Below are 142,668 nucleotides of genomic sequence, written 5' to 3'. Positions count from 1 at the left end.
CACCCTCTGTAACCACGCCCAGATCAAAATGTAGGATATTTCCATCACCCCCAGAAGATTCCTTCATGCCCCTTCTCAGTCAGTAACCCCACCAGATGTAGCCACGATTCTAAATTCTATGACCATCCATTAGTTTTGCCTGTGATTGAACCCGAGGTTCCAAGAATCATACCATATGCAGTCTTAGGAATCTAACTTCTTTCGTTCAGCCTAAGGCTTATGAAATTCATCCATTCTGTTACATGTAACAGTTGTTCATTCTTTTTTATCACTGTATATGAACCACAATTTATTTATCTATTCTGTTGATGGGCATTTGGTTTGTTTCCACTTTTTGGTTAATACTGATTTCTTAGTAAAGACTGACAGTTTCCAAACTGGCTACACCAGTGTACCTCCCGTCAGCAATGTGTGAGAGTCTGGGTGGCCCTTTATCTTCATAAACAGCACCTAGCATTGTCGGTATTTTCAACTTCTACCATTCTGCCGGATGTGTAGTGGTCTCTCATTTCGTTTAATTTGCATTTCTCTAATAAGCACAATATAAGCATCTTCTCGCATGCTTCTTGGCCATCTGGAGAGCCTCAGTTGTGAAGCGCCTGTTCAAACCTTCTGCCAATTTTTCATTGGGCTGTTTGTCATTTTATTGCTGATTTGTAGGACTTTGAATACATTTGAGTTTACAAATACATCGGTGGTAATGAAATGATAGTCCACTCTAACATCAAACTTCCACAGGGTCCCCTAGTGGCTCAGTTGCTTAAGCATCCAACTCTTGATTTTGGCTCAGGTCCTGATCTCAGGGTCATGAGACTGAGCCTGGAGTTGGGTTCCACGCTGGGCATGGAGATTGCTTAATATTCTCCCTCTATCTGCCTTTCCCTCTTCCTCTGCCCCTCCCCATTTGTGTTCTTTCTCTCTCTCAAAAAAAAAAAAATAATAACAATAATTCATAAATCAAAAATAAAATAAAATAAAATCAAGCTTCCACAGCCCTAGTGATGTAATGAAGCCATAAGCCTATCACTAAGTTAGTTACCGAGCCCAAACAAGAACGTGGGTCTCTTGACAGCTATCCCACACTTTTCCCACTCTCCTACACGTTGTGATGTGTGTATACTCACATTTGATGTGGGAACGAGGAGAGGGCAGGTAAGAACACGTAAGCGCCACAAAGTGCTATTATATTGCTTGTCTTTCCAAAACAGTGAACCGCCTTGTTGTGACCCTGTGCCAGGTCCTGGAGGATGTACCTTAGCCTTTATTATATCTCGTAATTAGTCAACGAATAAATAACCTTGACCTCTCATAGAGACCAAGTTTAAATCGATTACAAGGCAGAAAGAAATCAATCCATACAAACGCTAAACAACTTTCATTTAAAATCCACTCGTTCCTACTGTTTCCGTGTGTCAGGCACAAAAAGCCAGCTCTTCTGTCCCTTTTCCCGGTTTCTTGGGGCAAGCAGTGCCTGAAGCTTCTCTTATGAAGTATGACCCTTTCCCGCCACCAGATGGCAGGCTCGGTCTATCTTGCTCCTAGACAGGCTTCCACTTGCGCAGTCTGCAAAGAGCACCCGTGGACAGTGCCCCAGTGTCTGCTCCAAAGGCATGCTTGACCATCGATTACCTGCTGCCGCTGGAATTGCTCACGGTCAGAGCACTGCCGGACACAGAGTCAATATTCAATTAAAAAAAAAAAAGTAGATTAATAAAGGCAGAACCCTCTCTGCTGTGATTTCTCAACACCGTCTTTCTCCAGACTGCTCTGTAACCTGAATTACAGAGCATGACAGTTTACAGAAATAAGGCTGTGGCCTCAGCCCCACAGCAAATGAAGTCAGCAGCCACATGAAAATTCAAGCCAAGGAGCACAGCAATGAGTGTCCTAACCCCGGATGGGAGGAGGGGTCCCAGAGCGGGGTGAGGCTATACCAAAGGGACCCTGCAGCCCTGCTGGGACTGACCCAAGGAAGGCAGTCCCACCGGTGGTCCAGTAGGGCAGCACACAGAGGGATCTGCTGCTCAAGGCAGCTCATTTATCTGAAAATATATTCACATCAATACCTGGATCTGGAAAGGTCCTCAGAAATCGTCTCTACAGATGAGAAAACTGACACCCTGAGAGGAGAAGGGACTTGCCCAAAATCCCACTGCTGCAGAGGCCAGAAATCAAAAAAAGCACCAGATCTTCATGCTCCACACCACGTGTATTTAGGAAAGGGATTCAGCCAAAACGGTGGGCCACAGTTAATTTTTTTTTTAATCATTTTCAACCTCCTTATTTTGCAAAATGGATACACAACTTGTATAGGACCAGAAAGAAAAAAGGACCGAAATTAAATGCAATCTGATGATAATACAAAGGGGACTTAAGTCATTGAATCACTTCCAGGAGCCTTTGGGAGTTCTCAGATCTGGTTCCCTCTCACCGGTCGACCCTGCACGAAGCAGAACCTGCACGTGAGAATGACAATGGCGGACGGAAGGCCAAACTTCTAGAGCTCCAGGGGTTACTGGTTACAGTTCCTATTTTTACCACCAGAGGGGGCTACCTGCCTATATTTTTCTTTCCCTGCTCCAGCTGTCCGAAAAATTTTCCACTGCTCTCCCATCCTGTGGCTCTTTCCCGGGCCAAGAGGAGCACTCTTTCCAGTTTTCCATTTATAGGAAACTTTTTGTGGTTTCCTATGGGTCAACAACTTTTGGAAGAGTGAGACAGAAACATGGAAAAATGTGAATTTGGGTATAAATTTCATCATACAGCAGATGAAACTGTACATAGTTTGGGAGTAGGGGAGGGTAGAACGGGAAAAGGAACATATTTACCCAGTTTTGTAAAGGAGCTCAATCTCTGTTTAAGAGATGGAAATATTAGCAAAGATAAGTTGCTAAGTTGTATCAATTGGAGGTGAAGGATTTTTTTAAGAATTTATCTATTTGAGCCAGAAAGCCTGCCAGCCCATGAAAGTAGGGACACAAGTAGGGGAAGGGGAGAAGGAGAGGGAGAAGCCAGCTCCCCTTCTGAGCCTAGAGCCCCAGGCGGTGCTCCATCCCAGGACCCCGAGACCATGACCTGAGCTGAAGGTAGACACAACCCCACTGAGCAGCTCAAGCACCCGGAGGTTTTTTAAATTGTACATAAAATGTATATAAAAGGAAAGAAACTAATTTGGAAAACAAGGGGCAAGCAAAACAAATATAATGGGGAATCTGTGAATCGAGCAGCCCTGAAGAGTCACAGACCTGGACATAACTTACTAGCCGATGTGTCACTTACTAGAGGAATGATAATAGGAAAAGCTCTCGACTTCGGCTACTTCTCTGTAAATGAGAAAATAATAATCACACCAGAGGCCAGACATCAGGTGACGCAGTTGGCACAATGTCCGACACATCACCTGCGTTTAAGAGATGTTGGGCACATTTGAATCTGCTGGTTAACAGTCAAGGGCAGGTATCAGGTCTGTACCCAGATTCTGTTTGACAAGAGGTTCTGAACCTCTTGTTGACTAAAACTGAACCACATGTTCCAAGGTACATGGTGAGTGTTTTCTTCCATAATATTTGTAACCTCCAAAACAATCCAGTCTTTTTTTTAAAAAAAGTTATCGGGGCGCCTGGGTGGCTCAGTGGATTAAGCCGCTGCCTTCGGCTCAGGTCATGATCTCAGGGTCCTGGGATCGAGCCCCGCATCAGGCTCTCTGCTCCACAGGGAGCCTGCTTCCTCCTCTCTCTCTGCTTGCCTCTCTGCCTGCTTGTGATCTCTCTCTCCGTCAAATAAATAAATAAAATCTTTTAAAAAAAAAAGTTATCTTTTTTTAAAGTCTGCCAGTACCAACAACTAACTAGAAGATACAATGAAAGAAAAGACCCTATAATAGCAAACAAAAAGTGAAATGCAAACTTAAGGAATGGACAAATACATGAAGGTACAATTGACGTTGAGCAAAAGGGGGAGGGGTGAGGGGGAGGTAGGGGTGTCCTCTCCCATGGCAGTCAAAAATCCCAGTAGAGTTTTTGACTTCCCAAAAACTTAACTGCTAATAGCCTACTGTTGACCTAAAGCCCTACTAAGTACATAAATGGTTGATTAACACACATCTTGTATGTACCATGTACTATATTCTTACAATAAAGTAAGCTAGAGGAAAGACGATATTACTAAGAAAATAAGGAAAATGCATTCACAGTTCTGTATTATCACAACAAAATCCACAAAGAAGTGAATTTGAACCAGCATGGTTCAAATCTGTGTTGTTCAAAGGTCGACTGGACTTTAAATCTTTGTTGAGGGACCCACAAGTCTTGAACAAATGGGAAGATTTGCCATGTTCTTAGATGAGAAGGTTTGATATCATGAACATGGCAACTCTCCCTACGTTAACCTACACTTTGAATGTGACCTTTCTAAAAATATCAAAAAGTTAGGAATCAGACAAGCTAATTTTAAAGCTCATAGGAAAGCATTTGGAAGAATCTCATCAGAAATCCTGAGGTTGGGGCGCCTGGGTGGCTCAGTGGGTTAAGCCGCTGCCTTCGGCTCGGGTCATGATCTCGGGGTCCTGGGATCGAGTCCCACGTCGGGCTCTCTGCTCAGCGGAGAGCCTGCTTCCCTTCGTCTCTCTCTGCCTGCCTCTCTTGTGATTTCTCTCTGTCAAATAAATAAATAAAATCTTTAAAAAAATAAAAAATAAAAAATAAAAAAAAAAAAAGAAATCCTGAGGTTAGGGTTAGGGTTAGGGTTAGGGTTAGGGTTAGGGTTAGGGTTAGGGTTAAGTAGCTTTTCTAGGTGTTGAACACATTACTTGGTCTCCGTAATTAAAGCAGTGTGTTCATGGCACATGACCAGACAGATCACTGAAGACACAGACCCAATTAAAATGAGCAGTTAGAAATGATGAAGAAGCCATCTAATGAAAGATTATTCAACGGTGTGGGGAAAACTAAAGATCCATCAAAAAATTTATAAGGTTGGGGGCGCCTGTGTAGTCGGTGGGTTAAAGCCTCTGCCTTTGGCTCAGGTCATGATCCCAGGGTCCTGGGATCGAGCCCCACATCAGACTGTCTGCTCAGCGGGGAGCCTGCTTCCTCCTCTCTCTCTGCCTGCCTCTCTGCCTACTTGTGATCTCTGTTTGTTAAATAAATAAATAAAATCTTATTAAAAAAATTTAGAAGGTTGGATCTTTATTTCACACACCACACTAGAATAAATTCCAAATAGATCAATCTTTTTAAGATCATCAGAGGAACCCATAACAGTACTAAAGAATGCATAGAATAATTATTTTATAACCCGTGTACCTGTAACAAAGCTCCAGTATTACAATGGACCGAATGTTTGTGTGTCCCCAAAATTTATATGCTGAAAACCTAACCCCCAAGGTGACAGTATTTGGAGGTGGGGCCTTTGGAGGTTAACAGGTCATAAGGGTGGAGCCCTTGTGAAGGAATCAATGCCTTTATGAACGTCAGGAGAGAGCTTGCTTCTCTCCCTTCTGCCATGTGAGGTTACAACCAGAAGACAGCTCTCTACAAACCAGGAAGCAGTCTCACCAGACGCCGCGTCTGCCTGTCTGCCAGCATCTTGACCCTGAGCTTGCCAGTCTCCAGGACTGTGAAAAATAAATGTTGTTTAAGCAGGTGGGTCTCTACAATCTCGTTACAGCAGCCCAAACAAAGACAGACACTTTTTTAAAAATAATTAACAGACTGCACGAATCAACAGTTTCTGCATGTAGAAGTCAAAACACTTTAGTGTTATGAACTGGCAACATGATCAGGAAACATCATAAATATGAAATTTTTAGAAGGTGGAGTAAAACTTCCAATTAAAATCTTTTAAAATTTTAATGTGACCTTTGAAATGACTTCTCTGAATATATGTTTTTCATATCCGTTTTTATATTTCAGACAGTCCCAGACATTTCCTGATAGGCTATTAGTGGTGAGACCCTCATATTTTTGAAAAAGTCATCAACTACGAGAAACCCTGTTCACACCAGTGGGTGATAAAAATCAACTTAAATCACGTTTGCAGTTCCTTGAAGATTTGCAACGATCAAAATGTTACGTGAAGACTCTAACAGCCCTTCTTTTCTTTAGTTGACCAATACAACATTCAACTCGTCTGTAACAGTGAGAATAGATTCTGAACCCATATGAAACATGCCAAAATCACAATGCTCAGACTTGTTGAACATGCATTTCAAAATAATGAGGAAGCTCTATTGTGAGAACAGTTACCATCCCCCTCAGGGATGCCACTTAGAGAGCGAGTCAGCTGCAACCGGAGAAAAGCAGCTAGAAAATGTGGACGCAGATCCAGATCCATTTCCCTGCCAGCAACTCTCACCTAAAGCCTTGCCCTCCCACCCCCTTCCAGCCCTCCTTAGCAAGACACCCGGCACTTGGGCCCAGAGGAACACGACCTCCTCCAGCGGCCCATGGGCCCTAGCTATAAAGGACAGGCGGGGGTCTGCGGTGGCCTGGGTGGGTGTCAGGGGCAGAATCCCTCTCCTGCGGTGCTCTGCACAGGAACCCAGAGCAGCCGGCCCCGAATCAGAGCCGTCCACAGAGCCCACGGGACCTGCTCTCTGGGCAGCCCCTGCCCCACGTTGCCCTGAGGAAGTCGTGGGCAGCAAGGAGGCACCTGGTCGGGCTCCCACTGTCCCAGGCGCAGCCCAGGCCCGAAGGGCTCACCCACACGTCATGGCATCCCCGAGGGCTGGTGTCTTAGGCCGTCCCAGCTGCTGTTAACAAAATACCACAGGCTGGGGAGCGGAATTATTGCTCCCAGTTCTGGAGGTGGAAGTCCGAAATCAAGGAGATGGTAGATAGGGCTTGTTTCTGCTTTCTTTACCTTTTCCCCTACTTCCGACTCTCACATTGTACATTCACGCGTCGCATCCTACTCCTTGGGCGAGGAGGAGGTTTTCATTTGCCTGGCCAAGAAGCCCAAGATGGACATTCAACACAGTCCAAGAGACTTAGCCACTACTGGGCTCGGTTTCCCTTTTGCTTCGAGATGCACAGACCGTCGTGAAGCCAACCACGCTTCCTCTGCTGTTTGCTTCCACTTCCCAGGGCTCCACGTGCTCTTACCCACCTGCCATCAGGAGCTTGTCTCCGGCCCTTCCGTTCCCTAAGAGACCCATCTTTAGCGGTGCCATGGGTCCCAGGACCCTGGGGCTCAGACGGCCCTTCTGATCTGGACTTCCCTGATGCCCAGTCCGTCTGGTCTTACACCCATGGGTGCCCTCACCCAGAACGGGCTCACACTTCTATCCCCCTCCGATCTTACCTTGCAACATTCTCTGCTGTTTAATTTACGTGGAAAGGGGTGACTTCTGGCGCCGCTCCTCCAGGACCGCCCCTCCCTTCTAGGAGAGCAGGTGGGATTGGTCCAGACCCACCAGCAGCTGCCACGCCCCTTGCCCTTCCTTCCCCCCAGGATCATGCTGCGGTTCCTGTTCCGGGACGCTATCTCTACAGAAACTGGGTTTCAAAAAATTTAAAAATTATATAGAAAATGGACACCGGTGTGAATCCACCCAGCTCATAATGCCAACTCCAGACTGGCCTTCTGGATACAAACCAATTCTGTCCCCTCTAGGGAAGACCTTTGCCATTTGTGTCAAAACTCTTGCCTATCTCTGGCCTTGGAAATTTTCTTCACTCAGAAGCACTGAGCTGGGGCACTTGGGTGGCTCAGTCAGTCAAGCATCTACCTTCGGCTCGGGTTACGATCCCAGAGTCCTGGATGGAGCCCCACGTCGTCGTCTGCCTCCCTGCTCAGCAGGGAAATCTAATTTGTCCCTCTCCTTCCGCCCCTCCCCGCTGCTTATGAGTGCTCTCTCTCTCTCTCTCTCAAATAAATATATTTTAAAAAGAAAAAAGAAAAGAATGTACATAGCTCACCCCCAAGAGTGAACTATGACATAAAGTAGGAACTCTGGGTGATAATGACTTCTCAGTGTGGGCATCAGTTGTAACAGGTATCAGGCTGCTGGGGGGATGTGCTGATCACCGGGGAGGCTGTGAGTGTGGGGGCAGAGCACCTGGGAGCTCTCTGTACCTTCCATTCGATTTTTTGCTGTTCAGATGAAATGCTCTAAATTTTTCTAGAAAAAGAGGCAGAATGAACTATCACTACTTACCACAATATGAAAATAGAGGAAGTCTCTGTGACAATGATGGGGAAGGGAACCAGACAAGAAAGGGAAGTGCTTCATGTCTCCATTTACATGAAATTCAAGACACACAAAACGGGGCTGAGGTCCTGGTGGCAGTGGGGTGGGCGATGACAGGGAAGGAGCACAGAGACAGGTCTATGTCTGGACCTGGGCATTGTCTGCAAGGGTATATCCCTTAGGAAAGTGCAGCCATCTGTACACATACGACTTGTTCCCTCTGCTGAACTTTACTTTTAAAAAAAGGACGTGATACTAACAAGCGCTCCCACATCTCCCCTCAGAAAAATCTCCCTTCAGAAAAATGAATCAAACCCAAGCTTCGCTGAGGTCCGGAGAGAAAACTTGCAAACTACGAGGGTCTCCTGCGAAGACAGTGACAAGTAACAGAAGTGCCTGTAGAGCAGGCAAAGAGTTTACAGCTTGGAATGATCCGTAGGTCACTTTTTTCTTCTGCAGAATGGCATCTGGTCAAAAGGAGTGCTCCCATCAGACCACAGACTAAATCATTCACGGTATCAGCCGGACGAAATTTGCGAGAGACTCACACATTCCCCCATCTCTGACATTTCCACCAAACTCTCATTTTCTCTTCCAGATTTGCTAACAATGCACAGACACTCCTCACCAGTCCCCTGCCCTCCCAGGAGCCCATTCCCACCCACAACCACCCCCGTCCCCACAATGGGCACTCCCAGATAAGACCCAGGCTTTCCAACCTGTGGCGCCAGCCTGGGAAAGGCAGACAGAGCGCGGCCCCGTGGCCCCTCCACCCGCTCCCCTCAGCCCTTCCCTTCCCTGGCACCAAAACAGATGACTTCATCTTGGGGACCCAGCTCCTATCTGCCACTCAGCCTCCCTGGGACCGGAGGGGGAAGGGAGCCTGGAGGCAGAGGACCGCGGGAGCTCTGGTTACTTTGGCACAGGCTGGAGCTCTGTGGAGTGTCAGCCGCAGCCTCCAAATGGGAAGAGCCCTGACCTCCTTCTGGGGGTTCCTGCAGCCTGGCCAACCATGTCCCCGCAAGCGGCCCCTCTCCCGACGGGCGTCCCTCCACCCTCTTCTGTGCTGCACTTGGGTACGAGGCGGCTGTAACTGGCAGCCACCACTTAGCCGGGCGCAGAAGGGCAGAAGGAGTCCCCTTTTGTCCCCCGATATGAAGGTTCTGTTCCTGGTCCTGAGTCCCCATGCCCAGGCGGACCATTTATTTTTGGCCCAGCTCAGGGTGTGATGAATGCTGCTCGGGAATTGAAGTTCCCGTCACTGTCCAGTGTCAGTGTGTCCTCTCCTGCCCCAGGGTCCTGGGAGCCCATGGAGAGACCCACAGGGAACGCAGGGGAGACCGGCCAGGCCCCAGGGAAATGGCTGTGTCCTGCCTGATCATGTCATCGCACTGGTGGTATCACTCCCCAGTATGGTCCAGTTGTCACCCACAGAGGACCAGCTTGGGAGCCGGGCTACTGGCCTCCCACAGCCACGTGATCTTAAGCGAAGTAAATTAGCTCCTGACCACAGCTGCCTCATCTGTAAAATGGGGACAGAATTGCTACTCTCCCAGACCACAGCTGTAACCATCAAATTGATTAATAAATTAGTACTTTATGCACGGCACAAGTAAACACTCAATAAAAGGGGTGGGGAAGCTATTCCTAGAGTCTGTCCAGTGTCCGTGGTCTCCTAGGGTGGTCAGCTTCTGCCTTCCTCCCGCGGCCCCCTACAGCCTGTGCCATCTTTTGGGTGTGCAGATGGGGACTCTATGACTCCCCCGTTAGGGAGCCCCTGGGCTCCCTCTTGCTGGATCACGGGACGGATGTGGGCCTCATGCTCCCCTGGACTCCATCCTCTCTTTCCAGGCCAGGACACACCGTGATTTCTGATGTCTCGACCACCTCTTGATTTCAGAAATTGCTAGATGGAGAAGTAGGCTTGATCAGGGAGACGTTGGTCAAACATCAGGGGGTAATTGCTTCATACGTCTTCCCCACCAGGAGGGAGGGGCCAGTAGGTGTGGAACATGCTGTCCTGGCAGCTCTCAGCTAGCTGCTGTCCTCCAGGCCCTCTCTCTCGCTTTCCGTTCACTTCCTATGCTTTTCTGGAAGCACCAGCTCAGTTTACCCTCTGGAACCTTCTTGCAGCCCCTGAGTGTCCCTTCTGGGCCAGGAGTCATGTCCAGGTTAAAGCCACACATCCCTCTAGAGGCTGGACGTGGGGCAGGTGGGCAAGGGGCAGGAAGGCCCCAGGACAGTATTCCCCTCCCAGATTTCACATTGTTACCCTCCTGAATTAGCTCTAATAGCTTCCTGCCTTTTTATGAGGCTTTCATCTTTCCACTTCCTGACACTAACAGACCTTATCTCCCCCACGACAGCTCCATCTGGACCTTCTGGTTCTGTGTCCGTCTGGCTGCTCTAAGACAGGAGGCTTGATCCTTCCTTTAGGGACAGCGGGTCAGGGCCACCTGGGACTGGCCTCTGGAGGCCTGACAGCCCACCTGTTGGGATCCTCCTGCTCAAGCCTTCGAGGGTCTGCCACGCGCTGGGCACTGTGCGAGCACTGGGAACACCCAGGCACTTAAACTTCCCTCCCCGCCAAGACAGTAAGACCCTCCAGGACCACAATCTTCGGGGGCATACCGTTTTCTTATCATAATAAAGAGTATCTTTGAGAGTGCCGGTCAACAGGAAGTGTCGCTTTGCTGGGAGCCGTGAAAACTGAAAGGATATTTTATGGGCTGTTTGGACTCCAAGACTCAAAACCAGGACCCCGGAACATTCCAACTGTTCTCCTTGAACCTTGCCTCTCGTTTCAAAGCTCACATCTAGCCCCAGCCTCTTCTTGATGCAACTCCAAATCCTGGGCTCCGGACTTCGACTCCCTCCTGCTGTTGGCTCCATTGTTGGCATTCGATTTTCCCAGCGTTTGATATTTAACCCTAAATTCCTTCACAGAATTCTGCCTCGGACCCACCTCTCTGAATCTCCCCAATGTGGACAGGTTCTATGGGACACTCCCAAGTTGCAGCCCAAGGGCCCAGTTACATGGCTGTGACTGTGGTTAGGATGTCAATGTTCAGTAAGAAAGGAAAAAAGTTGAGGGTTTGGGGTCTCAACATGACTGGAGAGTAAAAGATTCAAACTGTTTCAGTGGAAAATTCTAGTAGCTTCATCAACCAGTGCTGGAAATAGTAGGCCTGTATATACATACCCAAGCCCTAAACCCGCCTTCCAGACAAGTTCGCCCTCAAGTCCACTCTTAATGTTTCTTTCCCTCTTTTTAACCACATGGCACCCAGATGCTCACATTGGGGGCATAAATGCCACTTTCTCTGCTTCCCTCTCCCTAAGGATGCACATAGGGTCATAAGCCCCATGAGAATGACCTGGAGAGCGTCCGGCTTCCTCTACCCAGAAGGTACTGTCATGTGGCACCAGCTTGCCAAACTCCCACTGACATGGTCCATGCCTGGGCCCAGAGTTCTCAAGTCCGGAAACCTGGCTTCCTCACTTCCTCGCTGTGCAACCTGGGCTGAGTCATTGAACCTTGGTAGGCTCCATTTCCTCCCTTGTTAGGGATACAAGAAGCCCTGCTCCATTTTCCTCCCACATCGTGAGGACCAACAGAGGCCACTGATATGAGACACCTTTACACTCTGTACAGCCCGACAAGGCCGCCAGCTACCCAAACAGAGTCTCAGAGGATCTGTCAGCCTCTCCTTCCCAGCCCTGAATGTGAGGGCATGAAGAAGTCTATTCTCCAGCCTCAGGCCAGTACGGAGCTGCCACCATCTTGAAGGAGCATCCTGCCCCTCTTCCCCCCAATCGCTGCTGGTCTCCTATGTGCCCTTTCTCATGCCTTTACATGACATATAGAAGAAGGGACTCAAAATGGATCCCAAGAGCAGGCTAGACCAGCAGCACCAAAACCATAAATATCAGACGCAACAGAGAGGAACACAAGGAACATACTACACTAACTTCAGGACTCCCAATGGGGAGACATTGTCTAGAATTATAATTACAACACCAAAGGGATCCAGGACACGCCACCCGGGGTCCTTCCAGGGGCAGAAATGGGAACTTACTATTTTTTGTATTCTTTAGGACTAGCCGAGTACCCGTCACTTATTAAACTATGGCAGAAGGATGTCACAGTGTCAACCTGAGAGGTGTGGGACAGGAGGGGGCACTGGCAGGAGAGAGAAGCCTTGTTATCCAGGCATCCCACCCAGAGCACCTGGGTAGAAAAGGAGGAAGGGTGTTTACAAACTTGGTGTACGTCCACCACAAACTCAGCCACATCACCGCCCTCCCTTCCAGGCCACAGTGATTACGTGAGCCCCTGTGGTTACACCGATTACTCTGATTTGCTATGCCCATTCCCCATGACTCTGCCCACCCGCGTATCCCCAGTAATTCTGCAATCATGAGCTTGACCCCGCTTCCTAGGTCACTGTCACCGTCTACCCTTCCAATCGGCCCAGAGCTGTTTCCCCATCCCTGTCCTGGGCTCGGCCGTAGGCATGGCCATGGGGGCTGAGGCTTCTCAGGAGGGGCGGGGAGGATTGTGGAGAAGCTGTCAAGCTGGGTTTTATTGTCCAGATCTGGGAGGCCACTTATCTGGGACACCCACACCGGGAAGTGAGATAGTCCGGCAGCACTTTTCCCACCAATATTCTTATCTTGACTGGAAAGAAGACTGTTTGTATGTGAAGACATGTGTTTTTGCAAACTCCCGTGTATGTCTTTTAGTGTTTTTCCCTCCATGACTTCTGACCATATGGATTATGTTTGTGTAATTTTATGACTTGAGTACAAAGTAGGAGTCTGGGAAGCACGTCTGTATTTGCTGTGTTAGAGAAGGAGATGCCCCAAAGGAAGACGAGAGGTGGGAGATACTAGAGGAGTAAAATGACAGCAGGGGAAAACATTTAAGAGATTGAAAATAAGTCATTTCGGTGAAAGACTGAAAAAAATAAATGGGTATTTTCACACATTAATTAGGTAGCTTGTATAGTGGTGTAGCCCTTTCAGAGAGCAATCTCCCAATGTTAAAATGTTGAAATGTTAAGTGTGTCTTCCAGTCACTGGTAAGTCTGATTTCTGTATCTGTGCAAGGGAAATACGTGCATATGTGCACAAAGAGACGTACAAAAATGTTCATTGCTGAATGACTGGAGTAGCAAAAATTATAAACAACCTAAACGTCAGTTGACAGGGGACTCGTTAAAGATATTATAGTTGGTATGTCAACACTCTGGAATGCTAAGTATCAGAAAGAACAAGAAAAATCTTCATACCAAAAGATTCCCCCAAATATTAGTTTAACAAAAGAACAAATTGCAGAATTTATATGGGTTATATTATATAAAGAACAAAAAAAGAAATATATATATTTCTAGAAAGAGAGACAGAGATATCTATCTCATCTATATCCTTATGTATATATTTATATATCTGTTATATGTGTTTATCATATGTAACCATTATTCGTATTCATATATGCTCATATATATCCATGTATTTTAGAAACTGAGAATGGAAGGAAAGAGAGAAAGGTCCAGAAGGTGAACACAGCACATGACCACAGTGGTTCTTCTAAAGACAGTTGGGATTAAAGGCAGGGAAATGATCTGCTTTATGTCATTATCTGAATTCTCCTATAGTGGAAGGCTGTTTCCATACAATTTGTGTGATGATAAGTACTTTTTAATTTTTTTTAAGAAATTAGCTACACCAGATTCCACCTGCCATAGACCCTATGATCTAAACAAAAACAGGAAAGAAAATAAACATCTTGCTTTCTGTGGCAAACCTGTGATTCCACCTGGTTCTCATCCTCCTGGTAAGGTGGAGGAAGGAGCAGGAACAGGAGGAACAAGCCAGAGGAGAGGCAGCACAGTCACCACACACCCTGGTCTACTGAGTGGACGCTGTAGAGGAGGAAGTTATTTTCACCTGTATTGTTCTGGAAAGCAGCTACCATTGCAGGGAACCCAGGGAAGGTGGGTGAAAGTTTTTTCTATAGAATCAGAAAATGGTTCAATGTGGGCCAGTCTTTTTTTTTTCCTTTATTTTATTGATACAGAAACTGAAGCCAGAGAGGTAGAGCACACATCCCTGCAGTGTTAGAGTTATTTCTCCTCCTCTCTCTGGGCTGTGGGGCAGATGAGGGGAATTCAGTCTGTAGGCAACTGTTTAGATGTTCCCTCCCCACCCAAGGAGAAGTGAAGGCAGAGCTCTCAAACAAGCACACTCACGGATACTGCTAATGCAATACAAAATCTCATGACCTGCGGAGATGGGAGCCAGGGAGCCGTGGACCGAAGAGTGAAGACTAAAATTCTCAGGCTCTACTGACCGGCTCCCCAAATTTCTTTGCCCAAGATGGAACCTCTACACACGAAGGAGGTGCCAGGCGAAGCAAAAGGAGGAGAAAAGAAATCATCCCAATTTCTCCTCCATCAGGTCCAAAGCAGTTGTCTCAAATCACAATCTCACAGTCAGCTGGGTACAAAATTCTGGGTGACCGGTCATTTGCCTTCAGCACCTAATCCATGCTCTTCTGGCTTTTGTAGCTGTTGAAAAGTCTGCTCTCGGTCTAGTTGTCATACAATTGTGCATTACTCCATCTTTTCTCTCTGGTCTCTTTAGAAATTGTTCTCCTTATCTTTGACATTTTACAGTGTGTCTTGGAACAAATTGTTTTTAATCCTGTTTAGAACTGTGTTTATGGAGTTTACGAATACTTGTCTTTCATTAATTGTGGAAAATTCTCAGATATTATCCCTTCAAATAGTGCCCCTTCAAATGAAGCACCGTTTATATTTCCTCCTTTTGTCTTAGTTTGAATTCCCTGACAGCAAAGCCTGAGTGAAGAACTTAAGTGCAAGTTGTTTATTCGGGAAGTGAGATCCCAGTGACCAGCAGTAGTGAGCTATGGAAAGTAAAATGGGTCTTGCCATTTGCAACGATGTGGATGGAACTAGATGGTATTATGCTGAGCGAAAATAAGTCAGTCAGAGAGACAAATATCACATGATTTCACTGATACGAGGAATTTGATAAACAAGACAGAGGACCATAGGGGAAGAGAGGAAAAAAATGAAACAAGAAGAAACTGGAGAGAAAGACAAACCATAAGAGACTCTTAATCTCAGGAAACAAACTGAGGGTTGCTGAAGTGAAGGAGGGTGCAAGAGATGGGGTGTCTGGGTGATGGACATTGGGGAGGGTATGTGCTGTGGTGAGTGCTGTGAATTGTGTAAGACTGATGAATCACAGACCTGTACCCCTGAAACAAATAATACATTATATGTTAATTTTTTAAAAATAAAATTAAGTAAATTTAAAAAACAAAAGTGCTTAACTAAAAATTTTTTAAAAAAGCAAAGTAAAATAGGAAATTCAATAAAGTTTGCCAAGTGGAGCTGATTATCACTGTGACTAACTAGGTCTCTCAATCCTGCAGAGACTTCTTCACAGAACTTTACAGTGTATGTCTCAGAGTGTTTCAATTGAATTGAGACATTAATTTACTTACTTCTATCCTCCATTGGTTGAGGGCGCATGGAGTTAGACACGGCAACGGCACTAAGTCAAGTGGGTCCAAAGGATTAGCACAAGGCACCACCAACATCAACTTCCAATTTATGGCGAAACTTTTTTTTTTTAAAGATTTTATTTATTTATTTGACAGAGAGAGATCACAAGTAGGCAGAGAGAGAGAGAGAGAAGGAAGCAGGCTCCCTGCCGAGCAGAGAGCCCAATGTGGGACTCGATCCCAGGACCCTGGGATCATGACCTGAGCCGAAGACAGAGGCTTAAACCACTGAGCCACCCAGGCGCCCCTATGGCAAAACTTTTCATTCCATCTTGCCCGTCTCATAACCTCATTCTTGGGTTCTCCATCTCTTTTGTGCTCTGGGCTTCATTGATGGCAGTTTTTGCAGATCTGTATTCTCATTTGCTAATCTTCTCTTTAGCTGTATCTAAACCGCTATTCTTTTGTGCAACAGGATGTTATGTTCTTATGGTTTCTCATTCCTTCATCTCTAACATATCTGTTTATCTTCTTTCAGATTGCTTCATTGTCTCAACTCTTAGAGTCCTAATCCTGCTGCTCATCGTGTTTGCTGACTCTCTTGTCTGCCGCTCTTCTTGCCTGCTGACAAGCCATTTTCCTCTGTTTGGTAATTTATGACTATGAACCCATCTTCAGTGGACACAGACCCCCCTCCACCCCACCTCGATGCTCTACTGTGGGAACCACATACACTTGGGAAAGAGGATTGCTCCTCCACGCTGTATTTTTTTTTAAGATTTTTATTTATTTATTTGACAGAGATCACAAGTAGGCAGAGAAACAGGCAGAAAGAGAGAGTGAAGCAGGCTCCCTGCTGAGCAGAGAGCCCAATGCGGGGCTCAATCCCAGGACCCTGAGATCATCACCTGAACCGAAGGCAGCGGCTTAACCCACTGAGTCACCCAGGCGCCCCCTCCACGCAGTATTTTATTGGATTCTGACAAACACCCAGGGGCATCAAAAACTTGGGACCAATTTTATTTTTATTATGGTAAAATACACATGACACAAAATTTAGCATTTTAACCACTTTTAAGTGTACAGTTTAGTGGCATTAAGTACATTCAACTTTGCTGTGCAACCATCAGCTCCATCCATCTCCAGAACTTCTTCATACCAAACAGAAACTCCACACCCATTACACCTTAACTCCCAGCTCTCTCCTCCTCAGTTCCTGATAACGTCCATTCTATGAATTCGGCCATGTCTCTGTGAATTTGACTGTTCTTGGTACCTCATGTAAGTGGAATCATACAACATCTGTCCTTTTGCGACTGGCTTATTTCACAGTCTAATGTCTTCAAGTTTCATCCATGTTGTAGCATGTATCCAAATGTCATTCCCTGTACACCTAAAATGAATGCAATGTTATATGTCAATTATATCACAATTTTGAAAATGAAAAAAAGAAACACATTCCTTCTTAAGGCCGAATAATATTCCATTGCATGTACGTGCCATACTTTGTACATCCATTCATCCGTGGTGGGACATTTGGGTAGTTTTGAACCAATTTTAAAGTGAGTTTCTCAGTTGGAGTTTTGGGTTATCCTGGGAGATGTTTTCCTCCTAGGGCCCCAGGCTTACAAAGTCTCCCTCACCAGTGGGAAGGGGTTATCTAGCTCCCTTGCACTGAGCATGCAGCTTTTCAAGGGCCCTGACTTAGTGCAGGGATCTCAAGTCCAACTTCTCTTCTTTACAGGTCTAAGGCTTGCCTCATCATATGTCCCTATGAGAGTGTAAAACCAAGCCTCTAGCCAAAAGGACCCATTTCCTTCTTAGAATCCAGCCCATCCAGACTCCAGAGCCCATGGTATCAGCTTTCATACTAACTGCCCTCATCTTCAATTCCCTCTTCATCCCCACAACTCCATTACTGCCCTTTCTTACTTTGAAGAAGTGGTTTTCCCCCTTGGTTTATCTCAGAATCAAGTGAAGACATTTTTTTTTTAAATCCAAGTACACCACGCAGACCAGTAACACTCAAATCTCTAGTAACCAAAAGCAAGTTTATTTAAATAAAAATATATTATGTAAATAATCATATACGAGGTACCTGGATATGTAAAAAATTATCAAGGTAAGTAAACCTGAATGGTCAGCATAGGGTGAGCCCTGATTTAGCCCTGCTGCCATTCTTAGGCAGATTTCGAGTTATGGTCCTAATTAGGTTAATTTCCCAACAGGAAGTTGTGGTCTGTGATCATTCCAGGGTTGTAACCTTAATCTGGAAATAATACTGGTTGTCAATTTCAACCATCAGCCTCCTACTTGGGATCTTCCCTGAAAAGTCTAGATTCAGTGCCATTGACATTCTGATGTCCCAGGACACGTCTTCTTATGGGGAATAAACCATTTTTCAGCAACAGAAAAGAAGTGAGTCTGTCCAGTATCATGCCAGCAAGTACACGTGTCATCTTCATCTTGTCACCTCTGCCAAAGAGCACCATTCCTCTTTAGCCCATATGTGAGTCTTTGGATGTTATTCAGTTACTTGCATTGACTCCAGTAAACCTATTAATGATGATTATTGTAGCCAGCAAGTATGAATAACTTAAGCTACAAACAACTGTTGCCTGATTACCAGGGACGAGAACCTGAACCCCCAGTTTTACATGCTTATTTTTTATTGTCCTTACATAAATATAATTATACAATGTATAATGAACATATAATTTATAGTATATAACTAACATATAGAATAATAAACATATACTATATAATGAATATTACATAATAAATACAATCATTGTTACTGTCATTATGAATTATTTTAAACAGAGAGATAGGTGCAGAAAATCAGACTCCAATATTAGCACCTCCAAGATTTAATAGGTGTGAATACTTCATCATATTGGCTTCAGATCTCTTTAAGAGAAAAAGACAATCATTACAGACAGAGCTAAAACCTTTACCATGCACTCCATCCTACCGTCCCCAGAGGCATCTACTAACTTGAAGTTATATTTATCATTTGCAAGTATATTTCGTACTTTTTCTACGTGTATATAGAACTGCGTACATTTAAAATGGTTCTGTAAATTACATCGTATTGAAACAAAGGGGTGGCAGATTACCCCAGGCACGGGCCACATGTTTGCACATTCCAGTAGATGTCACCAGCGTTCCAGTCAGGGAGGGATACTGGGTTTTGAGGTTGGATCTGTTGAGGTTGTTTTGGTGTTTTGTTTTGTTTTGTTTTTCTGCTCTCAGTGACAGGTTTGGGATTTCCTTCTGTGGAAAGTCTAGCTCTCATCTGCAGTTTGTCTACATGCAGGATATTGGAGTTTTCTCTTGCAAAACTGAAGAGCTGTCTGGTAAGCAGTGATATTTCAGAGGATTGCTTTCAGTCCTCTCCCTAGAGGGAAGTCTCCTAAAAGCGGGGTGTGGTCAAAGGCACGAGCAGGGAGGGGAAGATCCACCTTCTAGTCCCAGCACCTCAACTAAGCAGTTGTGTCAACCTCCCGGGGCCTCAGTCCCCCCTCCCCCCCCATAGAATACAGGAGTTGGACTCCTTCAGAGACAGCAAATCCTAGCCTCTCACATGCCGACCCTGGTCCTTTGATAGCGGCTCCCTGGGGACTGCTCTGGGCACAAAAAGAAAGGTTCCATAATCTACAAGCGATAGAGGGGAGCTGGCAGTGCGTATGCCCCGTGTTTGCCAAGCCTTGGAGGACAATCTCCAAATGGAAGTCCCTCCCCACCCCCTCCTCCACCCCAGGGCTAAATCTGCCTCCTACCCTCCCCAAGTGGCTGGGTAGCAGCCCCCAGAGATTGGCAGGCCTGGGGCCCCGACCATCATCCTGCCTGGGTGACGCACAGATTTCAATTTATTTTCTGTTTAAGTGGGTGTGGCTTGTTTTAAGTCCCAAGAAGTCTTAATGGCCACTGGTCACTAAATCATAGGTGGCCAATTCAGGGTCAAAGAGCACAGAGGTTGAGAAACTGGGCTAGGATCAGGCTTTGGCTTTTCCTGAGAACATGGGGCAGATTAACCCTGGATGTCCCAGATCCACGGCAGAGCCCTGAATGCAAACATCTCTTATTTCCCCGCTCACTAAAATATGCCAACAGATACTATAAATCAGATGACATCAGAAAGAGTCCAGGGAAGGAAGTGCTACCAGTTTGATATTTTTCCAGGAGTTAAGAGTGGCCAGTGTCCCCCCATTAGATATCTGTTTGTCCTAACAACTCAGGTCTGGAGGCCGGGACGTGGACCAACAGTGTGGGCCAGGAGCCCCTGGAGGCCTGGGTCCCTCTCTGGCAGGCTCCAGGGGGCACAGAGCAGGCTCCCAGTCAATGTTCCTCCCACTGGCCCCTCCCTGACCTGCCCTCTCCCCGGCCTTAGTGGGGAGGCCCAAAGAGGCCGTGGGAGTTTGGCTACCATTATCCGGCCCTTATCTGAGCCCACTTAGTTCAATGACTAGGAGCCGACCTGAGGGTCACGCCTGTCTCCAGAGAGCCAGTGCTATCTTGGTGACCTGTGGGAACCTTGGCATGAGCTCATGTTTTCTGACGAAAGAGAGGACCCCTGCCATATCACTGCCCTGTGCCCCCACCCCCAGCGTCTGGCATGAGCCCGGTGAAGGCTCCACCATTACTCACTGAAATAGCAACACTGATAACTCCTGCAGACAGAAATACATTGATGAATTCCCATTCAGAAAAGCACCTCCTCCCTCCCTCCCTCCCCTCTGCCTTCATGTGGTGCTGTTAGAACAGACACTCAGGCACACAGGCAAGGCCTGTCTCAGATGCAGCCTCAAAACTGTCACTACCCCCATCACCCCCACCGAGCAGATATGGTGTCACCATGAACCCCTAGAGAAGTCTGTATCCTAGGATTCATGCTAAAACCTACTTTCTCTTCGTTTCAGGAAAATGCTGTGAAGACAGCAACTTTGTTCCAATCATCCATATGTTGAGCACCTGACACCTCCTGACAAACAGTTGGCTGCTCAGTATAAATGGGCTCAGTTGAATTGGTTGTGTAGACTTGACAGAATTCAGGCCTAGGAAGCAGGTCACCGACTCCCCAGGGGACCTTGGGCAGGTTAGTGCTCCCTCTCTGGTCCACATAGAGTAACTTTATACAGTCTTAAAATCTTTGTCTGTTAACAGACATTTAGTGCATTAACAGCGCATTTAGTGCATTTATATTTAATATAATTACTGACATATTTAAGTCTACCACTTTGGAATAAGCAAAGTGGTATTTTGTCCTGGCTGCCCTACGCTGGCTTTTCCTCTCTCTTCTTGACATCACTTAACTTGACTAATTCCATCATGCTTTTTCCCCCTTCTGCTACCTTGGAAGTCATATGCTCTATTTTTATCATAATAACCCCAGAAACCATAACATGTAAAGTTAACTTCTTATCAAAGTCTAAGGTTGAATAAATGTTTATCCTATTCCCAGACAATATAATGACTTACAGTGTTTTAATTCCATTTACCCCTTCAGCTATTGCTATATATATATATATATATATATATATATATATATATATCTTTCCATTTTTTTCTTTTAAACCCCACAAATTATTATTATTGTTGTTTCATACCATGTATGGTACAAAATTTAAATTTACCCATACATTTACTCATTTTCACTGATCTCTGTTCCTGTATCTCAATCTTGCCAACTAGGATTGTTTTACTGTCTGCTTGGAGCACATCCTATATAATTCCTTTACATGGTTACTAATATTGGAAAAGTCCTCTGGTTTTACCTGAAAATAAAGATACCTGTTTATTTTGCTCTTAAGCCTTAAAAAAAAAGTTTCACTATAGAATTCTACATGAACAGTTATTTTCTTTCAGTGCATTGAAAATACTGATTAACTTCTAAATTCCATTATTATTGGTGTTGTCATCCCCCCTCCAAGATACTTTTGATTCTTCTCTTTGTTTTGGTTTTCTGAAATTTAACTAAGATATGACTAGTGTTTCTTTATTCCCCGAGGGATTTATTCTATTACACTTGAACCTGTGGATTGAGTTTTTTCACAAATTCTGGAAAATCTGTAGCTATTATTTCTCAAGTATAGACTCTATTGTACTCTCTCATCTCCTCTAGGATCCTAACTAAACATATGTTAGACTCTCTTACTCTACCTTCTATATTTCTTATCCTTTCTTCTCCATTTTGATTGCTTTTGTCTCTCTGTGTTGTAATCCAAGAGATCTTTTTCTGGCTAATTTCCTATTCACAAATTCTCTCTTTACTTGTGTCTCACCTACTATTAAAGCCAGCCAGCCATTGAACTTTTTAAGTTTTCATTAGTGCACATTTTATTTCTAAAAGTTTTTTTTTAAAGATTTTATTTATTTACTTGACAGACAGAGACCACAAGTAGGCAGAGAGAGAGAGAGAGGAGGAAGCAGGCTCCCTGCAGAGCAGAGAGCCCGATGCGGGGCTCGATCCCAGGACCCTGGGATCATGACCTGAGCCGAAGGCAGAGGCTTTAACCCACTGAGCCACTCAGGCGCCCCTATTTCTAAAAGTTTTACTTGGTTTCTTTCAAGACCTCTTATGTCACTTTGGAGAGTTACCTGCATATATTTTCAAGCTTCCCTTTTATGTCTTTAAACATACTAACTACATTTTTGGTGGGGATAGACTTAAATTAATCAGACAGAGAGGGGCTCTCTTTCTACTTATTCCAATAATCAAGGTACTTGTAGATCTACTTCTATTGTCTGTTCTTTCTGCTTGTTCTTCTCATGGTAACGTTTTTTCTTTTGGTGCCAGCTTATCTTTTATTGTGAGCTACTCATCATACCTGAAAAAATATTTATGGTAATAATATCAGATCTAGTATAAAGATACTTTTCTCCAAAGAGGATTTTGCTGCCTCTATGAGATGCGTAGGGGCTATGCACCTCCAGAGCTGCCTGGATGGAATCCCAGAACTGCTACTTCGCTGCTATGGCCTTAGGTGGTTTGTTGACCCTCTATTGCCCCCCATTTCCTCATCTGGGCTACCTGTCAAGGGTTTTCATGGAGATAAGATGATTTCATATATGTACAGAGCTTAGAACAGTATCAGCACATACTAAGTATTCAATAAATAGAAGCCACTATTATTAAATAAATAATTCAAATAAAGTACTGGATACTTCCTAATTATAATTACTAATCATGCCTCTGTTGACCCACTTGCAACGTGGGAACAACAATATCTACTTCAAAATGTATAAGAAAATGCTGAAGGAAATGCTACATGCAAGCTAGTCAATTTCATTTAAATGCCCCATTTTATAAACATCTTTTATCCCTCCCCCAAGTGATGATGAGACTGGAAAGTAGAGGGCAGTTATAAAACCAGAGAACCTGTCACAAATGGGACCCAGGAGCTGGAGGAGCAATGGGGTACAGGAGCTAAGTCCACTGCTTTCCAACACCACCTCCTGACAGCCACCAGCCAGCTCTATCACACAAACCCCTTCAACAGGGATCTTTCAAGGGCAGATGTGGAAAGAGTGCTTTTTACAAGTACCCTGAAGGGGCCAGAGCTTTGACCACAGAGCTGCTAGAGACCAGAGAGAACAGCTGGTCCAAACCCAGCAGCCCCGTGCATTATGGAAGGTACGAGCTGACACACACCCCTGGGTCCTCTCTGCACCTGCTGTGTCAATATTTGTCACTGAGAGAAGACTGTACAGAGGAAAGGATGCTGTGAGAAGGCACAGACAGATCCCAGAAAAACCTGAGACTGGACTCAGATCTGGTGCTGCCTTTAGAGGCAAGTCAAGTGGCCTCTCTGGGCCTCAGTTGCTCCATCTGTAATGAGCATACCATCCTTGCTCTGCCTACCTCCCAAATGAAATGGACTTCGTACTAGATGATAACCTTGAACTCTTTGTATCTAGAGCATTTGCAAACAGTCCCCCAGCTCCCCTACCCACCCAACCTCAGCAGACACAGGGAGCAGGCACTGCCCTCCTTGGCCTCCAGAGCCTGCATGAAAAATCATGGCTAAATCCAAGTCCTGCCCCCATGTTCACCCCAGCATGTGTGCCCTCTCCTGGCACTCTCCTTCACCATTAGAGATCCCATTGGACATACTAAATTTCCAGTGAGCATATTCCAAGGTTCACTTTCTACCCATTCATTCACTAAACAAACAGTCCAAACAGCTATTCCGTATGTCCAGCCCATGCTGTCTCTGGGGACATAGAATAAGAATGGCCTCTGACACCAAGGGAAACAAATGAGGTCATTGAGGCTGGGACTGATCAAGGAAACAAAACAAAAAATTGGGGGCCTCTGGAGGGGGGAAGTACATACCCACACGGCCTCGCTGGCCAGGACAGGCTGCCCAGAGGAGGAAGGCCTGAGCAGAGTGTTCCATTAGTAGGTGGTGCCTGGACACAAGAGGATGGGAAGGGCATGCCCAGAGGAACAGCCTGTGCAAAGGGAAATGGGGAAGAGGCAGCCCTGGGGTGGGTAGGTGGCATCTACATGTCCTTGAAAGGGGAGGGCACAACTCTTCCCCCCACAAGGACCACATCCATGTCCAAGGACTGAGGAGAAAGGCTCAGAGCAGTAGGAGCAAAGCTTGAAGCCACCAGCTGAAAATCTGAGACCCAGACTCCATGTTAGGGCAAAACCTATCCCTAAAAATAAGGTTCTTTTTTTTTTTTTTTTTTTTTTTTCTCTTTTCCTCTTACCATCTGAATACCTGTACCTGTTCCCCTGGGCTGAGACAAGGTCCAGTCTCCAGTTTCTGAGTCTTTCCTTCCTCAAGCCCTAACCTTTTCCCCTCAGCCCAGAGTGGAGGCCACAGCTCCATACCCCCGCCACCACTGCCCCCTCTCAGCTCTGTGTCTGCAGCCACATCCTAAACGCTGGTGTCCCTGAGGACAAGCAGACATATGGGGACCCATGGGGGAGATCAAAGGTGCTGACCGGGAGAGGAAAACAGGAAGGTCAAGGTGATAAGGGGAGCGTCTTGAAGGAAATGGGAAAAACTTTTAGGAACAACAGGTTTGGGAAAAATCCTGGCCTAAAGAGTAGTAGTCCCTGGTCATCAGGATATCAGAGCTGGCCAAGAAATACCCTTTGGCACAGCAGGAAAGGGAGATGCATCTGTGTGCTGTTGGGAGTGGCTCCTCAAAGAGGCTGGCCCATTCATTCATTCATTCAATAGAACATTTATGGAGGGCCTACTTCTGTTATGTTTTTGCACAAACACAAATCTGGCAGATCTCCACAAGCTGAGGTGCCTGGGGAGCAGCTACATTTACTTTTCCTGAACATGCCAGGCACATTCCTGCCACAGGGCCTTTGCACTTACCTTTTCCTCTGCCTAGAATACTCTTCCACAGAGATTCACATCAGTCCTTTCCCCATCTTTCTCTGGTCTTTAGTAAAATGTCACCTTCTCCATGATGCCTTCCTTGACCATCCTGTTGAAAGTTGCAGTGACATTCCCCACCCCAGGAAAAAGTCCCTATCCTTATTCTCCCAGGCCTGTCCTGAATATTCATAGAGCCTGAAGCAAGAGCAAAAGTGACGGTCCCCAAAATATGACCTGTCCCCTTTCTCCTCCCACTCCCCATTTTTGACCCAATACCTCAAGGAGCTTCACATAGACATGTCCCTCAGGCATGGAGAGACATTCCACACTTCAAGGTCAGACCCATGGCAAATCCATGCAAGCCTGGGCCATGGACTGGCTGTCATTTGAGCAGAAATTTTGAGGTCCTAAGTAACCAAGTGGTCTAGAAAGGGGGTTTAGGCTCCCAGGGGCAGATCCCCTTGGCCTTCATTACCCTGAAAGAGGGCCAGGGCAGGCCTCTAGATTGTGGAGCTTAAGGTAGGGGGTCCCACTTGCACAGGTATAAGGATGGGACTGTCCGTTTCCAAATTTATTTTCCTTCCTCTGATATACGATCTATTTTACTTATTTAACTTGTTTTCTCATTCCCTTCAGAAAACTACAAGCCCCGGGAAAGTCCAGGATCTGTTTTGATTACTACTATTCTCCGTACATTGTCGGTCACATAGTTGGTGCTCAGTAAAAATCTGCTGAATAAATAATGGATTTGGGGGGTTCAACATGCCAGAATAGAAGGCAGGCTGGGGATCCCTTATCTTTGTAAAGCTTCGTTGCTCTCCGGAGGTCTTCTGGCACCAAGGGTGATACGGTGCATGGTGCCAGACTCCTTCTTTTCAAACCAATAAACCCTAGAGAGGAAACTATGAATTTCATTTTTTAGTAGATAGTAAAAAGATACAGTGGTATATTTTAGTTATATGCTTGATACTTATTTCAACACTCAGTGAATATGTAGTATGACAAAAACTCTCTTTGAAATAATGCAGCTCATCTGAGTCCCCATCTCCAAGAGGCCTTGACCTTGGCCCCATCCTATCTTCAGGATTTAGCAAGAATCCTGCTAAGTCAGTATACAAGAGTTTCCTACCCTAGCGTTGATATCTGATCATCCTGAATACCTACCTGATCAAGTGCTTCACACAGCACCCCTGATGCCTAAACCTTCAGTAAGAATCTGGGGACATCATTTCAGCAAGAATGCCCCATCTGATGTTTCTTCTTAGTAATTTCCATCTACTTACCCCACCCTACTCCTCAGCTGTGAATTCCCTCTTGTCCTGGTTGTATTCGAAGTGTAATCCCAGTTCCGTCCCCTCCTGTCAGCGTCCTGACCCCTACTCCAATACACTTGAACCAAATCTTTCTTACCATTTTAACAAGTGTCAGAATAATTTCACCTTAAGAGTTAGGAATATAAAAATCTATCAGAAGGGTCCCCAGCCTCAGAGATTTCTGGTCAAGTGGGGAAGTCAGATGCATAAACCAAATACAAAACAGTATGTACTGATATAAAAGTATGGTCACTAGGTCATCAACACCCAGATAAGAGGGCAGTTACTATTCCCCGGGGCCAGTCAGAGTCCTGCAGGGAATAGGAACGTGGGCTGGGCTTTGTAGGGTGCATAGTAGTTCCTGCTTTCTCCACGCTCAATGAACTAGTTGCAGAAACATCTCTTTTGCACATTAAAAGATATGATCTTATATCTGCAAAATGCATGTGTTTGCAGACAAACTTTATAAGTCTAGAGGGTTATATTAATTCAAATGAGTTTTAAATTAATAGTAATTATGTAGGAAAATGGATGATTCCTTTTCTTCAAACTTTTTTTCTGTAAAACAGCAACTATATTTCCCTTCTGATTAGAAGACATTAAGATAGGGGTGCCTGGGTGGCTCAGTGGGTTAAAGCCTTTGCCTTAGGCTCAGGTCATGATCCCAAGATCCTGGGATCAAGTCCCTCATCGGGCTCTCTGCTCAGCAGGGAGCCTGCTTCCTCCTCTCTCTCTCTCTCTGCCTGCCTCTCAGCCTACTTGTGATCTCTGCCAAATATAAATAAAATCTTTAAAAAAAGACATTAAGATAATAGACAGACACATCCGCAACTCAGCCTGTGCTTTTGGTCTTGGAGCTCTGGGAGCAGACTGTCTCTGGACGCCCTGGGAGGCTTGTAGGAAGCCCGAGCTTGTAGGAATGTGCCAGTTTCAGGCAGAGTGCGAGGGGGTGGATGCCTTCCAGACCAAGGAAATGAAACACCAATGGTGTGGAGGTGGGAAATCATGGGGATCCTGTGTGACCACCGCGAGCCCATCTTCCCCGGGCGAGATAGAATAATGGCAGTGAGGCTGGAAGAATAGGCTGGGATCTGGAATTGCAGGCGGGGTCTTTTGTCCTCTAACCTCCAGGCTCAGGGGGCTCCAGGGCAGGACCAGGAGGGCGCAAGCCAATCGCGGAGGCTCTGTTTTTAATGGTGAGAAGACGCGGCACAGCTGCATCAGAATTCCAAGTCTCTCGACGCCACGCTTGGGTCATTCGGCCCGAGACACCAGGGTGGCCAAATCACTAAGGAGTTTAAAGATAAAGGGGAAGAACGAAGTTGCGGAGAGGGAGGAGGGAGGAGGGAGGAGGAATTCCCAGCGAGACCTGAGGAGAGACAGGAGATGGAAACCTGTAGGCACCACGCAGCCTGTGAACGTGCTGTGGACCCACGCGGGGCCCCGCGCAGCCGGGTGCACGGGGGCGCAGGAAAGGGGGGAAAGCTCCAGTCACAACAGCAGAAGCCACGCACGTGGCTCCAACTAGCCTGTGTATCGCCACCCAGCCTCCGTGAGGAGAAGGCCCCGCCCTGCCCGGGATGGTTTCCGCGGGATGGGATCCCGATCCGGACCTACCCGGGACTGTGGCCACCCGCTGGGCGATGCTAGCCTGCGTCCCCGACTCCTGGCGATGGCGAGTTGTTCTCCAGGATGGCCGCTGGGTGGCGCTGTCGGCAAGAACGGAGGGCGCCCCGGGCTCCGCGGCTGCTCGCAGGACACCTGACCTGAGACTTGCCCGCCCCCGCCCCCACGCCTCCACCCCTTGCCCAGCTCCCCCTGGCCTGGGTCGGCGAAAACCGAGGTTCCGTGACTTCAAGTGGCCACCTGCGGGCCTGAGTTAGAAACAAACGCAAACCCGGGCCGCCAGCTCTTGGCTGGTTTCGGAGTGGGGCTCCAGGAGAGGGTCCGTGGAACCTACTCAGATGACAGGGCAGGGGTGCTGGCTGTCCATTTTACCGCGGTGGAGGCTGGCCCCTGGAGGTTACAGGACTTGCTCGAGTTTCTTTGCTTCCCCAGTCCAGTAGGCACCGTTGTTTCTCTTTCTGTTGTTTTTTGAACAGTGCTTGATTGTGCAATAAATCAACAGGGAGAAGAGCGAAGGGAAGATGGGTCTGTTAATCACAAACCACAGGCTCCACATGGTATCCCTCAAACCAAGTTCCCAAACCGGGGCCTGAAACCTAATCTAACTGCAGCGTCAGCCTACCCCCGAAATGTTGTCTCAACCAGCCGGTTAGGAACTTTTCCAACAGCACCGGTGAGTCCACCGCATGAGCCCTCTCTGTCCCCTAAAGAAAGATGAGGTGATCTGCATGAAGAGACCCCAGCTTTTCCCCCTCCGGGAATGCATCCTTGCCTGAAACGATCCATTTCTTTCGCTGATAACTTTCTTGCCCTGCCCTCCTACAAAAACCTTCCATTTTGTACACCTCCGCGGAGCCCTTCTACTTGCTAGATGGGATGCTGCCCAGTTCATGAGCTACATCTTTAAAATGTACTCAGTTGAGTTTTGGGTATGAAATAGGCCAGATAGGGATGCCTTGGTGGCTCAGTGGGTTAAGCGTCTGCCTTCTGCTCAGGTCATGATCCCAGTGTCCTGGGATCCAGTGGCACATCTGGCTCCCCTGCGGGGAGGGAGTCTGCTTCTCCCTCTGCCTGCAGCTTCCAAGCCTGCCTGTACTCTCTCTCTCTCTCTAACAAGTAAATAAAGAAAATCTTAAAGAAAGAGAGAGAGAGAAAGAAACAGGCTAGGTCTATGATTCTCGAGCTGGCAAACATGTGGGAGGTCACAAGGAGGTGATGCTATCCTGGAAATGACTTCCACCCAGTTCCTGGACTAGAGAAGGAGTCCTGGCCTCAGTACTCCCAACTTGGCAGAACCTCAGTTTCACTGTAAAATGGCCACACTGACCAAGGCCTGTCCCATCACAAAGGGAAGAAGTAGACTAAGCCAGGACTTACTTTCGAAATTGTTACATACACAAAAAAATATAGAATTTCCCAATCCTAATCATCACTATTGGCAAAGTCATTGGCCAGTGATTTACAAAACCTCTCTGAGGCAGCAGAGCAAAGATCACCAGACCTGGATTCCTGGCTATTTTTACTTCACACAAATAGCAATTTGGAGATGGGATTAATCTACAGTGTTCACGCTTGGTGGCCAAATTTCCTGGTCATTTAGGCCTGTAGTCTGAAGGATTTTTGACTGAGAGCCATGGGCTAGGACCGGAAAGTGGAAAGAGGCGCGCAGACAGAATGATCCTCCCAGTCACGTGGGCTTCATTTTAGAGGTTCTAGAGCCATAAAATGCCTGCCAACCTCCTCTTTCCCTCTCTTCCACCTGCCCTCCTCCCCTGCTGTGTGACCCTTTTTGTTGCATTTGCAAATTTAATGTTCCCTTCTACCACCCCCAACAGCGTTCTGGTCATGACCTGAGTAGCAAGCTACAGGCAGAAACCACTGTCCCCATGCAAATAGCTTTTGTGTTAATAACTCTATATACTTGGTGTTCTAGACACTCAGAAGATGAACAGCCCAATGTCAAAAAATGGGCCAAAAGCCTGGATAAACACTTGACAAAAGAAGATACATGAGTGGCCAATAAGCTCATGAAAAAATGCTCAAGGTCATTAGTCATCAAGGAAATGCGAATTAAAAAATTAATGAGACACCACTGCCCACCCACTGGAATAATTACTCTAAAGGACTGCCCACCCCAAGCGTTTGTGAGGATGGGGAATATTTGGAACACTCATATACCACCAGTGGGAAAGCAACAGGGTTTGACCACTTCCAAAACCAGTTTTGACTGTTTTCTTAAAAAGTCACTGACAGGAGTGCCTGGGTGGCTCAGTCCTTTAAGCATCTGACTCTTGATCTCAGCTCCGGTCTTGTCTCAGGGGTGTGAGTTCAGGCCCCGCACTGGGCTCCACACTGGGGGTGGGGCCTACTTTAAAAAAAAAAAGTCACCTACCTATGACTTAGCCATTCCACTTCAAGGCATTTACCCAAAAGAAATGAAAATATACATTCACACACAGACTGTACTCAAATATTCATAACAGGTTTCTTTATAATAGTCTCAAAATGGAAACAACCCGAACTTTCATTGACAGATGAATGGATGAACAAACTGTGGTCTATCCATTCAGTGAAGTACTACTCAGCAATTAAAAAAAAAAAAAAAAGTAAATTATTGATACCTGAACCTGCATAGATGAATCTCAAAAAAAAAAAAAAAAAGAAAAAGAAAGAAAGAAAGAAAGCACATACTATATGATTCCATTCTGGAAAATGTAGTCAAATCTGTGGAGAGAGCAAGATCAGTGGTTACTTAGGGATGGAGATGGAGAGAAAAGCAGAAGGGAGGGATGACCAAGGTTCTCAAGAAAATTTGGGGAAGTGTTGTATGATTTCATCATCTTGATTATAGTGATGTTTTATGGCATATATTCATGGATCAGAACTTACTCGCGTGCACATGCTGAATACATAGCTGATTGTATGCCAATTACACCTCAATAAGGCTGCTTTAATTTTTTTAATTTTTAAAAGGGAACAAAGTACTGATACACATAACAGCATGGGTGATTGTCAGAATCATTACATTGAATAAAAGAAACCAGACATAAACTAGAAGGCACTGTGTGGTTCCATTTATTTAAAATTCTTGGAAATGAGGGGCACCTGGCTGTCTCAGTGGATTAAGCCTCTGCCTTCAGCTCAGGTCATGATCCCAGGGTCCTGGGATCGAGCCCTCATCAGGCTCCCTGCTCAGCAGGAAGCCTGCTTCCTCCTCCTCTCTCTCTCTCTCTCTCTGCCTGCCTCTCTGCCTACTTGTGATCTCTGTCCGTCAAATAAATAAATAAAATCTTTTAAAAAATAAAAAATAAAATAAAATTCTTGGAAATGAAAACAAGTAGTAACAGACAGTATATCAATGATTGCCTGGGAACAAGGGTGGAAGTAGGGATGAATTACAAAGGGCAGAGTAAAACTTTCGGGGGCGATGGAAGCATCCATTATCTCCATTTGGTGACGGTTCCATTGATGTAGGCATATGTCAAAACTCATCAAATTGTATATTACATATGTGTGTGTAGTTTACCATTAGTCAATTATACCTCAAAATAGTTGTTAAAAATGCATTAAAGCATCAAAACATTATGAACTCAGTTGCTTGAAACACATGAATCAATAAACATTCACAAATCCAGGATGATAATCAAAGAAGAGAAATCCAAGGCAATAGGGAAAAAAACATTCATTTGTTATTTTGGGGGTGACTATAAAACCAACCCCTTACTTTGAAAATCAGTCATGTAAAAGAAAGGCGTTCACACTGATTCTACTTTTCCAGCAGGAACTGTATTTCAGTTGATGAAAGAAAGCCCTGCCTTACAGAAAAACATCAGCTTATAAACCTAAAAGCGTTGACAGCATTGGAGAATCATTGTTTTTCAAGCCTGATGAAATAATTGATTCCATCGAAGATTATTCCTTAACGTTGAAACTGTGAAGTGAATTGTAAGCGGGGAGCTGGATTTTGTGTAATGCCAAAGCACCACCCTGTCACTACCGTCTAGCCACAAGGGGTCCCCCCACGAAGGCACCAGGCAGCCAACCCCAACCTTAGTGTGTAGGAGTTATCCTACACACTAAGGGAAAGCTGTTTCTCTGCTCACAACACCTCTGACACCAAACATGTGAAGCTGTTTTTCCTACATCAACCAATTCTCCAGTTCTCTACAAGCACCTACTAGGTGTCCTACGATTTCAGTTGTGACCCTAACTCCCCGGCGTTAGCCCAGACCCCACAGGTTGTAGTGTCCCCACTCCAGATGCCAATCGCAAATCCAGGTCTCCCATACTTCTGACCAACGAGCTATACATACACCAGGAGTGCCCCCAAACCTCCTTCTTGGGTTTAGTAATTTGCTGGAATGGTTCACAAAACTCAGGGCAAGATACACTCATGCTTATTGGTGGTCTAGTATACAGGACGTTACAAAGAACCGAGATGAAAAGCCAAGTCAAGTGGTATGTAGGGTGAGGACCAGAAGGATCTCTAGTATCGGAGTCTCTGTCCAGTGGGGTTGGGGTGCATCTCTTTCCCAGCACCAGGATACGTTCACCAACTTGGAGGCTCTTCACAGCCCTGGAGGCCTGGGGATGTAGCTCAGAGTTCCAAGCCTCTATTCCCGCGGTCGACTCCACAGGCAACCAGCCCCCATCCTGAAGCCATGTAGGGATCCACCAAGAGGCACTTCATTTGTATAAACCCAGGTACAGTGGAAAGGGGCTTTTTTATGAATAACAAAAGACACTCCTCTCTCCCCTACCAATCAGGAAACTCCAAGGGTTTAGGAAGCTCTTGTGCCAGGAACCAGGGATGAAGACCAAACATATATATCTTATTTTATCACATACCAAATATATGTTATTTTATTACCATATCACAAACACTAGAGTTAATGTGTCTCTTGATACACAGAAATGTGAAATCTGTGTCCTATGATTTCTTCTAGTATAGAGAGTTAACTTAAACCTATCAAAACTTTAGGCCTAACTTTCAATTACAGGAAATTCAAGGAATAGAGAAAGAGGCTAAGCTTCCCAGCAAGGATGCAATTAGAAGGCCAGAAAGTGGGACATTCTGCAGAACCACTGGCTCAGGAACTTCCCAAGTCTAGGTCATGATAAAAAGGGCCTGCTTTTGAATAAAAGAAACTTAAGGGACATAACGACCAAATGCAATGCATAACCAATGGAAAAGGATATTTGGCAGACTCCTTGGATTGGTATTAAAGAACTACTCTTTTTTAAAGTACAATAATGTTAACTTGAGTATATTGGGAGATAGTCTTTTTTTTTAAAACCTATACCCTATGTTTGAGATTTTTAAATCATCAAATACCCCTCAAAATACTATCTATATTTTGTTAATCCTTTCTGATGTTTACATTATTGGCAAACAAAATCCCTTAAGTCCATTTTTATTATAAAACCATAGAAACCTCAAAAAAAAAATAAAAATCATGGAAACCTGAAAGCTTCATGCTGTCGTCAGCTTCTGGAACCTGATTAACACTAGGAAGATGCTATCTCTGCATTGGATTTTAACCAACACCAACATTCTACATTGCTAGGCAACATAGGTAGTATTGTACCCAGACTTTAAGATGGCCCCCAATAATGCCCATCCCCCAATATCCACGCCCTTGTGTAGTACCCTCCCACATCAAACAGAGCTGGCCTTTGCAACCAATGGGATATTACAGAAATGATAGTTGTGGTTTCTAAGGCAAAGTCATAAAAGACACCAAGGCTCGGTCTTGGCTCTCTCATGGGTCTCCCACTCTGGGAAGACAGCCTCTACATTGTGAAGATACTCAAGCACCACAGAATGCAGAGAAACTAGGCCACCAGCCAATAGCCAGCATCAACTGGCCAGCCTTGTGAGTCAGCCAGGAAGGCTGGAGATCCTCTGGAAAGAAGATCTTCCAGGTCTAGTCAAGTCCTCAGGTGGACAACAGCCCCAGGCGCCATCTTGGCTGGGATTCCATGATGGACCCTGAGTCAGAGCAGCCCAGCTACAACATCTCCCAAAGTCCTAATCTACAGAAAACGTGAGATCACAAATGACTGCCGTTGTTTTAAACTACTAAGATTTAGGATACTCAGTTGCTCAGCAAAGGATAACATGAATAGTGATGCACAAAAGCACTGAACAGGAGACAGAGCTGAGCTGCAGATTCTAGTCTCCTATCACTGTACCACTTTTTTCTCTGAACCTACTTATTTTCCTAGTCTGTTCGGGCTCTTATAACGAGAATTCCATTGACTGTGTGGCATAAGTAATAAACATTAATTTCTCCCAGTTCTGGAGGCTGAAAGTCCAAGATCTAGGTCCCAGCACAACCCGTGTCTAGTCCTCACATGGTGGAGAGGCTAATCCCAGCACGGGGGCCTTGTTTCCATAACCTCATCTAAACCCCATTACCTCCCAGAGTCCCACCTCCTAATAATATCCTCCTTGGAGGTTAGAGCTTCAACATATGAATGGGAGGGGGTGAGCCAACATGCTGTCATCCATAACAGTTATTTTATCTTTAAAAGACAATGGCATGAAAATACTATTTGCCTCACAAGTTTGTTCAAAGGATGGATGGGGCATAAAGTCCCTCGTGCAGTGGTAGGGACTTTTTTTTTAAGGTTTTATTTATTTATTTGGCAGAGAGAGATCATAAGTAGACAGAGAGGCAGGCAGAGACAGGGGGGAAGCAGGCTCCCCACCAAACAGAGTCCAATGCGGGTCTCGATCTCAGGACCCTGAGATCATGACCTGAGCTGAAGGCAGTGGCTCAACCCACTGAGCCACCCAGGCGCCCCCATGCTGGTTGTCTTCTTAACCACACTGTGCCCAAGCTCTCACTTAACAATGACCTTCTACTCTGTCAGATGGACCTGAACGTCTCACCGGTGGAGTTATTCCCAAGTCAAATGGACCATGTATTTGGAGAGGCTTGGTAAACTCTCCAGTCCTTCACAGATGCTGTTATTAGCCTTTAAGACCCTGACTCAGGAGAATCTGCAGAGTGTGGACTCTTCTATTAGCGGGTCAGAGCAGGGGTCCACCAGGAGTCATTGGTGTCATGTGGATGTTGACGGAAAGCCATACAAAGACATTTCCCTGCTGCTGACATCAGGCCCACGTACTGTCTATTGCCTAAGAGTTGGAGTTTTAGAAAGCTCAAACTCCAAAGTAGAAAAAGACATGTGACTCCAGAGTCAGGAGACACTGAGGTCACTGCATGGACCAGAGATCCAGAGAGGAAGCAGAAACGCCGAAAATGAAAGATCCTTCCTAATGACTTCCAAGAAACCAGCAGAGTTTTGCTGTGCTGTGAAGTCTGGGCCTTGTGCTCATATGTCAGGTGTCCCTCATTCAAGGACGGTGCCCTCCCCCATCGTCATCCAGCCCTCACTGCCTCCCAGAAGGGGAACTGGCCTGGGGGTGCCAGAGATAAATCACACTTGACAGGAAAAATGAAATACACGAAGAGGTGAAGAGAAAGAGACAAGAAAACAACCACCATGACTTGGTCCTGTGGTGCCTGCAAAGATCCAGACAAAGCTACAAATGCATACATTTTAAGACCAGCCTTATCTGGATGAAGTATAACTATATATAAATCAACATGTGTGGTTGTTACGTATGTAACACTGGATGAAAAAAGCACATCACAATACTAGGATACGCAACTGTTCTCATAACCTCAAAATAAGGAGAACCAAACAGTGATCATTTACAGATGCATAATCTATAATAATGCCATCTTTTAAAAGGCAAAATAGGGGTGCCTGCCTGGCTCAGTCGGTGGAGCAGGTCACTCTTGATCTCAAGCTTGTGAGTTCCAGCCTCACACTGGGTTAAAGATTACCTTAAAATAATTTTAAAAATCTTTTTTTAAAAAGGCAAAATAGTGATATGTACTCAATTTTGAACAGCTGTAAGCTCTGGAAGGGAGGGGATAGATAGGGAAGAATATAGGTCAGGCATTTTCATGGCTAATGGTGTTATTCTTTTTTTTTCTCTAAAGATTTATTTATTTATTTTGAGAGAGAGAGCACGGTGCGGAGGAGGGGCAGAGGGAGAGGGAGAGCATCTTAAGCAGATTCCCTGCTGAGTGTGGAGCCCAACACAGGGCTGGATCCCACAACCCCACGATCACGACCTGAATGGAAATCAAGAGTCAGTTGCTTAACCGAATCAGCCACCCAGGTGTCTTATGTTGTTCATCTTATGTCAGGTACCTGGGTCACTTCATTTCAGTCTAACGGTCCATAACCTACATGCTTCTCAGATTCTCTCTCAAACTCTATATTTCTTTTATTCAATTTTCCTATAATATTATCCACAGAAGTGAATATGAACACATTAAAGAATTTTGGAAAAATTAGAAGGGAGAAAATCCTCCCCCATCCTACCATCTTCTTTCTTTTTTTTTTTTTTTTAAGATTTTACTTATTTATTTGACAGAGAGAGATCACAAGTAGGCAGAGAGGCAGGCAGAGAGGGGGGGGAAGCAGGCTCCCTGCTGAGCAGAGAGCTCGATGTGGAACTCCATCCAGGACCCTGGGATCATGACCTGAGCCAAAGGCAGAGGCTTAACCCACTGAGCCACCCAGACGCCCCTACCATCTTTTTTCTATTTCAGCTCACAGCCTCCTCTTTTCGGCTATGCAGGTGGTTTCTTTTTAAACAAGTTATAATCATACTGTACACACTTCTGCTTTCGGCTCTTAATACTGAATCTTAAGCACCCTTCCAAATTACCTAAAATCTTCAAAATCGTCCTTCTTCCTGCCCACATAATGGGAAATCTATAATCCTTCCTGAAAATTCCAAGAATCCTAGTGATTCTGTATAGTATATGTGAGTTTAAAGGAATATAAAGTAAGGTTGTTTGGTTTGTCTCCTAACACTGCCATAACAAATTGCCACACACCAGGTGTCTTAAAACAAGAGAAATTTACTCTCTCACAGTCATGAAGCCTGAAATCAAGGTGTCAGCAGGACCACACTCTTTTCAAAGTATCTAGGGAAAATTCCTTCTTTGCCTCTCTCCTAGCTTCTGGTGACTCCTGGCAATTCAAGGATTCATCAGCTTATAGCTGATCACTCTAACCTTGCCTGTCTTCACATCTCCTTCTTCTCTGCCTCTCTGTGTCCTCTCCTCTTCTTACCACAACATCAGTTGTTGGGTGTAGGGTCCATCCGAATCCAGTATGATCTCAACCTAATTATATCTGCAAATATCCTACTTCCAAAAAAGTTACACTCCGAGGTTCTAGATGGACATAAATTTTGGAGACACTATTTGACCCACTCTAGCTGCCTTCTGCAAAAATCTGAAATACCAATAACTGGCTTTTAAATAAGGCAAAAATGGGCAGCCACAAGCTAACCCATCCAGCTGTGGGCTCTCAATCCATGTTGTAGAAAGTTTACGTGCAGAGATATTGGAGATCTGTGCAAACTTCTCATTTCATCATAAGGAATTTGAGGGGGTCAGTAATGTGATTTATCCCAGGAGACTCAAATTTCTGGTTACATTCAAGGAGGCCACCTCAGACCAATGCTAATTGGGCCCAAGAGAAACCTCGGTCTACATCTCAAGGATCGTTCTAACATTGTATTATTTATCTATCACCAAGTAACAAATTAGCACACACTTAGCACTTAAACCAGGACAAAAACTATTATTCCACGATTTCTGTGGACCAGGAATCTGAACTCAGCTTTGCTGTCTTCTGCTTCAAGGTCTCTCACAAAGTGGCACTTGAGGTGTTGGTCAAAACTGTGTTCTTATCAGAAGGTTCAGCTGGGGAAGAATCCACTTCTAGGTCCGCTGATGTGGTTGTCAGCAGGATTCAGCTCCTTTTAGGCTATTGGACTCAGGGCCTCAGTTCCTAGCTGGTTTTTGGCCAGAAGTGACCCTCGGTTTCTTGCCTTATGGGCCTCTCTAAAGATCGGATGACTTAAACAAGGAAATTTATTTTCTCATGGTTCTGGAGGCTGGAAGTCCAAGTTCAAGGTGTTGGAAATGTTCATTTCTTCTGAGACTTCTCCTTGGTTTGCAGGTTGTCACCTTCTCACTGCATCCTCATATGGTTCCCCCTGTGTGTGCTTGGTATCTACATTTCTTCTCCTTACAAGGACGCCAGTCAAACTGGATTAGGGTCCACCCTAAAGGATTCATTTTAAGTTAATCACCTCTTTAAAGAACTTTTCTCCAAATATAGTCACACTCTGAGATACTAAGGTTAGGGCTTCAACATATGAAATTGGGATTGGCAGGGATTCAATTAAGGCCATAAAATAGACCAAACCTTATTTTAACTGCCCCACTATCCTTGCCCCTCACCATCAGACTGGTAGCCTCAGGGTGCGTCTGACTGAGGACAATTCCACGAGCAGCCTCAGAGCTCACTGGAGACCCTTCTTATGGGGGAGGGTCCAGGGACCTGGGGGATTGCTGCGTTCCCATGTCTTGCCACTGCCCCAGTCTCCTTTACTCTGGGACTCAACCCCAGTATCTGGAGCTCACAATGGACACTTCTGGACAGCTGTTTTCCCTAATCCACAAATTCCACTCACTCCTCAGGGCCTTCTTCCTCCATACCCTGGCCTTCCCCGAACTGCTCCTCAATCCCCTTTTCTAAATGCTGGCTCACTCCTTGACTTACCAGTGACCCCCACCCTCAGTAGGTGCGTGGACAGATCCCATGAGGCACAAACCACCCCTGATTGTGTAGAGCTCCATGGAGCACATTCTTCACTGGTACTCCATGAAGACAGACCCTTCTGGTTGTCCTTCCCTAGCTGCTTCTCTCCATGTTTCCTTCTGATTCCTCCTTGTATCCTTGACCTCTTAATCTTAAAGAGTCTCCTAGCTTACTCCCAGGACTTGTTTTTTTGGCCATTCTCTCTACGTTGGTAAATTCAATCCGTCTATGGCATTAGACACATTACATTGCTTGCAAATCTTGATCCTCAATTTGCTGTCTGTGAACTCCAGATTCAGCTCTCTATTCAACATCTCAGCTTGAAATGAGGTATGTCATCCTGGATATGACCAAAACAGAGCTCCTGATCCTCCCCAAAAAACTTCTTCTTCTGAAGTCTTCCCCACCTAACTTTACAGCAACTCTATTCTTCCTGTTGCTTAAGCCAAAAAGTCCTTGATTTCCCTTTTTCCTCTCGTAGCTCATATCATATCCATCTGAAAGTCTTGTTTGCCTTGCCTTGAGAATATAACCACTTCTCACCACCTCCCCTGCAACCACCCTGGTCTGAGGCTCCATCTTCTCCCACCAAACTAGCCTTCCTGCCTCTGCCCCTCTTCCTCCTTACGTCATTCTAAACACAGTCAGATGTGTCTGTTGAAACCTAAGTCAAATCATAGCACTTCTCTGTTCTCTATTCAAAACCCACCAGTAGTTCTTATAACACTCAACGTAGAAGCCAAAGCACAAAAAATAGAATGGGAGCTGCCAGGAGCTGGGAGGAAGAGACGAGGAGGTCGTATCTCATAGGTACAGAGTTTCAGTTTGGGACTTCCAAAAGTTCTGGAAATGGATGGTGGTGATGGTTGCATAGCTATTTATCTAACAAAAGATAGATAGGTTTAAAAAGAAAAAAAGCTAAGGCCATACACATTCTGACTCCCTTTTATTTTCCTGACTTTATCTCCTACCATTTTCCAACTCACGCATTCCACTTTACTCGCATAAGCCTCCTAGCTACTCTTCAAACACACAGAGCATTCAGGACGTTTGCCCTCACTAATTTCTACCAAAAATGTTCTTCCCTGGGACGCCTGTCTGGCTCAGTTTGTAGAGCATGAGACTCTTGATCGCGAGGTTGTAAATTGGAGCCCCGCGTTGGCAGTAAAGATTCCTTAAATATAAAATTTAAAAAAAAAAAAAAAAAAAAAAAAAAAAAGCTCTTCCACGAATATCTGAATGGCTTAACTGCTTACCTCCTGTACTCTCAGGTGAGGTAAAGGATATTCCCACAGTGTCCTACGTAAAATTGCAAACCACACCCTGATCTGCCCTGGTACTTCCCATCCACCCTCTCTGCTTTATTTTTCCCCATAGCTTATCATCAGTGACACAATATATTTATTTGGTTGGTTCTGATTGGCCATTCCACTGCCACAATGTGAGTTCTGTGGAGTTGAGATTTTTGTTTGCTTTTATTTACTCCTGCATCCCTAGCTCCTAGCACAGTGTCTGGCATATAGCTGATGCCCCAATAAAATATTTGAATCAGTACTTATTGTGGTACTAGCAACATTTTTTTAAAACTAGAACTATTATAAATTCATGAAAAAATTGTGGTCTTTCACTACAAGTCTTCTATACACAGTAAAAATGTGAGCTCATGAAAGCTATACAGATACAGAGGGAAATATTTCTCATCAACGTGGAGATGGCTATGTCCGTTATGATTGCGAGGATCTAAAATACGTTTTCCTGTGGGCAAGAATGGAAAGAAATATGCAAAATGAGAATAGTTGTTAGGTTGATGGGAGTGCATTTCTCCTCAAATAACCAATTGACATTATTATGAATTAGAATATTCACAAGATACTGTGTGCCAGATAATATTCTAAGCAAATTACATAGATAGTCTCATTTAATGTTCACACGAATAAGCTCCAGGCTATGGTAGTAAGAAGTTAAGTAACTTGGTCAGGATCACACAGGTGATAATAGAAGCCAAGCCAAACTTCGTCTGAGTCACATCAAAATACTAACCAACTTCTGTATGAGTCAGCTACAGCCACAATGATGCTACATAACAAACCACCCCAAACCTTGGTGACGGGCAATAACAAGCATTTGGTCTCGTGCTCACTGGTTTTCAAGTTGACTCATTTGGCAGATCTAGACTGGGCTTAGCTCAGCAACTTGCTCCAAGCTGCAGTCTGCACCCATGGTTGAGGTCAGCTCCATGTTCATTCTGAAAAGGCAGAGACTCCCAGGGGCATATCCCTTCTTTACCAGTGTCTTACCAAAGGAGGGCCACCACCTCGTGTACACATCATGCTCTTCCCTACCTGCGTCCTTTGACCCAGAGCATTGTTTCTTTGCCTTTCGTGAAGACCTGGGGACTACATTGGTCTTCAAAACTTCACACGCAAAGCTGTTAAATCCTGAAAATCATGTGCTCTCATGAAGAGAGAGCCCAGGTAAGACCTGAGTTGATGGACGCCTTGGGTGGCTCAGTCAATTAAGTGTCTGCCTTTAGCTCAGGCCATGATCCCAGGGTCCTGGAATCCAGTCCCACATCAGGCTCCTTGCTCAGTGGGGAGCCTGCTTCTCCCTCTGCCTGCTGCTTCTCCACTTGTGCTCAAGTGTACGCACACACACACTCTCTCTCTCTCTCTCTCTCTCTCTCTCTGGCAAATAAATAAATAAAATCTTCTAAAAAAAGACCTGAGTTGATGATCTACCAGTCACCAGGCAGAAGGCTGGTCATAGGCAAAACTGAGAAAACCTCTAGGTTTCCTTTCTCAATGTAAAAATAGAAACCATGTGGATAATATTCAAAGTACTTAGTGACCAATTTGATGCCTGGAGGTAAATAGGAAGCCTGGAGGCTTCCTGCTGTGCTAAATAGTAACTCTTTAGTACTCTTTAGTTTAAAGTGTTCCAAAGAGGCCTTGAATACTGGGGAGAGTCCTCCGGGGCTCTTTACCGCTACTAACTATGTCAGTTTTATGACAGGTAAGGGCACACCACTGTATCCAAACTGTTATCCCGGAAATCAAATGTTGCCGCCTTGCCATAAGGACAAAGACACACTCACCAGGAAATTTGGAACCACGGTGGGGGAAGTGCCATCATAATAGGAAAATTCCACTCATCCCATAGGTGTCCCCTAGTTAGATAGCTTTCAAAGATGCAAGATGCTGCCCGAAAAAAGTCTCCGTCCCCTACGGCAGAACGTCTGGTGACAGTTTTCTTTCTCTGTGACAATTTTCCCTTTTGGATTTAGAGCAGAAATCACTACTCCCTGCAGCCTGTAGGACAAAAACAGTTCACAATCGTTCTTTGGTCCCATCTGTTACTTGTTTCTCATTTGAGCCAACTTCCTTTTTTTTAAGATTTTATTTATTTATTTGAGAGAGAGAGAGAGCGAGAAATAGAACATAATCAGGGAATCCGCGGAGGCAGAAGGAGAAGGAGGGTTCCAGCTGAGCAAAGAGCCCGAGGCATGGGGTGGGGGGCTTGTTACCAGGATCCTGAGATCATGACCTGAGCCCAAGGCAGACACTTAACCCACTGAGCCACCCAGGCGCCCTTGAGCCAACATTTAAAAGCTGGAGGCTTCATTTAAAAATCCAGATTTCCCTCACTTCCCAGAACCAGTCAGCCACACAGTCTACGCTTCATTTGTGAGCATCACCTTCTGGATAAACTGTGTCTCCTCCCTGCCCCCCAAAATTTGAAGAACACGTGCATTTGGGAGCTCTTCCCTTTTTGCCTCATTGCATCTGAGGAAGTTAAGGTGGGTCCCCAGCTGCTCTGCTGGAGCCATCCAAGAAAATTCCACCAGGGTTCGAATTCTTGCCGCGTCTGCTCAGACCTTCGGGGTCTGATCCAGAAATATGACCTCTATATGTGCTGCCAGTGTTTCCGTCAGGACGTGAAGAAGATCAGCTTCATTACTTTGGATTAAATGAACCACCTTGAATGGGTCATCCAAGATTTCCACCGTAATGCTAGCTCTTTGTACCTAAAATAAAAATTCAACAACTTAAAAAATAAACAAATGAAACAGTAAAAATACAAAATCCATTTTCATTTTCTTTAATTCTATTTATTTTTTTAAGTAATCGCTACACCCACTGTGGAGCTCAAACTCAAGTCCCCAAGATCAAGAGTCTCAGGCTCCGCTCTACCCTACAACCCAGGAATTGAAATACTAGTTATTTACCTAAAGGAGGCAAGCATGGTGATTCAAAGGGGCACATGAACCCCAATGTCTATAGCAGCAACGTCCACAATAGCCAAACTATGGAAAGAGCCCAGATGTCCATCAACAGTTGAATGGATACAGAAGATGTGGTCTATATACACAATGAAATATTTCTCAGGCATCAAAAAGAATGAACTCTTGCCATTTGCAACAAAGTGGATGGAACTAGAGGGTATGCTAAGCGAAATAAGTCAGAGAAAGACAAATATCATATGATTTCACTCATGTGTGGAATTTATGAAACAAAACAGATGAACATAAGCGATAAGACAAAATCAGAGGGAAAGACAAACCATAAGACACTCTAACTCTAGGAAACCAGCTGAGGGCTGCTGGAGGGGAGGTGGGTGGCGGATGGGGTAAGTGGGTGATGGGCATTAAGGAGGGCATGGTGTGATAAGCACTGGGTGTTATATGCAGCTGATGAGTCACTAAACTCTACCTCTAAAACTCATGGTACACTATTGGTTGATAATTGACTTTAAATTTAAAAAAAAAACTTAAGGAAAGTAAGAAAAAGAGTCCTCAGCTCCACTGACTGAGCCAGCCAGATGCCCCTAAAAAATCCAGATTTCTACTTCCATCTAGTAAACCAGAAGATATGGCAACATTCCTTTGCCATCCTTTGCATGGCAAGAATCTGCCTGTGTGCTCCATGGCTCCCCTCTCCTCACCATTCCCCAAGCTTCTCCCTAATACTGAGACATGCATTAATTACCACTTGTCATAAAGAACTTTGTTTCTTATAATAGAGAAACATGTCTCTGTGCAAGACTCTCTCAAAAATGGGGAAAGGAACTCAGAGCTGCCAACTCAGGGAAGTCTCTGAGGGACTCTGATGTGACAAAGAAAGTGTATGAAATACGAAGGGGCACACTGAGCCCTTGCCCCTGTGAATGGTGCCCCCCAGGGTTGTGCAGTGAGCAATCTGCACAGCTGTTCAGGGCATTCTGGAGGCATGAGAAAGATATGGATGTGACACAGACCTGTGAGAATAGAGCAGGCAGGGCAGGGGTAGGGTAGGGGGCCAACAAAAGGAGCCCTTTCAGCTTTACATCTTTCTTGAAAGAAAGAACAGAAACGAGGAAGGCTTGGGGTTGATTATGACAGCAGACCGCAGAAGCAAATGCACGCATTTAACTCTTCCTGCTTTCGTCTTCAGGAAAGCACCTGATCCTCAAAGGGGAGAGGGCAGAGCAAACATTAGGAAGCCTCTGAAGTCCAAGGTGAGCAATGTGCCCCTTGCCCTTGTCAGAGGGGCTGGAGGCTGGGGTTTGCAGAGGACTCCAGACTCAGGAGCAAACGAGGCATAACTGATCTCACTAGATTAGGCCTCAACTTGATGTTGTTTATGATAGTAAAGAAGGTTCTAGACACTAAGAGACAGAAACCAGACCAAATATTTAGTGTTCCCTTTATTTCCTTACCACTGGGCGGCCCTCCCTTGGCCACAGGGTGACTTTGTTGGGTCTGGGGAAGCTACTGGGTAGTAGCTTTCTAGCCCTTTTTCCCAAACCCTAGGGCCAAATGGGGGCTCACCCAGACACGCTATCATAATTCACTCACTTCGTTTATAATAACTAGAGGCAAGTGCTTTGATTTTTTAAAAGCAAACTGAAACATTAAAAAGCAAGCCTACTGGATAGACCCAGAGGGGCTCTGCCAGAGATTTTGCAGGTACAGCGCTTGCTCCTTTCTCTGTCTGACGTATGTCCTGAGAGAGGGAAGCACAAACCTTGGTGAGGGGTCAAGACGAGACAATGGCCCCAGCTTAGTTCCACCTGAACGTCAGAGTATAATGAACTCATTGCCCAGTGAGTGCCAAGGCCTCTTGGGACTGGCCAAGGGGCAGGCCATGGATACTTCAGCCTGAGGGATCTGGGGAGCAAGGATTAAGGAAGGAGGCGGCCATGGTGCTGACATGTGCATGGGCGGGGTCAGAAATAGGATCCTGAGAAGGGACAGAGATGAGCAGAGCACCATCTGTCTGTCCTGGGGCTCCCCAGGAGGCTCACCGCCAGATAACCACAGGCTGCCAAGCAAGGGACCACAGAGAACGGAGAACTGACTCCAGCAGCCTCAGGAGAGGGAGAGAAGAGCACTTCCCGCCCGCCGCAGGGATCAATAAACACTTCAGCAGAAAGATGCGTTTATTCTTAGCCTGGAACTCCAGGTGGAGATGGAGAGAGGGAAAGTGTCTGAAGCAAAGGGCACCCTGAAAACAAACTTCACAAGGCTGCCGAGTCTATCATTCCTCCTTCCTGGTGCTTGACCCCCACCCCCAGGTCCAACATTCTCGCCACAGCCCGCCCTCTTCAAGGATGTACTGCGCCATGTCCCTCCTCCCTAAACTTTGTTCATGCTGATCCTGGAAGGATCTGAGGCATTTGCTGTCCCACAGGGGGCTCCTTGCTCAGCAGGGAGCCTGCTTCTCCCTCTGACTGCTGCTCCCCGCCGCTTGTGCTCGCTCTCTCTCTCTCTCTGTCTCTCTCTGACAAATGAATAAAATCTTAAATAAAAAAAAAAAGAAAGAAAGAAATCCATGAAATGTTTAGGACAGGGCTTTTGCAACACCACACTTTCCCTAGCTGGTCAACATTTTTATAAATAAATATTATTATTATTCATAATAATAAAGAAGATGAGAGACCCATGGCTTCATTATGCCACCCTAATGTGGAGGACAGAGAAGTCAGGTGACTTAATAAAGAGTCTGAACATTAGAAATTTCCGAAAAAGGCTCTTGCCCTTAGAAAAACCATCTGTGACTTCACTGTCCCTAGAGGAAAAGGTACTTGGATTTTTGGGGGAGTGCAGTCTCCATCCTGTTCTACCCTCCAGATGCTACACTACCGCATAGTTGGGGCCATTTTGGAGGCTCTGTGTTTAGGAAGATGGTGGCAAATGGTAAGAGGCCCGCCAGGATGATGTCAGGTCTGGGAACTGCATCCCAGGGGCATGGGCTGATGGAGTGGAGGCCATTTGGCTCTTCACCAAAGGATATGGCAGCCTGGCCTGGGCACAAAGTGATATTCGAACCAGAGGAGTGGGGCAGGTAGGGCAGAGATCCAACTCCATACCAAGAGATTCAGAAAATGGAGAGGCCTTGTGAGGTAGCAAGAATCCCGCACCCCAAATGAGCAGGCACTGGGCCAGCAATCCCTGGTCCCGGTTCAGCTTATGTGTGTAAAGTGCTACCGCCTGTAACTTTTGACAGTGTGTGTGGGGGATGTTGTAGAAAGTTGACCCCTTGGGATGCCTGGAGGGCTAAGTCGTTAAGCGTCTGCCTTCAGCTCAGTCATGATCCCAGGGTCCTGGGATGGAGTCCCAAATTGGGCTCTCTGCTCAGCGGGGAGTCTGCTTCTTCCTCTCCCTTTTCCTCTGTATTCTCCCTCTCTCTCTCTCTAATTAATTAATTAAAATAAATAAATAAAACATAAATAAAATTAAATAAATAAATAAATAAATAAAATCTCGGAGGAAAAAAAGAAAGAAAGAAATTTGACCTCTTGGAGAGCAGAGAGCCTGTCAAGAGCCAGTCTTATCCCCAATATCCGCTGTGATACCTGGTACATGCAATCGTGTTTGAAGTGCCTTTCCATTTTAAGATTACTTAGACTCTGTCAAGAATTATATGTGTGAATAATAATGCTACTGAGAAAGACCTTCTCACCAAAGAGCCTCCACTTATGTGGGTATATAAATATCCACAAAACCACCCTTTCTTCGGTCGTGCAGCAAACGGCCCATCGCAAAAGGCACAAGAGGTGTGTGGTGACCACAGCATGTTTTCGACCCAGTCTCGACACATTTTCTGCACATTCCCGAGCTAGCAAATAATTTCTCAGTAATACTAGCCCTGGAAAAGTGCCTGAGGGTAGACACTTTGCTTAGAGAGCAATGCTGAGCAGGCTTTTCATGTTTTTCTTTCTGTCATTAATCGACTTTTACTACTGAACTCTGTGAAAAATATCACTATCACTCCCCGCGTAATCACCAACTCGCAAACCACAGAAACATTCCAGAACAGGAGCAGGGAGAAAGAGGCTGGGGAAAGAAATGTCCGGGTCTCCTCATGGGGAGCATCAAAGGGAGCCTTTACTTGGCTAGAAGCTTCACCTGGTGTCATGGGCTGAATTGTGTCCCCGCAAAATTCTTATGTGGAAGCCCTATTCCTCAGTACCTCAGAATGTGACTGTATTTGGAGATAGGGCCTCTATTTACTTATCTTAAATTTTTCTTTATTTATTTGACAGAGAGTATGTATGCACATGAGCGGGGAAGGGGGAAGGGCAGAAAGAGAGGGAGAAGCAGACTCCTGGCTGAGCAGGGAGCGCCCCCCCCAACACACACCCATGCAGAACTCCATCCCAGGAACCCAAGATCATGACCTGAGCCGAAGGAAGATGCTTAACTGACTGAGCCACCCAGGTGCCCCTTGAAATAGGGCCTTTAAAGAGGTGATTTAGTTCAAACGAGGTCATTAGAATAAGTCCTAACCCAAGATGACCAGTGTCCTTATAAGCCCAGGAAGATGGATCACTGGGGGACATGGTGCTCAAGCACAGAAGAAAGACCACATGAAGACAGAGAGAGAAGGTGGCCATTGCAAGCCAAGGAGAGAGACCTCAGGAGAAACCAAACTTACGGACACCTTCATCTCAGACTTGCAGCTCTCAGAACTCTGAGAAAATTCATTTCTGCTCTTGAAGCACCCCTCCCCCCAGTCTGTGCTATGTTGTGGGTAGCCCTTGCAGCACATTGTCCCCAGGATATCTCATTTCATCCTCATAACTTCGCAGATCATTTTCCTTATTTGGCAGAAAAAATCGAGGCTCAGAGAAGTCAGTTAAATTCTCCCCAGTTCGTACAGTGAGGGAGGAGCAGTGCCAGGGTTTTATATCCGGTCTGTGTACTGCACGGTTTGCAGAGTAAATATAAAACCTGTCTTCTATCAGCCTTGTATACTACAATCCATTGTATTGTAGTCTTTCTACCACATCAAGTCACCCAGTAAAACTAACATTTCACGGAAAATACTCTAAAACTGATCCTGCACCAGACCAATCAATGTAAGATGCTCGGATGGAAAGGATTTCTTGCCGGGACGTAAGGGGACGGGGCTCTACTCCGTTTAATCTCCTGCACGTGCTTTACCTCCACCCGCAGCAAGGTCACCTGGACCAGCAGAGCTGATGACAGACTGACAGGGAGTGTTCCATCCGGGCCTCTCACGGTATCAGAGTCGCACGTCGTCCAACAGGACCGAACATTCAATCAAATCAAATCAGATCAGAGGAGGAGCAGGTGTTCTTCGTACTCTCCCAGAGAGACGCTATTCCACAAACGCTGATCTCTGATGGACAGCAGAGAGTCGGGCTCCTTCTCCAAGAATTATGATGATGACCACCACCTACAACCTCCATCCACCAAGCACAATGCTAGCCACTTGACATCCATATTCTGAGGTGAATACTATCCCCTATCATGGAGGACACAGAGCGTGACAGCGAGACTTAGAAAGCTGAGTGACTTGCTCAAGGAGACACCAGCTAGAAAGGCACAGAGCCCAAGGGCCAGTTCCCCAAAGCCTATCTTTCCTCTCCACCTCCCTGCCTCACGCTGAGGGAAACCAAATGACACAGAGAGACCCAACTGCCCAGCCCACTAGTGCTGCTCCCAAGACCCCTAGGAAGACATCCCCAAGAGCCCACTGAAGTCTCTTTTTGTAGCCTCACCACAAGAGACAGGAGACCTCCAGGGATGGCAACTTCATCATCCGCCTAATAAAATGGGAACCCAGACAGGAGGCATCCAAAGATGGTTTACAGAGAGCACGTTCCTGCCAAGCCATTTCCCTTGTTTCTAGCACCCCATCTCTCTCCACCCCACACCCTCGACCCGCACTGCCACGGGCAGCCCAGAGCTTGGAGGAGTAACAAGGCTCCACACTAGAACCTTGGTGTTGGTTAACTCTGGCTCTAGAAACACCAGCACAATGATGATCTCTATCACGTGAATGCCCGTGTCACGTTTGTTGACATCGACATCAAGGGTGATGCCAGTCACCCGCGTGTGCTTGAAAGGATGGACAGCTGGGGCAGTGGATTTGGAGCCACAGTGCCTCCCAAGAACTCGGGTTCTTGTCTCGTCCGTGTTATTTCTCTAGGCCTCATCCTCCTCAAGCCCCAATCAAGAGGTTAAGCTGAATCATCTCTGAAGATCATTTCAGATTTTATTCCCTGGATTTCATCTCTATTCCAGATTGGCTGTACCACCAAGCTCCTTATATTAGGCAAGGTTCTGCAGAGAAAGTGACCAGCAGGATAGATCTATACAGAGAGAAGGAGAGCTAGATAAGAGGAGATTTATTCTAGGAGTTGGCCCATGCGGTTATGGGGGGACCAGAAAGTCTCACAATGTGCTGTAATTGGACAACCAGGAAATCCTGTGGTAGAATTCGGTCCAAGTGCAACAGGCTGAGAGCGAGGGGAGCCCGTGATATAACTCTCAGTCCGAGGTCAAAAACCCAAGAATCAGGAAGCTGCTGGTGCAAGTCCGGGAGTCCAAAGGATAAGAACCCGCAGCTCTGGGCGCCTGGGTGGCTCAGTGGGTTAAGCTGCTGCCTTCGGCTCAGGTCATGATCTCAGGGTCCTGGGATCGAGTCCCATATCGGGCTCTCTGCTCAGCAGCGAGCCTGCTTCCCTCTCTCTCTCTCTGCCTGCCTCTCTGTCTACTTGTGATCTCTCTCTGTCAAATAAATAAATAAAATCTTTAAAAAAAAAAAAAAAAAAAAGAACCCGCAGCTCTGATGTCCGAGGACAGGAGAAGATGGTTGTCCCAGGTCAAGAGAGGGCACCCTTCCTCTGCCCCTTTGTTCCATTCAGGCCCCGGTGGCTGTATGACCCCCGCTTGCATTGGTGAGAGCTGATCTCTTCACTCAATCACCTAAATCAAATGGCAACCTTTCCCAGAAACACTCTCACAGTTACAACCAGAAACAATGTTTTACCAGTCACCTGGAAATCCCTCAGGAAAGACAAGTTTACACGTAAAATTGATCATCACACTCCTAAATGAGAATCAGAGTCGAACTTTATAATCCATACTTTTATCCCTTTACTCGCTCATTCATCCAGCATGGACTAAGTGCCCCCTGGGAGCCACGTGTTGGAATAGCTACAGAAAAACTTGGGAAGAGTGAAATAGCACTTGCTAACCTGGTTTACCAGACCCCTCAAGGCAGGCAGCCTCTAGATAAAAGCCAGAGTGCTGGTCTTTTCTGTTGGCGGGCTGACTGATTAACATCCGTCTCTCCACTTAGATCCTAAGTTCCCCCTGAGTTAGGCTTGCCCCTCAACTCCCAGTGCCTGGTACAGTGCCTGGCACACAGTGAACCGAATCAATATAGGATAAACACTGCAAATCCAAAGATTGCGTTATTTTCACGTTAACACAAACATGAATATGAAATTATGAACGAAGGTCAAACGTGACCTGCATTTCTAAGATGAAAGCTCTGGAGCAAAAGTGAGAGGGGCATGAAAAGGTGGCGCGGAGGATCCTCAGGGCAGCGAAGCTACTGGGTGTACTGGTGGATATAAGGATGTATAAGAAGGTACACCACCCAGAGTGAACCCCAACATAAACTGTTGGAATCTGGGCGCTAATGGTGTGTTGATGTTCATCACTGTAACAAATGTTCCACTCTGTGGGGGATGTTGATAGTAGGGGAAGCTGTGGCGGGGCAAGGGTGATATAGGAAACATCAGTCCCTTCCTCTCAATTTTGCTGTGAACTGAAAATGGCTGTAAAAAAAAATAAAGTCTATTATAAAAATAATTAAAAAAAAAAAACCACTTCAGGGCAAGTTTGTTGTCTGGGTAGGTGGGTCTAGTTGTGTCTGGTGTGTCCCCTCTCCCAGGAAAACTTCAGCAGCACCAGCAAATCCATTGTACCAACTGGGAAGGAGCTGTGCCCCCGACTCCCCACTCCCGACTCAACAGCTGGACGACCTGTTAGCCAGCACGTCCTCTCTCCAGGCACACCCCAGCACAATGCTGGCTCTCTAGGCACGCAGGATACCACCAGCAATCCTGCCCTGACCTGCTTACTTCGACTGAGCAAGGTCAGAATTTCCAAAAGGAACTTTCCCAGAGAAGTCAAATTGAAAGGCAAATGTAGAGTGGCTGGTCCTGGAGCTCTAACTGATACAGCCAGGTTGGGGTAGATGAGGCTTGTGGGACTGCACAGAATGGGGAGGCCATTGTGCAGGACACAGGAACAGGATGGGTTGTCTGGGCCCTGAAAGGAAGATGGAGAGATACGGGAAGGAGCAAGAGAGCCAGAAAGTTGGAGAGCATGGAAGTGAATGGAATCCAGCAGAGCTGGGGGTCACGAAAGAACATTTTCTGAAAGGAGATGCCTCAGGTTCTCAAAGCATTTCTGCAAGATAAAACCCTTCTCCACCTCCCGGCAACCTCCTGCCCATCCTCACTGCCTACTCCGGAATTTCCCAGAGAGTCTGCTGAACTCACCAGGATTTGTGCAGATGTGTATAGAAATCAAGCATGGGGAGGAATTTTCCATCCTCAGAAAGCAAGCACTCCCTCATCCCCCACAGACATGCCAACATTAAAGGGAGGGCTTTAAACAGCCAAAGCACTGTGAAAACAGAAGGTTTCCATCATTTTACCTGGATCTAAAGAAAGGGGAAGCCCCAGTTGAAAACCTAAAGCAAAAGCAAAAAATAGAAAAGCACAAAAGGAACAGCTAGCTTCCCAGAGCACAGCTATCTTTGCTTTGACTAACTCAGGGTTCCCTCCTGTCCCATGGTATTGAGCTGATGTGCTGGTTCACCAGGAAGTCTGGTTCAGGCTTGAGCAAAGACCATCCTTTTGCCCTAGGCCCCCTGACCTACATCTGGCTCAGTGCTTGCTCTGATGACTCACTCTGTCACACTACAACCCTGCCTCCTACCTGTCAGCTCCCCAATGCTGGCAGAAGGCTCTGTTCTTTTATAGGTTTCGGAGTCCACAACCCCGGCCAACCTTGCAGGAAGTTCCTGTTCCTGGACCAAAGACCAGGTCTGCCTGAATGAAAGGCAGCAAACTGAGCTGAGATTAATGCTGCACTCTGCCCCCCACCAAATGTCCAACCCATTCTTAGCTCTTGGTACAAAATTCACCAACTCCCCCCGCCTGATCCACTGATGACTGAGCCATGACTTCCCTTGGCACACACAAATGAGATGATTAGCATGTGAAACATGCTTTATACGTTTACTCACGAACACACACATCAATTAGAGGAGGTCTTGTATACGCGTAACCCTAGATAAACAAACAAGGATGGGAAGCTCACACAGGTAAATGTCTGGAGGAAACAAAGGATTTCGTGTCTTACCATGGCTTTCTAAAATCTGAAGACCTTCTTGGGCATCTGGGTGGTTCAGTCAGTTGAGCGCCTGCCTTCGGCTCAGGTTATAGTCCCGGGGTCCTGGAATGGAGTCCTCCATCGGGCTCCCTGCTCAGTGGGGAGCCTGCTTCCCCCTCTCCTCCCCACTAGGGCTCTCTCTCACTATCTCTGTCTGTCTCTCAAACAAATAAATAAAATAAATATAAAAATAAATTAAATTAAATTAAAAAGTCTGAAGACATTCTCAAGCAGAAGTAGAATTTACAAAAAACAAAAACGCTTCTTCAACGATCACTTAATTTTTGAAAAGCACTTATGGCTCTCTATAGCAAATGAGCCCATGTTTCTAAAATGATGGAGAGGGGCTCCTGAGGGGCTCAGTTCTTTAAGCAGCTGCCTTTGGCTCAGTTCATGATCCCAGAGTCCTGGGATTGAGCCCTGCATCGGATTCCCTGCTCAACAGAGAGCCTGCTTCTCCCTCTCCTTCTGCCTGCCGCTCTGCCCACTTGTGCTCTCTCTCTCTCTCTCTGTGTCAAATAAATAAATAAAATCTTTTAAAAAATAAAAAATTATAAAATTATAGAGAAATTACGTCATTCTCTATGGCCCATCTCACCGATGTCTAAAATCAGCCTGAGCCATGATTATGCATCTAAATGGAAACAATTCACTGTTAACATTCCCTTTGGATCATGGGCTGGGCCACAAATGATGGGGAAACCTTAAGTTGGGTACCTCCCTACTGTAACCCCTCCTGGTAACCTCAGGAATTGGACACTCAGTATTCAGTGCTGGAGGGCATGGAGCTGCCTTTTCACAGAGAGCTAAGTCACTAGGTCTGTCCCTAGGGGGAAATTTAGCACCTAGGGAAAAAAATAATCTGAAGCATTCCATGAGAGCCCAAAGTAGGAGACCCAAAGTAGACTCATCCATTCTCTTAGTTCAGACCCTCTTGTCAAGCTTCTCAGCAGCCTTGGAATGGGCCCAGGGGACCACATGGCGCTGAAGGTAGTGACTATGACGTCAGAAAGCAAGACAGGAAGAACCCTGCTCTGAGTCAGGAGGCTTAGCTGCTTAAGTGCATGTGACTTTGGAAAATCGCCCAGCCTTTCCTTGGTTTTGTCATCTGGAAAAAGTCTGCATCACAGGGCTGCTAAGAGACTCCAAGTAGAAAAGGCTGAGGGTGAGAACGTGTTGTAAACTGTAAGAAGCCCTAAGAGTATAAATTATTGTCACTGCTTCTGATTTGGAGCAGGCTCTTTTCTGATCTCACTCTGTGCTGGGCACTCGGGGCTGGACGTGTGCTGACTCTGCCACAGACGGAGTTGTGTCAAAACCCTAATCCCCAATGGAGCAGTATTTGGAGACGGTGCCTTTGGGAAGTAAGTCAGTCTAGATGAGGTTATGGGAATAAGAAGAGACCCTAGAGAGGCTGCCTCCTCTCCCTCCTCACCTGTCCACAGGAGGAAAGGCCATTTGAGGACACATTAAGAAGGCAGCCGCTTACAAGCCAAGGAGACAGCCCTCACCAGACAGCAACCCTGCAGGCACCTTGAGCTTGGACTTTCAGCCTTCAGAACTGTGAGAAAGAAAGTCCTGTTCCTTAAGCCACCCTGTCTATGCTATTTTGTTAGAGCAGCCCAAGCTGAGTCAGACGGTCCCTAGCTCTGCTAACAATCCTGAGATCACCCCTATCATCATGGCCATTCTATGGATGAGGAAAAAGGAACCCAGAGAATTTAATGATCTTGTCCAAGGCCAAGGCCACCAACTGGAAAGTGGTGGAACCGGGATTATGAATTCATGGCAGACACCCGCCAGAACTCACCTAAACTATTTCTTCTTCCTGGGCACACAATTAAACCATGTTTCCCAGCCCTGTTACCTGGAGAGTTTTCTTCAGTGGAATAAATGTGAAAGCGCTGTATACTGCCCATAAGCCAGGACGGTGAAGAGAACAGGGACATCTTCCCCATTCTCTCCCTTTCCTTTGGCAGGGACCTGAGAGTCCATGTGTAGGAGATAGCCCTGCAACAAGAAGGGAGCAGTCTGGGTCCCTCAGTGACATCAGGAGGCAGAGCACCTCCCCCCAGCCAACCCTCTCTGGTCTCCAGCTTCTGTAGGAAATGAACTGTTGGCGCCTGGGTGGCTTAGTCGTTAAGCATCTGCCTTCAGCTTGGGTCATGATCCTAGGATCCTGGGATTGAGTCCCACATCAGACTCCCTGCTCAGTGGGGAGCCTGCTTCTTCCACTCCCCCTGCTTGTGTTCCCTCTCTTACTGTCTCTCTCTCTCTCTCTGTCAAATGGGTAAATTAAATCTTAAAAAAAGAAAGAAAGAAAGAAAAGAAATGAACTGGGGGCACCTGGGTGGCTCAGTGGGTTAAGTCTCTGTCTTCAGCCCAGGTCATGGTCTCAGGGTCCTGGGATCAAGCCCCACATCAGGCTCTCTGCTCAGCAGGGAGCCTGCTTCCCCTCTATCTTTCCCCTCTCCCTCTGCCTGCCTCTCTGCCTACTTGTGATCTCTCTCTCTGTCAAAGAAATAAATAAAATCTTGAAAAAAAAAAAAAAAAGGAAATGAACTGTTGTTGGGATAGGTCTATTTGTTATAGAACCTGACATTACTACCCTGACTAATGCATCTCCAAGAGTCCTTCTTAACAGGGACTACTGAGCTCTCACTTGACCAGAGCCACAGGCAGCAAGTGAGTTCTACCATTTAGGATGGTTGAACAATCGAAGGTCAGCTCTAAACATCAAGACAACCAAACCAGTATCTCATGTGAAAATGATAAAGCTATCTATTTGTAGTGTTAAAAACCTGAATACTATCTGATTATAAACCCGGAAACAACACAAAGATACTCTTTCAAAAAAAAAAAAAAGATTTTATTTATTTGTCAAAGAGTGCACAAGTATGGGGAGCAGTAGGCTCCCAGTTGAGCAAGGACCCACCCCCACCCCCACCCCTCGCCCAACGCAGGGCTACATCCCAGGATGATGGCGTCATGACCTGAGCCAAAGGCAGAGGCTTGACCAACAGAGCTACCCAGATGTCCCAATACAAAGATACTTTGAAAAGTAATAGAGGAAAGCTCATTTGCTGTTGCATTTGTCTTCAAGGACATGTATTTTGATTACCAACATGTATGCAACCTAACCCAGTTTGTTTTGTAGCAAAGTTTCCTTTTAATTTCCAGTACCTGGCAGGGCACTTGTCCCATAATAGATTGCCCATTAACATTTGCGAAGAACTAGCCTTCGCTCCCTTATTGTTTTCTGCTTGCTTCTTGGTTCAAAAACATATAGTCAGGAATGTCCCCAGTCAGTTTTTCCTCTGGAGTTGCCAATAAGCCTGCCTCTTTGGGGAAAGTCCAAAATAGCCCTGTCCTCTAAGACAGTGTTAGAGGCTGAATTGCCTTTCCCCAAAATTCATATGTTGAAGCCCTAAGCCCCAGGACCTCAGAATGTGACTGCATTTGGAGACAGGGCCTTTAAAGGCAGTCCTGATTATGTTAAATGATTCTATTGGGGTTGGGAGGTCCCTAATCCAATCTGGCTGTTGTCCTTATAAGAAAAGGAGATTAGGACACAAAAAGAGACACCAGGGATTGTATGTGCATACAAAAGGTATGAGCCTACCTTTTAAATATAGTTTTGGTGGAGCTGTTTCCAACGTATATTATGCTTTGTTACATATGGTTCTAAGACCAGAACTTTTATTCCAAGGTGATATTAAGAAAAATTTCAAAGACACAAAACTGGAAGACTTTTACCGTGAATTTTATGATGAACGGTGGTATGTGGACCCAATATTCTACCATTAATATTTTACTGTGTTTGCTTTATTGCACACCTATCCATTTTCCCATCCCTTCCTCGTTTTCTCCATCCCATCCATCATCTTAATGCACTTCAAAGTACGTTGCAGATGTCTGTAACTTCCCTTTCAGCATCCATATCATTAACCAGAATCCAGTATTTGTTTACAGTGGTTTCTTTTCATGTAAAATGTATCTACAATGATGAAATTCACAAACCTGAGCATTGACAGTGATATACATCTGTTGTTCTGGGAAAGGGAAGTATATGCAAAAAGACCTTGAAAGGTCAAAAGAGCCCTATAATGAAAGAAAAAGTTTGATAAGTTCATCTAGATGAGAAATGATTTATTTGAGGAACTTAGGAAAGAAGTGAGTCTTGCGTCGATACAAGACCAGATCTCTCTGAAATCACATCTCCCTTAAGACTTTTATAGCCCTTAGAGACTGGGAGTACTTGTTGGGGCATCACCCAAAAGGAAAATGCTTGTTTTGTTTTTTAAACTAGGCTCCATGCCAAGCATGGAGCCCAACACAGGGTTTGAACTCATGACCCTGAGATCAGACCTGAGCTGAGATCAAGAGTTGGATGCTCGGGCGCCTGGGTGGCTCAGTGGGTTAAGCCTCTGCCTTTGGCTCAGGTCATGATCTCTGGGTTCCTGGGATCAAGTCCCGCATCGGGTTCTCTGCTCAGCAGGCAGCCTGCTTCCCCCTCTCTCTCTGCCTGCCTTTCTGCCTACTTGTGATCTCGCTCTGTCAAATAAATAAATAAAATCTTAAAAAAAAAAAAAAAGAGTTGGATGCTCAACTGACTGAGCCATCCAGATGCCCCCAAAAGAAGAATGTTTAAAAATGGGTTTGTATCATGGTCATATCTCCAGGGCCGATCAAGGACATTATGCTCTGAGGGTGTGTTTAAGGATGTGTTTAAACAAAAGGAAAGAATGAGGGAGAGAGAGTTGTGCTCAAGGAGGTTTCAGGTCACAGACCAGTCAACATGGCTGATTTTTTCAAATATGGCATCAGTCTCATTCACACCCCTGTGGACCCAAACCCCTAACAAGATGTACAACATGAGCAACGCTCTGAAAAAGTGGCCATGCCTCTTCTTGGTCAATTCCACCCTCACCGTGCCCAGAGGCAACCACTATTATAACATTTGTTCCACTACAGATCAGTTGTGTTTGCTTTAGAACTTTATTTAAAAGGAATCATAGAGTATGCTTTCTTTTTCTTACAGTTTCTTTCACTCAGCATAATGTGTTTGAGACAGATCCTGCGGCTGTGCACAGCAAGTCATTTGACCTCTTTTTCAGTTTGGGAAGTATTGTTAAATACCAACGGGGCTGGTTGATCCATCTTCCTACAGATGAGCACTTGGGCTGTTTCCAGTTTTTGGCGATTCTGAAGGAAGGCACTATAATAAACACTCTTTTACAAGTCCTTTTGTGGCCTTATGTCTTCACCTCTTTTGGGTAAACACATAAAAATGGAATTGTTGAGTCATGGAGCAAGGGTATGTTTAGTTTTGTTATTTAAAAAAAAAAAAAACAAAAAAACCTGCCAGAGTGTTTCTTAAACCAAGGTGCCTGCGCCCTTTTATTGTCCCACTAATGATGTACACTTACCCCCATTGTTCCACATCTTTGCCAACATCTGGTGTCGTCAGTGTTTTTAATAAAACCAGACCCTTCTACATATCTGGCTGTGGACAGTAGGAAATGGGAGGGGCTCTCCATCACTAAGCATGTACAGTGGGCACTGTGCTTAGTATCCCGTACAGAATCTAATTTAAATTTATTCCTCTAACAACTTGTTCAGAGGCTGGGGGAAGTAAGGTAATTGTGGGACTGGGATTCAAACCCAGGTTTTTCTGGTCCCATTTTTTTTTTTCACCTCAATTAAAAACAACGTGTTGAGAAGGGAGATCCCTGTGCAAAGGAGTGCTGTCAACTGTTTCCCATTAGGGCACTCCAGGAAGCTCAGAAGATTTCTGGTTCATGTTAAAAGCTGATGCTTCTGACCCTGTAGGTTTGGGTGACTTGGGGATAGAGGATAAGGAAGGACAGAAATCCTTCTCCAAACACTTGCCTCTTTCCACCTGCTAGAGGTCTTAGGAAATGAAGCTCTCACAACCATGAAAGGTCTGAAGGAAGAATGAAGGGTCCAGAGAGACTTTCTTAAGGTCTTTTCCGCCACTGGAGATAAGGAGTTCTGGGTGCAGCTCTAATCTCAGTTACAGTTCTGCCTTGCTTAAATAATAACCCTAAAATGGACTGTTTGACCCAGTGAGAGCCAATGATGTCCCTGGGGAGCTCCCAGATTTGAAAGAATATATCATTGCTGGGGTTTGGGGTATAAATGGAGAGGAAACAGAACGCATGGCACTCCATCCATCACAGTCATATGAGGCAGACACAAGGATCTTCGTTAGCCAGATGAAGAATCTGAAGATCAGAGGGTTTGAGTCACTGATCTCAAGTCATACAGTTCTGCGTGGGAGATTGCAAACTCTGTCCACCTCCTAGTGCCAAGGACTGAGGCAAGGGCTTTGGAATCACAGGCTTGGGGCTGGGGGCGGAGAGAACACTCTTTGTGACCCACCAGACTACATGGGAGAATCCACACCAAGGGGACATTCTCAACAAGGCAGCTTCAGCTTCAAGTGCACCCCCTCTGTGTTGAGACCCCACCTCTGAGACAGAATGCTGAATGAAGTGTGTGGATCCTGAGGGAAGACAGTGCCTCCCATGCCGCCTTAGTAGGGACCAGAGCCCGAAGCAGGCAGGGAAGGGAACCACCTTCCCTTTCTACCCTGGACCCCCTGGCAGAGGGACACTTGGCCCACAGCGGAGCCCCAGCAAAGGGAGAGCAATTCTTAGTACAAAGTGCTCCAGGGGACCCTGGGCACTTATTTCTCCACGTTACCTGTGTGCATTTCAGCAGCAATCTCCTGAGGACACAAAGCCTTGGCCTAAAAAACAAAACAAAACAAAACCCTCTGTCCCTTCCTGAAATCCCATCACGGATGATGCTCTGCCCGGCAGGTGTGTGAGTGGTGGCCACACCTCTCACCTGATGAAGCTGGAGAAAGCCTGAGGCTGTGTTATGAGCTGCTCTACCCCTAATACATTGCCCCAGTATGTCTTTTGTGTCCCTTTTCCTTCATCTGTAGAATGGAGGGAATTTTCCCATGTCCCAGGTCGAGAATATCCTTTACAAGGTAGATATTATATAATAGATTATATTACATAATAGACGATCAATTATTGTTTTTTAATTCCCCTTCCTCTGGTCTTTGGCCAAACAGACTGTCAAAAAAGAAAAAAAGTTAACTTGTTTCGTTGTGTTAAATACTATCCTATTCCTTTGGGGGTCGTGAATACAGCTCCAAGTTGTCCCAGTTTTGCCTTGGATCTAGGACCTTCTTGTCCTGCTACTGTGGTTTTAAATCAGTTTGGGTAGGATGGTTGGTCTGATCTTGTAAGGTCCTTGCAACCCAAAGCCTGAAAGTAAATCTGAACTTCCAGGTTCCAGCGCTAATCGGGAGGAAAGAGAAGGTCGAGAGGGGATCCCCTCCTCAGATGTCACTGTTGGGTCCACACATGGGAGAGAGAACTGACTGCTGCTAAAACGCTTACCTGAAACTGGGCTCACCTCTTGGTGGATGTTGAGCCGAAAGATACAACAAGCCAAAGACTAGGAAAAGGAAGGGTTTTGCCTGCACCAAGTGAAGAAGAACAGCTGGGATCCTTCCTGAAGCAGTGTCTTCTTGAACCACAGTGGAACCAGGCAGTTTTAAGCTAAGGGTGCATACATATTCATGAAGGGCCTGGTGCAATGCGAATACAGCTTGGGGTTGGGGCAAAGTCATCGTATGGTGCCCGAGTGTAGGTCAAAGTCACCAGGGCCAGCAAGGGTCAGTATCATCGATTCCCTGGCTTCGGCTGATCAGGTATCTGAGTGCTGGTTTCTTTCACTTAGAATAAATGTTTTCAAAGTTTATCCATGTTGGAGCATGCCCAAGTATTTCATTCCTTTTTGTGAATGAAAAATGTTCTATTGCATGTATGACGTTTTGTTCATCAGTGGGTGGACATTGGGTTTTTCTATCTTTTTGATGAAGGATAATTGGAAGACAGGCAGGCAGAGACAAACACCTCTCCCCTTAAAAGGATTTTTATACCCACCCTGGAGGGAACCCTCCACCGTTTTCTACGGCATAGATAGATGACAAAAGCCTGACTGGACGACTGGCGCAGGGAGGGTAAATCAGATTGAAATGGCCCTCCCACAAGCCCATCAAAACCCCTAGACTCAGAGAAGGTGGTGGCAACCCTCTCGGGTCCACTCCCGCTCTGGGAGCTTCCTGATACGGCTCAATAAACCTTGTTTTGCTGCCCACCACTCTGGTCTAACTTCTTCATTCTTCAAAGTGGCGTGACCAAGAACCATGGGCACCAAAGGAGAAGTAAATCCTGTAACAGCTGATGATCCTGTGAAGGCTGCAATGAGCATCTCAGTACAAGTTTTTGTGAAGACAGAGGTTTTCATCTCTTTTGAGTATACACCTAGGCCTCTTTCCCAGAAGCTCAGCAGGCAAAAGCCTTCAGCATATACAGGCTCAGGACCTTCCGTAAGCTCTGAGGGGTATTCCCTGAGCCCCTGACCTCAGACCTGGCAGGTTCAGCTGAAATTCTACTCAGCCTTCAAGGCCCACTTCATGCACGGGACACATTCACTCAGTAAATGTTTATTCGTTCTATACAGGTGACACGCTCTCTGCTACATGCTGGGGTGTGGAAATAACAGCACAGCATTTGAAAGCAAAATTCACCCAAGTTAATGTGAAGATCTAATGAGCTTTATTAAGCAATTTATGAAACGACTAGCATCCCACATCTGGCAAATAAGGGGAACTCTGAGGAGTTGTACAAAATGGAAGGTCTTTATGGGAAAGAGGTTGGGGCAAAAAGTTACTAGCCAAAGAAAGGACTGGTCCAGGTGAGGTTACCTTCCCTTAACCAGAAGGGCAGAGGGTCATGCCATTTTCCTTGGGGGAGTTGGGGGATAGAAAGGACCCATGTGACGGATTACCTCATTGGTGCTGACCAGAAATTCTGGATTCATTCGCTTAAAATTCCATTCTTGGGAAGACAGAAACTGCAGGTAAGTCTTGGTTTGCTGTCCTGGGGGCAAGTGACTCTGAAGAAAAGAGGGTATAGGCATGGAAAGATAGGAGGCCCATGACTCCCCTGACCAGGCTCACACAGGGAGCTACGTGACCAGGCTCACAGAAGTCCAAAATAGGCTCACAGAAACCCCAGATGTGGAGAAATGCTGAGGTGGACAAAACCAAAGATAAGGGAACAAATCAGACCACCTGGCCTTGAATGTCAGGGAGTTTGGGGGTTTTTTTGTTTGTTTGTTTGTTTTTGTTTGGGGGTTTTTTTGGGCAGCTATACTGTAATCTCAGAAAATGACCAGACCTCAAAGAAGTGAGCCATTAAGGGTGTTATCATTAGTCCTTGCTCAAACCAAGCTGGCATAAGAATTTCAAGGCTACAAACTTCCCGTCAGTTCTCAATAAAAGACTGCCAGTAAAAGCGCCCAGTGGCAACCCATTCGGGACTCCTGTCACTGTAGAGAGATTTTTTTCTTTCCTTTCTGCTCTCTCCTTCATTTAATAAACTTTCACTTCACTTCACCCTTTTGTGTCCACAAGATTCATTCTTTAACTCTGCGAAACAAGTACCCCCACAATCCTATAACAACTCTCCCCTGGGCCTATGGCTTTCTTTTTAACTATAGGCAAAATGCTTATCCTCATGGAGTTTAAGGTCCAGTGAGGGCATTGAGGAGAATAAACAAGTCAGTTATACAGTGCGTTCCTTTCTCCATGAAGCCGTCCTAGATGCGGCAGGAAGGGTTGAATTGTACTCAAACAGTACTTGTTTATTTCTTTTATTTCAAAAACATGACTTCTCGGGCACCTGAGTGGCTCAGTGGGTTAAAGCCTCTGCCTTTGGCTCAGCTCATGATCCCAGGGTCCTGGAATCGAGCCCCGAAATGGGCTCTCTGCTCAGCAGGGAGCCTGCTTCCCCTCCTCTCCCTGCCTGACTCTCTGCCTACTTGTGATCTCTGTCTGTCAAATAAATAAATAAATAAATAAATAAATAAATAAATAAATCTTTATTAAAAAAATGACTTCTCACTCTCCAATGGCACTCATCAAAATTTCATAAAAAGGAGATAAATGTAAAGTACTCAGTCAGCCCTCCTGTTATGATGAGGAGATTTTGACCATGGTCCTCTGTGTGTCTTCCCCACTGGGGTTTCCTTTTATGAGCACCATTATGGGGTCTGTAAATGACTGACACCATGTGGGAGATGAAATGTCAAAACACAGATTTGCAGTCTAGAGTCCACGGTTCTCAACTATGACTGGGTGAGCTTGCAGCTGGGACCATCGTGACCTGCAGCCTTCTTCCCCACTTGCGAGCGCCTCAGCTAATCCACTCAGTTGAGGGTTTAGTAACCATGGGCGGATTCTGAGACTTCCTTGCTTCCACTCCTTTCTTTAATTGGGACCAAACAGGTGTAAGTACATGTGTCTAGCTAGCGCTCTGATGTGCCCTGGCAGGCATAGGGACTGTGTAACAGCTAGCTGCAAGACGCAGCAGATAGCAGCCTGTAATAGGGGAAACAAAGGCAGAAGGAAATGTAAAAAAAAATTAAATGTCCTTATAACCTGCAGCCCATATTGACAAATACTTGAGATCCGCAGACTATAACATTCCTCCAGGAAGCTCCCAACCGTCTTAATGCTTTGCTAGAGGGGAAAAACAACCTTCGCTTGGCAATAGCAAGGTCTCCAGGACCTTGTGAGTCTTCTTTAGCCTATGGAAGTCCTTTTGGAGCTTCCCTTTTCTTTACTTCCCCCAACCCCAAAGTATATGGTCAGTCGCAACTAACAACCCTGGGGCAGCAGTTATTTCTGCCCATGGGTCTTGTCCCCCTGCTTTAATAAAATAATTTCTTTGCACTAAAGACTTCTCAAGAATTCCTTCTTAGCTAGAGCACTACTCAAAAAATACATCACCTGGAACCTCTTGGAGTCCACCAGACCTACAGCTTTCTTATTACCAGGAGCACCTGGATAAAATCTTAGACTTTCCTCAGCCTCTCGAATAAAACTGGGATCATACCTAGGTTGCAAAGTTGTCAGAAGGATCGGAAACCTGGGGATGCATCAAGGTCTTGAGCCACGCCACCGTCTCCATCAGTCTCCCTAGCCACTCTCCGAACAAACTCCAGGGAAAATAGTGTACTTGCTGTGCGTGTCCCCTTTAGGACAGGTCTGGCACACCTCTTCCAAACAGATTTCTGCCCCTAAGGCCTTTCTCTACAGACATCCTGACGCAGGTCCTGAAATTCATACCCATTTATTATTACAAAAGTGGAGGACCTTATAGGCACGTTCTCAGAATATCAGTGCTAAAGGAGCCTGTTCAGGTTCTTCTGGGAGACCTGCTATCATGATACCCCCAACTCAGGGGTTTCCGAATGAATGAAAGAGGAACAGTCATCCCCTCCTCCAAGAAGGGATCCATCTGGCTTTGAATGGCTGCTTTCAGGCGTCGGCGGCCCCTGGGGAATTTCTCCCGGCTGGATGGAAGCCCTTAGGGCCCCCTTCATCTCCCCTCCGCTTCTGGCCCCCATCGGTAAGGCAGGCCGCGGACAGGGCTCGGAGCCCCTCTTCCCGGGGCCCGGAGCCCACCCGCAGCGACGCAGACAGGCGCAGAGTCCGCAGCGGAGGCGGCTGGGCGGAGGGGTGGAGGGCGGAGGGCGGGGGGCCCGCCCGGGCTCCGGCTCGCAGCCGTCACGTGGCGAGTCAGCCGGGCGCGCAGGGCGGGGCCGGGCGCGGTAAATAGGCGCCGGGGCCGGCTCCGGGAAGCTACGGCGGCAGGTCGGGCACCGGCGCTGGCTCCTGTGCGCTCGCAGGCTGCAGGCCCAGGCTCTCGGCTGCGGGGCTCGGTGAGTGCGAACGGGCGGCCCGGGCGCGGCGCGGTCGCGGTGGAAGTGACCTTGGAGCGGGACGGGCAGGCCGAGGCGCCTTTGCGCCCCCAAGGCATCCCCGGGGAGGGGGCGCGAGAAGGCGGGGGGACCCTCGGGTTGCCCCAGCGGGGCAGGCAGGGGTGGCAGCTCGCAAGCTCCTAAAAGTCGTTGGGGAGAGAAAAGCCAAAAAACAACCCCAGGCGGGTAGCCCGGCACCCACCCCGACTCTGACGAGAAAGCAGGCGCCCGCCGGCCCCCTTTCCTAGGGCTGTGTTCTCCACCCCAGGTGGGCTCAGCCCGAACCCCATGGTCCGCCGGGCTCCGGGGTCGGGCCTGGGAAGCAGCGGGGGAGGAGCTGGGGAGTTTGCGGGGGAGCTCCGGGGGAGGAGCTTGCGGGAAGCGCTTGGCTTGGATCCTGGTGTCTCTCGTGGAATCCAGCTCCCCAGCCCCCTGTGAGCTTCGGGGCCTCAGTTTCCTCAAGAAACTGCTGAAATAATAGTGTCTCCCTACAGGTGTTTCTTATTCCAAAGGGTTTGCTTGGGCAACTTTCTACACAGAACCACACGCACAATTTTGGGGGCCGCGGGAAATAGAAACCAGAAAACTGGAACCTGGAACTGGGTGGGGTAGGGTGGAGGCCACAGGATGAGTTAAATCCGCGGATGGGAAGACAAATTTAAGCAGAGGGGTTAGGAGACTAGGTAAAGGGCTTGGGAGTCCCAGTCGCCCTCTCCCTGGGAGGTTGGGGTGGAAGGAGAAGATGCCACTCCCTACCTCTCGAGTGTCCTGGAAGGGAGACAGTGCCTTCCATAGGCCCAGGACTGTTTGGGAGAAGGGAAAGCAGGGCAGAGTCCCTGGGGCACCACTTCTTTCCTGGGTTGATGACCCTGGAGTCCTGGAAGAGACAGCATCTGGGTAGCAGTGAGGGGTGACAGAGTGTGGGGGCTCAGCAGGCCACCCAGGTAGATGTGAATTGCATTTGCCTAGGTCATTCTCTTCCCCTGGCACTGAGGAAGCCAACAGGCTGTGCAAGGATAAGGACACTAACCCAGGCCCCACATCCTCTACCAGTCCCTCGCACCCAGTGGTTCAAATGGAGATCTGGCCTCTTTAGTTTGCTTAGAAAAACCGATCTTCAGGTGCTTCCCCTAGACACAAATGCAGCTGGAATGCATTCATTCCGTTGATTCTGTAGGTTCAGAATGATAAGGTGAATAGGTTTAGAAGGGTGTCCGGTTGGGTAAGGGCTGCTTTTCTTCCATAACATCCTTAAATAATGGAGAATTGTTTCGGTTTTTTGTTTTGTTTTTAAGTAGGCTCCATGCCTACCCTGGGGTTTGAACTCACAACCGTGAGATCAAGAGTCACATGCTCTACTGACTGACCCAGCCAGGCACCCTGGGGATTGTTTCCTGTTCGCACTGGTGATGGTGATTAGAGCCCTTGAACTTTATAGAGAAAGGGGCTGAGCTGCACCCCCTCCCCCATACACACACCCACACCCTGTGGGGCTTTCCCAGAGAGAGTTGAAGGTACCCTGGAGAAAGCTTCTGCTAAATCTTTTTGGGCATCTGTCCCAGAGCTGGGGTATTGTCATTCAGCGGTGGAAAGGTATAGATCCCTTATCTGGGGGCTCCCCAAGCCAGCCCAGCCCTGGCTCCAGTAACTCCCCTGCTGTTGGGTCAGGGCATCTCTGTTTCTGGACTGGTCCGGTGCGTGGTGAGGGTGGAAGCTCTTTGGCCCCATGAACCTGTCCACACGCTGCTGATTCAGTGGCTTGAATTGAGGCCTTTCTCCGAGACAGGCGGGTTCGTTCCTCAATTATAGGACCTGGGTGTGGGGGTAGGAAGTAGAGCACATTTTAGGAGTAAGAGATACTTTGTATTCCTGTTAGGCAGTTGGATTGGGAAGCAAGGGAGAGCACATTCAGGGGAGTTGTGGGGCGTCCGCTGGGTGATTTTCTTAAATGTGTTACGGAGTTGTGGTTGTGTGGAATATCCCTGTCCTTGGGAGGATAGGACTAGGCTATTTCCAAGTAAGGGCTCATGGTGTCTGCTGCCTGTTTTAGATAGTTTGACATAAGGAAAATGTGAAAGATGGTAAGAACTGAGAATTTTTCTAGATCAAGAAGGAAGGAAGTCAGGCACTTTTCAGCCTCACGTGCAGAGAGGTGGTGGGGTTGACAAGTTGATGCATGTAGTTGGGCACATGCAGGTGTGTATTGTACTCAGTGGATATTGGGAGGCAGTCAGCAGTGTCTATACCTGGTCTTGTGTCCTTCATCACCTCTTGGTTTAAGCTCCGCGCACACTTCCGGAAGCTGCGTAAGGGTGGGTGGGCAGTAAATCCTGGGTCTTTCCATGGCTGTTCATGTTCATATCCCACCGAGGGATCAAACGCCCGTATATATTTAGACTTCACCTGTCTCGTTTTTACCCTCCAGCCTCATCCCCACCCCCCTCCCCCCCATCTGGGGCTCACACAGCTCAGGCTTCCGTGGAGTTCCCAGGAAGTACATTTCCTCTTGGACACAGCTCCCCTTGGCCAGAGGCCGGTTCTGGCTTGTTTGCTCTGCAGGCGCCATGACCGCCCCAGAGCCTGCCTCTGGTCTTCCTGAGGTACAGGTAGCTCTTATCTTGTCTCTTTGTAATTCTTTTGCACATTTTGGGGGGGTGCTTTTATTACTTTGTATCAGTCCTTGAACAATGTTAGTAAAAGTGATGTAACTGTAATTATGCCATTCGGATCCTTTCCCGCTTCTGTTTATGAGGGTTATTCTTGATACATGGAGGGCTAGATGTCTACTGAGGGGCAGGTTGTTTTTACTTTCTCACTGTTCACTGCAGGCAGGGCAGGCAGCACTGCAGTAAATCCTGGTATCTCTCAGGCACTCCCAAGAGTTTCTCTAGGGCAAAAGCAGGAGAAGTCCAGTTAACTCCTGGGTTGTAAGATGTGTGCGTCTTCCATTTTGCTCATAGAATGCTGTCCGAGTTTTACCAGTGTGTCCTGCCAGCAGTAGGTGAGGGTCCCTTTTTCTCACCGCCACTGGGTATTACTAGACTTTAATTTTACCCACCTGATGGGCTTGAAATGGTGTTGCTTTTTTCATTTCGATGACCAGAAGTTGAAATAATTCTTTGCTCTCAGAAATCATTGGTGAGTGAGGATTTCTATTTTTGTTGTTGATCGCTGACTGTGTTTGTAGTTTTTTTTTTTTTAAGATTTTATTTATTTATTTGACAGAGAGAGATCACAAGTAGATAGAGAGGCAGGCAGAGAGAGAGAGAGAGAGAGAGAGGGAAGCAGACTCCCTGGTGAGCAGAGAGCCTGATGTGGGACTCGATCCCAGGACCCCGAGATCATGACCCGAGCCGAAGGCAGCGGCTTAACCCACTGAGCCACCCAGGTGCCCCTGTGTTTGTAGTTTTAATGCTAGAACTCACCAAGCTTTCTTTAGATCCTAACAGGTATCTGGACTTAGGCAATTAGTTAACCTTTTCTAGTTTTTTTTTTTTTTTTTTTAAGCTTTCAGAATGCATGTGAGTTTTGGGTAGTGCAGTTTGACTCTTCCATTTTGCAGATGAGAACACTGTGGCTTCTGCAAGCTTGTGACATGACAGGGTCACTAAAATAATTGTGGTGGAGTTTTAGAGTTTGGTCTCTTCATAATTGTCTGTCCCTCCTCAGGTACACTCCTCTAGGCTCGTTCGTGGTGTTTTCTCAGGCACCACTTTCTCTCACCTGTAAAACAAGTTCGATACAAGCCAGAGGTCCTTTCCCAGCATTACTGTTTTTGGACTGTGGGGTGCCTGCCAGTGTTATCTGTCTCTACCAGCCTCTTAACTCACTTCACTCTGGTCGTCGAGATAACCTAGTCACTAGCAAGGGTGAGGGGAGGAGGATGGGATGGATACCACCAAAATAATAAACTGATCCAGTCTAAAACACTGAGAACAACCCAGTTATTCTTCCAAGGGACCCAGCAGGGGCTGGGCTTCTCTGTGACCCTCTGACCTGGGCTGGGGTGGGGTGTGCTTACACATACACCAGTCACTCAGCCTCTGGGCTTGCACAAGACCTGGGAAGGTGGTGCCAGCCCAGGCCTGTGTCCACTCCAGGATTGCGGCATCTTCAGATATCAGCTGGGAGCCAGCTTTTCCTCCACTGAGCCCTCTGGGTGCTTGGGAGTGCTTTGTTCTGCTGGTCAAGGTAGGAGAATTAAATAACCATTATTTGAAGACTTGTTGCTAAAAGTAAGGTGGGGACGCCTGTGTGGCCCAGTCTGTTGAGCTGCTGCCTTGTGCTCAGGTCCTGGAATCAGTCCTGCATCAGGCTCCTTGCTCAGCGGGGAGCCTGCTCCTCCTGCTTGTGTGCTCGCTCGCTCTCTCTCTGACAAATAAAAAATAAAATGTTTTAAAAAATAAAAGTAGAGTGATCATAATTTTTCTGGGGGGGGGGGGACTAGTCTTCGTGGGGCCTCGAGAGGAACCAGAACCAAGCTGGGGAGGCTTGGTTTTTCTGTTTTTCTGTTTGCTTGCTTTTGTCACTGCCAGTGTCTCTGCCCCGAGCCCCCAGCCAGCCGGGAGATGGGATCTAGCTGCAATCGAGTTAGAGCCGCAGTGCTCCTGTGAGCTGGGGAGGCCTGGAACACTGATCTCATTTCAATCTCCAGGGGTTTCCGCCAGCTTATATAAGGTAGTCCTAAGATCCTTCAGAATCCAGGCGGTGTGCCTGTTTTAGAAACCTAGACTTGAGAATGTAATGCCCCCTTTAGCATCCCAGTAAGTCAGTATCTGCGTCCATGAGCAAAGCTTGTGAGCAGAAGCTTCCAGAACTTCGCCCAAATTCTTGTTTCTCAACAATACAAAGATTTTCACCTGCCCAGGGCCTTCCCGGGGTCTATTGTTTGAAGCCCAGGGTCATAATTTTGTTTGCAGGATGTGGGCTGCTATGGCTGATCTAAAGCAGAATTCCATTTGTGGGCACTGTAGCCAGATGGTTTCCAGGCACTGTGGGAGAGGAGTTTGATTGGCCTGCCCTGCTCAGCCTGGTGGGAATTAGTCTCTGGTTTTGGGACAGATGGTTGGCAGGTGGGCAGCAGGGGGAGTACCTGTGAGTGACCTAAACTGTTTAAGTGGGTGAGGCAGGTGGGGCTGCCTTTTTTTTGTTTTGTTTTGTTTTAGATTTTATTTATTAGAGAGTGCACAAGCAGGGAGAGGGGCAAAGAGGAGAAAGCAGACTCCCTGCTGGGCAACAAGCCCAAGGCAGGGTTCAGTCCCAGGACCCTGGGATCATGACCTCAGCCAAAGGCAGATGCTTAACCGACTGAGCCCCACCAGGCCCCCCAGCTGGGGCCCTCTCACTGCTTCCCCAGGTCCCCCTGGGGCTTTCAGGGCTGTGAGCCGCACAGCTTTGGCCCACTGCAGTGGGTGCCCTTTCTGGGTCACACAGCAGTCGCCCGGGGGGCATTCAGCTGCAGGGAGTCTGGCTCTAGACCACAGAGAGCCAGCTGGTGCCCATTCATTCTCACAGCTCTAAGGAGGCAGATGGCAATGACGAGCCCATTTGGTTTTGTTATTTTTAATTTGAGGATTGTAAGCCATGAGGCAGTTAGACACGTTTCCATTACGAGCAGAAACAGGAAACATCAAGGCCGTGATTCAGACTCAAAGGCAAGGTCTCCTTCGGTGCGATCGGAGATGAAGGTGCTGGTGTCAGCCCCCATGGCGCCGCCCCAGCATGGAGGCGTAGCTGGGCAAGTTGCCGTCAGAGGAAATGAAGAGCTGCCTAGTTTTGATGTGTAGGTGGTGCACCAAAGCAGCCGAAACTTCAGGAACAGCTGCCTTGAATGTGAGAGAGAAAGTTGTAGCCGAGTTCTCTAAACAGATCCCACTCGATCTTCCCAACGCTCCTGCCTGTCCACCTGCCCCCTGGTCTGCAAGCACTCCGCTACTGATCTGCAGGGCATAGCCTAATTCCGTGGCTATGGGCAGAATCGGGGCCCTCAGTCTGTGGTCCTTTAGAGCCAGCTGTGGAGGAGGTCCCACGGTGCATGAACAGCAGCAGCGGGCAAGGCCGAGCAGAGGAGGGGATGAGAACCGTGCCAGAGATCCATTCATCTGTGTCTGTATTACCCAGAAGATCACAGCTGGGCTTACTTGGAAATCTCACATACCTGTGTCCCGTCTCCTTAGATTTGGGGCAGACTGAGAATCCAGTCTCCCCGAGGACTCTACAGCCTTAAAGGGAAGCTTTGGTAAAAAACCAAGCTCGGTGGCAGCTCCAACTGTTTCCGTGTCCTTGGAGAATAACAGGACTGAAGCCTGCAACTCAGCACTGGCTCCTCTCCTGCATCCACTCCGTCTTCTTCCAGAGCCCCAAGGTCCACCGTAGTCCCGGGAATGGCTTCAAAGTCATCTGGGGAATGATTGTGCTCTAAGGGGGGTTCATAGGATCCGCTGGCCACAGGCCCCTTTCGCACATGACGACATTCTACAGAACTTCAGTGGCCTGTGCTTCCATAGAAACCGTCAAGTGCTGTAAGGGTCTGGAAAGGGAGGAAGCGCCAGAGCCTGTTTTTTCATAGCCAGATATTGGCTTGGCAAAGGGCCAGAGGGACGTAGTGGCACCCCAGGTTTCCCCAGGAAGGCCAGCTGCCTGAGGTTTGGAGGGACCAACCATCTGCCCGTCCACGCCCTGCAAGCGAGTCTGGTGACTTCAACTGTTCTTACCCACTTTGGGCCCCTCTTTTCTCACAGAATAAGGACTTTCTGTTCATTCTGTCCTGTAATTTAAAAAAAACAACAAAACCACAAAACTGTCAAGAGGGAAGTATTTACCCCAAAGAAGGGAAGTGAAAGCTGCTTCTGTTTCAAGTGCAGGCCGTAGGACCGACCCATGGCCGACTTGTTGAGAGCACAGCTCACATTAGCCAGCTGCTGTAGCTGGTCCACTGTGCATGATTCTGTAGATGCAGAAAGATGCCGGGCACTCCCTGGGGTGCAGTCGCCACTGCTCATGGGACATCTGCGTCTGTCCCTTCCAGCAGGAGAAATCTGACTTCACAGTCTTCGGGCTCCGCAGTCTCCCGACCTCTAGAAAAGGAAGCCCAGTTGGAGGTTAATTGAGATTAGAACCTCATTTTTAATTCAGACTGTGATGTAGGGGTACTCTGGGCACGTCTGGAGTGAATGGGAGTTACCTGGCACAGGCTAGAAGTGGGGACGAAGGGGCAGGGAGGGAAGAAAGGGTGGCTGGTGGGACCTGGGAGTTGAGGGTGCCCAAGGGAGCAGCCCTTTGCTGCTTTCCTACTATAGAGCAGGTGACATCATGGCACTCTTGACTTCCATCTGGAAAAAAGGGTCATGAGCCCCCTTTTACAGCTGAGGCTCAGTGCAGGTTGGTACTCAAGGGTGCACAGTAAGGGAAAGATCTGAACCCAGGTCTCCTGACTCCAAGCCCAGAGCTCGCCCTGGCCATGGGCCACAGCAGCCTATTCACTTCTTGAACCCGAATCCAGACTTTCTCCCAAAGCCACAGCCCCGTGCTTGGGGTGCTCATGTGCTCAGTGCTAGTGGGGCTTGGAGTCGGGTTCAAGCTGAGCTCATGGCTCTGCAGTTCACTGGGGTCCCTGGTTCTCCCTGATGCAGGGTTAAGATGGGGAGAATGACATCGACAGGAAGTATGGAGGAGGACCTGTGGAATCAAGAGAAGAAGGGCAAGTGCATGAAAGTCTCATTTGCGGGGGCCTGGCAGTCCTCGGGAGTTGACTTGGCTATGGCCATGGCGCAACCCTCGGCACAGAAACGGGCAACTGTCTGGGAGATGGGTGGTGCCTCTTTGTTCTCTGCCACGAAAAAAAACAGAGAAAGCTTGTTTCAAGTCCCAGTTACCATGGAATTGCTCCCTTTCCCCACTTGCTTGTGACTTAACATCTCAGCAGATGGCGGAGCCCCCAGGGATCACTGTGGGATGCCCCTCTGTGACCTGTGGGGAGTATTTCCCTCCGGCTGCCTAGGCACCCTGCCACATTCCCAGACCCCTGATGGGTCACGGTGGAAGCCAGGGAGAACAGCCCTCCCGGCTGTGATTTGAATGGGCTTATCATCCAGGCCTGGCCCTGCTGGTGTGGGTCTGATGAGGACACGGCAAGACATTTACCTACCATGAGAGAGGCCATGTGGGTCCCTGATATGGTCATGGGAGCGCCAGCCTCCCCGTAAGGCATTGAAAATGAGAAGGTTGAGTGTTTTGAGTAGAAAGTCACTAGGAGAAGGCCTCACTGTTGACTAGGAGTCAGTTGGGAGTACGTTTGAGGACTCAGGGTTTTGGGTAGTCCTAGCTGCTTTTCTTCCTAAAAGACCTAGACTTCGAATATAGTATGTTCATTTAATTTTTTTAAAAGGATAGTGAAAAATAAGTCTGCCCACCACACATACTACTTTAACACTTTTTTGATGTTTTACATGTGGTAACGGTAAAAGGCATGTATGTCGCTTCCTGGGCTCACACGCTTACCGTGACTCATCTGCTACTTGCTTTTTTCCACTTATGCGTGTGTTGGGCATATTTTACTTTATCAGGACAATATGATTCACTTCACCTACTTCATTCTTAATGGCTGCTTTGTCTTCTGTTAATCATTTACTGTAACTTAACAGTTACTCTGTTATTAGACACCTGCTTTGTTTCTTTTGTCATACAGGGAATATTCAGTAAACATCTGTATACCTGTTCTGTATCTTCGAATTTGAGGCCAGTAGGGTTAATTTCTAAATATCAAATTGCTGAGTCAGAGGGCGTGCAGATTGCAAAAGTAATAGAAATGTCCTCGTGATTGGCCTACCTCCGGGGTTCAGCGGCCCAGCGTCGGTCGCTGCCTGCCATGTCTGACCCCGCCAGGGACTGGCCAGCTGCCCAGCCTTTGCAAGCCCTTCATTTTATCTGTACTTCCCTGTGCTTGAGTATCTTTTGATATCTGATGGCTATTTGTTGTTTGTTTTTTTAAAGATTTTATTTATTCATGAGAGATGGAGAGAGAGAGAGAGGCAAAGGGAAAAGCAGGCTCCCCACTGATCAGGGAGCCTCATGCGGGGCTTGATCCAAGGACCCCGGGATCATGACCTGAGCCAAAGGCAGACGCTTAACAAACTGAGCCACCAAGGCGCCCTGTACTACTTTTTCTGTAATTTGTGTGTCCTTTTGCCATTTCTCTATTGTTTTTATTCGGATTGTTAAGCACCTTTTACATATTAAGGAAATGCAGCTTTAAGCGCAGGGAAGTACTGTTTTGTCAGTGTGCCACATTTTACCTTGTTTCGTTTTTCTCCTAGAAAGAGAGGCTTTGTTTTCATTAATCAAGCTCCGTCTCTTTAAGGGTCTGTTTGTCGATCACAGGTGTTTCTCATTTGGATAGTACAGTTTTTAAAGTGCATTTATTTCCTTCATGTGTTTTTATTCAAGATCTTTGTTCCGCATACCACGTGTGTGTGAGAAATCAGGTGTAAACATTTGGCCTTCCTATGTTTTTCGCAATGCAGAGCCAGTGGTGCGGGCACGTACCCTGAGACAGGCCTTCCGTCTCCCACGGGTGCCACGAACCCTGAGCTTCTGAATGGTTCTGTTGATCGGACTGTTCCGGGCCAGTGTCAGGCAGGGTTGTATACTATCTCCACTACCCCAGGGCGCAGGCAGGAGTCTCTTCCTGCTCTTTTCCAGAGCTGTTTGCTGTTGTCACACCTCTGTCCTTCGGGTCGGGCTGTTGCTTAAGCAGCCTCAAGTTTAAATCTTGCCTTAACTATAATTCACTGTGGGAGGCAGCAGGCCCAGCTGTGACCTGGAAGGAGGTGGGTCCTTCTGGAAGCCCCTGAGGTCAGGAACAGGAAACCCTCCCCCTTCGCCCCCGAAACTACCGCCCCCGCCTTGTGGGTCTCCCACAAGGCCTGGCAGGGGAGGTAGGGGGGAATACAGACTGTGACACCCGGGATATTCCTTGCTTTCCTTAGAGCTGCTTGCCCAAGAGCATGATTCAGAGGTGGAGCCAGTCTCCTGACTTGCTGGCCCGTCTAAGATCTAAGGACTGTGGTTATAATGTGATGGGTTCCCTTCCTGGAAGGACCCGTCTTTGAAACAGAGCCCTTGGCTGACTGGAAAAACCAGAGAAAGCCCCAGACTTGTGCCACTGGCCAGACTAGCTCTCCCTCCCTGGTGCTATTGGGCTTCATTGGCCTGTTTTTGCTTGTTTCCCTGTTTATGCTTGTTTTATATCCCAAATGTAGCTTGTGAAATAGATTTCGTTATGCATTTTTCTAATCTTAGTGGTTCCCCTCTTGGGACCTAATCACCTAAGAATGTTCACTCTCTCAGAGCACTAGCCTGGAAAAGGCTCGAACCCAGTTTGACAAACCCAGTGAGAGGCAGTTTGGCACTAGCAGGGAGGGCCCCGAACTCCTTTTAGCCTGAAGATATGGGTCTTTTGACGGGTTTCGGATGTTGTCATCGGTACTGCCAATGGCCTGGGCCTTGGGTTATGACGGACAGCAGGGCCAGGCTGACCCCGGGCCCAAAGCTCTCCAGATAGCCGCACATCAGTGAATAGCCCTGAATCAAGAGCATGAGTCCGACTTGAGATCAGCTCAGGGGACCCCAGGAGATCCAAGCAGAATGCCGGTTACCAGGCCGCAGCCACAGAGGGGTCTCCCTGCCCGCAGCTCGCTCTCTCCTGGCTCCCGGGCATCTGGAGAAGCGCACACGGCCTGTCTTCAACCCCCTGGGCGGCTATGACAGAATTCTACAGATGGGATGACTGCTCAACAGAAATTTGTTTCTCAGTTGGGGACATGGTGGGAGTGTGAGGTCAGAGCGCTGGCATGGTCAGGTGAGGGTCCTTTTCCAGGTGACCCCCTTCCTGCTGTGTGCCTCTGGCGCAGAGGGCGAGAGGGAGCTCTCTGGGGTCTCTTGTGAGAACTCTAGTCCCATCCTCATGAGAATCACCCCCAACAGCCCCATCTCCGAATCCCGTCATGTTGGGGTTAGGATTTCAACATGAGTTTGGGTGGGTGTTGGGGTGGACGCACATTCAGTCCACAGCACGGCCCTTTGTGCTACGGGCGTAGGTGGGGACTGTGGTGAGACGGGGCCTGGGAGCCTGTGGGCCCTGTTGGTCTTTGAGGGCTCTCGGCCACCACACCCGGGCTTCACAGAGAAGGACACTGAGGAACAGAAAGGGGAACATGGTGGAGCCGGGAAGAGAACACAGGTCTTTCGACCCCTGGGTGTATCTGGCCCCAGAGCCCTGCTGCCTGAGACGGCCCCCTCGTGTACGTTACGCACTTGGAGCATCCTGGTGTCTTGTCTTTTCTAGGTGAATCGAAGATCCAGCTTCCAAAATGTGGCATCTCTTGGCCACCCTTAGCTGCCTGGTGGTGCTGACTGGTGCCCAGAGAAGGCCGCCTTTCCAGCCGCTGTCGGATGAGCTGGTCCACTATGTTAACAAACGGAACACTACGTGGAAGGTGAGCTGTGGGGACCGCTTTTGTGTGCGCCCCTCCCCCCCCGGGGGTTCAGTTGATGCCTCCCAAGGGTGGTGGCTGCAGCTGCAGCCGTGGGATGGTCTGTCCCAGAGTCGGGCTGATTGAGAGTCCTGGCCACTCCAACCATGCTAACCTTCTCCCTGCTCCTTCCCTCTGCCCCGTGCTATGTGCATGCACATGGTGGTGCACGGGGGATAAATGAGCTTTGGAAGTGCTCACAGCTGGGAAGACCCTGGACACCCCTACCCCCCAGTCCTGGTAGTTGTTAAGGCCCATCAGGCGGCTCCCTGCTTCTGCCCAGCCTTGAGGCATGGGCCTACAGGAATAAAGAATGAGCCATGTTCAGGGCTACAGAGGGTCTCTCTGGACCTCAGCAAGTGTAGCAGATCTGAGAAGATACCCAGTGGTCTGGGAGCTGCGTGCCCCCTGGGTGGCTCCCTCGGGGCAGGGCCTTGCTTGCTGTGCAGGGTGCCTGTCCCAGGCTGTCCACGCAGCTGTAACAGAATACCACCGGTTGGGTGCTTCATAAATAGAAGTGCATTGCTTGCTGTTCTGGAGGCTGGAAGTACAGTTGCAGGGTGCCAGCATGGCTGGGTTCTAGAGGAGTGCCTCACTTAGTGGGCAGGGCAAGGCAGCTCTCACAGCTCCTGTTAGGGTACTAACCCCATTCACCAAGTCTCCAGCTTCCTGACCTAATCGCCTCCCGAAGGCCCCACCTCTAGATACCATCACCTTGAGGTTTAGGTTTCAACATGAATTTGGGGAGACACATTTCTTTTGCATTGCCCCAACCCCCCTTGCTCTCCTGAGCTGGACGGGACCCCTGGCCCTGTCAGGCCTTCATGCACCCCACCGCAGCACACTCCCTCTGTTGACTGCTGTGGCTGGGGCTCTCCTGCAGGCTGGACACAACTTCCACAATGTGGACCAGAGCTACCTGAAGAAGCTGTGTGGCACCTTCCTGGGTGGGCCGAAGCCGCCCCAGAGGTGAGTGCCTGCTACCTGGGGACGGATATGCTGCCGCACCTGCCCCACTGCCCTAGGAACAGCAGGAGTTGGTTTGGGACCCTGGGAAAGAGGGAGTAAAAAGGCCTCCTTGGCATCCGGAGGTCTCCCTCCCCTCGGAGCTGCGAGACTGCCTGACAGGGCTCAGCCCCCAGTGCCGTGTTTCCTATTGTGCTTCTCCACATGTCTCAGAGCCCAGTGGGCAGGCCCCCAGGTTTGCCCTGTATGACCTGGTGGATCCAGTCTTCAGGAATTGAAGGAGAATCTGAGAAAAGTGATCTGATCTGCTGTCAGTGTTACATTTTTTTCTAGAGAACTCTGTAATGGGCATTTTCAAGTAGATACTACTCTTGTAGGAAGCATTAGAAATACCTAACAATATGGTTGGAATAGTTACGGGACATCACACAATGGCGAAGCTGCTAAAAATGTTGTGGGGACCCTGGGCAGACCCAAGGTGGTAGTGAGAGAAGTAAGAAACACAGTCATGTAGATCTGTGGCCGAACTCCTGAAAAATACCCAGTAAATAAGACTAGCAAGAAACAGAGGGAACGAGACGTGCTAAATGGTAGAGTTCCTGGTTTGGTTGTATAAAGTTCCCAGGAGACATGCCCACAGATGTCACCTTTGGCTTCCCCACGCCTTCCCTCCCAGGTGGCAGGCGCTAACGTCTGCAGGGATGGGGGAGAGTTGTAAGATGCGAGTTTGTCATGGGGGCCTTCCTTTATCTAGACTTTGGTTTGCCGAGAACATGATTCTGCCTGAAAGCTTCGATGCCCGGGAACAGTGGCCTAACTGCCCGACCATCAAAGAGATCCGGGACCAGGGCTCCTGCGGGTCCTGCTGGGTGAGGCCCTGCTGGCTGGGAGGGGCCCGAGCCCTGCGGGCGCGGGGGGGGGGGGGGGGGGGGGGGGGGGGGGGGGCAGTGTCAGACCAGACCACCAGGTGACTAGGCAAGTTACAGAAACTTTCTGCATGTCCGTTTCTGTCGACATATAAGTCATGACAGTCCCTGTGGTCATGAGTTACTGCAACGACGAGGTGGAAGAACGGGTGGCCCCTGTGTCAGTGGGAAAAGCCGTTCTTCTCTGACACACTGTCCCAAGGCCATCAGCAAGTACCAGCAGTTTGGAGCTACCCCTCTGTATTAGTGAGCTGTCTTAATTTTGTTTCAAACTGGTAAAGTGCGCATGGTGTACACTGAACCGTCTGTTTACTGTCTCTTACTGACCAGTTGAGCTGCCCCCTGTTGGTAAAATCGTACAGTAATCGTGCCCTGTGTGAGCTGCTTTATGTTAACAAAAACCACGTCTTAGAAGTGAACTGAGTGCGCAGGTAGAGATTTGGGGCGGATCGGTCTCCCGCTTTAGAGACAAACTTGAGTGCCAGGACCCTCACTGACCCTGGGGGAGATCAGCCACCAGGAGGGTCTGCGGGGTCCACTGCGGTCCTCTGAAGTGGTGCCTGGCAGAGCCCACGGCCCAGGACTGCGGCTCACCTGGGCGGGGCTCGTTCCTGCAGGCGTTTGGGGCTGTGGAAGCCATTTCAGACCGAATCTGCATCCGCACCAATGGGCACGTCAGCGTGGAGGTGTCTGCCGAGGACATGCTCACCTGCTGTGGCGACCAGTGTGGGGACGGGTGAGTCAGCCCCGGGCCCTCCCACCACGGGAGCCCCCAGGCTGAGGCCTCCCTCAGGGCAGGAGTGGTATTCCAGGTCCGATAACAGCCCTTTGCTGGGATAGCTTGGGGGCCCAGGGGGTCTGGAAGCAGGCCCCGGTGGGACTGCTGCCTTCCGAGAGCTGCGTACAGCCGGGCTGATGCCGCCCAGGGTATGGGTGGTGCGGTCCCAGCACAACAGACATGGTCTCAGGATATGTGGGGACATTTCTGACCTCCAGCCCAATTGTTTTCCTTGTTGCCTTTCCTTGATCATGGAAATGTAATAACCTTGGCGCCTGTTTTCTGTAATGAGGAATGATGGGCCCCCAGCTTGGTTGCAGAAACTGAATTCCCACCGTGGGTGCCTGTCTTTCTGCTGACTCTGGCGTTGGTTTTACAGCCGTGGTTCTCAGATACGACTGCGGATTAGGAATACGTGGGAGTGGAATAAGCATCCAGGCCTCCTCTCCTTCCAGTTAACCCGTTCCCGGCATTAGCATTTTCTGTACTAAAACACCAGGGAATTGCATTGTGCTAAGAATCCGTGTGACAGCTTGGTTCAGGGTAGACATGAACACGAGGGTCCTTCTGTCTCTTTGAGGATGGTGGTGGGCAGGCCCGGGAGCTGGGGAGATTCCCTGGAAGAAGTGACTCTCCCGGGGTGGGTGAAGTGGGCTTGGTTGGGACCCAGGGGAACTTTCAGGCCGGCTGCTGAAGGCATTGGTGGATCCGTAAGGGACCCTGGGCTCTTAGGCAGCAGGCAGCGTGGTCTGGGAACAGCTTAGAAGTTCTCGCACAGTGAATTTAATAAGTGGCTCTTTCCTTAGCTGTAATGGGGGCTTTCCTGCTGAAGCTTGGAACTTCTGGACAAAAAAAGGCTTGGTTTCCGGTGGCCTCTATGACTCGCATGTGGGTGAGTGTCTGCCCTCAGCCCATATCTGGCCAGATTTTCTAAACCATGAGTAAGAATGGTCTCTGCTTGCATTATAAAGTGAGGGTTGAGAGTTGGGTCGGGAAGTGGAGAAATCCAGGAGGAGTGGGAGGCAACCCCCCCAGGGCAGAGTTAGCAACAGCGTCAGTGCTGCAGTCTGCGCCTGTACCATTGCTGCAGTTTTGCCCTCAAGGGGCTTCTGAAGAGACTCTCAGCTGATCCTTCCTTTCTGCTGGGCCCCCGCAGGCTGCAGACCCTACTCCATCCCTCCCTGTGAGCACCACGTGAATGGCTCCCGGCCCCCGTGCACAGGGGAGGGGGATACCCCCAAGTGCAGCAAGATCTGCGAGCCCGGCTACACCCCATCCTACAAAGAAGACAAGCATTATGGTAAGGTGGGGCCCGCGCTGCCCAGCACCCCGGGGCCAGGGACCCACTGACATCCTTCCTGAGCCAGAGGGAGAGGCCAGGGCGGTTGACTCTTGGAGCCAGGAACACAGGAGGGAGAAGGAAAGGTCATGACCTTGTCAGAGGGAGCAGCACACTGTGTTTTCTGCCTATCTCCGTGCCAGATCCAGCCCCAGGATCTCTGTTGCGTCAGTCACAGACCCTTAGGGTTGGAGGGACCAGACCCCTCGTTTTACAGGGGAGTGATCTGGCCTAGAACCTTCAGGGCACTGCTCTGTCCTTCTCCCAGGGTCTCATGCTCACTGCCCCTCTCGCTGCAGAGCTGTGCTCTCCCACATCTCCCCTTCAGGGTCCGGGGCCACTGTTCATTCTTCCCCAGGGAAGCCTTCCATGACCCCTGGTCTGGGTGAGACCCCAAATGCAGGCTTCACCTGGCGGCTCCCCGTAAGTTAGTGAAGAGCTGATGATGGCACCGCGGGGGGCACGCCTCACACCCACTCGGCCGGTTCATTTGCCAGGATGCAGTTCCTACAGCGTGTCCAGTAGCGAGAAGGAGATCATGGCGGAGATCTACAAGAACGGCCCGGTAGAGGCGGCCTTCTCCGTGTATTCTGACTTCCTGATGTACAAGTCTGGTGCGTGTTGGCCCCCTGATAGCAGCGGGGCGGGGGAGGTGTGGGTTGCAGGGAACCAACAGGACTAGATCCAGGAGGAAGAACTTGAATTATGCTGGCGAAGTCCCAGACCACGCTCCGCGTGGACGGGGGAACAGGAATCACCTGGCTTTGCGTGAGGCTGTGGGGATTCACCCTGGAGATCCCGACGCCCCTGGCCTGAGGGCTGCCTTAGAAACCCCCCACTCTGGCACAGTCTGTGACTGGCCCTCCTCTCTCCATTCTGCCCGCTCAAATGTTTCAGCGTTATCCACGGTTAGGGAACACCATTGCATAAAGGGAGATAATTCTGGAAGACAAGATTATAAAGCTAGCTGTTTTTAACAGTAGCCCCTCCCTATAATTTAAAAGGGTGCATTTCCAGTTTGACAGAGGGATTCACCAGTGTGGGGATCACCTGCTGCACAGGCCCCGTGAGCACCTTGGCCTGTAGCTTTCTCTGTCAGCACCGGCTGCCACCACTCCGGCCTCCCTCTCACTTCACCTCTGCAGGGTGCTTCCCAGGACAGAACCTTAAAACTTAAGTTACAGAACCCTTTTGACAAATCCTCATGTGGAGTCCTAGCATGTAGAACAGGTAACTGGAATTGAATGGTAACATTAAACTTACTGCTTAAGTTAAAATTTGTAGCTTCAGTTTTCAAGGTAAGCAACGAGCACATTTTGTTGGATTCCACTTTAACATTTACTCAACATATTTGGGCATTGGGCTTTCAAAAACCTATTGAAATCATTGCCCCACATCATGGGAGCCCCGGAGCCTTCTGAGAGAACATCAGGGCACCTTGTTTGGGAGGGCGTGGTGGGCCAGCTGGGTTGGAGGGATGCTCTGGGAAGTGGGGCAGCAGCCCGGTCTCTGCCCAAACGGGCTGTCCTTTTCTCAGGCGTGTACCAGCACGTCACTGGAGAAATGATGGGAGGCCACGCTGTCCGGATCCTGGGCTGGGGAGTGGAGAATGGCACACCCTACTGGCTGGTGGGCAACTCCTGGAACACGGACTGGGGCGACAGTGGTGAGTGGTGGCCCCCTGCCTGCTCACAGGGTGTGTGGGCCAGGATGGGGTGGTCATCTTGTCTTGCTCTGCTCCAAATACTGGGCCTGGGACTCAGCAGTGACCTCCCGGGGGTTCCCTTGCCATGAGGGCAGACGCTGATCCTGAAAAAGGGTGGTAGGGGTCAGGCCATTGCTTCGAGGCGCTTGTCCCTCAGTTCCCCATGCCCGGGATGCAGTGCTTGCTTATGTGGGGTCACATGGAAGTGGGGCCAGAGCTGGGCTGCTGGGCGGACAGAACAGGTCGGAAGAGCACCTTGGGGCTAGTTTGGTGACTGCTTTGGGACTAGGCTGGTGTCTCTTGCTCCTGGGTCTTCCTGGAGTAAGTCTGAGTATGTTGGCAAGGCTCGTAACTCAGCACACTTTTAAGGCATATCATTTTTGCTTTCCAGGCTTCTTTAAAATCCTCAGAGGACAGGATCACTGTGGAATTGAATCAGAAATTGTGGCTGGTATTCCATGCACTGACCAGTACTGGAAAAAGATCTAATCTGCTGTGGGATTAGTTCTGCCAGCCCTGGGGCACTGTTTCCCTAAATATAGCCAGTTGGGCTGGTGAGGAGATGGAGGGTAGAAATGTCTTTTATTCTTTTGAGTTCAGATATGATACAAGAGGTTTTAGACAGGGCCTGAGGAACTGGGCCAAACCTCGTGTCTACTGTCAGAGTCGTCTTCCAAGGAGACACATCCAAGGCCTGGCTACCTCCCAGCCCGTTGGGTGGACTGCAGTCCCCGTGCACACTTAGACCACGTGAGCTGCCACCGCAAGCGAAGTGAGTCCTTCCCCCCCCAGACTAGTGCTGCGCGTAGTGCCTGCTGCCCCCGCGTCCTCCCCGACCGCACTCACCAAGAAGCCAGACCGAGACCCAGAGGTCTGTTAGGCGTTCCAGAGGAATGGAAAGTGGAGTCCCTAACAAGACCAGTCCCCCACCAGCAGTGGTACTTCTAAGCGAGTAGCTCGCTAGCTGTGGGCTAGGTTGAAAAGAAAACCAGTGGGCCAGCCCTGGGAGAACGCCATTCTCCTAGGGCACCTGCGTCTCATGAGCTTTGCGGTGCTGCTGCAAAGACGCTCTGGTCTTGTCCTTGGCATGATTCCTTCTTAAATAAACATTTTATTTTGTGTGCACCTCAGCTGATCATGTGAATGAAAGAGGAACAGCTGGGAGAGGTGTCCTCGCTTCACAGACTGTGTCCCTCCAACACCACCGGCTAGGCGTGAGCTGACTGGCCTCCCAGCCTAAATAGTGACACTCATTTGGGAAAAACCAGCTTTAACTGTAAAAATCACTGCTTCACTGTTAATTTAATCAGGAAAGGAATGACTGTGCCAATTAAACGTTTTCTCCCTCAACGTGAAGCCTGTGTTCTGGTGGGATGCCGCTGTCTGTCCGTCCTTACCCCGCAGATCCCTGTCTTCCTGGATCTGGGTGTCCTTGAAACGCAAACCAGGGAACTCCTGCCTCAAACCACGGTTTCTCTCTCTGTCGTTCCTTGTTACTTTCATCAGCCCTGCTCTATAATTCATCCCTTAAACTGTCTCAAGCCCCAATGATTTGTGCCCCTGCTTAATTTCAAGAGCTAAGAACATAGTTGTAGTCCATTTTGTACCAGCCCCAACCCAGCAGTAACCTGTGTGGGGACTCACACAAGCGTGGCGTGTGGGTGATGCCGGAAGCCAGCTGTCCTAGTGGAGGGCCGGGTTGCCCTGGGCCCTGCCGATGTTGGGATGGGGTGGAAGCAGAGCCTGTGTGTCCTGTTCTGAGTTCCCTTGTCTCCGGGTTCTGTTGCTGGTTAAGAATCCCAAGCAGTGAAGTATACTAGTGTTTGAGGGAACAGGAAACTAGAAGAAATTACTCCCGTCCCACTGGCATGTCAGTACCTAACTTCTTTCCCAGCTGAGGGCTGGACTAGTTCAGAAGCATGGGATGTTTGACTTTCTGACGGAAATGAGAAGTTAGGGATCAGAAACTGCCTCATCAGATAGGCTCTTAAACACCTGGTGAATATGGAAGGGAAAATTTGAGAAGGCTGGGATTAAATGAAAAACTTAAAAAAAAATCTGTGAAACCTAGCATAATACAAAGGCCAAAAGCCACAACTTTGCAATCACTTTATTCTTTAAGTTTTCAGCTGGAAGACATTCATAACCTCAGTGTAGTTCTGACGAATTCAACCTGTGCTCAAACAGTTGGGTGGCCCCATGTCCACCCGGCGCTCAGCCAGGAAGCCAGGGGGCATGGACAGCAAGGACCCAGGTGAACCGCAAGGTGTCTGCACGCTTGGCTTAGGAGCCTTGGTTAGAAAACAAAACCAATGTTTGTTTAGGATTGGGATCAATGTCAATACTTAAATAAACCTCAAATTACCTCATTGACCACCCTGTCACCTCAGTTCATCAAGTGGTACGCTTTTCTCGGGTGCCTGTCAGAACGAGGTATTCAGTCAATGGAAAGCACCATGCCTTTTTGTTCATTACCCAGAAGAGGGTGTGGGTGTAGTTTAGACTTCGAAGCTTGGGCACATAGTTGCTTTTCCACTCTGAAAATGTGTCAGATAGCTATGCTTCAGACCAAAAGCGGGGTCTACACCTAGCACCTTAGAATGCAGAATTTGGGCCAGAGCTCTGAATCTGCCCCTGCAATTTAACAAGACTCCTGCTGGTTCACATGTTCATTAAAGTTTGAAAAGTAAGGCCTAAGAGCAATGGTTCTCAAACTGGGCTCCTGACCAGCATTTGTATCACCTGAGAACTTATTAAAAATGCCAGTTTCGGGGTTTGAGATACAGTCCTAGCGATCTGGGACCTTCAGGTAATTTGGATGCTTCAGTTGGAGAACCACGGCTTTAGAGCTCTGCTTCCCAAACTGCTAAGATTAACAATGGCTAGCCTCCTCTCCTCCCCCAACACACACATGCCCCACAGAAATGGTTCAGACAGAACGGGGCTTCCAAGTAATTGCTCCAAGCATTTCCTCAAACGGAGATGGGTGTGCATGTGTGCGGGTCTATCTGGAGCCTCAGAAGCTCCCCAAACGTGCAGAGCGGGCTCCTGCTCCTGTCCATTGTAACGGAGTTTTTAAATTTAGAGCCCTGATTCAGATGTGTTAGATACTCTGAGGAGAAGCTAAAATATTCCTCTGTAAGTAAAAATCAAGTAGACTAGAGGCCAGAGAGAAAATATATCTGATTGATTAAAGTGTGGAGCAGAGGATGGGGTTGTCAGATTGAACAAAGGATGCTCCGCCAGATTTGAATTTCAGATCAAATAATTTAGTAGAAATACATCCTGTGCAATAATTTTGCAACATAATTATACTAAAAAAAAAAAAAAAAAAACTAGGGCGCCAATTCTAGTTGAACTGGTCATCCTGTATTTTACCCAGCAACGTCAACAGAGAACTCTAGAAGGAAAAGGATCTTCCGCCGAAGCACCCAGGAGTGGACACAAGAGCTAAGACTTTGCACAAGTCAGTGACAGTAAAAGTCACATAACTCTATAGCTGGGAGGGGCCTAGATCTTCTAAACTATATAGAAGCTCGGAAAGTCCCACAGGTCATCACTGAGCCGGGAAAGAAAACTTCCAGAACCACCACCTCAGACCACAATTCTACCAGGTTGTCCTCTGTCCTACACAGCCTGTAGAGAACTCATCCACCATTTCTACACATATTTCTAACCACCTACCTTGGAATCTCAAACCAAGTTCTGAGGCTTAAATTGCTAGGAGCCCACCTCAGAGCTGTACTCTGTGTCGCAAGTGCCTGGCTTCAGCATGGTGACAAGTTTGTCCAGGACCGAGCCTCAAGTGAACCAGTTCACTGCAGGTGCCATGTACTGAAACTAAGCCACTGTGTCTGGTGGCAGCCGAGGACACAGAGGAAATCAGTTTATGTGTATAATCATGGGAGGCCAGCATTCCTGCCGGGGAAACCCCCCCGCTTCAGTGATTAAACCACCACACACAACGGACTGCGGAAGAGCAGGCTACATACACCGAGAGCATGAATGGCTTCTAGAAAGTACTTTCATGCCCCACATCAGGGATTCCTCAGCTTGAGGGGCTTTTTCAAACACCCTCCGAAGGGACCGAGTCCTCCCCGGCCCAGGCTGAGATTCGCAGTGTCACTGGAGGAGTGTGCCTCATGCCCCCCGGCCTGTGGGGCTAAGGGCAGACGGCGATGCTAGAAGAATGAGGCTGAATGCCCTTCGGCTTTCCAGCCCATCACCTGAAAACACATCTTGCCTATCTCGAGGCCTCCATGTATAAACTGGTGATTTTTTTAAAAAAGAAACAAAAGCCAAACTACAGAAACCCTGGATATGGTTAAGATTTCTGCATGCAGCTAGCAGAGTTGGCCAAAGTGAGAGCAGGCCGGCAGAGGGAGGGCAGGCCACAAGCTGGCAGAGGTGAGGCTGCCGCACGCTCACTTCCCAGTGGGCACAGCGTGCAGGGCCCAGGTGGTTGGATCCTTCTTCCTGGTCCTGCTCTGGCTGGCTCCCTGGGGGCTGCAGATGGCTATCTGTCCCTCCATCACTAACTCCATTCCTGTGTTCCTATTTGGCACGTGCACCTAGGCTTTCAAATGAGCTGCCCTCAACAAATGCAAAGTAATTCAGTTTATTACAAACACATCTTGAGATATGATGTCTTCTTAAAAAGTCAGCCTTAACTGGAGGCCAGTCTTCTACGATGGGGGCCAAAGCAATTCTGCAGTTTCTTTCTGAAAGCTAACCTCCTTTTAAACCAGGAAGCGATTCCAGAACCCCCAGCAGTCAGTCCTTAGCCTTCATGGGCAGAAGACAGTCTGCATTCTTAGGAAACCTGGGGCTGTTGCCTAGACCCACAGGCATGGACATCTACTACATTCAAATCAACTGAAGAAAACAAAATGAGAAAAATGAGAACCCAACCGAGAAAATTCACTTCACTTTGTACAAGGACATGTATTCCAAGGCTGCTTCAAATTAAATACATTTAATTATAATTCTAGCTAGGATTCACACTAAATAAGATCTCTCAGCAGCCCCCGAGGCCACCATGTCCCCAGACCTGCAGTGAGGGGCCCTCTGCTGCCAGCCACGGTGCATAGACAGGAGCACCGCACACAAGGGCCTGCTTGCTGAGGGTGAGGTAGCCTTCCCTTTTATTATTAGCTTCTTGACTGCACGTCACAGTTCCTAAAAGTCCCAAGTCCACAGAGTTCTTTCAGGGATTGAAGCAGGAGGGAAAAAGGGGGGACGGGGTACCAATATCCTTTTTCTTGAAGAAAAGGCCAATCCATTTCATGGTGAACTTGAGCTTCCAGACTAAGACCCAATCAGTGTTCTCCAGTCTGCACATAGTCTTCTGTGACCTGGGACAGCGTGCTCAGGTACTGCCAGCTCAGGGCAGCCAATAGCATGACAAATGACAGGTAAAGAGGGGAGTAGTGACTTCGGGAGATCAGCTGACAATTAGGAAGATTCTGGGTCCTGATGGTGGAGATGATCTGCCTGGTTTTACCAGAAGATGGGTCTGAGCTGGGGATTCTGTGATAAATCTGCCAAAGAAAGGAGAAAATTATAAGTGCCACTTCATGAGTCCTAGGAACTTTATAAACACCTTCTGTATTTACTTCTTACAATAACCCTACACAGGGAGGTTTTATGTCCCTCTTACCAATGAGCAAATAGGCTCAGAGAACACGGAAGGAATAACCCAAAGTCACTCCACTAATAAGGCAGGACTGTCCATGGAGGCCGGTATTGTCCTGCAGCCTGTCCGCGAGAGCACCGGTGAGTTCCTGCCCCCGGGGAGCCACTGCATCGAGCTGCACCTCCCTGGCGCCTCACACAGAGCCGGGCGCGGGGTGGGGAGCCTGGGAATGTCAGCAGGGTTTGACAGCTCTGCTCACACAGCAGGGAAAAGGCTACTGAAAAGACGGGGCAGACGCAGCCAGACAAGATGGATCTGTAGTGTGGACCACAGGCTGGACGAGGGAGGGTGAGAGCAGAAGCTGGGAGCCAGAGTAGTCCTCCCAGAACCCTCTCTCGGTGCCTCTTGGCCCTCCTACTCCCTCCACAACTCTCCAGAGCATTTGTTGAACCCAGGCCTCACATCCATGCTTTCAACTACAGCTTAAGCTGAGGCCTCGATGCCTCTCATCTGAGCTATGACCAGCCTCCAAACTGAGCTCTGACTCTATTGAACCCTGAAGTCCACTCACCTGCTCGCCACACCATCACCAAAGAAATGGAAACCTCTGCTTGACACCCCCATTGGCTCCCCATGGGCCGCTGAGTGAGGTCTCAGCTCTGTGACAAGGAGCACAAGGCCACCCATGACCTGGGCCCACTGAACCTCTCCAGCTTCATCTGCTGCTGCCCACCTGGAACAACTCATGTGATGCTCTGCACGCTTCTGTTCCCCTCTTCGCTCGCACCATCCCCCCACAACCCCTGGAATGCTCCTGTCATGCTCCTTCACCTCTTATCCGCTGCCCAAGTCTCAAATTAGGTGTTAAGTCTTCTAGAAACCTGCCCTGGGGCGCCAGGTGGCTCATTTGGTTGAGCGTCTGCTGTGGGCTCAGGTCATGATCCTGGAGTCCCAGGATCAGGTTCCTCATGGGGCTCCCTGCTCAGCAGGGACTGTTTCTTCCTCTGACCCTCCCCTATCTCATGCTCTCTCTCTCTCTCACATAAATACACAAAATCTTAAAAAAAAAAAAAAGAAAAAAAAAGAAAAAACCTGCCTGAACCCACAAGTTGAGTCACATGCCCCGTCCTGCACATACTCCTACCTTCTCAATTAACACTGAATTCAGCTACTTCTATGTGTCTCCCTGATTGCAAGTCTCAAAGGCACCACATCTTACTGGTCTTTCTGCCTCCAGCCTAGCTCCGTGCCTGGCACACAGGAGGCCCTGTTCAGATGGCCACTGACTCAAACTGACAGAGCAGCTAAGAGATGATGCAGGTGGGAAGTGACAAGGATCTGAGCTGAGATGGAGGCAAAGAGAAGGAAGATGACAGAGCAGGCGTATTTTTAAATAAATTTTTCCCCAAATTCTCATTATATAATGGGTATTTTTTTTCCCACAGACATATATTATATTCTTGCCAGCCTCCTACCTCTCCACGAAAAGGGCATAGCTACAGTCTAGTATAACAAGAAAATAAAAGAATACATCCTCCAGGGGCACCTGGCTAGCTCAGTTGGGACAGCATGTGACTCTTGACCTTGAGGTTGTGAGTTTAGGCCCCATAATGGGCATGGAGCTCACTTAATTAAAAAAAAAAAGCCTACAGAAATATGCAAATAATATCTAATATCTAATACTATGCTACCAAGAACAGCTTTAGAGAAAAACAGAAACTGGGATGAAACTACAATTTCCTCTTTACTTTCTTTTTAAAAAATTTTATGTTTTGGGGCACCTGGGTGGCTCAGTGGGTTAAGGCCTCTGCCTTCGGCTCAGGTCATGATCCCAGCGTTCTGGGATCAAGCCCCGCATCCGGCTCTCTGCTCTGCGGGGAGTCTGCTTCCTCCTCTCTCTCTGCCTGCCTCTCTGCCTGGTTGTGATTTCTCTCTGTCAAATAAATAAAAAATTTTAAAAAAAAATTTATGTTTTACATTTTTTTTAAAGATTTTTATTTGTCTGAGAAACAGTGAGCGCTTATGCATGAGTCGGGGGGAGGGACAGAAGGAGAGGGACAAGCACTCCCTGCTGAGCAGGGAGGGGCATATGAGACTGGATCCCAGGACCCCGGGATCATGACATGAGCTCAAGGCAGACACTTAACCAACTGAGCCACCCCAGCACCCCTCTTTCAATAAATATTTTAGATGATGGAGTTACAGTTGTAAAAAACAAGCAATACAGGGGCACCTGGTGGCTCAATCAGTTAAAATTTGACTCCAGAATTCAGTTCAGGTCATGATCTCAAGGGTCGTGAGATCCAGCCACTTACATCGGGCTCCACACTCAGCAGGAAGTCTGCTTGGGATTCTCTCTCCCTCTCTCCCTCTGCTCCCCCTCCTGCTTGCAGGCATGCTCACGGTCTCTCTCCAAATAAGTAAAATCTTCAGAGGCACCTGGGTGGCTCAGTCGGTTGAGCATCTGCCTTCAGCTCATGTCATGATCTCAGAGTCTCTGAGATTGAGTCGCACATCAGGCTCCTTGCTCAGGGGGAAGCCTGCTTCTCTCTGCCACTCCCCCTGCTTATGCTTTCTTTCTGACAAATAAATAAAATCTTTAAAAATAATTAAATAAATAAATACATAAACAAACAAGTAAGATCTTCAAATAAACAATACAAAAATAAAGTAAAAAACCAGAATTCCCTTATACTACTCCCTCAGCCATAGGCTAGTGTAGTTACTTTTATACCTTTCCTCACTATGCCCTAAAACTCTATATAGAAATGTATAAATGTCTTCTATAATAATATAATAACATCATAAATTGGTGTACTTTTATGCCTGTTGCCATGTGCATATACAACTATATACAAACACATAAAATGCATATACATATTATATATTCTATATACTACATAGAATGACTATGTTCTAGGGGTGCCCTGGGGCCTCAATTGGCTAAGTGCCTGCCTTCAGCTCAGGTCATGATCCCAGGGTCCTGGGATCGAGCCCCACATTGGGCTCCCTGCTTGGCGGGGAGGTACTTCTCCCTCTTCTGCTTCCCCTGCTTGTGCTCTCTGTCAAATAAATTAAAATCTTTTAAAAAAATTACTATCATTCTACATAACATATAAATATATGACTACATTGTGCATATAAAATTATAAAATAGATTATAAATAGATTATGTTGCAATTTGACTTTTTTCACTCACGTAATTTTTTATGGACATTTCTTAATGCCAGAACCTAGAAAATGATGTCATTCTGTTTCTAAACACAAGATGCATAATGTGAATGTACTATAATTTAACCAATTCCTTCCCAATAAGGACTGAGGACAAAATGTTACAACAAACACCTCTGCACATCTTCTAGCTAATTTTGTACATAAAGTCCTAGAATTGCTTGGTCAGAGGGTAATGCATGCAAAATTCTGATGAGTAAGAAAGCTTATAAGTAGAATAGGCAGGATGTGGAGTTTCATATGTATGAGGGTTAGAGAGAATAAAGAGGAGCCTGGATTATCTGGATTCTGTGATTAGGTGAATGGTAATATCATTAACCAAAAAAAGAAAAAGTTTATGACCAAGTCCTGAGCTGGACTAATCAAGTCAGGACTGATGAGCATGTAGTGGAGAAAGAAGCCTGGCATTGAAGAGAATACCAGAAAGCTTTTGTGCAGTGAGAAAAAATGCAAACGAAGACAGAACTCCGGGAAATACCAGTATAATAAAAAGCCAGAAAGGCAAAGGAGTCGACAGACAGGTAAGATGTTAAACTGGAGACCAGAGTCACAGAAGCCCAAAGAGGAAAGGGCTTTTAAGGTAAGAAAGATCCACAGGGTCAATACAGTGGGACTGGGGAGAATGTTTTCAAAATTGGTCATTAGAAGGTCATCAAATCACTTTAGTAAGAAAAGTCTCATGACAAGGTAGGAAAAAAAGCCAGCGAGCATGAGGTGGGTTAAAGAAAAAAATGGGAATAAACAGCATGAAGTATATGTATCTTTCGAGAAGCTTAACTGTGAGGGAGAGCGGGGAGGGGAGTAGGTAGAGAGGAGCAAAGTCAAGCCAGAGTCATGACCTGTTCCCTTTTGGAAGCAGAGTGGCCTGAGCGCACATACCAACTAGAGGAGTGACTGGCAGGGGGCGGGTGGGGGGAGACTCTGGATAAAGAGGTGGCAGATCTAGGGGTGACAGAGGGGAGCAGGAGGGCTTAGGCTCACCCAGGAGAGGCGGACACAGAGGAGTGGAGGGGGTTCATGCCACACAACACACAATCTCGCACTTCCTCCACAGTGAAAAGGCAGTGCCAGCTGAGGAGAGGATGGGGAGTACAACAGTGCATTTCAGACTTTCTGTTCACAGGTGATCACCTGGGGAGCTTGGTAAAGGCAGGGCAATGCTCTAGACGAACCACAGCGCAGGGTGAGACAGGAAGCTGTGCCAGCTTGAAAAAGATCGCCCTCACCAAGGAGTAAGCATTGGCAGAGAAAGAAAGAATAGTTTCTGGCTGTTTGCCTCAGCATTTGTTTCTGTCCCAAAATAGCTGGTGGAGCTTCTTGCCAGCTGACAGGTAATCCAAGTGGTCTGAAGCTGCGGCTGCTCCAGAGGACCCACGACATGAGGAGCGGAGCCCACCTACTCTGCAACGGTCGGCTGTCACTCTGACTGTTCCTTTAAACACTAGAGCTGCGTGAGGAAAGCCTTCAAATCCCCTGCAAGGGCATTCTGGTTACCACCTGTTAGGCCCAGAGACCTGACAGAATAAATGTGTCTGCCTGTCCTCCTGCGAAGGACAGACTTAATCAGTGTTAATATGTGGACAGCAGCAAAGAGCCAGGCAGCTGGGACACCTGGGTAGCTCAATCATTCAAGTGTCTGCCATCAGCTCAGGTCCTGATCGGGGGGGCCCTGGGATGGAGTCCCATATTGTACTCCCTGCTAGATGGGCAGTCTGCTTCTCCCTCTGCCCCTCCCCCTCACTCATGTGCACTCTTTTTCTCTCTCAAAATCCTAAAAAAAAAAAGCCAGACAACTTGTAGACTTGATACAAAAAGTTAACTTGAAATTTCATTCATGCTGACATCAAAACCATTCCTATATTTTATTCCTTCAGACTCGGAAGTCTTCAGAGATTTTTCTCAGTCAAATCAACTCAAGCGTTAATGTGTCCCTCAAATTACACTGAGTTTCACTGGAGTAGCTTTAAACAACTGACTCCCTGAATCAGGGGTCTGCAAATGTTCTTAAAGGGCCAGGAGCGATTTTCAGCTTTGTGGGCCACCCTCTGTTGCAGCCTCTCAACTCAAATAAATGTTCTCTGAACTACATATTACATAAAAGATATCTCATTTATATAAAATGGAGGAAAAGTGACTACTATGGTACTACTCACTTTGGAAAGGGTAATCCAAACCCCTTAGAATTGCAGCGAACAGCACAGGCTCAGAAGTCAGCCAGATCTGGGCCCAAATTATGGTTCCAGCCTCAGGTTTCCTTGATATTAATAGTACCCACCTAGTCAGTTGCTATGCCAGGCACGCAGCAAGCTCAGAGGAAGTGCTGGCGATACGGTCAACCAGACTATCTCCAAGTCTCATTAGCAGCAATATTTTGGTCAATGGCTAAACACTGTACTAAAAGAATTTTAGGATTTTTTTTTAATGTGGTCTTCTGTTGTCGTTTTTTTTTTTTTAAGGTTTTATTGATTTATTTGAGAGAGAGATGAAAGCAGGCATGGGGAGGGTGGGGAATAGAGGAGCAAAGGAAGTGGGAGAAGCAGACTCCCCACTGAGCAGGCAGCCCGACCCAGAGCTCGATCCCAAGACCCCAGGATCACGATCTGAGCCAAAGGCAGATGATAAATCAACTAAGCCACCCAGGGTCCCTGCTCTTATGTCTTCTATCGGTGTCTTTGGTAGAAATGCAGAGGTCCAAAGCTTGTCAGATAGAAGACAGGTAGGAACTCCAAGGAGAATGTGCACTATGCAACAGAAATCAAAGGAAATCACCGTTTTGCAGAATTCTGTTTAGGGGAGACCACTATTACACATCACATCCCTATAAAGGTGTAACCAGAGGACAGGAAGGAGGAAGAAAATTATTGGCAGCAGTAGTTCTCTCTGGGAGAGAGGAAGGAGGAAGGTCTTTCATGTTTCGTGTATTTCCATAGTAGTTCGATCTTTAGTAAGAACCCAAGGATCTCAGGGCCTCCACTCACCAGAAGCTAGTGGCCACCCCCCTCACCAGTGTGACCATCACAAAAAAAGTCTTCAGACACTGCAAAATGTCCCCCGGGGTGGGGGAGGGGGAGGGCGCAAAAGCCCTTTCCGACCACGGCTCTAGGGCCCAGTGATTAGTTTTAGCCTCAAAGAAAAAGTTTTTTGAACCTAGTCATGTATTATATCCTCCACAGCAGGAGATCTGACTTGATCAAGTATGTTTTGTCTTATGGGGTGGTTTTGGCATTTGAAATGAGATCTGCATTAGAAAATTGACAAATCACTGCCACTTGATGGTTCTCCTTTGCTGCAATTCCCTACTGTGGTTTCTCAGTTGAGGCCTATCACGTAATGGAAAGTACTGGACTGGGTGTCAGGCAACTGGGCCTGGGGTTGGAGACGTACTCTGTCAGATACTGCATTAGCATGCACAAGCCTCAGCTTCACTCTGCTCACCCATGAAGCCTGGTTGGCCTCGAATGTCATCTTCCCCCTCAAAAAATCCGATCCTCTGTAGGGGCTCCACCCTAAAGGCTTGCTCCATTTATAGCTTCCCAGCAGGGGGCCGTGCAGCTCTGATAGATCAGCAACCTGTGCACACACTTCTTCCTAATAAAGGACACCAACTCCTGTGTCTTTATACCATAACACCGTGAGTTGTTAGGATCATCTAGCAGCCAAATATGAACTCTTGAAAGAGTGACAGTATTTAAATCCTAAGAAGAACACAAATTTTCCAGGTTGTTAAGTAAGAACCCACCTCTTCCATGTACTGGTAGATTATAGCCTTGACCGCCGGCATATTGGTGGCGTCCATCATTAGAGTTACTGCCTGCCCTTTTCGGATCTTCACTACGCCTTTGAACACCTGCTGATTGTTGTAACAGGCAGCCAGAGTGGCAATGGCCATCACCTACAGATATGAGGAGGGAGAGAGAAGAAGAAGAAAAATACATGAATTCATTTCATTTCATGAAAAAAGAAATGGCACTCTAAGCAATCACCATTCTGAAAAGGTGAAAAAATGTTCTGTAGGATAAGAAAGTGCCAAAGGGCTAAGATGGAACTAACCAAGAAAAAAACACCCACGAAGAAAGCATGTCAAAACTTGGACCTTTCCCACTTCTCCCTTCCCCAACAATATACAGAATCAAGGGTCTTTGTGTGTTAAATGATTCTTTGGTTTGACCATGAAAGTTCCTTTTTATTTGGAAAAAAGTAAGTTCATTAAGTCCATACATCTTTTCCTATGCTAGAGTAATGAGTTAGAGAGCCAAAAAATGTATCTCAAAATAATATCTACAAAGAATTTTCTATTTTTCCTACAACGAACATAATCATTTTACATGAAAAACAAAGCACAGAGGGATGGGGGGACAAACGGGAAGGGGAACGGTTCCCATGCTCAATGGCAAATTATTTCTGGGATAAATGGGGACCTAAATTAAGCATGCAGAGTTTAGTTGCAACAACCACTCAAGACTGGTCATTAAAAGATCAAATCAAGGGGCGCCTGGGTAGTTCAGTCAGTTAAGCATCTGCCTTTGGCTCAGGTCGCGATCCCAGGGTCCTGGAATCAAGCCCTGTGTTGGGTTCCGTGCTCAGCGGGGAATCTGCTTCTCCCTCTCCTTACTCCTCTGTCCCTCCCCCTGTTCGTGCTCTCTCTCTCTCTCCCTCTCTTCAATAAATAAAATCCTCAAAAACAAACAAACAAACCAAGTTTCCAAATCAGTTAAATCCTATGAGTTTTATGTATGAGTTAAAAACTGAAATAATTGGCAAAGGCATGTAAAAAAGCCTAAGTACCAGAGGACTGAGGGGCTAGGTCCATAGGATCAGGTTCTGTTATCCCGAGTCTGGGAAAAGGACAGCAGAAACAAGGCCCTTAAGTAAGACTCTGTAATGATAAACCTTCACCTATATTTTACCCAGCATTCCCCCTAAACCTAAGCCAAAGCCTTAGATTTAATTGTGAGGCTAAGGATCTAAGGAGGCTGAGCTGGGTGCGGTGGTTGTGGGGCAGAGGGGAGGTGCCTGCCTTCCCACCCAGCAAAAAAAAAAAAAAAAAACAAACCAGACTGGAGTCATCTTTTTAAAAGGAACCATATTCCTGAATACAGCAAACCAAAATAGTAAATGCATTCTGTCCACCCCCATCAGCACCACCATGCCAGTCCTTTTAGCTTCCGCCTCTCATACACAAGAATAGCTCCCTTGCCTACCTGTGGAATAGCGCAGAAGTTAAACACACTTTGGTTTCTAAGTCTTGAAAGATAAGTGATGACATCTGGGATGTGGTGAAGTGCGTTGGTTATAAGTTCGTTCAGGCACTGCACAGCCGAGTCAATGTTCTGTGGCTTAGCAAAATCGCCCAACTTCTTAACATACTTGCCCCAAACCTTAAAAAGTAAGTTAGCACAGGCATAAGTGAAGAACATACAAGCAATCGGAAAGAATCTTCGTCAATAAGAACTACGATCTACAGTGAAGTTTTTCTTAGCTGCATACTCATCTTTCACCAAAATCAAGTCCGTTTCAAGCTCCACGAAGTGGCTATTTGTGATGACCAGTCAGGGTCTAATCACAACCTAGGAGTCAGTTAAGTATTTAGGAAACTGTCCCTAAGGGACAGTTGGTACATCATGTACTAAGCAATACTTTGATGACTTCAAATAAAGAGGACTCCTGTTATTCCAGAAGGCATTAGTCTCCTTACAAAATCAGCTACAAGAGTACTGCAAGCTAAATGTTAAATATTCTGAAGATGGTCAGGCCTCAAAATAATGAATGATTAACATGATATTCCCAATTCTGGTAAGAATGCTGTTGAACAAGTGTCTTGGGGAAGAATGAGGTGAGTCTACACAATGAGAACATTACCTCTTTGGATCTTAGTAACTCAAAAGTGAAATAACATCTTCAATTCCAACAGTGTGATTGATTTAACAATTTTTAATGATATTTTTAAAGGAGTCTCTGAAGCTAGCAAAGAACTTAATTTCATTTTTGGTCACTCTTAAGTTTCCCAAAGAATAATGGTTATTGTCACTTTATACTCTCCCCCAGTAAATGACTGGCCACCACCACTACCATTTTTACAAAATCCAAAATTCCTGCTAAAAAATACAGAAAGGATGATAGAATTTAGGACATCACCTTTTGGCATCTCCAGTGATAAGGGATCTAGGCAGTAATCACCAAAGAAAAGAAAAAGAACCCATAACTTACAAGGAAAAGAAAATTAAGTTATCCTTAGAATTTTAACAGTCTGTAAAGCAGAAGAAAATGGGATAATCAAAAATGTGAGCTAAAAATTTTATATCTAGAAAAACTTTCAAATATCAAAGTAACAAATTACCAATATGTAGAAACATGAGGAATTATCATTCTCATGGGCCTTTCCTATCAAATCAGTGTGTGAGCTCCAGACAACCAAATGACTACAGACATCAATATAAGCTCACCTTAATTTAAGGTGAGCTTAAACTAAGACTAAGGAAGGGGGAAAGGGAGATATTACAGTATCGGTGGTCATCTAATCTGACAATTCAGAAATAAATACAATCATAAAAAATTGGAAATTGGTATAGCATATGCAAAAATAGTCTTCAATTATTTTCAAGAATCATTTTGGTGGTAGTTACATTATTATCTCTATTTAGAGACTGCAGGATCTGTAATGCAGGGGGAGAAAAGTAAATGAGTAATCACGGCATATACTAATTCTAGCATCTCTGATTTCCCTGAGAATTATGAATCTCGATGAGGAAGAAATGAAGTGGAAATGTAATACAGAGGAGGAGGTTATGTAACAATCCCTGAACAGGAAATATTAACATAAACTTAGAAGGTATTTGAGCTTTAAAACTAAACACACACACACACACAGTGACTGTCCTAAGAGCAGGCACTGTCCCTAATGCCCAAGTGCAGTGCTAGGTACTATTTCCCATTAGCCCAGGTGTCTTATCTGGGTTTCCTAAGAGCTGGATGAGTCCAGTGCTCAGGCAAGAAATGTACAAAATGAGCTTAGAACATCTGTACATACCAAACGGCAAGGAAGCTATCAAAGTATTAAGGGTCCCCTCGTGAGGACTCAGGAGCCAACCTGAACCGGTTCCTGACCAAAGGAGGGAAATTTTGAGCTTTAATAGTGAGAATAATTACAACAGATTAAACCCAGTGATGGGTTGTTTTTTTAAAGATTTTATTTACTTACTTTCTTACTTGTCAGACAGAGAGAGAAGGGAGAAAGCGCACAAGCAGGGAGAGTGGCAGATGAGGGAGAAGCAGCCTCCCTGCAGAGCAAGGAGCCCAATGTGGGACTTGATCCCCAATAAAGATCTAGTTCTAGAACAGAACTAGACAAGAAGCCTAATGACTGCTAACATCAAAAGTGGGCAAAGATCAGATGTTGTGTGCCTCTCGATAAGAGAGCACCCCATCCTTCAGAAGGCAGATGTTCATTTCTCTTTAGATTTAAACACATTTGCTGTGTTTCAACCCACTGCAGTCTTTATTCTTTTCGATATTCAAATTGTTCCATATGTGGTCAGTGAAGGCACCTTTAAACTGGACCCTATACCTTTTTACCCTATACTTTGTACTTTGATAGCTCCCTTACTTCCTGGCACGACAGTATATTCCCAGTTCCTACCCCTCTATTCTGTGTGGTGGAAAACAGTATTAAAAGACCAAACTGGAACACCAGTGGTACCCATTATTACTGGTTTGTTTCTACACCTCTTGGTAGAGAGAGCGTTTTTTTTTTAAGAGAATCTGTATCAGGAATTCATGCTGACATTTTCAAGTCAGTTTAGGATTATGGGAGTTTTGCTTAACTTTATTAATAGTTTTATATTTGTATCTTTTATTTTAGACTGAACATCTTGGTTCCCAGACTGACAAGAACACAACTGCCTATTGGCTGTATGTTACAGTGTTTCTGTAACAGTTTCAGTATTTCAATAACAATATCATTCCCAGTATAATTACTGTACACATTTTATTACGTTGAGTATGTTTACGCTGCTGTGCACCTTGCTTTTTTTCACTTAATAATATAACCTGGAGATTACTCCATAGTAGTATAGATCTTTCTGTGCTCCACCAAGGGAATATACCATAGTTCGTTCAATCAGTCCAGTATAGAGGGAGATCTCAGTTGTTTATAAACTGTAACTATTAGAAACAAAGCTGCACCACTAAGCCCCCATATTATTCACTTGCCAAGCTGCCAGCGCTCAGGGTTGTTTGCACCAGGATACACTCTCCCCAGCCACAGAGTGCCTGCGTCCCCAGTTTTTCTTAGCGAAGACCAACCTTAATGACTTTTTGCCAGTCCAGCGCTGGATAGTCTCTCAGGGTTCTTTTCTCTCTTTTTTGGTTAAGCTATTTGGACTGACATTTAGTAAGCACTCTGACCAAGGTTTATCTCACTTTATTCACACCACTATCCTGTGGTCTAACAGCTATTCAATATTGCAGAAGAGGAAGTAAACTGTGTGCAGACCTGTAGAGCTGGTGCGCATGACCCACTCTGGGGGGACGTGCCTGGGTGACAGGAAGTGTGATGACAAGGGACAAGCCCTGACTGGGACCCAGGGACTCAAGTGGCCTTCCAGGTGGCCCCTGACTCACTGCGGGTCCTCACACAAACCCCTTCCCTTTGTTGAGCCGTGGCATCCCAGGAAGGGTGGTCAAGAGCTCTTTGGCAACCCTGCCCACATAGGAGTCACCTGGGAAGCTTGGAAAACTAGGATGTCTCAGCCCAGGGTCGTTTTAATGTGAATTTTTCTTATTAGGAGTGGGACTAATCATCTTTTCAGCTGTTTAAGGATCTTTCTTTAAAAAAAAAAAAAATCGCTCTTTCTGTGAATAACCTGCTATCTCTTTGCCCAGTTTTCTATAAGGTAGCTGGTCTTAACTTTTAGCAGTTTTTATATTAGGAATAGCAGACCCGTATTTGCCGTATAAGTTGCAAATACTTTCCCTACTTTGTCACCTGCCTTTTTTTCACTTTAAAAGCATTTGGTTGGGGTGCCTGGGTGGCTCAGTCAGTTAAGTGACTGACTTCAGCTCAGGCCATCATGATCTCAGGGTCCTGGGATGGAGGCCTACATCAAGCTCTCTGCTCAGCAGAGAGTCTGCTTCTCCTTCTGCCTCTGACCCTTCCCCTGTTTACTCTGTCTCTCAAATAAATAAAATATTTAAATAATAAAAAGATTAAAAATTAAAAGCACTTGCTTTTAGAAAATCATTTTACAGAAAGCAATAGACAAATGCTGGAGTAAAATCAGGACACAGTCCTAATATTTTCTAGCTGTCCTTCTGAATAAAGCCAACCTCCAAGGCTTTCCTCGACTACCTGTTTTTCGTTTTTTTTTAATTAAGTCAAAGATCAACTCTTCTCTTATAATGAACATTCTCTAGTTTTTGCCTCTCCCTCTCTATGGTATTCCTCCTTCTTGCCACAGAATCCTTTTTTGGCAGGGGTTGGGGGTAGGGTGGAATCCATTCTATGTGTGTTGGGAAGATATAACCCAGGTCTGGCCAGAGTACTCAGCCCTCTGGCTACACGGTAACTGATTATGGGTTGGGCAAAGGATCCATGTCCCATCAACAGGGCCTTCCTACGAAGTTCTTTATTAAGCTAGTAGATTATGAGTCATGAGTTGTTATATCCACCACTTGGAGAAGGCCTATCCAAGAGAAAGAACGAACGGGGATAGAGCCTCTGTGAGAGCGTGTGTGTGTGTGTGTGCATTATTATACATAGTCTGAACCCCTGGATTTAGCCAGTCTACTCTGAAGCAAACTAAATCCTAACCTGTTTTTATATATTCTCTTACATTGTCTAAGGTAGTTTGTTCACATTCCTATCATTTGCAACCGAAAGATTTGTTCCGTTTTGTTCTCAGAAAGTACTTAAAATTATTTTTCTCAAATCTCCTACATCTGTTACCTCTTGAGGCCAAAACTCTCTTCCTTCTCGATGGTCTTCCAGATAATCACGAATGATGTTTGTTTTCTGCAGAAACAGGCCCATAGAATTGGCACATTCTATGTCTTCACCAATTAAGGGGTCTTCTAACTCTGAGGCTGAGAACAGACGGGAAAGGCCAATTCCCACCAGCCCGGCGACATAGTGACAGTACTGTAAGAAACAATGAAGTACTTACTACAATGGAAACATCTGAGATCACTGGCTATAAAAAAGACCCCAAAAGCCAAAAAAACAAAATCCCAAAACAGGTTCCAAACAGAATGTACAAGATCTCATTTTGATTAAAAAACACAAATATGCACTATGTACATGTAAGGAATAAAAAACACGTGCACAAAAGATTTAACCAAAGTGACCTCTGATCTCTGGCTGGTGTGATGGTTTTATTTTTTCACCTGCTTGTCCATATTTCTACTGTGGACATGCACTACTCTTGGAATAAAAGGACATTGAAAAGTAAACTAGTACAGTAAGCTTTTTGATATCTAAAATTGAGGGTGAAGGCAATGAGGGAATAAGGAATATTCTCATAGAACCTAGAATAGTAAGTGGAGCTTAGTCTTGAAGACACCTCAAGATCTTGCTGTGTCTCAAAATCTTCATTACATAGAAGGACAAAGTACCACAGCTCTGTCCTTGCCTCTGTTCAAAGCACTCTGTATACTCAGTCCTCACAAACACCTTTATGAGGCACGTATTATTACCACCACCATTTTACAGATATGCAAACTGGGGCAGACAGAGTTCTGTCAATTAATTACCCAAGATCACTCATCTGGAAGTTACAGGCAAGGGACGCAAAGCCAGGTGGTCTGGCTTACAAGACGGGTTCTAACAACTTTGCTGAAACTGCCTTTTCTCCAAAGAGATCTTGGTAAACATCATTCTTGGTTGTCAAAGAAGATTCTTCCTGTAAAAGTAGTTTGCCAAAGTTCTCCTCTCTTAAAAAGAGTATTCCAAGACAACTTAATGCAATACTCTTATGAAATGAATGCCCATTACACACTGTAAGAGGTGGAGAGCAGTTAAAGAAGGTACACTCTGGGGTGGACAACAGCAAGGGTAAATGTTCGGGAAAGACCCAAGGAGGGCCTCTGGATGAAAGAAATGAAAGCCAGACGAATCAAAGGGCACAATGAAATGGCAAAGAGAAAGCACTCAAAATGTGGTCTAAGAATGGAAGACTCTGGAAATAGTAAAGATATGCTAAAATAGAGAAATGAGCTGTGGACAGCTAAAAGAAACTTAAAAAGAATTACTAGAAATTTTAAAACATCAGTATGTCCTTGGCACTGCCCTAGGAAAAGGAGATTTTTAAGGTACAAGTTCTTTGGATAGAAATATTCCTAGACTGGAAGTAGTCCTCTTCCTCCAAAGTTGAAGGGGGGAAGAATCACTCAAAGTACTGAATTTCATCTAATCAGAAATTATACTCAACAAACTATCACTGGGTCTCCTAAATAGGTCTGCAGAGCAGAAAAGGGAGTCACCACGCAGCTAACCAGTGCTGATTCCTGACCCGGAGGAGTTTCAGCTTTAACTTTAATTTCATAAATGGGTAATTCCAGCAGCAGCATCGCTCACGCTAACTTGGAGAGCATAACCCAGCAGCCGCAAAGATGTTGCCAGCAAGTTTTGAGGACTGAAGGATTAAGAGGCCAGACTTTGAACCTACATTCACCCGGGGAGTATGCATGTAGTCACCTCTCTTCTGATATCCTAACTTAAACACTATTAAAGATACAAAATACACACATAGTTCAGATGTTTAAAATGTCTTTGCTTCCACTGGGGAGATGAAGAAGTCTCACAAACATCATTCCTAGGGAAAATGGGCAACATCCCTCCTTCCTATCCAGTATTTCGATGCTTAGTTTAGTCCCCATGGTCAATTAGGTCACTTTGTCTAGACAGGCAATTTCTCCCTGTCCCCTAACTCCTACCTTGGCCATATTCTACGCAGCTGCTGCTCAGGAGTAAACTCAGGCCAAATAAAAGTGATGATAATTTTATCTGCCACATCATCTGCTCTCATTGCCCTTTCCAGCTACCCTGCCTCCCGAGGAAGACCACCTCACCCATGTGGGGTCTCCCACTGCTAATCCCCACACATATTCTTTTTTAACTGCCATATGGACTGGGGGAGGGAGGTTGAGAAACTTGGAACTTCTCCCATTGTGTTAATTCTGTAAGGAGATGACGGGAAAGGAAGAAGTACGGGATTGGAGAGTTACTCACTCCTCAGCACAAGACGCCCACGACCCTAAGTGAGTACCTCTGGATACTCAAAAAGTTGGAAAGGAAACACATATAATTTAACAATTTAAGTGGTACCTACTTCTCCTCAACAAATGGGGTCAGGCTGGCACAGAGTTTAAAAGTCATCTTGTGCTAAGATGGAACTGGAAACTGATTCAGATGCTAAGATGTGTCCACATACACACATACTCAGTGATGGAAGGAAGCAAATAACCAAAACCACATTTTTGAAGATTTGAAAACTTTGGCTATCTCTATATTACATTAAGTAATTTGGTCATTTATCTAAAATTTCACAGCAAGTCAGAGGCACTTCTAGAAGCTTAATGTTTGTACCTCTGGGACAGGTTATATTCACTTTGGCCTAACTTAATGGCAAACTCCCTAGGGCATGGATTATTTCAAGCATTCAACTCTAAGCCCCTTTATTAAGTGTTTATGATGAGACATTCAAGCTACACAGGTGGGCTGTAAAACCAGAAAACTTGGAACTCGTAAGACAACTTTCTCCCTCACTCTGAACTTGACAGCACTTGCTGCGAGCTCTGTTCTATGTGCCACACACCAACGCAGCTTGCAAACACTGACCTTGTCCCACTCCTGTTCAGAGGTTACGTGTTTATCCAAAAACTCCGCCATCCCAAATCCCATTTTCTGGCAAATGTCAACAATCACTGTTTGATATTTCTCAGCCAAATTTCTAAACTCGAGGGAGATCTGGAAATGGAAATCACAAAAAAAGAAAAAAAAAAAGTATTTACACTGGGAACATGGTACATACAGATCATAAGATCAAATAACAGTAGAACTCAATAAGACTCCCAGATGATTCATCTATAAGCCTAACACCTAGGTCATGCTAGTTTTCTACATATTGCGTAATAAGCTCAGAAATGTTTAACTGTTAAAATAGAAGGGTCTAAAAACTGCTAAAGTTTCTAAAGAAAATCAAAGTCTCACTCTACACTCATCTTTCCAATAGATAATAAATGAGGTGTTTCAACATAAAGTGGACATAAACATAAGAATTTTAGGAAGAATGCCCCATTTCAGACAAACCTCATGAGAGGGAAGACTCATTCCTTCAAACATGCACCAAGCACTTCCTATGTAACAAGCTTTGTTCTAGGCACTGGGGATACACAGCCTGGAAAGGAACAGAAACTTAAACTTGGTACAGTTTACATTCTATGGAGGAGATGAGCCACCGTTTTAATCATCAATTTCCAAATTTCTATCAGGAAGTTCTAGTGTCTCCCCTACTATAAGGCTAAATGTTAAAATTACATTACCATAAAACAATACAAACATTGAATGAATATTGAAATATATTTCATAACTAATTCATAGCTCAATAAATATATGTTATTACCACTATTAGCATTTAAAAATAACCCTATGCTAGTTGTGTTTGGGGTAGGTCTCAAAGATTACTAGTTTCCACTAGTACCAGGCGAAAAAGATAAGCTCTAATCCATAATATACAGTGAAAGTTCTAGAAAGCCTGGCTTCAAATGATACTAACTAATTACCACAAAGCATAAAACACCAGGTTCAATCTCAATGCACACACACTGGGGAGAGGCTCCCTTGGTGAGAACACTCTGTCTAGGCTTACGCCTAACGTCTGTGGGCCCTGAGACAAGAGCACAAACGGAGGCCCACAAACCATTTTCAAGATTGCACAATTTGGGGGCGCCTGGGTGGCTCAGTGGGTTAAAGCCTCTGCCTTTCGCTCAGGTCATGATCCCAGGGTTCTGGGATCGAGCCCCGCATCAGGCTCTCTGCTTGGCAGGGAGCCTGCTTCCTCCTCTCTCTCTCTCTGCCTGCCTCTCTCCCTACTTGTGATCTCTATCTGTCAAATAAATAAATAAAATCTTTAAAAAAAAAAAAAAAAAAAAAAAAAAAAAAAAAAAAAAAAGATTGCAAAATTTGAAATTATCAGTCACACTAGTAACCTGTTAAATAGTATGCGCTATTCTCTTACTTTTACAAAGACCTTCACCACAACCTGAAGGACTCAGGTATGAGTTTAAATCTCCCTCAGGGCTTTGTTCCAAAAGGCAGCAGAGCAGAGACTGGTGATCCCCAGCTTCTGGTCTGCAGCCTGGCCCTCCCACTCCCAACTCTGTCTAGCACCCAGAAGGCCTAGGGGCAGGGTCACTGGTTCACGGTTCACCCTGGAGAAGACAGGCCTGAGGAAACAGACTGCAAACCCCGAAAGCAGGCTCAGGGAGTTGAGGGCAAGGAATTCCACATACCTGGAATATAATCTCGAAGGGGAGCTGCATAAGATCTGGGTAGGCACACTCCCATGGCACTGGGGACTCCTCACCCCTTTGAGTGGGGCCCTCTAAAGTGAGGGGCCTGGAGGGGCGGGTCCTTCTTACCTCAGTCTAAGAGCAGTCCTGTGTAAGTTAGGCCAAGTTAACTGTTCTGCCCTAGGACCTCGCCCGAAACTGATGGCACGCGTAACCCAAGGACACTGCTTTACCCTTCAAATTGTATATCTTGTCTCAAGGAGATGCTGGGATAGATCAGCAGGTGCGCAAAGCTTTCCCAATGAAAATAAGACACTATGATTTTCCATATATTCCTATCTCAATAGGAATGACAGGCTGAAAGGACCTCTGATTTGAACTTCCATCCTCACCAACACCTAGCTTCGTGTATTTCACATTCTTAAGGATATAAAAAGTCAACACCAGCAAAATAGTGATGCCATGCCTGTGCACTCTGCTCCCTTGTATTCTGGCAGAGCGACTTTCTGCTCTCCACAGGGGAGGCTCTGTTCTCTCACCCCACTACCCAACATAGGAAAGGATCGATTTAATGTTGAAATTTGTTTGAACAAACTGTTGTTTTCTCATTGGAATGCAATATTTATAAAGACCACTTTGGTTTTCTAAGCATACTGAAATATTATCTAAACATTTACTTGCTAAACCCCCCCAAATTATTCTGACATTCACACATTTTCATATTCTTTCATTTTGGCTGAGTAGATAGGGCTGCCTTGGTTTTTCAAATACTATGACATTTATCCCACAACTAGGAATTATGTAATAATTGTTATGAATCTACTCAATTCGAAAATAGTGTGGAAGGTTTTTTTGGTTTTTTCTTTTTTTTTTTTTATTTTTGGAGGCTGTAGTTAAAATAGCTAGAATATAACTTTTTTAAGTGAGAATACACATAGGACACCTGGGTGGCTGAGTCAGTTATGCGTCTGTCTTCAGCTCAGGTTGTGAGAGGTGTCCTAGGAGAGCCAAATCACTGGTACCTTCTCTAGGTGAGTGCTCTCATTCCCCACCTAATTATTCTTCACAGGTTCTTTTTTCCCTTTTCTTGTTTTCTACTATATTGTACTGTATCAGCTCGACATAATTACTCCTCACTGATTTCTTTTCTTTTGGTTTGAATTTTATTGTCTTTTATTTTTGTCTTTGATACCAAAGACATGCTCTCAGTAATCTGAAATAGCCCTTCCTCCAAAGGAGTCTCTCAAACATTCTTTTCTTTGGGGTGGATTATAGCCCTCCCCACTCAGGAATATAAATCTGTTTCAGTAGCAACAGCCACATGAGGACAATTCTTCCTCCCAAATTCTGGCAACTGTGTACAAAAGGAAGGGCTTCTTTGGTCTGTTAGAGAACATGAGACTTCACTAAATCAACCTTTTATTTATGTGATATGAAAGAAGCACTTATTTAGGGGCGCCTGGATGGCTCAGTGGGTTAAGCTACTGCCTTTGGCTCAGGTCATGATCTCAGGGTCCTGGGATCGAGCCCCACATCGGGCTCTCTGCTCAGCAGGGAGCCTGCTTCTCCCTCTTTCTCTGCCTGCCTCTCTGCCTACTTGTGTGTCTGTTAAATAAATAAATAAAATCTTAAAAAAAAAAAAAAAGAAAAGAAAAAGAAGCACTTATTTATGAGATAAGACATGCAAATTCCAGAAGAGACTTAGCCACATTTTCTAAAACCCAAGTTTTAATGACAACCCACTTTAGTCCAATGGAATGGAGTGAATACCTAATATTTATAGAATACTTAGTATATAGCAGGCTCTCCTCAAAGTACTTTATACCTATGAACTTATCAATCCTTGGAGCTCTTACTTGACAAATGTGGAAGCTGAGGCAGAAAATCTTGGGAACTTGTCTGGGATCACACAGCTGTAAGTGGCAGAGGATCAATCACCCTGCTCTTTGGTCCTCCCCCAAGCTGGACCGATCCTAAAGAGCATATCCACGCTACCAGGCTAAGGGTAACAGAAGCCAGCAGCCCTCTACACCTTGTGAGTGAGCCTGAGAATCCACATTTTACAACACTAGAATTAGAAATATATCTTTCCTTGGGCGCCTGGGTGGCTCAGTGGGTTAAAGCCGCTGCCTTAGGCTCAGGTCATGATCCCAGAGTCCTGGGATCAAGTCTCGCATTGGGCTCTCTGCTCAGCAGAGAGCCTGCTTCACCCTCTCTCTCTGGCTGCTTCTCTACTTGTGATCTCTGTCAAATAAATAAATCTTAAAAAAAAAAAAAAAAAAGGAAAAGAAATTATCTTTCCAAAGGAAGAAACACTGGACTTCTAGGCAACATACTGGTAACAGTAATAGTAGCTAATATCATTCTAACCCGTCTTGACTCTTTCAAACCTCACAACAATACTACGAGGTGGGTACTATTATTATCACTATAGATGGAGAAACTGAGGTTTACACAGGCCGCATCACTCCACACCAGTTAATAAGGGGAAGGGGTGGGATTCCAAACCAGGCAGCGTAGCTTCAGAGTTCTTAACCATCACATTAGATTACACTGCCCTCAGACTGCTGATTTTACAGTTCTCTACAGGGATGAGGGCTGGCTGACAATTACATCATCAGTTATACACACAACCATAGGCAGAAGAGATCTGTAATTCCACTACCGTTGGGAAGTCCTCTAGCACTTGTCGATCCTTCTCCTTGCTCTCCATATACCGCCAGTCTGGTTCATAAAGGTAGGAGTGAAAGTTGTGTAGCAGTGGAACCTTTTTTTCTATACTGATGGTCATGTCATCTTCCAGAGTGTCCAGGGCTCGGAGGACCAGATAAAATATGCATACCGCATGGCTATGAAAATGGAGGAACTATTAATATAATAGGACAAACATTCCAAGATATTTATTTCAAAATAACATGTCATTTATGCAAACCTACTAGGACCCTACCTCTAAAGAACTATGAAAGGATAGCCAAAGCTTTTTGTATACAATGAGACATCTTAGTTTTCCTTGCTTAGATGGGAGCAACGGACTTCATTGCTTTATTCATAAAAAACAAAACAAAAACTCTGCCAGCTAGATGTCACAACTACTCCCAGAATGAGTTACATTTAACGGACGTAGAACAACTGTACAAAGATCAACAGGCCAAGTGTTTACATGGAACTAGTATTTTTGTGGATAAAAAATAAAGTCAAAAGACGCAAGAACTTCTCAGTATAATTACTATCATACACAAAGGCAACTGGTCCAGGTTCTTGTAGGCAATCTGCCCATAAGCAACTTGGGCTGGTTCAGTCAGAGGAGTCCTAAATTTTGAGCACCAGGTGGGGTATAGAGATTACTTGAATAAAACTTAAAACAACAAAAAAAGCAACCCTATTAGAATTAACCCCATATACTAGAATTGCAAAGTAGCATAGTGAAGCCAAGAAAAATTCATGACCTACTCAGAGAACTCAGAGTTCAGCTGCCAGGACTAAAAAAGAGTCAATAAACACCACCATCCCCCACCCCCCCTTCCTCCCCGCTTCCCTGAAAGAGCTGGGCCCACAGGGACACTATTAGATGGCAAAGTGCCTGGAAGGGCATTCTAAAGTAAATACATGGGTGTTCCAACCAGAACATTTCCTTCACTCTGGTGGGGCACGCTCTAGATGAGACATAAGCAGACACTACAACACTAGGGGCTGTCAGAAAGTAGCCTTGAGTGGCTCAAAGTCCCAGACTAGCTCAAAGTCCCCAGGAAAATCACTCCTCCCCCACGTGAAAAGGAGCTGTGTGGCCACTCACCGCATTTCCCCATCCAGTGCCTCAATGACAGCTGCAAAACTGCGACTGGTCTGATTGAGATACTTGTAGCAAGTTTTCAGGCTGCTGCTCAGCGAGTCCTGGGGACAGAGAAGACACACTGAGGTGGGAGATGCGGAGGAGCAGGAGTGGGACTGGGGCCGGCGGCAGGCTGCCGGCGGGGTCCGCAGCCGGCCGCAGACGCCCTCCCCCCGCAGCCAGTCCTTGGAGGGCCAGGCGGCGGGAGACAAGGGGCAGCCGCGCGGCGGGGAGCCGGCGCCCGTGCCTGTGCCCCGGGGTGCCGCGGCCGGACTCAGCACAAAGGTCCGCTTGAACAGGGACATGGCCTTGGTGCTGCAGGCAGCCACGGCCATGGGAATCCTAGGGCCCGAACAGAGTTTTTCCTCCATAGACCCGAGTGGGGCTGGGAGGCGCCCCCGAGGGGCGGGGCGGGATCTCCCTCCACCCCACAGGCCTGTGACTGGCCGGGCCCCGCCCTCCCGGGGACGAGGTCAACCCCGCCCCCCCTTCCCCCGCTTGCCACCCCTTCACCACCGGTGCTTCCCTCCAACTCTTCCCCTTGTCCCCGGAACCCAAGGCAGCTGGCGAAGCCCAGTCCACTTTGAGAAGCTGGCTCTTCCTTCTGGTGCCAGAATCTTTCCTTCACCAAACTGGAGTCGGGCTCCTCCGAACCCTCGACTCTTGTACTTCTGTGTCTACCCCGCCATGGCTCAATTTTAGCAAGAATCCTGCTACTGATAACCCCGACCCACCGGCAGGGTTCCTCAGTCCCCGTCATCTCATCACCCTGGTCTGCCTCTGGCAAGAATCCCACTAGGTTAGTTCGTGTTGTGAGAACGTCCCTCACCCCAGATGCTCCATCTTCATCTTTTCCATCTACCGACCCCTCCACTCTGCTCCTTGGCTAGAAATTCCCACTTTTCCTTGTATTCAGAATTGAGCCCAGTTTTTTTTTTTTTTTAAGATTTATTTATTTATTTGACAGAGATCACAAGTAGGCAGAGAGGCAGGCAGAGAGAGAGGAGGAAACAGACGCACTGCATAGCAGAGAGTCCCATGCGGACTGGATCCCCGGACTCCGGGATCATGACCAGAGCGGAAGGCAGAGGCTTTAACCCATTGAGCCACCCAGGCGCCCAGAATTGAGTCCAGTTCTATACTGAGGTCTCTTTTCTTCTCTTTTCTATACTGAGTCATTGCAATGACTGTTCTGAAGAAACTGTTTTTACTGCTTTAACTACTGTCCACCTCTGGCTTTGTTAAACGTCTTCTATCCTCTGGAAAGATATTACTTTTAAGATTTCTGATCCTCTTTGTCTTTCAAATTACTAAATTGTAATAAGCTGCTTCCTGAACTTTACTCTTCCCTAAGGAAAACAAGAATCTTTTTTTTTTTTAAGATTTATTTATTTATTTGACAGATCACAAGTAGGCAGAGAGGTAGGCAGAGATAAGGAAGCATGCTCCCTGCTGAGCAGAGTGCCCAATGTGTGGCTCGATCCCAGGACCCTGAGACCATGACCTGAGCTGAAGGCAGAGGCTTTAACCCACTGAGCCACCTAGGCGGCCCCAACAAGAATCGTTTTTTCCAGGAAAAAAACAACAACCATAGTTTCAAAGCAAGCACAGCTGAAAGAATTGCTGTGTGTTTTATACAGACTTTAATTTTAGAGCTGTTTTAGGTTCAGAGGAAAACTGAGTGCAAAGTACAGAGTTCTTGTGTATCCCACCAACCCCTGGTCTCCCTCCCTCTCTTTTTTAGAGAAAGAAAACATTTGAAATCTCTAACAGGGGAGTGGTTAAAAATACACCTAATGCAATAGCCACTGGTGGGAAATACCACAGTCACTTTGGAATGTTAACAGTGAATCCTGAACCCTAGTGGGACCATGTTCTTTTTTATGTGTATTATTTCCTCAATTTCCTATCATGGATGCATATCATATTAACAAGAGTAAAGCTTAAAAAAAATTACATAATCATGAGAATTTCATTTTCTTGCCATGTTCAATAAAAAATGATTAATAAAAATTAATGTTTACTGGGCACCATGTTAGTAAAATCATTTCATGCAGTTGTCTGGCATACAAATATACTCAGTGAAGGTTTGATGAATGAATGAATATGTTCAGAGTATTTATATATTTATTTTTAAAAGATTCTCTTTTAGTTATTTGACAGAGAGAGGGTGCACAAGTAGGGGAAATGGCTGAGGAAGAGGGAGAAACAGACTCCCACTGAGCGGGGAGCCTCCATATTGGCCTAGGATCATGACCTGAGTCCAAGGCAGACGTTTAACCAATGGAGCCACCCAGGTGCCCCCCACCCCCAACCTCCACTGAGAGTGTTTAAAAACCCTTCACCAACTCCTTCCCTCTCAGGCTTTGCAGTCAAGTCAAAGAAACAGAATAACAGCTACTACTGAGCTCTATGGCAGCTCTTCACAGAAACTGTTGTTACCAGGCCACAATGATTCCTTTCACTGCACTGCCAAATGTTTTAATCCTCAACTACAACTTATGGTTTAGGGGCTGACATCTAACCATGAGCTCCTATAAAAGCTGGACAGGTTTTTGAAGAGCAACAACATTAAAGAATACTACCCTTCCTATCAGCACACCTCCTCCACTCTTAAATTCAGCAAGATCAATAAATCCCTTCCCAGTCTCCTTCCCTCATCATTCTTCTTCCTGTCACCTATTTGCTTCAGTTCCTCACTCCATACAATAATTTCCTCAAATTATCAAGAAGGTTCAGGAAGCTATAACTATTAAGTACCGGAGAACTCGACTCACCATGAAAATTTCCACTGCTTGATTCCCATGGGCTGGCAGGAAGGAGAGGGTGGAAAAAAGACTAGAGTGAACAGCTGCCTGTCTCTAGAGCCTCCTGATGTTTTCCACTGCTGTCTGACGTCAAGTACGCTCCCAAGAACTCTCAAGTGAGAGGGGATGAAAGGCATTTGGAGGAAGAGTGTGCAGTGGCTAGAAGTGTGAGACCAAACTCCCAAGGCTAGGACTCCCAGGAAAAGTCCACACGTGAACAGCTACCAACCATTCCCACAGCTTTCCTTCAGACTTGAACACAGATTCCTCAGAATGGGGAGAAACCCCACAAATTTAACCAAATTTATGTAACAGTAAGGTTAATAACTACCATTTACTGGGCAGCTACTGCATGTTAAGCACAATACAAATATTACTTTTTATCCTTACAAAATCCTATAAGGATGATATTACAGACCTATATCCACTTTCATTCAAACTTCGTGACCAGTGTGTAGCAGAATTCAGAATTTTTAGTGCTTCAAAAAATAGGCAGTAAGATGCATATACAGCCCCAATTGCTATGGAGTAATATCCCATAATTAATTGTTAATATTTCTTCAGCAAAACGTTCAAGTATTTATTTTTTTAAATTATTTTATTTATTTATTTGACAGAGATTATGAGTAGGCAGAGAGGCAGGCAGAGAGGAGGAGGAAGCAAGCTCCCTGCCGAGCAGAGAGCCCGATGCGGGGCTCGATCCCAGGACCCTGAGATCATGACCTGAGCCGTAGGCAGAGGCTTTAACCCACTGAGCCACCCAGGTGCCCCAAAACATTCAATATTTATACTAAGCCAGAGTCACTTCAATTAGGGGCAGTTTTGCTGCCAAATGACTTTGAGCCAGATTTATGAAAACATTTCTCATCTTCAGACCATTTCCGAGTTGGAAAATTGTGTTTCAGGGACTGCAATCAGTATCTCTGTTTTATAGATGAAGAAACCGTTACCTGGACGTTAAGTTATCAAAAGTTATTTGGCTAAGAGTCAGGATTTAGACTTAATAGAGGCCAGAAATGCATGATTACAAAACACCTGCTTTTTCCATGATGTGCCCTCTGGGTGATCACACCAGCATGCCCCTATTTATGGATAGGTTCCTAAAAACTCAGTAGAAATCAAGTTTACTGAACCCTGAATACCTACAGACAAATCCTTCTGTGATAGAAGTAGTCAGCCATCAATATCTGCTAAGTACACATTTCCCCCCAGTTTCTTTGTTACATAAGAGAGAACTAAGGGGGCACCTGAGTGGCTCAGCTGGTTTTAAGTCTCTGCCTTCAGCTCAGGTCACGATCGAAGGGTACTAGGATAGAGCCCTGCATGGAGCCTGGCATCAAGCTCCTTTCTCAAGGGGGAGTCTGCTTCTCCTGTTTCCCCCTACTTCCCCTGCTCACTCTCTCAAATAAGCAAAATATTGGGAGAGAGAGAAACTAAGATCATGTTAAGCAAAAGAAAATGTGTGAACCTATGTTTCCTCTATGCAACCATTTTCTTTTTTAATGACTCTTAGGGTTTTTAGGACTCAGAAAAACTGTGAGCAACAAAACAAATAATACTGTACTGTACTGTTCATCAGATCTTAGATCTAGAAGAGTCTCACTTAAAAAAAAAAAAAATCAAGAGATTATAGTGTGGAAAGTCTTCTATCCCTTACCACTTCAGTTTCTAGGGGTAACCAACGCTACCCTTTTCTCCAACAGTCTTATTTTATAGAGAGGAGAATGAGTCAGAGAAGTCAAGTCTCTGGACCCAAATCACAACCCTATAAATTGTGTATCCTGACTTTAGACACTCAGATCCTTTGCCCTGCTATTATTTTTCCTTGTAGTATTTACCTCCACCCGAAATGTTATATACAGTAAACTCTTGAACAATGTGGGGATAAGGGGCATGGACCCCTGCAGAGCCCAAAATCTGCATATAACTTTTGACTTCCCCAAAACTTAACTACTTATAGCCTACTATGACCAAAAGCCTTACCGATAACATAAACAGTAGATTAACACACAGTTTTTTTTGTATGTTATATAATGATGTATTCTTACAATAAAACTTAAGAAAAGAGAAAATACATTTACAGTGCCATATTGTACTTAGCGGGGAAAAAAAAAAACCATGTATAAGTAAATTCACACAGTTTAAAGTCGTGTTGTTCCAGGGTCAATTGTACAATTGTACTTGCTTTTTTTTTTTTTTTTTTTTTTTTTTAAATCTTGTCTTCCTTTAGAATGTAAGTAAGGTTCATGAAAGCAAGGTCTTGCCTATCTTGTTCACTCTTTTATCTCCGGCACCTAGGACGGTATCTGCCATGCATTTGGTGGTCACGTATTTGTTCAAGAAAGGAAAGAAGGAAGGAAGATAATATACACCAGGTTGGGAAGGGAAGAAAGGAACTAGGAATTAAAGGGTGTCTGTGATGTGCCAGGAGCACGTGTGATGGTGCTGGGATCTGATCAGTGATCTGGAGCCAGTCAAACCTGAGCTCTTCATTGCAGACAGCCTCCAAACAGGGAGCATGGAGGTTGTCAGACTAGCCTGGGTAGGCATCCTAGAACGACTACCTGAACAAGTTATCTGATTTTATGCCACTGTTTGCTAATCTGTAAAAGAAGTGTAATAATAGTGCTTGTCACTTTAGGGTTGTTGTCAAGATTGACGAAGTGTGCTGAGTTACAAAAGGGCCACAAAAGTTTGTGGCTCTTCCCATCAAGGGATGGGGGGGTCTCTTTCTCTCTCTGTCTCCCTGCATGGGGGTTCCCTTGTGACTTTTTTTGGCCAATAAGACAGCAGTAAATGTGACTCATGCAAAGGCTTGAAGACACCAGGGCTAGCCTGTGGATGATGAAACAAAGAAACACGTCTTTCCTTGCCACTCCAGCCTACAGTCTGCCAAATACCAGACTGTCCAGCCACAACCCGGCCAGCCAGCTGAGCAAGCCCAGAAGAAATCAACCAAACTGGCCCAGACCATAGAACTCCCCAGCTCTCCCAGGAAAACTGTGAACTCAAGTTGTTGGTATTTTAAGTCACTCAATTCTTTGTTTGTTTTTCTAATTATGGAAAAATATACAGAACATAAAATTTGCCACCTTAACCACTTTTTTTTTTTTTTAAGATTTATTTATTTGACAGAGAGAAATCACAAGAGAGGCAGGCAGAGAGAGAGGAAGGGAAGCAGGCTCTCCGCTGAGCAGAGAGCCCGATGTGGGACTCGATCCCAGGACCCCGAGATCATGACCTGAGCTGAAAGCAGCGGCTTAACCCACTGAGCCACCCAGGGGCCCATCACCTTAACCACTTTTAAGTGTGCAGTTCAGCAGTGTTAAATATATTCACAATGTTATAAACCCAATCTCCAGAATTAAGTCACTCAGTTTCAGCATGGTTTGTTATTCAATGAAAGTTAACTGACACACTGGAGATAAAAGACTTGAAGAGCTTAGCATAGGGCCTGGCAAACATAAAAACTCAATAAACGCTATTATTATTAGGACACTGTTATTATCATTATTAATTTTATTAGTCTTACTCACAATATAATTTCTTCCTAATCCCACTCACTTATCAAATTTGTGTTCCAAAAATGTTGCTTTCATCAAGTCACAGTTCTATTCTTAACCATTACCTGCTTCACTGATTAGACACCTCAGCTCTTGGACTCCCACATGCCCTCAATGAATTTCATGCTTCTAGCTTGTATTCTTCAATTTCAGGTTGCTTTTCTCTTCACTCCATACATGCTCAGTCATGCTCAGTCCTCTATGACTTGCTCAGGGCATGCTCAGTCCTCTATAACTTGGCCCACCGTTTTTTCAACTGAGGCGGCTCCCCCAACTAAATTAAATCCATAACTTACAAAGCACTTTTCCTGTGTTTTCTAAAATCATTTCACTTGGAGACATTTCTCATTTCACTAAAATTTTCTGAAATCAAAGTGTACTTAAGATTACTTGGCACTGGGGCGCCTGGGTGGCTAAGTGGGTTAAGCCTCTCTTCCGCTCGGGTCATGGTCTCAGGGTCTATTTGCTTGAAATATTTTATAATTAAAATATACTTTTCAAAGTGAAAGCCGTCTTATACAGCATCCGTAAGAAAGAAATTTTAAGTTCTGAAATGACCAGGTCACACTGAAAGAGTACCATTCAACTGTGAACACTAGACTTTAAAAGGAGACGCCAGGTTGGTAAATGATCTGGAAAGAGTAACAGATAATGATAACTAAAGGAAGAACATAGAACGTTTGGCTTGAATATCAGTATTCTCAGAGAGAACATGAGAGTTCTCTTAAAATATGGCAAGTGCTGTATTACAAAACAAGGATTGGACTCTGGTTCCAGAGGAAGAACAGAGTAAAAAAAGGTCAGCTTACTGTAAGGTAACACTTTCTAAAATCCAAAACTGTCTGCGGACGGAGTGGGCAAGTCTCCAGAGGCAGTGAACTACCTGTCTGAGGAAGTGTTCAGGAGACTGTATAAACTGGATTACAAAGCAGTGACTATTTTAGGTCACAGGTCCCTGGAAGAATATGATGACAGTAGACACTGTTCTCTCCTCAAAACACACAAATGTGCAGTAACATAAATACGTGCAAACAATTTCAAGAAAGCTCCAAAAACTCTTAGTAAGAATCTCTGATTAAACATCTATTGAGCAAGGCACAGGAGCAATGTTTAGTTGTAATTCCTTTAGGCATCCCCCCAAAAATGAATCCCCTATTCCAGCCAGCAGTGAGCTTTCCCTACTGGAAATTTCCTTATGGCATTTACTATATTCTGCCACAGTTATTTAAGTTTCGCTTGTTTAAAAAGCTAGAGGTTTCTTGAGGGTAGTGCACCCACCTTTTATTCATTAATTCACTAAAGGGACATCGAACAGGATTCCTATATCCAAATAGCTTAAAAATCCAGAATCAAATATAGAATCTTAAATTCAAAAGGGATTTGGGGATCATAAAACCAATACACAAATAACCACAATACAAGACTATAGGACTGTTACAAAGTAGTACCGGAGAAAATGGTGGAGGGAGTTTCACAGGTAACTTTTTATGGTGCCTACCTGAATTTTCTATTAACAATCATAATGTTTTATTTACTTGACAAGATGGTGAGCTCTTTGTAGGTCTTATTTGTCTATACATGCCATCCTGCCACGGTCCAAACAGCATAACATCTAGCACGGAACAGGTGTCCAAAAATCTCCACTGAATGGTGAATGGAGGTGGCATTCACTGAAGCTAGACCTTGAAGATGAGAAGGATCCCAAGTTATGAGGGAAAGAGAAGAATTTTCTGATGGGAAATTAAAGTGGTTTAATAAAGGACACCAATTAAGAGTATATTTAAACAAAGAATAGTCTTTGTGATGTTCCCATCAGAGAAAAGAATTTTAAAGTTTTTTTTTTAAAGTTTTTTTTTTTTTTTTAATTTGACAGAGAGAGATCACAAGTAGGCAGAGGGGCAAGCAGAGAGAGAGAGAGAGAGGAGGAAGCAGGCTCCCCGCCAACCAGAGAGCCCGACGTGGGACTCGATCCCAGGACCCTGGGATCATGACCCGAGCCGAAGGCAGAGGCCCAAACCACTGAGCCACCCAGGCGCCCCAAGATTTTTAAAGTTTTGATATAACCCACGAATTTGGCTGAATGTGTCTATTCATTCAATAATCACTTAAGAATCATTTTCTTGTTGTAACAGATACCTCTGTAAGCATTCATTCAGCAAAGGACACAAGAATGAGGCAGATGAAATGTAAGTAAATAAAACCAAGTCTGGCCTTCAAGCGACCAACAATGTTGCTAATCGACAGAATACAGGTAACTAATAAGAACTTGGAAGGGTAAACATGTGTTATTAAAAAAACGGAGACGCACTGAGAAATTGGGATTGATCAGACTGCAGGACAGTGAGGCAAGCTTTTGGAAGAGGTGTAACCGAAAACTGAAAGATGAGCAAGGAAGGTTTCATTCCCGAAAAGGTATTGGGGCAATATTTGCATAGTTCATTCCCTTCATGATATGCTCTCATACGTCCTCTCCCACTAAATCTACCCGTGTGATCTCAATTTTGCAACCACCTATTAAGGCACTGATAAACATCCATGCTCAAGGCCAGAAGGTCAGAAGAAAAAATACCTGACAACCTATGCCTGGAAAGAACAGAAACATTTTAAGCATCAAGACGATCACCTGAGGGGAGGGCGAGGAAGGGAAGAGAAGGCCTGCCAAAGGGATGTCGGACAGCTGGGCCGGATTTAGGGTAAGGGAAGCGGAACCAGACTGGGCGGGTGGGGCAACCAGAAGGGGTGGGTGTCTGCTACCTCTAGGGTAGGAGGGCGCCAGAGGCTTCCGGCACCCGCTCGCCGCGCCCCTCGCCCTCCATTGTGGGGCTTACCGGCCAGGCTCTACGCCCGGGGACCGCGCGCAGTCGCCCCGCCCTAGCCAGGATGCAAGGATGCTCGTCCCACCTGGTCCATCTTGGGTATCACCTTCCGCCGGCCGCCCATCTTGAAGCGCAGGAGGTTGTAGAACTCCTCGGGGTGCCCCAAGCACTTCACGAACTCCATGCTGTTAGCAGGCGGCCGGCTGCCGGGGCCGGGTGCTCAATTCCTGTGCAGCCCTGGAGGACACCCGCAGGAACCCAGTGGATTAAACCCAAGAGGCGCGACGGCTGGGGCGGAGCAGAGGCGGGCCCAAGCGGACGCCACGCCCACTCCCCCGCCCACCTCAACGGTCTCTGGCTCTCGCGCCACTTCTCGTGGGCTCACGGGATGGGCTGACGGGCTCTGACTAGCTAGGACCGCTCGCACGAGGAAGACGCTGGCCAATCGGCGGCAGGATGAGGCTGGCGTGACGACCATACCCTGTACGCCCATTGGAGAAGAGAAAATGACGGTAGAGCGGGATTGGTGCTTCTACGGGGGTGGGCGTTTTCCTCCGCTTCCCCTGTGTAGCAGTTGGGAGTCCAAACCCGGACCCGACGCCGTAATGTGTGTGCAGTGGGTCCCGCCCCGTTGTGCGTGGGCTTTTGGCGAGAGCCCAGCAGGTGAGTTCGCGAGGGTTTTGTCAGTAGTCCCTTCACGTGTGTAGTCGTGTTTGTCCTGCGGCCAGATAGTTCTTCAGTGACGCACCCCTCCTGTACAGTTGGTGCGAGGCTGCGGACCCTTTAAAAGCCGGGAGGGCCCCGCCACCGAGTTGTCGGCGTCAACCAGCAACACTGGAGCAACGGTCCTCCGCGCGGCTCTTACAGCCGCAGAGGGCAGCGGGCACCTGCTGCCGCAGTAACACCCGTCCTTTTCCTGCTTCACAACCCTCAAGGCTTTTCCCCTCTCTGGGCGAAGTTACCTCACCCCTAGAATTTAAACTCTAGGACCTCTTTCAATGTGTTGAAGCCCACGTCATCCCCAAAATGGATCTGAAGCGTTTCTACCCCTGTGTAATGAGTGTATGATACGGAAATTTATATCTCCATCCTTTTTTTTGGTTTTTAGTTTCGTTTGTTTTTTAATTTGAGAGCGCGGGCGAGCAAACGGAGAAGCGGACTCCTGGCAGAGCCGGGATTCTCCACCCGCCAACCCCCACTGGAGCGGGATCTTCCCACCCACGTTCACTGCTAATTCCCAATTCCGTTCTAGTTTTCTCCCATAGTATTTATCACGTGCTAATATAATACAAAATGTACTCGTGATATTCAGTGTCGGTTTCTTCTTGCTAGAGCGTAAGCTCAATGATTGACATCTTTATTTTGTTCACTAACATATCCCCAAGCATCTAGAACAGTGCCTGGCACATACCAGGGGCACAGTGAGTATTTATTTACCGAACTGACCTGTACTTCCTCCTCTTTGATGTCCTCCAAAGTTATGATGTCCATAAGTGAAATCTCTCCCCCACTGAAACTGCTTCTTCGGATAATGGCACTAACCGCGTCCCAGCTGCCTAATTATCAAATCCTGCTGTCATCCCTAACTCCCTTCTCTATCTACACCTGCCCCCTTTGAAATCATTCATCAAGTCTATGGAGCCTAAGAACCAAACCTCTTTCGTCTTAATCTCTCCTCTCTGATCCATCTTGGTTTAAGCCCCATCTTCTCTCCCAAACTATTTTTCCAGTCCACTTCCAACTCTCTTCATGCATTCCCATGTGACAACTTGAGTAATTTATCTAAAACACACACTTGATTATATTGGGACTGTACTGGAACTTTTTAAAAGATTGTATTTATTTACTTGAGAGAGACAGGAAAGAAGTGCTAGAGCACAGAGGGAGAGGGAGACTCCCCACTGACCAGGAAGCAGGATGTGAGGCTCCATCCCAGGACCCTGGGATCATGACCTCAACAGAAGGCAGTTTAACTGACTAAGCCACCCAGGCACCCCTAAACTGGAACTTTCAGAGCACACTTATATCCTCCCCACCCCACACACTATTTTTTCTCTAACCTACGAAAACACTTTTTTTTTTTTTTTTTTTTTGAAGATTTGACAGAGAGACAGCGAGAGAGGAGACACCAGCAGAGGGAGTAGGAAAGGGAGAAGTAGGCTTCCCACTGAGCCGGGAGCCAGAAATGGGTCTCGAACCCAGGACCCTGGGATCATGACCTGCGCCAAAGGCAGCCACTTAACGACTGAGCCACCCAGCTGCCCCCCTACTGACTTTTAACACTTTTGGTAATAAGCCAACCCCTCCTGTTCGTGTAGGGGTTTTCTTATATTTTTCCTCCTTGTGTTCCCAGACCCAGCATTTAAGAGGCATGTCAGAAATACTTGCTGAATGGCTAGGGCCACTGAAGCCAAACATTAAATATCAAGTTTTTCACTGTATCAATTATCACAAAACACAAGTCCAGGAGATAAATCTTTCCCCTAGAATCTGTTGAGTACAAATCTCACCTCTCCTTACTTCTGAATGAAACTTGTATCTATGTATCCCATCCCTCTCCTGTAATTCTACCAAGCAAAAGATCTCTCCTTCCATCCAGAAGGCACATGGACAATCTGAGTAATTCCCACTATTCCCCACACACCCCCATTACCTCTTTTCTAGCTCCCTCATTCACTTCACTTATGCCTCCTTTTCCTCCCTCCTTTTGGGACTAACTGAAACTTTCTGAGCACCTCCTGCCATGATGGATAAAATCTCAGAAGGGAGCACAGCAGCTGTGTTTTCACTCAGCTGTCCACATTTGTTTCTACATTTCTTCCACACAGAACCCGGTCCGTATACTTCCGCTCTAATTCTGATGGTCCCAACAACAACCCCTACAACTCAGCAGCTAGCTGCTCTATTTCCCCCACTCTATAGACTTTATTAAATCCCTGAAATCAGAAGAAGTCTGCTCCTGAAAGGATGGAGCAGGTGTGAAAGTTATTCTTCCATGTTCTGTTCTGTAAACTTGAATCTTCTGATATCTGCAACTTAATAAAATTTTTCAATAGTAAATATTCTCATTCACCCTCTGGCCTTCTACCATTCTTACCCTGACCACCTTTAACTAGGGGTTCATACAGCATCTGTATCACTGGATTTGATCCTCGGCTACTGGATCGTGCAGGAGAAAGTTGGGAGGTGAAGCAGTCTAGCCTGGATCCCCAGTGTGACTCTATAACCCTTCCCTGGAACCCTAAGCGGCTCTAAATTCCCAGGACAGCTGTTACAAACCTTCCCCTTCCTCCTTTGTGCTTCAAAAAACCTCACCTTCAGCGAATTTTCTCTGGATCTATTTTTGTCTTCCTGTGCTTGCCCAGTTATCTTGGTGGCGCTGGCATGCTCTCACCCTCCTACTGTTTGCTCTCAACACCTCATATACAAATCCTCACGTTATAACCACCCTTTAATAAGTGATTCTCCTCCCTGACCACCTCTTTCTAATTTCATTCAGGATTCGCCATCTTGAAGGGCAGAACACCCTCACCGCTCCTATTTCCTCAGCTCCCATGCAGGTCTCAGCCCCTTCAGACTTGGCAGCCGCTCTGCACAAATTACTCTCTTGGAGGTGATCATGACCTCAAATGTGATCAACTGACAAATCCAAAAGCCTCTTCTCATTACATTTGATCTTTCATTGACTGGCTTCTCTTTCTGCTCTTCCCACTTAAGCACAAGACTTTCTCTATGGTTCTACAGTGATTGCCATCTTTTCTCATGCCACGTGATGGTCCTTGTTAACCTTCTCTCACTGACCATCCCACTATGAGGAACGCTCCCAAATCTGTGCCTCCCAGCCTATGTCATAACTATGCTCTCCCTCCAGCTGGGGTGCCGCACAGGTCCCTTCAGCTCAACATGCCTCACATCTGATCACCTTCCCCCACAGAACCTGCTTGGCTCCTGGCTAACTTCCCCTGTCAGTCAGCAGCTGGCCTCCTCTAGTGTGAGTGCCAGGCCTGACTATCTTCGGCTTCCCGACTCCCAGCTCACCCAGGAGCCTGACCCCATGATGCCATTATACTCCTCCCCCTTTCCATTCCCACTGCTATTTCCAGTTCTAGCACTTTTAGCAACAATAGCAACAGCACTTCTTTCTTTCTCTACCAATCATAATGGGTGTAGACCCATGCACAGGCCATGGCACCCAGCCCACCCCTCATGTCTCCGGACCTTCCCCATCTCATTCCCCTCCTGTACTCTGGACCCACTGTACTGATCAGATGTTGACTTAGAGGAAACGGGCTGGACACCATCTTTGCCCCAGCTTATGCCTAACATTTCACACTTCTGTTACCTCGTATGGGTTACAAAGGTCAATTAGAATTAAGGATACATATGTATGTATGTGTATACACACCCATGTGTGTATGTGTATAAATACCCAGGTGCCCCCCCACATATATCTTCACATCACACACACACACACACACACACACACACACACACACACACACACACACACGAGTAAATATATTCTTGTAGATACAAACAGCAATCTATTACTCAAATAGGATTTTCAGACCATTTGGTCTGGAAGTAGGGTTTTACCAACTAATTTAAGTTAAAAGAACAAAAGTGCAGAGAGATGGCCTCTGAAAACTTGAAGATTCTCTCCAAAACTCCAAACTTTGTATCCTGTTATGGACTGAATTGTGTCCACTACCCTCACCACACACCCCCCCAGCCAATTCTGACTTTGAAGCCTTAGCCTATCATGTAGGATATTTGGATAGGACCTTTAAAGAAGTAATTAAGGTGAAATGAGATCATAAGCGTGGGGTCCTAACCCATCTATAGGACTAGTGTCCTTGTAGGAGAGGCAGAGGCCCCAGGAGTGCCTACACATAGAGAAAAGGGCCTGGGCACAGAAGGCAGCTGCAAGGCCTGCAGTGAAAGTTCACGAGAGGCAAACCTGCCAGCACCTTGATGGGACACTTCCAGCCTCCGGGACTGCGAGAGCAGCAATTCCCGTCGTTTAAGTCTCCCAGACCGTGCTGTTTTCTTAGGCATACATAACCTAAGGCCCAAAGAACTGGCATGTCTGTCAAGTAAAAGAGAGAAATGAGGTACAGTGTGTAAGATACTTAACAAAGGAGGAAGGATTTAGATTCTATGTAAGAACTGTCATGACTGCAGGGGGTTGCTGAAACTGGTTGCAGACAATGACCCCAAGGAGAAACAGACCTCAGAGAGGTACATTTGAAAGTAGATTCAAAGGATACGTGTGGAAAGGTTGGATCTTAATGGATTACAGCATTTTCTACACCCTGTTCCAAAGAAGAGTAAAGGTAAAATGGGTTTCATGGTAAAATAAGGTTTAGAAACACAAAGTGTTTTATTTTGTTCTACTGCAGAATTTCTTGGAGGCTTTTATGAGCCCCACCAAGCTCCGAGAGGGGGTAGAGCATTATTTGCTGACAGAACCCTTCACCTATGAGACACCACGGTTGCTGCTTCTTCCCAGGGGCCTATCTGCAGAGAAGATGGATCAAAGGAAGCTAGGCTGCTTTCAGGAACATCCCCCCAGTGATGGCAGCCAGCGCTTCGGGCGGTGCTGCAGCACAGCCAGAGGCCTGATACAGAGGGGACCACGAAGTGGTGGGTGGTAAGTGCGTGCCCTTAGCTTTGCTAACCATCTGATCTTAAGCAAGTTCCTCAGCCTCTTGTCCGGAGGTCAGTTTCCTTATCTATAAAAAACAGTGACAGAGCACTCATCACCATGGGGATTTCTGCAGATGATGTGGCAAGAATTAGGCTAAAGGCTTCCCATTGGCAAGTATTAAGTACAGATCAACTATTCTACAGGTTAAAGGTCTGCCATAAAGTGGCTTTCCCCAGTAACAACTCTTGATGATGTAAGAGAGATGAGAGTAAAAGTAGATGGAAACACTAGCCACTGTTTTCCATTTTGCTCATGCAATTCACTCTCTGCTGCAGGCCAGAGGCTGGTTCAACAGGAGGAAATCCTGTGCTCTGCCAGATTTCAAGTTGGCAGTGCACCTCTGGGCAGAAGAGCAGGTGCGTCTTCACCCCCTCCCTACCCTGTTCCTTTTAAGTGGACCCATCAGGCCAACTCAGTGAGCCCTACATAGCCACCTTCACTGGGAGCCCAGTTAATCATTAATCACGGTGTGAGAGCATTGACTGCCAAATAAAGATGACAACAGAAAATAACAAAGAGATTTATTTTCATGTCACTGTCCTATTTTCTTCTGGCTGGGCTGTCGCTAACAACCTGACAGTGTGTCTCTACCACCCTTGATTCCTGCACTGTTCAACACACCAACCATCACAAAAATATCAACTTACTGTGGAGAGAAGTAGCTTTTTTCTAAAGCCCACTGGGCACAGCAGGAAGGTGGCCAATTCCCTGGTCTCTCTCCTCTTCTGGCCCTTCCCTCGGGGTCTCCATCCCATGGGTAAGGATCCACGCAGGAGGCTGAGTCAGCCTCAGCCTCCTCTCGTGCGCAACTCATCCTCACCCCTGGGTCCCCCTAGGGGAACAAAAAAAGAGACTTCTGTTGTTCCATTTCTCAAATGGAGAGCCTTACAACCAACCAAGGTTTCAGACACAAAACCAAGCACATACAAAGCAATGTGGAGGCAGAGCTATTTTGCAGGCGCTTTCATTTCAATGCCCCACTGGGAGGTGTTTCCCTGTACCGTCCTCATGACTTTTCCTCATCTTCCACAATGGCAGAATTAGATGGAAGAATTAACAGAAATGAGAGAAGCAAAAAAAAAACATCTAACCCTGTAGGAACAGCCTTCAACCTGAGTCTAGTGAGACGGCTTGCAACATCCTGACACCCATCCCCCCACCCTCTATTCCTGTAGCCAAGCCCAGGCACTGACAACCCCCGCCCTCTGGACATTCAGGAATCACAGCCCCTCAAGGGTCAGATTCTGCGAAGACGAAGACGGGCGGGAGTCCCCTAGGAGAGCTGGACCTGCCCTTGCTCATCAGGGGACAACCTGGGCTGGCACTGCGGGCACCACCATGTGAGCCTCTGCAAGCCGCCCGGAGGCCCAAACGCCCCTCTCATGACCCGGTGTCCTCCAGGGCACTGTTCTTTCTGGTAGATCTGCGGGTGCTGCTGTCTGCCCTCGAACTTGCCGTGAAGCCAGTCCACACTGAAGTCCACCACATGATCCACAAGGGCCTCCAGGCGCTGAGGGCTGAGGAGCGAGCCGAGAGAAAGGGGATGGATCCCTGCTCTGTACAAGGCTTCATTCTTAATGATGTTCCCTGCGGGGAGGCAGGGAGAGGACAAGGGAAGGAGAAAGAACACCTCGGTCATGAGCCCCCCACAAAACTGACAAAACAAATAGAAGCTGGCACGATGGTGGTGGGAGGGCTCCTGCAGATGACTAGAGCCAACCCTGTCACAGCCTGTGGGCTCTTGCGCAAGTCACCTATTCTGGGTCCACCTCCCTGTCTGCCAACTGGATTTACTCATACTTACCTTTAAGGCTGTTTTGGAGACGAAACGAAATAAAACTTGTGTGTGGCCCATGTTACAGGAAAGAGGTTATCCAAACAGCCTATGGAAGCTAACTGTTGGCATTTGAACACCACTCAACCAGATCCTAGCTACGTGACCCTGGCAGGTTCCTTAGCTTCTATAAGCTCCACATTCCTCACCTGTAAAATAGGGATTGCTTACCTGGCTTTTGTGAGCAGTAAATGAGAATTCTCACACACACACACACACACTGAGCACTGTGGCTGGTACGTAGAGAGTACTCAATAAATATTAGCCGCTATTATTTAAAATGTCAAGCATAATGCCTGAGATACAAATCATTTAGGAGGTATTATTTCATTATTTTTCTACTACTGCCTCATTCTTGGTGAAGCTAGTCTTGACCCCTCCTTCCAGAATCAATAACTCTCTTCAAAATGTCCCAATGGTGCACTTTCTTTAACTTCTACCAGGCATTTGTCACAATCTATCTGAAATTGCAGTGAACTGAGCCCATGCTTGCTGGGCCATTAATAACCTCCTGAAGGTGAGACTTTGAACTCGGTAGAAGGCAAGCATTCAGCTTGCGTGGGATGAATGGATGAATGATTCCTATCTCAGCCTTACCACATACCAGCAATGTGTCTTTTGCTTTGGCTTCTTTGTGTGAGGAAAGGGGAAACTAACGAGTCATTATCCTACAGAATAGCAGGAAGGCTGAAGCCACACGACTAGCATGTTAAGAGTCACACGAAAAATGTTGGCTGTTACTAATATTGTTGGTAACAATGACTAGTCAGTAGAGTGTGAGGTCCTGCTATAAATAACCCAAAGCCTCCTTCTGGAGGTCTCTTTCTCCCTCAGGGCACAGGGGGTCCCACAGTCTTAATGTGAAAGTGCAAGGCTGCTGTCTGGGGAGCCCCCGGGCCTCCTCCCCACTCCTAAGAGGAGCTGTGCCAGCAGTAAGCACAATGAGGCCTTGGATATGAGGTGATTTTGTCATCAGTACCCTCGACTGCCTCAGCAGCCAGTCATAGGGCACTAAGGCCTCTGCTGAGGTAGTAAGAGCAATCAGTTCTTCTAGTTCTGCAAGTTAGCTGTTCTGGTTTTCAGATGGCTTAGCTCCTTTCCCCTCCCCCTGGAAAATGCTCACAGTTTCATTGTGCATGACACCTGAACAGAGGGAGGGAACCTGCTTCTTTACGCATGTCTTTTAAGATCCTGACGGAGGCCTGAGGCATCTGTGCTTTGCCAGCAGGCAGCCCCATCTGCCCAAGAGGCCCCATTAACAAACGCGCTGCTCTCCCTCAGTAAACTGCACAGCTTCTGGTCCCCAACAGATACTGACTGAGTAACTGAGTACCTCCGGCGTGCCAGGCACTGCACCAGGCAGTGGAGGATTCAAGGAGAAAGAAGACAGGACTCTTGCCCTTTAGGAAGTTATTCTGTGATGTGGCCATGGGCGGACTCCAGATGATACTGTAATTAGGATGTGAATTCTGAAGCCAGGAGAGAAGTTAGAAACTGCCTCATTTAACTCCCTCAGTTCATTTACTTATTTTTTTTTAAAGATTTTACTTGAGATTTTACTTATTTATTTGAGACAGAGAGGGGGAGAGAGAGAAAAACAGCATGAGTGGTGGGGAGGGACAGAGGGAGAGGGAGAAGCCGACTCCCCACTGAGGCGGGAGCCTGATGTGAGGCTCAATCCCAGGACCCTGAGATCACTCCCTGAGCCTACAGGAGATGCTTAATGGACAGAGCCACCCAGGCGTCCCTCACTCCCTTAGTTTAAAAAATGAAGAAGTAAAGCTAAAGAGATTAAGTGATTGCCTTAAGCACACAGTTGGTGGGTCTCATCCCTTTCCCATCACTCATACCTAAGCCTGAGAAGTATCTTTGGTCCAACAGGGTATAGCAGACAGGCTGCTCCTGGCTCAGAGCTTCCAAGGCTTGTCTTCGATCAAACTTTTCCGACAAGATGTCAGAGGCAGGTCTGACCACTGGGGAAGAGCTCCAAGACATCTGACAATTATAGAATGCCAGGAAGCCGCCACCACCAAAGTACAGGACCAACCTGGAAGAAAGAAAAGGTCCTAAGTACGTGCAGCTCGGGGCACACATACATACAGCTCCCACTCAAGAGTTAAGTCACACGTCCATAGTGCTCCCACTCCACAGTCAAGATTCACCCAGGGAAGCTAAGACCCCAAGAGAGAAAAGGGATGGTTCTCAGGGCTAAATGCAGTAATTAAAACATACATATATCGCTCCATCTTTCTGATCAGGGCCATACATGTTCACTAAAGACAACATGACCTACGGAAGTCTCAAAGCTCAGGAAAAAGCAGAGTTTGTTGCGAAGGACAGAGAAATAGACACTAGAGAGGTACTGCTCCCAGTCCCGGCAAAATTTACCGAAAAATACATACCCACCCGTATGCCCATAGACTTCCTGAATTCCAAGGACACAAGTAGAAACTTTCTGATCTTTGATAATGACACAATGGGTTACTATGTAAGGGCAGATAATCAGCCAGACTCCATATCTGAAGGGAAATATCCATATATCTGACCTAGGTGGTATTCTGGCGTGGAAACAAAAGGACAATTTTTTTTAAAATTTTATTTATCTGAGAGAGAGAGATCCCATGTGTGTCATTGTGGGGAGGAGCACAGCGATAGGGACAAGCAGGTTTTGTGCTGAGCACAGAGTCCAATCGGGGTTTGATCCCACAACCCGAAATCACAACCTGAGTTGAAATCAAGAGTTGAAGGCTCAACCAACTGAGCCACCCAGGTGCCCCTAACAGGACAACTTCAGAGGAAAAGGCCTCAGAGACACATCTACCATAGTATCTGAGGTAATTACTCAAGAAAAAATAAATGCCTAGTGGAAATGAGATCAGCAGGGACCGTAAGCCAAGGGGAGAGGAAAAGAGTAAGACAGAAGGGGCAGCCCTGGGTTGCATAATATTTACTGTGAGAGATCTAGAGGACTGGACGATAGCACAGCTGAGAACTGTAGTGCGTTAAGAAGGAATTCTGGAATCAGAAGATACCCTTGTTGACCACTGGAAGCGAGAGAGGTGCTGTGTGATCACTAAGGAGCTGAAGCACTTGGAGCTCCTAAAATGCCAGATTACCTCAGTGCTGACCCGTGGAAAACAAAGAGGAGCAGGAGGACGAGAAGCCCAACTCTGGAGGAGTGGGGGCAGCATTTTGCTGAACACGTATGGTCAGAGCACTGACTCTAGACAGAGAGAGCAGGTTGAAGATGGCATGTGACAACGTCTTAAGAAGCTTAATGAGCTCACTGGCCTGGCCCACCAGCACTCAGGGATTTGGCTGCAGAAAAGCAAACACAGCAGAGCGAACAGCCTTTGAGGGTTGCGAGGTATACAAAGATAATCACTGTGGACTTGGCGGACCCAAAGTACATTATCAATGTGAAGCAGTTCTCCAAGTCTGTGGTGGAGCTCAGTGATCAGGTAGCGCCTACTGGCCCTGAAGAAGGAATCAGAGTTGGCGTGGACAGAACAAAGTATCAAATTCATATTCTGCTGCCTCCGAAGATTGATCCAACAGCTACCATGATGCAGGTGGAGGAAAAACCTAATGTCACACACAGTGATGTGGCTGGCTCTAAGGAACAGATTCAGAAACTCTGAGTAGTAGTTGAGCTCCCAATACTTCATCCAGATAGGTTTGTTAACCTTGACATTGAGCCTCACAAGGGTGGGCTGCTCTCTGGTCCACAGGTATAGGCAAGACACCCTGTGCTTGGGCCGTTGCTAACAGGATTGATGTTCGCTTTCCAGGTTACTGGATCTGAACTTGTACTGAAGAATGTTGGTGAGGGGCTTGAATGGTTCAGAACTCTTTGAAATGACCAGAACAAAAAAAGCCTGCCTTATCTCCTTCAGTGAAACAGATGCTTCTGGAGGAGCTCATTTCGAGGACGTGGCTGAAAGAGACAATGAAGTGCAGAGAATGATCCTGAAACTGAGCAATCAACTGGGCAGTTTTGATCCCCGAGGTAAGAGAAAAGGGCTCATGGCCACCACCAGACCTGACACTTCAGAGCCAGCACTGATGAGGCCAGGGGGACTGGGCAGAAAGACTGCATTTAGCTTACCTGATCTAGCGGGTCGGACCCACATTTCTGAGATTTGTACTTGTTCAGTGAGTGTTGGCAGAGATGTCAGATTTGGGTTGTTGGAGTGACTGTGTCCAAATGAGAAGCATCCGCACAGAAGCTGGTATGCTTGTCATCAGAGCACAGCAAAAAATCGCTACCCAGGAGGATTCCTTGAAGGCTGTAAATAAGGTCACTAAGTCTCACACCAAATTCAGTGTTACTTCCTGCTGTCTGACATACAATGGAGCCCTGAGGCTTTCATGAAAAACCGCTTTGCACTGGAATTCTAACTTTACTGAATAGACTTGTTAATCAGCATTATGCACACAAAAATAAAAGGCTGCAAAACTGAATAAAAACAAAGAAGAGAGGGCGTCTGGGTGGCTCAGTGGTTTAAGCCTCTGCCTTCCTCTAGGTCATGATCCCAGGGTCCTGGGATCGAGCCCCGCATCAGGCTCCCTGCTCAGCGGGCAGCCTGCTTCCTCCTCTCTCTCTGCCTGCCTCTCTGCCTACTTGTAATCTCTGTCTGTCAAATAAATAAATAAAATCTTTTTAAAAAAACAAAGAAGATATACATGTTAATGTATATTTAATATTAATTAACTTAATTACACATAATTAATAATAGTTAACAATCTGGAATTAAAATTCTGAACTATCTCACCCCTACCCTTACTCCCGCAGGAAATAGGATGGACAACAAGACAAAAGAAGTGGTGAAGTGGAACTATTTCAAAGGCCTCCTCTCAGAAGGATGAAGGAAAGGAGCAAAAAACCAGTATCAATAAGAAGGGAGACATGTTATTAGTTTAATGTTATTAAATATTTGGTTGTTATTAACCAAGAAAAGGTATATCTAATTTAAAGGGAACATTATTACCAACAGAAAGAAGATGAATAGCAGTACTTGCTACTTACTCAACAGGAATAACAGATGGTGGGGGAAAGGAGCAAAGAAAGAAACTTGAAAAATCCAACAGAAAAAAAAAACTAGGTATAATAGAATGGCAAATAGAAGAAAATCCAGGGGGCGCCTGGGTGGCTCGGTGGGTTAAGCCGCTGCCTTCAGCTCAGGTCATGATCTCGGGGTCCTGGGATCGAGTCCCACATCGGGCTCTCTGCTCGGCGGAGAGCCTGCTTCCCTTCCTCTCTCTCTGCCTGCCTCTCTTGTGATTTCTCTCTGTCAAATAAATAAATCTTTAAAAAAAAAAAAAAAAAAAGAAGAAAATCCAAATACTGTAGTCACCTCATTTCAAAACAAGGAGTTTTAGTTTGAGTTTAAAGAGATACAAAAGCCAGATACTCGCCATTTGTAAAGAATATACCTAAAATAAGTGAAAAAGCACACCTGTAAAGGACACACTAAATGGAAAAAAACTATGTGGACCAGTCAAACACAGAGTGGCATCATTACCATCAAGCAAAGCAGAGTTCAAGACCAAAGTCAAACAGAAGGTCTGTTATTATTTTACTTTACTTTTCTTTTTTCTTAAGAGAGAGTGAGGGAGGTGGAAGGCAAGGGCAGAGGGAGAGGAAGAGAGAATCTTAATCAGACTCCATGCTCAGTGTGGAGCCTAACACAGGACTCGAACTCACAACCCTGAGATCATGACCTGAGTCTAAATCAAGAGTGGGATGCTTAACTGACTGAGCCCCTCAGGAGCTCCAAGGGTATGCTATTATTTTAAAAAGCTGCAAAGAAGTCAGAGACCTTGATGCTTTGGAAAACAGGGCAGCAAACATATAAACACACTATAAAGACAAGGAGAAACCATAAAACCGCAATCACCCTAGATGATTTTAATGCTCCTCTTCCCATGTCTGGCATATTAAGTAAACAAAAAATAAGCAAGGATAGAGTGTTTAAATTACCAAAGCAATAACCTGTTCTTAATAGTTATATAAGGTTTTACTTTTTATGAACATACTGTCTTCATTTATGTACATAAAACGTAAGCAAAGACCCATGATGTGTTTGACTGAAAATTTGCCCCAAGTAGAAAATTTACAGACTGATATCCTGATCACAATCCAATTAAAAAATGACAACAAAATGATGACCCCACTCAAACGTCTGGAAAATCAGAAAATACTCTTCCCGTATAGAGTATATAAAACTAATATTATTTATTTGAAAAACCAACAAAGTTGATAAAACTCTGGTAAGCCTAATTAAGAAACAGGAGGTAGGCAACAAATGAAAATAAAAAACATAAAGAAGGAAAAGGCAGACATAACTTCACAAGAAGAGATTTTAAAAATAAGAGAATGATATGTGTTAACTCTGTGACAATAAATTCAGAAAACCTAGTTAGGGTTGAGGCTTGTTCGTGAAGAGCATTTCAACTGCCCTAGCGAGGGACTAATTTAGCAATCAGCCTGTGAACCAGCTTCAGGCCATAAGAGGTTGGCTGGGATTTTCTGAGAAAGCTCTGCTTGCTCATCTGAACTTCTAGAAAATGAATATCTCTTCCCCTCTTCTCTCTTCATGTGTAGACAGAAGGCCTGGAGCTGCAGAAGAGCCTCTTGCTACTGGTCTAAGGACAAATCCAACATATGGGAAAAGGCCCAGGAGAGTCACAAGAAAATGAAGCCCAAGGCGGGGAACTGAGTCAACATCAAAACCCACCCTGGCTCGAAATTTCCAATTATGTGAGCCAAAAAAATCTCCCCACTTAGTCCACTCTGAGTTATCCTTACAGTCCAAAGCATCTTACTAGCCCTAAATCATACTGTAAATAAACACTACCATTCTGAACATAAAAACGTATTACTATGAAACTTTAGAAGACGGAAGAGTAGTATGACTTTTAGGTAGAAGGGGCCTTCTTTAGCAAGAAGGGAAAACCAAAGAGCTATTGTGAAAAATACTGATCACTGACTATATAAAACTTCAAAATCCCAAGGGGTGGGAGGATGGGTAAATAGGTACAGAGGATTAAAAGATCTAGACTTCCAGGGAGCCTGGGTGGCTCAGTGGGTTAAGCCTCTGCCTTCGGCTCAGGTCGTGATCTCAGGGGCCTGGGATTGAACCCTGCATCGAACTCTCTGCTCAGCAGCGCGCCTGCTTCCCCCTCTCTCTCTACCTGCCTCTATGCCTACTTGTGATCACTCTCTGTCAAATAAATTAATAAAAATCTTTAAAGAAAAACAAAAAGAGGTCTAGACTTTCAGTTATAAAATAAGGAAGTCACAGGGATGAAAAGCACAGCATAAGGAATATAGTCAATAATATTATTATATAATATTATATAATTATAATATATAACATATAATAATGTATTATTATATAATATAGTCAGTAATAATATTGTTTGGTGACAGATGATGACCACATTTATCATAGGCACTAAGTAATGTCTAGAATTGTTGAATCATTATGTTCTACACCTGAAATTGATATAACATTGATGTAAACTATACTTCAATAAACATCTTTAAAAATAAATAAAAATTTTTAAAAGTTTTAGATTTATTTTTAAGAGCGGGACGGTATGAGTGGGGGGAGGGCAGAGGGCAAGAATCTCAACGGGACTCCCTCCCTGCTGAACGTGGAGCCTGATGCGAGGCGGGGCTCCTTCCCATGATCCATGAGATCGTGACCTAAGCTGAAACCAAGAGTCAGACACTTAACTCACTAAGCTACCCAGGCACCGCTAAAAAGTTTTTAAATCTTGAATGCCAAAAGGCACAAACGCTGTCAAAGGACACAGGTAGACTTGAAACATTGGCATCACATATCACAAAGATTAACACACAACATATAAAAGCCTCTACAAATTGATAAAAAGTATACAAACAACATGAAGCTAGTTAAGAATTCGGCTAAATGAGCACTTCCGCAAGGCTGTGAGGATGTTTGTTCTCAGTGACCAGCAATGACTCCTCTGGGAAATCTACTCGGAGGTAATAATCCTGAACAGGGGCTGAGTTTTACACACCAAAATATTCTTCCCACCACTGGCAGATGAAAACCAGGACAATTCTGTCCCTGAATTCAGAGTGCACTCGTCAAGCCATAAAACGTCCTTCAGCGCCATCCCACTCTCAAGAGCCATGCCTGTTGGGAAAGTTCTTCCCTTTTTCTAAGCTGCCCCAGAATGTTTCCAGCCCTCTCTGGATGCAGACACAGTCTCCTTTCTAGCATGGGTACTCTCTGCTAGGACTCGGGCTGCCGGCAAGCCGGTGGGACACCCACCTGAGTGAGCCCACAGAGCCCAGCCCCAAGCCTGCCCACGGGGGGCCGTGTCAAACACCAGAGACCTGCAGAGCCACAGCCACAGCCTGCCCAACCACACCATTACCTTGGAATGGGGTCCCTCCAGTCGCCCCTCTTGTTTGCTTTCTTCGCTCTGGAGAACTCGTTCACCCAAATGCTGCCAAACATACCAAAGCTGACCTGCAGCCACCTCTCCGCAGCTCCCACAGCAGCATCTCCCCACAAACCCTCCAAACCACTGTCTCCACTGGGGGCAACATGCTCCAGGGACTGAGAGGGCGGCTGAGAGGTTTTCTGGCTGCTGGGCCCCAAGGCCTGCTTTTGGTCCTGGGCCTCTTCCTTCCTCTCTCCTTTTTCTAGAGACTCTGGCAGTGAGATGTCGCCAAGGGACCCAAGTTCTTCATCTGGATCAAATCTAAGGAATAATTTCTTTCCATGGACCTAGAAAAAAAAAAAACAAAAACGAACACAATCTCAGTCTTTGCTATGGACTTGTTTGTGCCCCTCCCCCTGCAAATGTGTATGTTGAAACAACCCTCCGGGAAGTAATTAGGCCAGCAGGGTGAAGTCCTTGCAAATGGGATTAGTGTCCTTATAAAAGAGGCCCCAGGGAGCTCCCTTGCCCCTTGCACCATGTGATATGAAGAAGGCAAGAAGCTGGCTGTCTATGAACCGGGAAGCAGGCTCTCACCAGACACCAAAACTGCCAGGCTGTCTGATCTTAGACTTCCAGCCTCTGAAACTGGGAGAAATAAACTTCTGTTGGTTTTAAGCCACTCATTCTGTGGTGTTATGTATAGGAGCCTGAATGGCCTAAGTCTTACAGACCCAGAAAAGGAAAGACTAAAGAGGTATATGCCAATGTTTATAATGCAAACTTAACCCTTTTTGCCTCTTCAAGGAAACTTTCCCAAGCTGAGTATTTTGGACCTGCCTTTGGCTCTTTGCTCCAGTGGGACAGGCAGTTAGCACATGGTTTTCAAAGTGACTGAAAGCAAGAATTGGATGAGCAGGGGCACGTGGGTGGGTCAGTGGGTTAAAGCCTCTGCCTTCAGCTCAGGTCATGATCCCAGGGTCCTGGGATCAAGCCCCACATTGGGTTCTCTGCTCAGCAGGGAATCTGCTTCCCTCTCTCTCTCTCTGCCTGCCTCTCTGCCTACTTGTGATCTCTGTCTGTCAAATAAATAAATAAAATCTTAAAAAAAAAAAAAAAAGAATTGGACGAGCAGTAACATAGATTCATGCTAGAGAGCAGGACCACCCTAGAATAAGGGAGGGGAAATGCTCCTGATGTGTTCACGAATTAGCTGAGAAATAAATACAAACTGTCATCCTGTATTTAATTCATAATATTTTTTCTTTGTTAGAAATAAGCAGCAAACACATACCCCCCCCACATACACCATGCACTAATGGATGGCAGCTAAAGTACTGCATTTCAGATGCTGTAAATACACAACATATTTTACACATTGTAGAATCTGGTACCTCTCACTCACTGAAATTGGATCTGGTAGAAGAAATGGCCACAAGAGAACTCACAATAAAAAAGAAAGCGACAATCAATCGAAATTGAGTATCGATACAAACACTGATGAATGGATCAAACTATAAAATGTATATAAAATGGGGCGCCTGGGTGGCTCAGTGGGTTAAAGCCTCTGCCTTTCGCTCAGGTCATGATCCCAGGGTCCTGGGATTGAGCCCCGCAGGCTCTCTGCTTGGCAGGGAGCCTGCTTCCTCCTCTCTCTCTCTCTCTCTCTGCCTGCCTCTCTCCCTACTTGTGATCTATATCTGTCAAATAAATAAATAAAATCTTTAAAAAAATGTTTATAAAATGTATATAAAATGAACAAAGGAAAAGAATTAACTTCATCCCAAATGAAAACGATTTCAAGAAAAGTAGATGAGAACAGGAAATGTATATAAAAGAATGTTCCGTGTGCTTTGTATTCTATTTTCATAGCTAGCCCTACAATGTAATGTGCAAGTCCAGATTCCAGGATGAGCCTGTTCTGCATGTTCTGAAATTCCAGCAGCCTTTTAAAACCAAACACCGGGCGCCTGGGTGGCTCAGTGGGTTAAAGCCTCTGCCTTCGGCTCAGGTCATAATCCCGGAGTCCCGGGATCGAGCCCCTCATCGGGCTCTCTGCTCAGCAGGAAGCCTGTTTCCTCCTCTCTCTCTCTCTCTCTCTCTCTCTCTCTCTGCCTGCCTCTCTGCCTACTTGTGATCTCTGTCTGTCAAATAAATAAAATCTTTAAAAAAAATAAAAATAAAAATAAAATCAAAACACCTGGCATCAACACTGGAAATGCCTGTGTTACATTTTTGGCCTCCAAAAGTACATACTTAGGGACCACAGTTCTGATATCAGATCTCCAATTTGTCAATTAGTATAAAAATTTTAGCTGTAGCAGTCTTTGAAATCCTCTCCCTAAAAGAAGGCATTACCTTTCTAAATAATTCCAGAATAACTCATCAGCAAATGTGAGCACAGCAGTTTGCTGCCACATATTAGAAATGGCTTAACTGAGCTACATAAAAAACTGAGCAAGAATTAAGTGGGCATGGGGCGCCTGGGTGGCTCAGTGGGTTAAAGCCTCTGCCTTAGGCTCAGGTCATGATCCCAGGGTCCTAGGATGGAGACCTGCATCAGGCTCTCTGCTCAGCAGGGAGACTGCTTACCCTCTCTGCCTACTTAGGATCTCTGTCAAATAAATAAACAAAATCTTTTAAAAAAAAAAAAAAGAAAGAAAGAAAGAAAGAAAGAATTAAGTGGGCATGATAGAATTCACTCCAGAAAATACTTTCTTGATGCAAATTCAGCAATGTTGGTATAATGCTGATGCAAATATATGCCAAATGCCCCTCAGGATCAAAACATTTACCAGGTCAAAAATGCCTAGGTCAGGACATCTTTGTGTCCTCTCTAACTATGGCAATTTCCACTGTCCCTCTTTTAAATTCCTGGAACCTGTTGTTATTTCAATTAGCTGACCCTTAACTGAGCTTTTACAATGTGCCAGTGTGCTAGGTTCAGAGGGGCATACGGATGAGGAAGGCTCCACTCGTTCCCTCTGGAAAAACTCAGTATCTGAAGAGAAGGAAATTCTGACACGTGCTACACAAACCTTGAAAACATTATGCTTGATAAAAGAAGCCACTCACGGGATGCCTGGGTGGCTCAGTGGGTTGAGCTGCTGCCTTCAGCTCGGGTCATGATCCCACGATCCTGGGATCCAGTACCGCATCAGGTTCTCTGCTCGATGGGGAGCCTGCTTCTCTCTCTGCCTCTGCCTGCCTCTCTGCCTGTTTATGTGTTCTCTCTCTCTTTCTCTCTGACAAATAAATTAATTAATTTAAAAAAAAAAGAAGCCACTCACAAAAGAACACATGTTGTATGATTCCATATATGTAAAATGTCAAAAAAATAAAACAGCAAATCTACAGAAACAGGAAACAGACCAGTGGTTGCTTAGGACTGGAGGCAGAAGGCAAGGGTGAAATGGGGAGGAGCTGCTAATGGGCACAAGGTTTCTTTCTGGGGAGATGAAAATGTTCTAAAATCGATTGTGGTGATGGTTGTACAACTCTGTGTGAAGACATTAAAAGCCACCGAACTACACACTTTAAGTGGGTGAATTATATGTTATGTAAATTATATCTCAGTAAAGCTGTTACATGTTTTTTAAAAGTTAGAGGACTGGTTAAAAGTCTCAGTGTGTAGTCTCAGTATTCTGCCCAACCTAGGATGGAATAGAAACATTAACAGCCATGTAAGGAAGGACTCAATACTTACCCCCATGCACTCTTTCTCAGGAGAAGATAATGGACCAGGTGCAGGGAGACTACGGACTATTTCCCAATATCCCTCTCCCCTCTTCCCTGCTAACAAATCTACCAATTTACAGGGACCTCAATAACCTCAGCTACGATTTAGGGTGCTTCAACATCCTCAGCTAAAAAATCTCTGTCTCCCAGACTCCCTTAGAGATGGGGCAGCCAGTGAAACATATGCAGGAGTGATCAAATGTGGTTTCCAAAAAAGCTCTTTAAAACAGATGAACCAGCTTCTAGGTCCCTTTTGCCCTATCTCCTTTCCTTCCTCTTTCTTCCTGCCTAGAATGTAACGGCTGGAATCTCAGCAGCCCTGTTATCACCATGAGAATGAGGGTCACACCCCAGGGAGGGGAAAGCGGAAGGAGCTTGGTGCCCAGTGATCTCACATTGCTCCCATACTATCCTGGACTTCCTCCTCTGGAAGTGACATTATGTCAAGGGAGGGGGAAAAAAAAAAAACCCACACACTCCAGACACAAATAAGCTGTTCTTCTGAATTCGTTATGAGTAAGCAAACACAATTCTAATACAGAAACTGGAGAACCAACCTGGAAAGACAGGGAAGGAACTTGCCAGAAAAAACAGGTAGCACAGAGTGGAGCCAATCTCTTCCCTCCTTCATTAGCCCAGTGTGCTCATTCTATCTCCATCTGCCTGTCTATAACTGCTTCACAAAACTGAAGTGCCCTTTGTTTTCCTTTTGGTCGATCTAAATCCTCCATCCTTCAAGGTCCAACTCAAATCTCACCTCCTTCATGAAGCCTTTTTTTTTTTCCTAAAGATTTTATGTTATTTTATTTGAGAGAGCTGGAGCAGAGGGGAGGGGCAGAGAAAGAGGGGTAAGCAAAGCAGGGAGCCAGATGTGGTACTTGATCCCAGGACCCTGGGATCATGACTTGAGCTAAAGGCAGACACCTAACCAACTGAGCCACCCAGGACCCCTATGAAGTCTTTTACTCCAGGCTATCAGCACCTCTTCTCTGCTGAGGCCCTCAAATGAGCCTTAATCATATGCTCCCCTCCTTCCCATTCACTGTTACCTAATAGTTTCCCCTGTTGTAGATACAGGTCTTACTTTCCAAATTCAACTCTCAAATCCTTAGGAGGCAGAGGTGCAAAGAAGGGACCACAGTGATGAGAACTTAGCCCCCTAGATGCCAGGCAGTTCCTCAAGGCTGTGTCCCTTAGGGTTCTTGGGCTCTCACAGCACCAATCTCTGCCTTGGTTTACTAGAAGACCAGCTCCCAGTTCCATCTCAAGGCTCTCCGTCCACACATTGTCCATTCAGCCATTCCATAAATAATCTCTGCGAGCCAGCTCTGTAACAGGCATGGGCTAAGTGCTGGGGTTCCAGAGATGAAAGGATCTAATCCTGCCCCTGCCAAGCTTGCAGCAGTCCGGTCAAAGAGTCCAAAAACTCTCCCGGTAGGAGCGCATACCTGGAGGTCAGGTGACCTGGACCCTCACAAGCGACATCAACTTGGATGGAGTGTTCTCCCTCTGAGCCCCCATCTCCAAAGGTAGAAAAGGTAGGTGAAGGTCTAGAATACCTCTTTCAGTTCTAACCAAGAATGGTTTTATAACCCACGAGGTGTGTGCGAAGGACGAGGTGGGAAAAAGAGAATCAGTATTTATTGAGCACCTGTGCCAGACACAAAGTCTGTTTAATACAATTGTAACTGCTAAGTGATTTATCCCCATTTTACAACTGCAGAAACTACTGCTAAGAGATTAAGCAACTTGCTTAGGAGCTCACAGCTAAACAGCAGAGCTAATTTGTTTTTCTATAGACAATTACCATACATATGCTTCCTAAGAGCTGGCACTCAGCAAAGTGCTAGGCATACAATACTGATGAGGCCCTATGTCTACCCTGTTGCTTGGTCTCCTCCGCTCAACCAGCAGGACAAACTCAGCAACGAGGATCTATTAGGAGGAAGTACGTGGTCCCCAGCAGGCACAGAGAAGTCTCTCTCCACCCTCAGAGCAGGCAGGCCAGGCTTCTCAGAGGATGTGATGGAGAGGCTGAATCCTGAAGACGAGGAATTACCATGGTCACGTGAAAGGATGAGAACAGGAGCCTAGTTGGGGGAAAAAAGGAAGATCTGCCAAAGCAGGGGAGCAGCACATCAAAACGATGGGCAATACGGATTGGTGAAGGAGCCCCAGAGAGTTCAACAGGACTGGAAGAGAGATTGGGGACAGAGGAAGAAACAGGCCTAAAGAGGCACAAACCAGGGGCGCCTGGGTGGCTCAGTGGGTTAAAGCCTCTGCCTTCGGCTCAGGTCATGATCTCAGGGTCCTGGGATCGAGCCCCACATCGGGCTCTCTGCTTGGCGGGGAGCCTGCTTTCCCCCCTCTCTCTGCCTGCCTCTTGGCTTACTTGTGATCTCTGTCTGTCAAATAAATAAATAAAATATTTTTTTTAAAAAAAGGCACAAACCAGACCACAGAAGCCCTGGGAGCCCCTGGAGGCAATTCTGCCTGATGCTAAGGGCATGGATGAGGCCACCAGAATCCAGATCACAAGGCTATGCTCTTTCCTTCCGTCCCTGCTAGTTCCCAACCATACGAGCACATTTGATGACCAGAACCACTCCAGACTCATCAGAATCTTTAGCTTATGCGTGCACAGGGTACTTTATCTAGTTCCACATGTCACTGCAATGCCCACTCCTGGCTAACATCAGACCTAAACATCAGACCTAAAGGGGACGAGCACTGTGGGGGTCCTTGCATGGTTGCCCTGGGCTCGAGGAAGTGATGGCACCAAAGTCTTGAGATAAATTCTAAGGGAATCACAGGATGTGGTGATGGAGCCCGCCCATTTACCTGAGGTGTCAAACAAGCCTGGAGGAACTCACCTGCGTATCTTGGAGCCACAGAGACTGCAAGCTGGCAGGGGTCAGCTTCTGACTGCTGCCCCCTGTCTTGACCACCTGTTGGCCCACAAAGGGGGAGACCAAGTGGTGGAACTTCCTCACAGATGGTCCCTCGGGCATCCCTACAGGCAGAAATGGGGAAAAGAAGCCGCTGACTTCCCAGGACCCCCCCACTAGTAGGGGCACTGTGTATGTGATGAGGAGGCGAAGCTCAGGACCATGACAAGTGACACGGGGTCATGTTAGTTCAGAGCATGGAAAGGCTACGCCCAGCCTAACTACAGATAATCGCCCCTGGGAACTGAAAACAGCTGGGGTTGTTTTAACCCTGACGTATGGTTATCTGTGACCCCATCTATCTCTGCCCCCAATCATCAAAGTTCACTCAGAGTTTATGTATAAAGCACTGACACGTTTGAGTCTGAGTGGTGTGTACCCTGGCTTCTGGAAGCTCAGAGTCCCTTCCTGCCCCCCTCACCCAGGGTACACTACTTAACCACCTGTCTTCCCCCCTCCCCCGACAAGACTCTAAGTTATGATGAAAACCTGAAGGACTATGCGGATACCCTGCAGGGGGTAGCTATCCTCGTAGTTCAGCAATTCTGAAACACAATTAAGAATCTCTAAAACGAGGATGCCTCTTACTATATCCATGCCTTCTCACAGCTGAATTACAGTACATCCAATAAAGTGTATTTTACACCTGGTGGTGCTTTAGATTTGCTAAAACATAGTGCCCTTTCCCCCAGTCAGATCTTCAAGACACCGGAGAGCCCATACTGACAAAAGTGCTGGGTTGCAAGGAGACCTCCTGACTGCAGCCTACTTTAACCTCAGCCAGCTCTCAGTGCCCGGGTCCTCTCCAACAAAAGAAAGCTTCTGGAAAGCCTTTCATCTGAAATGCATCTGAAATCTCTTTCACAGAGGGGCACCTTTAAGGTATACTCACCGAGATGTAAAAGCCGGCAGCAAGTTGTCTCCGCCCTAGCCTTAAGGGAGTAGATGCGTAAAGGACTTTAGGACGCTAACGGCAGTGAGCCTGCTTAGTTAGTGTCTAGTGGCAGAAAAGAGGGGCGTCGGGGCGTCCTCTTCTCTGAGGTTAACCACTCACTCCCCCTGGGAGACTAAAATGGCTGCTTTTCCCAACTCTTTCTCGGGGTGAGGGGAGGAGATGGGGGGATCTCGGAGACAGGCTTAAGGGCACTGTGGAAGGTTCCCAGGGATAAATGCAGGGCGGTACAGTGGTGAATAAACCAACCAAAAAACTGTGCCATGGGTGCAGTCCCGTAAGGCACGCTTCTTCTGGCTGCCGGTCACTGCGTGTCTCGCCGGGAGCAGGCGACGACTGCGCGCAGGCCGCGGGAGAGGCGGGCACTCCCGACCGACACTCCGAGCACCACTGCGCAGGGAGCTTACGCCGCCTCCCCCGGCCTGCTCCCCTCTCCCTGCCCGCGCGGGCCGCTTCGAGGGGCGGCCGGCTGCACTCACCGGCTCCGGGCCCGCGCCCCTCGGCCCGCCCCAGCACCGTGGCGAGGCCCGCACGCCGCCTCCCGCGCAGGGCGTAGAGGGCTCCGCCGGCCCGCGTCCGCGCACTCTCCGCCCGCAGATGGATGCGGAACGGCGGTCCCGGGAGCGGGGAGCCGGAAAACGTCTCAAAGTGGTGAGAAGCGAGGACGCGCAAGGCTCCTCCTTCGCCGGGGAAGAGCTCGCCGTTCCCGCGAGGCGTGGGATTAGAGCAGGACTCCGCCCCTGGGGCGGGGCGGGGCGGGGCCCGCTGGGACTGGGGAGGGCGCGAGGCTCCTCCCCTGATGCGGGGGTCTCTGGAGGCCCGGCCGAGGCCGCACTTAGGGAGAATAAGGGCCAGGGAGAGTGGGAGAAGGGCCTAGGGACGGACGGAGATCGGGCACGTGGCAGAGACGAGGCAAATCGCCTTTGGAACGAACGTTTATTGTCTTCCGGAGACATGAGGTTATAGAGAAAAGTGAAGTGTCTGATGAGAAATTTTCTTTGAGTTGATTTTGAACGGCTTCCAAGCTCAGGTCATTTGGCAAAGGAAAGAGGTTGTCAAGAAATTCTCATGAAAATTTTAAAGAGTGGGATCTTTCACTTTATATTATTTGAGTATTAATGATTT

General features: G+C 46.6%; 4 protein-coding genes and 1 pseudogene across 9 annotated transcripts; 3 read left to right on the top strand and 2 right to left on the bottom strand.

Moving 5' to 3' along the window:
• The first annotated feature begins 40,945 nt into the window (after positions 1-40,945).
• Positions 40,946-42,694, top strand: LOC123936919 (40S ribosomal protein S29-like). The gene is made up of 2 exons (XM_045997425.1): positions 40,946-40,954; positions 42,467-42,694. The coding sequence occupies exons 1-2, from the start codon at positions 40,946-40,948 to the stop codon at positions 42,692-42,694; spliced, it is 237 nt and encodes a 78-aa protein (XP_045853381.1).
• Positions 42,695-64,117: 21,423 nt separating this feature from the next.
• Positions 64,118-82,907, top strand: CTSB (cathepsin B). 3 transcript variants are annotated; one of them, XM_045997294.1, is made up of 10 exons: positions 64,118-64,267; positions 75,651-75,801; positions 76,721-76,806; positions 77,558-77,672; positions 78,347-78,465; positions 79,314-79,399; positions 79,664-79,807; positions 80,344-80,460; positions 81,384-81,512; positions 81,943-82,907. In XM_045997294.1, exons 2-10 carry the CDS (start codon positions 75,676-75,678, stop codon positions 82,038-82,040), a joined length of 1,020 nt encoding a protein of 339 aa, XP_045853250.1. In that variant the 5' UTR covers positions 64,118-64,267; positions 75,651-75,675; the 3' UTR covers positions 82,041-82,907. The 3 variants fall into 3 exon arrangements, with proteins under 3 accessions (XP_045853250.1, XP_045853251.1, XP_045853252.1); XM_045997295.1 differs by lacking the exon at positions 64,118-64,267 and adding an exon at positions 68,378-68,497; XM_045997296.1 differs by lacking the exons at positions 64,118-64,267; positions 75,651-75,801; positions 76,721-76,806; positions 78,347-78,465 and having other exon boundaries at positions 77,599-77,672.
• Positions 82,908-86,665: 3,758 nt separating this feature from the next.
• Positions 86,666-118,315, bottom strand: FDFT1 (farnesyl-diphosphate farnesyltransferase 1). 3 transcript variants are annotated; one of them, XM_045997291.1, is made up of 8 exons: positions 118,023-118,315; positions 108,716-108,813; positions 107,588-107,771; positions 103,250-103,378; positions 100,361-100,552; positions 95,619-95,795; positions 94,157-94,309; positions 86,666-87,091 (listed from the first exon to the last, which is right to left on the bottom strand). In XM_045997291.1, exons 1-8 carry the CDS (start codon positions 118,119-118,121, stop codon positions 86,870-86,872), a joined length of 1,254 nt encoding a protein of 417 aa, XP_045853247.1. In that variant the 5' UTR covers positions 118,122-118,315; the 3' UTR covers positions 86,666-86,869. The 3 variants fall into 3 exon arrangements, with proteins under 3 accessions (XP_045853247.1, XP_045853248.1, XP_045853246.1); XM_045997292.1 differs by lacking the exon at positions 118,023-118,315 and adding an exon at positions 117,950-117,973; XM_045997290.1 differs by lacking the exon at positions 118,023-118,315 and having other exon boundaries at positions 108,716-109,163.
• Positions 118,316-124,186: 5,871 nt separating this feature from the next.
• Positions 124,187-142,157, bottom strand: NEIL2 (nei like DNA glycosylase 2). Of its 2 annotated transcripts, XR_006817384.1 has the most exons (6): positions 142,023-142,157; positions 140,517-140,656; positions 133,897-134,252; positions 127,332-127,528; positions 124,575-125,234; positions 124,187-124,479 (listed from the first exon to the last, which is right to left on the bottom strand). XR_006817384.1 is itself a non-coding variant. In XM_045997297.1 (5 exons), exons 2-5 carry the CDS (start codon positions 140,652-140,654, stop codon positions 124,921-124,923), a joined length of 1,005 nt encoding a protein of 334 aa, XP_045853253.1. In that variant the 5' UTR covers positions 140,655-140,656; positions 142,023-142,157; the 3' UTR covers positions 124,187-124,920. The 2 variants fall into 2 exon arrangements, 1 of the variants encoding a protein (XP_045853253.1); XM_045997297.1 differs by having other exon boundaries at positions 124,187-125,234.
• Positions 127,546-129,947, top strand: LOC123936746 (annotated as a pseudogene).
• Positions 142,158-142,668: the final 511 nt, after the last annotated feature.

The sequence above is a fragment of the Meles meles genome, chromosome 2 (genome assembly GCF_922984935.1).
Source record: "Meles meles chromosome 2, mMelMel3.1 paternal haplotype, whole genome shotgun sequence".
Lineage (NCBI taxonomy): Eukaryota > Metazoa > Chordata > Mammalia > Carnivora > Mustelidae > Meles > Meles meles.
This window is presented reverse-complemented; position numbering and strand designations above follow the sequence as displayed.

Coding starts and splice junctions, on each gene's coding strand:
- NEIL2 (XM_045997297.1), bottom strand. CDS start 140,654: ATGCCCGAGGGACCATCTGTGAGGAAGTTCCACCACTTGGTCTCCCCC. Junction 127,529..133,896: donor TGGAGGGACCCCATTCCAAG/GTAATGGTGTGG, acceptor TCTTTCTTCCAG/GTTGGTCCTGTACTTTGGTG. Junction 125,235..127,331: donor AAGATACTTCTCAGGCTTAG/GTATGAGTGATG, acceptor GCCTCCCCGCAG/GGAACATCATTAAGAATGAA.
- FDFT1 (XM_045997290.1), bottom strand. CDS start 109,122: ATGGAGGAAAAACTCTGTTCGGGCCCTAGGATTCCCATGGCCGTGGCT. Junction 103,379..107,587: donor TGCTAGAGGACTTCCCAACG/GTAGTGGAATTA, acceptor TTCCATTTCCAG/ATCTCCCTCGAGTTTAGAAA. Junction 95,796..100,360: donor GAGAGTTTTGGCCTCAAGAG/GTAACAGATGTA, acceptor TTACTTTTTAAG/GTTTGGGGCAAGTATGTTAA.
- CTSB (XM_045997294.1), top strand. CDS start 75,676: ATGTGGCATCTCTTGGCCACCCTTAGCTGCCTGGTGGTGCTGACTGGT. Junction 79,400..79,663: donor CCTCTATGACTCGCATGTGG/GTGAGTGTCTGC, acceptor GGGCCCCCGCAG/GCTGCAGACCCTACTCCATC. Junction 79,808..80,343: donor CAAAGAAGACAAGCATTATG/GTAAGGTGGGGC, acceptor TTCATTTGCCAG/GATGCAGTTCCTACAGCGTG.